Consider the following 130,798-nt stretch of genomic DNA (forward strand, 5'->3'; position numbering starts at 1 on the left):
GTCTTGCTCTGTCTCCCAGGCTGGAGTGCAATGGCACTATCTCGACTCACTGCAACCTCCACCTCCCTGGTTCAAGCGATTCTCCTGCCTTAGCTTCCTGAGTAGTTGGGATCACAGGTGCCCGCCACCATGCCCAGCTGATTTTTTTGTATTTTTAGTAGAGACAGGGTTTCGCCATGTTGGTCAGGCTGGTCTCAAACTCCTGACCTCAGGTGATCTGCCCGCCTCAGCCTCCCAAAGTGCTGGGATTACAGGCGTGAGCCACCACTCCCAGCCTCGTTTAACTGTTTCTTTAGTGACTTCTCCCAAGGAACTTTAGAATGGCTACTCACTAAGGAAACAGAATACCCTAGTGGCAGGAAAATTAAGATTCCGAAGCTGATGTTAGGTAAGACCTAGAATTTGAGGTGAGCAATTGGAAAGCAATTTCACTCTCCCAAGGAGTTTCTTAATGAAAGTGGCCTTGAAATAGATTTACCATTCTTGGTAACTCTACTATTTTTAGTTCCTTGGGTAAAGTTAATACTCGGTTATATTATAGGCTTTTAAAATAAAAGAAGGCCAGGCGCGGTGGCTCACGCCTGTAACCCCAGCACTTTGGGAGGCTGAGGCAGGCTGATCTGAGGTCATGAGTTCAAGACCAGCCTGGCCACACAGTGAAACCCTGCCTCTACTAAAAATAACAAAAATTAGCCAGGTGTGGTGGCAGGCTCCTGTTATCCCAGCTGCTCGGGAGGCTGAGGCAGGAGAATTGCTTGAACCAGGGAGGCAGAGGTTGCAGTGAGCTGAGATGGTGCCACTGCACTCCAGCCTGGGCGACAGAGTGAGACTCCATCTCAAAAAAATAAAAAATAAAAAATAAAATAAAAAAACGAAAGAAAGGAAGGCTTATAACACAAATGTAGAAAGTTTCCATTTGAATTAGTCATCTCTCACCGTAGACAGCCATCCTGGGGACAACATGGAAGCATCATTGATTCTTTTTTTTTTTTCTTGAGATGAAGTTTTGCTGTTGTTGCCCAGGCTGGAGTGCAGTGACGTGATCCCAGCTCACTGCAACCTCCACCTCCCAGGTTCAAGCGATTCTCCTGCCTCAGCCTCCCGAGTAGCTGGGTTTACAGATACATGCCACCATGCCCGGCTAATTTTTGTATTTTCAGTAGAGACGGGGTTTCACCATGTTGGCCAGGCTGGTCTTGAACTCCAGACCTTAGGTGATTCACCTGCCTTGGCCTCCAAAAGTGCTGGTATTACAGGCGTCAGCCACTGCGCCCGGCCCATCATTGATTCTGTTATCCTATTAGTCTCTGCTAATACATTTGCCTGATTGTTCTAATGGGTACCTCATGACCTGGAAATTTTAATATCTTTTCCAAAGGTCATTACCCACTTTGAGGTAATATAGCCTTAGCTAAGTCTGAAATCATAGCTCTTTTCAGCCTTTTGGTCTGTCCTATCAGTTTTATTTTTATTTATTTATTTGTCTCAGTAAAAGGGGAAAGGGGAGAAATGAGTAGGTTTGCTTTCTGCAAAGGCCAGACCACTGGGCAAAGAGGAACATAAATGTCAGATGGGCCTTACACACTGAATTGTACTGCACCTGACATGTTAGTAAAACAATGGCAATTCTTCCAGCTACATCAAAGACACACCCACCATTCTGAGATGTGCTCCCACTCTTAACCAAGCTCTTAAGGGGCCGGGGTGTCAATTCTATTCCAGTTACCGCTGACCTGACATCTCCCACTTGTTCCTCATGAGAAAAGTTTCTTTTCTTTTTTTTGGAGATGGAGTGTCCCTCTGTCACCCAGGCTAGAGTGCACTGGCGCAAACTTGGCTCACTGCAACCTCCGCCTCCCGGGTACAAGCAATTCTCCTGCCTCAGCCTCCGGAGTAGCTGGGACTACAGGCGTACGCTACCATGCCCGGCTAATGTTTTTTGTATTTTTAGTAGAGATGGGGGTTTTACCATGTTGGCCAGGCTGGTTTCGAACTCCTGAGCTCAGGCAATCCACCCTCCTCAGCCTCCCAAAATGCTAGGATTACAGGCATGAGCCACCATGCCCAGAAAAAAAGTTTCTTTTCAATGGTGGTTTGTTTGTTCATTGACAGGCATCTTTCAGATTGCCTCGCTTCAAAAATAAAAGAATGTTTTTGGTTTGCAATAGAAAAATAAACCTACAAAGGCTATTAGAATTTGAACTAAGAGTTGAACCTTAAGACAGGGATGATATGAAATTACGAAAGATGAGATTGAAGAGATCAGTTCTTTGGCTGATGGGATTTAAATGGCTGAAATAGACAAGATGAAGTACCAGTGTCCAGCCCCCGTGGTCTCTCCACTGTGCTATTTCATCAGGAGTAAAGTAGGGAGAGTAACAAAGTGGTGTGATGGAAGCAAGGAGGTCCCTCCATCTTTCATTTCTGAAACTTATTACCATCCTTTACTTCCCTCCCTGTCCCCTTCCATGAAACATGCTCATAACACTCCACAATTATCACTTTTGTTTTTCTCCTGCCCCAGGTAAATTATTTCCATGGAAGTAGCTCAGTTATATGTGTGTGTGTGTGTGCGTGTGTGTACAGGTGGTTATTATGACTACCAGTGGTATAGAAAGTTTTAGTTGCTCCCCATTCTTTTTTTTTTTTTTTTTTTTGAGAAGGAGTCTTACTCTGTCGCCAGGCTGGAGTGCAGGGGCACGATCTCGGCTCACTGCAACCTCCGCCTCCTGGGTTCAAGCAATTCTCCTTCCTCAGCCTCCCAAGTAGCTGGGATTACAGGCACCCGCCACCACGCCCGGCTAATTTTTGTATATTTAGTAGAGATAGGGTTTCACTGTTTTGGCCAGGCTGGTCTCGAACTCCTGACCTCAGGTAATCCGCCCGCCTCGGCCTCCCAAAGTGCTGGGATTACAGGCGTGAGCCACCGCGCCCAGCCGTTGCTCTCCATTCTTGCCGACAACTGGTATTGCTGGCTAAACATGTTTTACATATTTGTGTAAATATGTAAAATATGTGGAGTGTTATGAGCATGTTTCATGGAAACATGAAGGCACTGTCTCACTGAGGTTTTAATTTTCATTTCCTTGATGATTAATAATGTTGAGCACATTTTCTTTGCTTATAAATATGCATACATTTTTAACCCAGCAATTACATTTCTGGGACTTTACCCAGAAGAAATACACATACACACACACACACACACACACACACACACACACAGAAACCGGGAATATCCAACAATTGCATTTTGGTGAAATATATTATTTTTGGTGCATTCATACTGGGAAGTATTACAGTTGCCTAATGATAACCATCACCATTAATAGCTCATGGTGGTTAACTCTAAGTGATAGAACAAGTGATTTTTAATATGTTCTTAGCTTTTATTTTCTGACTTTTTCATAGCGAATATATATTCCTTTTATATTCAGAAGAAATGGCAAGGGATACTTCTACTTTATTTTGGAACAAACAAAAAATACAATCTTAACCTGACAGAATACCAACAATTCAATCATGAGCAATGTTTTTTGGAGGTCAATGAGTTCCTCATTTAAAATGCAAGAGGTGCACCCATGTCTTTCTAAGTCCTATTCTATCTTTAAAAAAAATTGGGACCCCCTTGGAAGAATGGCTGGATATGGGGCTGGGGCAGGAAAAGCACAAGGTTAGCCAGGAACACAGGAACATCCTGATATGCCAGAAAGTAAGAAAGTGAGAAGGAAGGAAGGAAGGAAGGAAGAAGGAAGGAAGGGAGGGAAGGAGGGAGGGAGGGGAGGGGAGTGGGGTAGGGAGGGGGGAAGGAGGGGAGGGGAGGGGAGGGAAGGGAAGGGGAAGGGGAAGGAAAATACGGGGACATGTCAAAAGGACAAGAGCTAGTTTGAAGGAGAGCCCACTGGCCAAGTCTGGGATAATTTTGAGCTAAAAATAAATCAGGACAGTAAAGGATTACAACTTATTAAATAAAACATTAATCATCAGGCCAGGTGCGGTGGCTCACGCCTGTAATCCCAGCACTTTGGGAGGCCGAGGCGGGTGGATCACGAGGTCAGGAGTTCAAGACTAGCCTGACCAGCACCGTGAAACCCCATCTCTACCAAAAAAAATACAAAAAATTAGCCGGGCATGGTGACGCGTGCCTGTAATCCCAGCTACTTCGGAGGCTGAGGCAGAAGAATCACTTGAACCCAGGAGGCAGAGGTTGCAGTGAGCCGAGAACGCGCCACTGCACTCCAGCCTGGCAACAGAGCGAGACTCCGTCTCAAAAAAAAAAAAAAAAAAAAATTAATCATCAATTCAGGCTGCTAATAAGTAGGTAAATAAATAGATGGAGGTAGTAAGGGAGGGCTTTCCTTATAGTGAGATGTACATTAGATTGATACATGTGGAGGGAGGGATGGGGTTGAAAAATCACTGTTTTGCTACCATCAAAGCAAAAAATTGGGCAAGAAATAGCATTGATTGCTAAATCTAGGGAGATAAAGTTTGATGAAAGACAGGATATTTAGTCAGTCCTAACGTGGCTCTCCACAGATTACTTATTAGTTGCAAAAGAAAAATAGTAACTCATCAGTGAAGAAACTGGACAATACTGGGATCAGGTGACTAAAATTAACCCAGGGACAGATTGACACAGTGTGCCTCCAGGTACCCTGAAAAGAATATAACATCACTTTTTTCATAGTTTGGCAGGGGACCAAAAACCTGAATTAAGTCACGAGGAAACACCAGGCAAGCCCAACTGAAGAATATTCTATAAAACAACCGATTTGTGTTCTTTAAATATATCAATGTCATGAAAGAGAAAGAAATTCTGAAGAACCATTCCAGATTAAAGAAGATTAGAGAAACATGACCCCTTCAGGTATATGTGATCCGTGGTTGAAACTTGGACTGGGGGGATCCTGTAAAGAACTTTATTGGTATAATCGACAAAATTGGAATATGGATTATAGAATAGGTGAAAGTACGTATCAAGGTTAAATTTTCTGATTTGATAATTGTATTTGGATTATGTAAGAAACTATATTTGTTCTTAGGAACTACACACTGAAGTATTAAGAGTATAATAAAGGCATGATCTTTATAACCTCAAATGGTTTGGAAAAAATAAATACAGAGGGAGAGAAGAAGAGAGAATAATTAAACAAATGTGGCAAAATGTAAAAAAGTTGGTTAATCTGGACTGGGCGCGGTGGCTTACGCCTGTAATCCCAGCACTTTGGGAGGCCAAGGCGGGTGGATCACGAGGTCAGGAGATTGAGACCATCCTGCCTAACACGGTGAAATCCCGTCTCTACTAAAAATACAAAAACAAAATTAGCCGGGCGTGGTGGCGAGCGCCTGTAGTCCCAGCTATTCGGGAGGCTGAGGTGAGAGAGTGGTGTGAACCCTTGAGGCAGAGCTTGCAGTGAGCAGAGATTGTGCCACTGCACTCCAGCCTGGGTGACAGAGCGAGACTCCATCTCAAAAAAAAAAAAAAATTGGTTAATCTGAATCATGGCTATATGAGAGTTCTCTATTACTTTTGCAACTTTTCTTTACATTTGGAATTATTCAAAATCATGCCCGGCCTAAAATTTAATTTTTATTTGCTCCCAACCACTTGATTTTGCCCTCCAAAGAGCAGCTACACTTATGACTAAGACTTTTTGTTTTATTTGATGAATACCAATGTTAGTTCAAGAGAAATCATTCCAGTAGATGAGATCAGTTGTTGGGTGGAAATGTGTGTTTAGAAATGCTGCTGATACTTTAGGGAAATATCCACCCAGCACTGCACCAAGTCCACACATGGTCCAAATAGAACTAGGGAAGAAATGCTAATCTGAATTTTTTAACCTCTTATATAATGAACATTTCATGGTATAATTTATGGTTTTTCCAACCACATTTCAGCTTGTATGACTAAGTAAAGCCTGCCAGTTTATTATCCAGAATACAAAGTTAGGTGTGCAAAAACATAATCTTGTGTGTCTATAATTAGACTTTATTTATTTATTTATTTTTCTTTTTTTGAGATGGAGTCTGGCTCTGTCACCCAGGCTGGAGTGCAATGGCAAGATCTCGGCTCTGCAGCCTCCACCTCCTGGGTTCAAGCAATTCTCCCACCTCAGCCTCCAGAGCAGTTGAGACTACAGGCACACTACACCACGCTCAGCTAATTTTTTGTATTTTTAGTAGAGATGGGGTTTCACCACGTTGGCCAGGCTGGTCTCGAACTCCCAACCTCAAGTGATCCACCCGCCTCGGCCTCCTAAAGTGCTGGGATTATAGGCATGAGCCACCGCGCCCAGCCTTTAATTTCTATCTAAAGCCTTCACTCTGCTTTTGTATGAAAACTTAATTTTAGTCAATTTGGGTGAAACTGTCAATTCAGGATGTTTTCAGTCGTTTCTGGGTTTTCCCACTTCTTTTTAGAGTCCTATATAGGCTTTAAGGGGAGATCCTCTTAAACAATACTAAGACGTGGCATGAGAAAGGAGCTTTGTAGTGAATTCCTATAATTTTACTTTGCATTCATTTTGAACGCAAGTGGACTTCCCCATACCAGAGGCAAGGTTTAGTCACCCTTGACACAGTTTCCCATTTTCTTTCTTTTTTTTTTTTTTTTTTGAGACAGAGTCTCGCTCTGTCGCCCAGGCTGGAGTGCAGTGGCCTGATCTCAGCTCACTACAAGCTCCGCCTCCCGGGTTCACGCCATTCTCCTGCCTCAGCCTCCCAAGTAGCTGGGGCTACAGGCGCCCGCCACCATCCCGGCTAATTTTTTTTATATTTTTTAGTAGAGATGGGGTTTCACCGTGTTAGCCAGGATGGTCCCGATCTCCTGACCTCGTGATCCGCCTGCCTCGGCCTCCCAAAGTGCTGGGATTACAGGCATGAGCCACTGCGCTCAGCCAGTTTCCCATTTTCTGCCTCTGCCCAGTTCCTCAATGCAATGGATCCAGATGTCTGCCTTATGCAACCACTACCTGGTGACCACTCCCTCCCAGGGACAACAGGATACAACCCACTTCATTGGTCCCACTGATCCCCGCACTGCACTTTGTACGTATGCTGCAGTCCCATTGTGACTCCGGGGATCTGCCACCTGCTTGCTGTTAACCTGCCAGGTAGAACTCCCTGCAGGAAACTCACCTGAGGAACATCCTGGAGCCCAAACCCACAGGTTTCTCTGTCTGTTTATTGCTCCCCACTTGTTGATGGAGCGCACATGTCCCAAGATAGCACCCTCCTTCCATTAGCCTTGTGTGTGAGGCGGTCACCCGCTTCCCTCTGGGATCTGTAAGTCATAAACTACTTCTGCTATTTCATGTTTCATTGAGATGTCGCTTTTACGTCTCACCTAACTGCCACGCAGAACCCAGCTTCTTTCCTGGCCAGGGCTCTCCTAGGGAGTGGTGGTCTTGGCAGGAATAAACTGGACAGAGGTCAGACAAGAGCTGCAAGGGTGTCTGCCAGGATAAACAAGTTTATCCCGTGAGAGGGACAGCTGATAGAGAGTTGGACACAGGCATCAGGTCAGCTGCTAAAATTGAGAGGAGTCCCCTAAAAGGCACATCATAAACATCGTGATCAAATCTCCTGAAGACCTGTCAGGGCTCGGCTAGAGTTTACAGCCACTCTCCAGAGGAAGACCTCAGGACCAGATGAGAGAAAAGTAGAAGGCGGCTCTCTACGGGCCTTTGTGGCTGCGTGTCCCCGCCCTGCACAAGACCCTTCGAATTCCTTGACCCTCTCCGCTCCTCCAGACTACTCTTGGGGGTATGGAAACCATCTTGCTCTACTCCCCTGCCACTCTAGACCACCTCGGACTTCTCTTATGATATGCCTCCCGGCCCTGCCACCCCATCATCTACCCTACCAGCCCTTTCCATGGTGTGTGGGGAATTCTACGAAATGTGCTCTTTTGGGGGCTACCAATGGGGAGTGAGACATAGGTCTCCTCTACTCTCAGATTCCCAAGTCAACATTACGGGTTGCAGGGCAGGAATGCTGACATTCCTCTGCACATATTCAGGGGACTCAGGGGCAGTCCCAGGGAGCAGGGGGCTCTGCCTCTGCCCTGCTCTCCACAGACTCTTCTTCCCAGAGGAGCTTCAGTAAAGGGAGGTGGGGGAAAGGGAAAAAGGAGTCCTTCAGGGCCCTGCTCTGCTCTTAATACTTGCAGTGTCTTATGCTGAGCTCACGCCTGTAATCTCAGCACTTTGGGAGGCCGAGGTGGGCGGATCACCTGAGGTCAGGAGTTCGAGACCAGCCTAGCCAACATGGAGAAATCCCATCTCTATTAAAAATACAAACATTAGCCAGGCATGGTGGGCACCTGTAGTCCCAGTTACCTGGGAGGCTGAGGCGGGAGGATTGCTTGAACCCAGGAGGTGTAGGTTGCAGTGGAGCCAAGATCACTCCATTGTACTCCAGCCTGGGCAACAGAGTGAGACTCCGTCTTAAAAACAAAACAAAGCAAAACAAAACAAAAAATACTTGTAGTGTCTTTTATGATGGTGTACAAATTAAAAGCATTACACAGGAAAGAAATCACATCCATTAACTTTTTTTTTTTTTTTTTTTTGAGACAGAGTCTTGCTTTATTGCCCAGGCTGAAGTGCAATGGCATGATCTCCGCTCACTGGGTTCAAGCAATTCTCCTGCCTCAGCCTCCGAAGTAGCTAGGATTACAGCTGCCTGCCACCGTGCCCTGCTAAACTTTTTTGTATATTTAGTAAAGACTGGTTTTTACCATGTTGGCCAGGCTGGCCTTGAACTCCTGACCTCAGGTGATCTACCCACCTTGGCCTCCCAAAGTGCTGGGATTACAGGCATGAGCCACTGTCCCTGGCCACATTAACTATTTAAAATACTCATGACCAAGTTTTTCCAAAGTTGGAATCAGAGGAAGCACGGTTTCTCTTCTGTGTAAACTTTAAGGTGTTAGTCTGTCCAGCACTTGGAAGGGAGGGTGTTTGCTACATGAACTTTCACTGCATGGTGCAGTGTTCCTAGGGTGGATTCTGCAAACTGGTTCACCCAGTGTGCCTCTCTGACCTTCTGCTAACACGCAGCTAACCACATAGCACTAACTAAATGCTGCACACTATTTTGTTTGAAGCTTTTTTTTTTTTTGACACAGGGTCTCACTCTGTTGCACAGGCTGGAGTGCAGGGGTGCAATCACAGCTCGCTGCAGCCTCTGCCTCCTGGGTTCAAGCAATCCTGCCACCTCAACCTCCTGAGTAGCTGGAACCATAGGTGTGTGCCACCACGCCCAGATAATTTTTTGTATTTTTTGTAGAGGCAAGGTTTTTTCACGTTGCCCAGCCTAACTTTAAATGTATTAATTCATGTCATCCTCATGAAATCCCTATGAGGTACATACCACTATTTTCCCCATTCTCCAGATGGAGAAACTGAGGTAAAGAGAGATTAATTAATTTCCCAGAGTTATAGTTAGAAAGTCACAAAGGATTGGAACCTAGGTAGTCTGGGGTCCGAGTTTATGCTATTGATAACTACAGTATGCTACTATGATCAGAAACATCTGTGTTAGCTGAAAATGGAGGAAATCCATTTTTCCTAAACAATTACAGATACAGGCTCATAATTTTTTTTTTTTTTTTTTTTTTTTTTAAGGCAGAGTCTCACTCTCTCACCCACGCTGAGTGCAGTGGTGTGATCATGCCTCACTGCAAACTCAACCTCCTTGGGCTGAAGCCTCCCACGTAGCTGGAAATAACTACAGGCCAGCTAATATTTTATTTTTTGTACAGATGGGTCTCACTATGTTGGCCGGGATGATCTTGAATTCCTCGACTCCAGTGATCCTCCCGCCTCAGTCTCCCAAAGTGCTGGGATTATAGGAGTGAGCCACCATGCCTAGTGACTCATATTTTATTTAACAATTCTGTTGACAGAACAATAATTTTCATTGCACACCCATTTCCTGAAAAAGAACCATGTTTCCAAAAGAATCATGAAAAATAAAATAAAAATAGATTACATTTTGTATTAGGAAATCCTCGGTGATCTACTAAGGACTGTGGCAAAATAACCTACCACCAGATGTGTAGGCACAGCTCTGCTAGATCTGTCAGCTCTTGCAAGATCTTTCCACTTTAAATTTCGCTTTCAGCTTAGTTCCAGCTCAGCAAGAAGTAACCTTCCTTCGTGAAATTTACGACATGTTCTCAACATGAGGCGGCTGCTGGCTAAGTGTTTTAGCCAACTGTTCTACATAACAAATTACCCCCCCAAATTTAGTAGTTTAAAACAACCAAACAATTTTTATGATCTCACAGTTTCTGTGGGACAGTTTTTGTAAGGCGGGATGGCCTAACCAGATCCTCTGGCTCCAGATCTCTTACAAAACGGCAATCAAGGTTTGGTGTGGAGCTGTAGACCAGGTTTCTGGCTCACTGTTCAAACGGGGGAGGATCCATATCTGAGCTCATTCATGCGGCCATTGGGAGGCCTCAGGTCCTCAATGACTGTCACCAGAGACATCACTTTCATGCCACACTGACTTCTCCATAGGGCAGCTGTACACAATGACAGCTTCCCTTTCTCAAACCAAGGGCTCCCACAAAAGGCAGAGAGGTGTCACAGTCTTCTGTGATCTAATCACTTTCGCCATGTCCTATTTGTTAGAAGCAAGTGACTAGGTTCCCCCATCCACGAGGAGAGAAGATAGAGAAGATTACACAGCCATGAACCCTGGGAGCCATGTTAGAGGCTGTCTGCCCTACCGAGTAATTTTTTTCTTCCTGTTAATTAGCATTTTTGCCATCCTGGTTTGTTTTTTCTTTGATGCAGGGTCTTGCTGTGTTGCCCAGCTGGAGTGCAGGGATGTGATCACGGCTCACTGCAGCCTTGACCTCCCGGGCTCAAGCAATCCTCCTACCTCAGCCTCCTGAGTAGCTGGTTCTGTAGGCATGCACCACTTTGCCCACCTATTTTTAAAATTTTTAGTAGAGGTGGGATCTCCCTATATTGCCCAGACTGGTCTCAAACTCCTGGGTCAAGCGATCCTCCTCCCTTGACCTCTGAAAGTTCTGGGATTACAGGTGTGAGCCACCAGGCCTGGTCTCCATCCTGTTGTAATAAAATGTTATAATAAAAAGAAACCCCATCTCTACTAAAAATACATACATGGAGGTATGTGTTCAGGTATTTGGACTCCCACATGAACAATCTGTAACATTTGGAGGTAGGAGGCTCCCTTTGTTTGGAACATGCCTACCCGCCTCCGGTATACCTTTGCCCTGCCTATGATCTGTGAGTTAGAGTTAATTACGCACGAAAAGAGACTGAAGAGACCCAGTGGGCATCCAGGTCTGGGAAATGCAGCTGAATAGAGCGGCAGTGCTGTGGGACCACCAGGTCCACTGTGCTTCCAAGACTTTGTTCTGAATAGTCTTGGGGCCCAAGCTCGGTGTGGAGAGGGTGAATGAAGGATGGGTGGTTTGGGCAGGGGAGAAGAAATGCAATTGGCACGAAAGCTGCTGAGAGGACATTCTGTGAATCCTCTAGGGGGGTGGCTTGGCAAGTCATTTCACCCCTCTGGGCTTGAGTCTATCCTCTCTAAAATGACACGGTTGAAGAAGATACTCTCTACATTTTGTGACTAGTAGAGAGAATTCGTGAGACCACTAATTAAGAATGAGTATATTATCCAGCCTGGCCAACATGGTGGAAACCTATCTCTACTGAAAATACAAAAATTAGCCAGGCATGGTGGTGCACACCTGCAATCCCAGCTACCCGGGAGGCTGAGGCAGGAGGATCACTTGAACCCGGGAGGTGGAGGTTGCAGTGAGCCGAGATCGAGCCACTGCACTCCAGCCTGGGTGACAGGGAGAGACTCCATCTCAAAAAAAAAAAAAAAAAGTATGAGTTTAGGTGTTTAAAAATGAGAGGTAGAAATAAATGCTGATTTACAATGTTATCACAAACAATCTATGAGATTTTAATAATTTTTTTTCTAATTTTAATAAAGTTCCATGTTGTTGTGAAGACTATTGCTTTGTAAATAGTGTGGGGGGTACGTGTGTGTGTGGACAGTACATGTATGTGTGTGTACAGAAGAGTACACACACACACATGCACACCACACATGATTACCATGGAAGCCGCCATGTCAGTGCTCCATGATTCTGACCGTCTGCAGGTGACTGGCTTAGGGCTGTGTACTTATCCCAGCTGAGACACTCTCAATCCTTACTCTGGAGATTTAGATCTGAAAGTCCCAGGGTTATAAATTTTTAAGTCAAGGGCTTTAGGACGCACATTTTCCCTCACTCGGACCAGAGAAAACTGATTCAGAGAGAAAGTGGGGAGGGAACAGAGTAAACAAACTGAGAGAAGCTCCTGAGATGGAGAAAGAACGTAGGCAGCATTTGCATTTCTGGTTCCAGTAACTGGGGAGGCCCTGCTGTTTCCTGTCATTGAGTTTCTGAGATGGAACAGGATCCTTATGATAACTTCTCCCTTTGGTTAAAGCATAACCAATTTGGGTTTCTCTCTATTGCAACCAAAGGGAAAAAAATCAATAGCTAACTCACAAGTTCATTGTAGGGAAAAAGTTCAGTTAAAAAATATATAAAGAGGCCGAGTGTGGTGGCACATGCCAGTAATCCCAGCACTTTGGGAGGCTGAGGCGAGTGGATCACTTGAGGTCAGGAGTTTGAGACCAGCCTGGCCAACATGGAGAACCCCATCTCTACTAAAAATACAAAAATTAGCTGGGTATGGTGGCGGGTGCCTGTAGTCCCAGCTACTCAGGAAGCTGCAACAGAAGAATAGCTTGAACCCGGGAGGCAGAGGTTGCAGTGGGCTGAGATTAAGCCACTGCACTCCAGCCTGGGTGACAGAGCGAGACCCCAACTCAAATAAATAAATAAATAAATAAATATATGAACATCTAATGTGTCAATAAAAATAAAATATAAAAAGAAGAAAAAGATGACCAATAAATCCATCGCTTTGAGATAACTTATCTTAACATTTGGGAATGTTTTCCTGCTACTTTTCTATGCATTTATGTAAATTAAACTAGAATTTTGACTTTTTTTTTTTTTGGAGACAGAGTCTCACTCTGCGGCCCAGGCTGGAGTACTGGAGTGCAGTGGCGCGATCTCGGCTCACTGCAACCTCCGCCTCCCGAGTTCAAGCAATTCTGCCTCAGCCTCCCGAGTAGCTGGGACTACAGGCACCCACCACCAGGCCTGGCTAATTTTTTGTATTTTTAGTAGAGACAGGGTTTCACTGTGTTACCCAGGCTGGTCTTGAACTCCTGAGCTCAGGCAATCCACCCGCCTCGGCCTCCCAAAGTGCTAGGATTGCAGGTGTGAGCCACAGCGCCCAGCCATGATTTTTAAATTCATACTTTTTTCACTGAATATATTGTGGCAAGACATACTATTTGATTGCACAACAGGGTGCCTATAGTTAATAATAACTTAATTGCACATTTTTAAATGAGTGTAATTGGATTGTTTGTAACACAAAGGATAACTGTTTGAGGGGATGGATACCTCATTCTCCATGATGTGCTTATTTCACATTGCATGCCTGTATCAGAACATCTCGGCCCGGCACAGTGGCTCACGCCTGTAATCCCAGCACTTTGGGAGGCTGAGGTGGGTGAATCATGAGGTCAGGAGATGGAGACCATCCTGGCTAACATGGTGAAACCCCGTCTCTACTAAAAATACAAAAAATTAGTTGGGCTTGGTGGCGGGCACCTGTAGTCCCAGCTACTCAGGAGGCTGAGGCAGGAGAATGACTTGAACCCGGGAGGTGGAGCTTGCAGTGAGCCGAGATCGCATCGCTGCACTCCAGCCTGGGCAACAGAGTGAGACTCCGTCTCAAAAAAAAAAAAAAAAAAAATATATATATATATATATCATGTACTCCACAAATATATACACCTACTATGTACCCACAAACATTTTTTAATGTTAAAAAAAGAAAATATTATGGACATTTTCTTATGTCAGTTAATATACTTCACAATATGATTTTTTTTGACAGTCTCACACTATTGCCTGGGCTGGAGTGCAAGGGCACAATCTCAGCTCATTGCAACCTCCACCTCCTGGGTTCAAGTGATTCTCCTGCCTCAGCCTCCTGAGTAGCTGGGATTACAGGTGCCCGCCACCACGCCTGGCTTATTTTTTGTATTTTTTAGCACAGATGGGGTTTCACTATGTTGGCCAGGCTGGTCTCGAACTCCTGACCTTGTGATCCACCCACCTTGGCCTCCCAAAGTGCTGGGATTACAGGCGTGAGCCACTGTGCCCAGCCCACAATATAATTATTATGATTATGACAATTTGTGTTTATGAGATTTTTGTAAATGTATTCTTGTAGTATGAGTGCAAAGAAAAATTCAGTTTGATTTGATCTATTTCTGAGAATAAGATCTGTGATGTAATTAATAGGAAAGAAAAAATGACTAACATGGACGGGCGACATTGATTTCTACTAAACGAGATAAAGAATAAAGTCTTTGCATAATGTAATTTCCTTAGAAAACTGATAATTGATAAAAGCCACTCTTTCTTTCTCCTTTACCATTTACCCAAACACAAGGAAGTAGTTCTAGAAACACAAATAGTTTTTAGAAAAAAAAAAAAAGTCAACATTTACTAAGCACTCCCTATGACCAACATTGTACTATGCACCTTTCATGGTTTACTTTTTAAAATACTCAAGTATTTATATGTAATATCTAGTCAAAAAATGGGTATTTCAAATTCCCCTCTTGATACTTACTGCAAGAGAAATGACATCAATATAAGTTTTGCTGGCCAGGTGCATAGCTAGACTATACCTATATTCCTAGCTACTCAGGAGGCCAAGATGGGAGGATTGCTTGAGCCCAGGACTTTGAATCCAGCCTGGCCAACATGACAAGACCCTATCTGTAAGAGTAAATATATAAACAAATAAATAAAATGGGGGTTCTCAATAGATAAAATATTTATTTATTTATTTTTAATGGTTTAATGTTTAATGATAATCATTGTTTTGCCATAGAGTAACTAGACATGACTGGCAGTTTATATAAATAACCCATAATCAGTCCACTTCAGTACAAACCAAATAATCAGTTTCTCTCTTTCCTTTTTGTGAATTTTCCTGGGTCATATTGACAATTTTTCCTAATACTACACACTGTTTCATCTTTGTCTTTTTCATGCATGCTTCATTGACACATATAAAATTAAATGTCTGCATCTTGAAGGTCCCAACAGTTAGTTCTTTGGTTCCCAAATCTTTTGTTTGTTTATTATTGTTATTATTTTACTTTAAGTTCCGGGATATATGTGCAGAATGTGCAGGTTTGTTACATAGGTATATATGTGCCATGTGGTTTGCTGCACCTAACAATCCATCATCTAGGTTTTAAGCCCCGCATGTATTAGGTATTTGTCCTAATGCTCTTCTTCCCGTTGCCCCCAACCCCCAACAGGCCCCAGTGCGTGATGTTCCCCTCCCTGTGTCCATGTATTCTCACTGTTCAACTCCCACTTATGAGTGAGAACATGCAGTGTTTGGTTTTTCTGTTCTTGTGTTACTTTGCTGAGAATGATGGTTTCCAGCTTCATCCAAGTCCCTGCAAAGGAGATTATCTCATTCTTTTTTATGGCTGCATAGTATTCCATGGTGTATATGTGCCACATTTTCTTTATCCAGTCTATCATGATAGGCATTTGGGTTAGTTCTAAGTCTTTGCTATTATAAATAATGCTGCAATAAACTAGATAAAAGGTTTATAATAAAAGTAGTATTATGTTAATATAAAAGTTGAGATAAAGTACAAGGTCAAAGCCAAGGTCTGATTACATTGCTTTACCATGAGACCCCCTTCACTTCCCTGAAAACTGATGCTGAACAATGCAACATAGCTTCTATCCTTGGGTTCCTTTCTCAAGCTTTTTCTAATCATTGCTTTTCTTATGTGGAAGCAGGCAGGGGCCTAGTGATGAAGGGTCCTATTAGGCTGGGACCTGAGGGGCTGAGGAGTCATATTTATCCTAAGGGCAACTAGAGGACTTAAAGAATTGTATGTAAGTGGCATGATCTGGTTGGCATTTTAGAAAGATTCTGGCTGCAAAGTGGGGCTCAGATTGGAGAGAAACAGGAAGGATGTGATCAGAGAAGTTGATAAAGGAGTCCAGGTGACAGCACAGGACGGCAGGGTGCAGGGTGGTGACAGTGCAATGGAGAGAAGTGGAAGGACTCAGTGAACCTTGGGGGTCAATTAGGGCTAGGGAGTGAGGGGAAACAAGACATCTAGAACAGTTCCCAGATCTCTAGCTTAGACAACTGAGCGAACGGCACACACATTTTATAAGACACAGAGTTCTGAAGGAGAAGCCAGTTTGGAGAGAATAAAATGAGTTTAATTTTGGATGTGTTGAGTTTGCAGTGCTTTTAGACATTCGAGTATTGTGATATGGGTCGAAGCAGGAGATGAGATTTGTTGGTCATCTGTGTATAGGCAGGAGGTAAGAATTTGGAGGTCATTTGTGCACACGAAATAATGAAGGCCACCTCCCCCAGGAAGAGGATTAAGAGTGAACACAGCCAGGCGGGGTGGCTCACGCCTGTAATCCCAGCACTTTGGGAGGCTGAGGCAGGTGGATCACCTGAGGTTGGGGGGAGTTCAAGACCAGCCTGACCAACATGAAGAAACCCTGTCTCTACTAAAAATACAAAATTAGCCGGGTGTGGTGGCGCATCCCTGTAATCCCAGCTACTCGGGAGGCTGAGGCAGGAGAATCACTTGAACCTGGGGGGCGGAGGTTGCGTGAGCTGAGATGGCACCACTGCACTCCAGGCTGGGCAACAAGAGTGAAACTCTGTCTCAAAAAAAAAAAAAAAAAAAAAAAAAGAGTGAACAGAGACCGACGGAGGGCAGGAGAAAGACTATTCTCCCAGGGAGGGCGAGAAGGAGCAGCCAGAGGGACGGAAAGGAAGCCCCGAAGTACAAGATCATGGAGATCAGGAGAAGAGAGGCGTTCAAGAAGGCAGTGGCCCACAGAGCTGGCCACAGAGGGAGCCAAGCTGGGTCTGACAGACGTTGACAGGAGCCTTGCCGTGTCTGTTCTCTCCTTCCTGGCTTGTCACACTCAGTTCTAATTGATAGAGAAGCTGAGAACTTGTCCTGAACACTGTCCTTTGGGTTTGGTGGCCTGGAGTGGACTGACAAGTGAGTGTGACACGGGTCAGTGAAAACTCAAATGAAGGTGACTCTTTAAGGCACCCCCAGCCCGTGGCCTATTAGGGACCGGGCCGCGCAACAGGAGGTGGGGGGTGGGTGATGGAGCATTACTGCCTGAGCTCCGCCTCCTGTCAGATCAGCAGCAGCATTAGATTCTCATAGGAGCGGGAACCCTATTGTCAACTGTGCAAGCAAGGGATCTAGGTTACACACTCCTTATGAGAATCTTAACTAATGCCTGATGATCTGAGGTGGAACAGTTTCATCCCAAAACCATCCACCCCAACCCCCGCTCCTCCTTGGTCTGTGGAAATATTGTCTTCTCAGAAATCAGTCCATGGTGCCAAAAAGGTTGGGGACCACTGCTTTAAGGAGTTTGGCTGGCCAAGCGCGATGATGCATGTCTGTAGTCCCACCTACTCAGGAGGCTGGGAAGATCCCTTGAGCCCAAGAGTTCAAGTACAGCCTGCGCAACATAGCAAGACCCCATCTCTAAAAATAAACACATAAAAAATATTATTATTATCATTTTTTTGAGACAGAGTTTCACTCTCATTGCCCAGGCTCGAGTGCAGTGACACAATCTTGGCTCACTGTAACCTCCACCCACTAGGTTCAAACAATTCTCCTGCCTCAGCCTCCCACATAGCTAAGATTACAGGCATGCACCACTACACCCGGCTAATTTTGTATTTTTAGTAGAGACAGGGTTTCATCATGTTGGCCAGTCTGGTTTTGAACTCCTGACCTCAGGTGATCTACCAGCCTCAGCCTCCCAAAGTGCTGGGATTACAGGCATGAGGCACAGCGTCTGGCTACATTATTCTTAAAATAAATAAATAAATAAATAAATAATAAGTTTGTCAGGCTGGTGAAGACAGGGAATAGGCGTGGGGAGTGTAGCTTGAAGAGGAAGGTAGGATCCAGGCATTCATTTTGTTTTGAGATAGGCTAGACCAGGGCACATTGAATGGGTGGGGTCTGTAGAGACCAAAGGACTGGGAGACAAAACATAATAGAAAGCAAAAGGCTCCTGAGGGATAATGGAGGGGGGGATTGGGAGGGTGGGGGGCACAGGTATAGGGCCTGGGTGTGGGGAGAAGGAGGCCGAGACTTCCCCTGGAACAGGTAGGACTGCAGGAGAATGGTGGGCCATGGGCCATGGAGCCTGGACTGGTGCAGAGAGAGGAGCCGGAGCCACAGCCTCCCTTGACAGTGCTCAGTTAGATCCGCAGGGTTCGGGAGGAGTTTCTTTCCTATCTTCTTTATTAATAAAACTGCCCTTTCATCTATTTTTTTATTGGTTTTTATTTTGGGAGACAGGATTTTGCTTTGTCCCCCAGGCTGGAGTGCAGTGGTGCGATCTCTGTGCACTGCAGCCTCGATCTCCTGGACTCAAGCGGTCCTCCCACCTCACAGTTCCTGGAGTAGCTGGGACTACAGGCCTGCACCCAGCTAATTTTGTTTTTGTTTTTGTAGTGATGGGGTCCCGCTATGTTGCCTAGGCTGGCTCGAACTCCTGGCCTTAGTCAATCTCCCACCTCGGCCTCTCAAAGTGCTGGAATTACAGGCATGAGCCACCATGCCTGGCCCAAACTACCCTTTTTATCTCTGATGGTGGCTCTATCTACAAATATTAAAGATGATTTTTTATAATAATATAACAAATCTCGAACCTAATGGTTTAAATTCACCCTCCTGAATTAGCTTCTTCAGCATGTATTTACTGAGTGAAAATTAGACAGCAGGGCTACCACGCCAGGGCAGTCACTTCTGTGTCCTACAGTAGGTCCCTAGTTAAAATGAATATTTGGCCAGCAGCCAAAATGGAAAGACAGGCCTCAAAGAAACTTACAGCTGCGGGACAACTTCCCTCTCCCCAGCCTGTCCTTTCTGAGAGCCACAAATACCTTCGACCACCTGATTTAAGCAGAGGAGTACCCAAAAATGCGAGCCGTTGGGGCCTAACCACAGAACTACATCTCTGAACGGAGCAGCCGTGGCTGTCGCGCTGGAATTCACGTGTCTAAGCTGCTCTTTGTCTTGACAATTTGGCTCCTTTCTGCTTGAGTCAGTCCAGAATAAGTTCTCCTTGTGCCTAGAACACACTGAGCCCTTATTCCCTGGCATGTGCTATGTTATTAGGAAGAAAACCAGCAAGTTTTGAATCTGCTCGCACAGTAGAACTATGCATCAAACTGGTTATGCAAAAGGCAGGGAATGGTATGTGTTACGTTACATTTTTCTTACCACCTACCATAAACAGAGGCTGTTTAATTTCTTGGCTTTTCATTCATTTTTTTTTAAAAAATCACGAAACATTTCTTTCCTGAACAGTGTTCTGTAGTGTGAACGGTTTGGGGGTGGTGCTGCACATTTGAGAATGTTACTGTGCTTCAAAGGCTTGGCAGGACTTCTTGAACTGAGATGAATGTAGAGGTGCTTTGTATATTCAAGGAGTTGTGCGGGTTTTTTTTTTTTAATTTTATAAAAACTCCACATTAAGGATTGAATCACATAATCATCTAGTTAGTTTTGCCATTTCCTGTGAAGCAAGGGGCGGTGTGGGTCAAATCTTCAAGAGTTCTGGAAAATCAGCCCCATACCCAGAAGCCTCAAGACAGGATGAAACTCGATTCCCTGGTAGAAATAGGAAGGGCATTTTAGACATGGCCCCCAGGCTTTGGGAATCTAAAAATGATGCCCCTTCATAAAGGGGAGGCACAGGCAGCCCACAAGCAGGACTGGGGAGAAATCAGGCAGTTTCTGTTGAGGTAGGAGGGAGCTGAAAGCGTTAGTGAGGAATGGGCCTGAGACAAGACTGTCACAATTCCCTGCACGTGCCCTTTGAGAAGCCGTGGAAAAATGCACTAGAGGCTGGGCGCGGGGGCTCATGCCTGTATTTCAGCACTTTGGGAGGCCGAGGAGGGGGATATTGCTTGACTTCAGGAGTTCAAGACCAGCCCGGGCAACATGGTGAAACCCCGTCTCTTCTAAAAATACTAAAACGAGCCAGGCGTGCTGGTGTGCGTCTGTAGTCCCAGCTATTCAGGAGGCCGAGGTAGGAGGATCGCTGGAGCTTGGGAAGTTGAGGCTGCAGTGAGCCCTGATTGTACCACTGCAATCCAGCCTGGGTGCCAGAGCAAGATCCTGTCTCAAAAAAAAATAAATAAATAAAATAAAATAAATAAATAAATAAATAAATAAATAAATAAATGTATTAGAACTCCACCTCAATTCAGAGCAATTTCCATGAGACAATGCAGACTGAGAAAAGCAAGATAAAGAGATGTGGTATAAACAATACCCCTGCCCCACCTCAGATTCATATGTTTAATTTGAACCACATGAAAATGTCATTTTTGTAGTAAAGAGTGGTCAAATGTTGGCAGTGTCGTATTGGTTCAAAATGGTTAAATGTTGGGAATTGGGAATCTTATATATATATATATACACAGGCATATATATATATACATATATATATACATATATATACACACATATATATACACACATATATATATACATATATATATATACATACACACATATATATATATATATTTTTTTTTTGGAAATGGAGTCTCACTGTGTTGCCCAGGCTGGAGTGCAGTGGCACAATCTTGGCTCACTGCAACCTCTGCCTCCCAGGTTCAAGGGAGTCTCCTGCCTCAGCCTCCTGAGTAGCTGGGACTACAGGAAGGCATGCACCACCACGCCTGGCTAATTTTTTTTTTTTTTTTTTTTGAGACAGAGTCTCACTCTGTCACCCAGGCTGGAGTGCAGTGGCACCATATTAGCTCACTGCAACCTCCGTCTCCTGGGTTCAAGCAATTCTCCTGCCTCAGCCTCCGGAGTAGCTGGGATTACAGGCATCCACCACCACGCCTGGCTAATTTTTTTATATTTTTAGTAGAGACGGGGTTTCACCATGTTGGCCAGGCTGGTCTCAAACTCCTGACCTCAGGTTATCCACCCACCTCAGCCTCCCAAGGTGCTGGGATTGCAGGCAAAAGCCATTGTGTGCGGCCCCTAATTTTTTTTTTTTTTTTTTGAGACAAGTCTCACTCTGTCACCCAGGCTGGAGTGCAGTGGCTCAATGGCTCACTGCAAGCTCCGCCACCATTCTCCTGCCTCAGCCTCCCAAGTAGCTGGGACTACAGGCACCCGCCACCACATCCGGCTAATTTTTTTGTATTTTTTAGTAGAGATGGGGTTTCACCATATTAGCCAGGATGGTCTCGATCTCCTGACCTCGTGATCCACCCGCCTAGGCCTCCCAAAGTGCTGGGATTACAGGCGTGAGCCACTGTGTCTGGCCTGTATTTTTTAGTAGAGGTGGGGTTTTGCCATGTTGGCCAGGTTGGTCTCAAACTGCCAACCTCAAGTGATCCACCTGCCTTGGCCTCCCAAAGTGCTGGAATTACAGGCATGAGCCACTGTAATCCCTTTTAAAATAAAAAAGGTAAGAAGCTGTAGCTGCCTCAGAGAAAAAGAGGGAGACTATTACTTAGAATTTGTGGAAACCGAAAATTATCAGCCCCACATTTAAAAATTCTGCCTTGACTAAAAAATGATAGCCTGTTGACACAATTGCTTTAAAAAGACAAGGCCCTGAACTAGCCATGATACCTTTTTTTTTTTTTTTTGACGGACTCTCACTCTCGTTGCCCAGGCTGGAGTGCAGTGGCATGATCTTAGCTCACTGCAACCTCCACCTCCCGGATTCAAGCAATTCTCCTGTCTCCCGAGTAGCTAGGATTATAGGTACCCACCACCATGCCTGGCTAATTTTTGTATTTTTCGTGGATACAGGGTTTCACCATGTTGGCCAGGTTGGTCTTGAACTCCTGTCCTCAGGTGATCTGCCTGCCTCAGCCTCCCAAAGTGCTGGGATTACAGGTGTGAGCCACCGTGCCTGGCTGTTTTCTTATTATTTATTTATTTATTAGAGTCTTATCAGAGCAAGACTCTGTCTCAAAAAAAAAAATATATACATATATACAATTTGGGCATTACCTCATGTTGCAGAGGCCTGGCCCCTGGGTGGGGGATTGTTACACAGTGTGCTTGGCTAGGCTAGACCAAGCCAGCCAGGTGCCTGGCTTGGAGGCTTTGTCAGAGATGCTGTCCCCAAACTTGCTGTGGCAGGAAGGCTGTCCATCTCCCAGCGGACCCCATGGACTGCAGTAGGCGGTCCCTTGCCCACATCTCTGGCAGTCCCTGCACACACCAACAGATTCCCAGGAGCAACCCGCCCTCAACTAGTGGGGAGAGGAGTTGTTGTCAGTACCCCAACTTCCTCACTCTCCTGTGGGACTATTCCAAACATGCTCCACATGGTCTCTTGGGGGTCCCCAGGGGGCTGGCCCCAGTTGCCCACAGTAATCACTCGTTCCTCACTGTATTCGTTATTCTTTGTTTTCCCTTTCTCCGTTCCCCATCATTTCACAGTGGTACCTGGGAACACTGCCCAGATAAACCACTTGCACCCAAATCCTTGATCCAGAGCCTGCTTCTGGGAGAATCCAAACTAAGACATATAGACCTCAGGCAAAGAGCTCCTAGGCAGCAGCCATGGTGCACAGAAGGCCACCAGCAGAATTCATATGCCCTGGGCTCCCGCACAGCTCTAAGGAATGAGCAAGGAGGCCCCCAGATATAACCATGAATATCCAGTAAATCAACTATAATGTAATTATGATAGAATTTCCAGTAAATCTGGTAGGATATCATAGATTGACCTAAGTCAACTTGGCCATTCGGCAATGGTGATGTCCTTCTGGTGTCAGTAGCTTCTGGCAGTTAGAGGCAGGCAGGGCTATAGCTCCCTGCTTCCATCACCACCACCTTCCCAGCAGTGGTGTTTTACAATGACAGCGGGAGCCTTGGACTTTTGTTAACAGCCCAAAATTTCCGCCTTTTTGCTGTAGGCCCAAGTGGTTGCTGCCAAAATGGGCAAATTCATGAAACCTGGGAAGGTGGTGCTTGTCCTGGCTGGACGCTACTCTGGACGCAAAGCCGTCATTGTGAAGAGCAACGATGATGGCACTTCAGATTGCCCCTTCAGCCATGCTCTGGTGGCTGGAATTGACTGCTCTCCCCTCAAAGTGACAGCTGCCATGGGCAAGAAGATCTCCAAGAGGTCAAAGATCAAGTCTTTTGTGAAAGTTTATAACTACAATCACCTGATGGCCACAAGGTATTCTGTGGATATCTTATCCCTTTAGACAAAACTGTCATCAATAAGGATGTCTTTAGAGACCCTGCTCTTAAACGCAAGGCCCGACGAGAGGCCAAGGTCAAGTTTGAAGAGAGATATAAGACAGGCAAGAACAAGTGGTTCTTCCAGAAGCTGCGGTTTTAGATGTTTTGTTTTGGTCATTAAAAATTCAAAAGAAAAAAAAATAGTCATATTCCCTGTTCTTAGACTCTGTGGAGGATTCCCACTCCGTGTCCTCAGGCCTCCACACAATACCTTTCATGAAAGTTTTACTCTTAAGTTAGATACAGGCTGGGCGTGGTGGCTCACACCCGTAATCCTAGCATTTTGGAAGGCCGAGGCAGGTGGATCACTTGAGCTCAGGAGTTAGAGACCAGCCTGGGCAATATGGCAAAACCCTGTCTCCACTAAAAATACAAAAATTAGCCGGGCACGGTAGCACGCCCCTGTAGTCCCAGCTACTAGGGAGGCTGAGGTGGGAGGATCACTTGAGCCTGGGAGGTGGAGGTTGCAGTGAGCCATGACTGCGCCACTGCACTCCAGCCTGGGTGACAGAGTAAGACCCAGTTTCAAAACAAAAACAAAAAGATGCAACGAGACAGCAGGACCAGCTAACCCTGCAGTCCGTCTGGTGATGTGGAGGGTTTTTAGGCCTTGTGCTCTGCTCTGATGCATTTATACTGCTGGGCCTGATGGATTTGTATATCCTGTAGGTGAGAGTGAGGCCTCTTTGATATTTCTAGCCAACCACATACCTCAAGTACCCGCTCATTGCACTTTTGAAAGATGATTTTTAACATTCCATGTGCTGCTCAACAAACCTTCTGGGATAGATTTTGAAAACATTTGAAGTGCTTATGTAGCCACCTTTGGAACCTGGGTTCCTGTTTAGGATACTTCAAATGTTAATTGTTCCTGGGGTGGAGATTAAGTTTAAACACACACAGACACACACATGCACACACACACACATCCCTCTGTTTACATGATGTATGTAAATGACCACACACATAGATAATAATAGCTCCATGTATTGAATATTTACATTATAATAGACACTTATCCTTAACCCTCCAACTCTCCAGTGAGGTGGGTTCTGGGCATGGTGCCATTTTACTGATGAGCAAATGGAGATGGAGGGATGTTATCCTAGTTTGTAAGCTGCAAAGCAGGGGTTCAGACTCAGGCAGTCTGGCTTCAGAGAGCCAGAACCCGGCACGGTGGCTCATACCTCCAAACCCACCACTCTTGGAGGACAAGGCAGGAGGATCACCCAAGCTCAGAAGTTCAAGACCGGCCTGGGCAACATAGTGAGACTCCATTTCTACAAAATGGAGGTCAAGGCTGTAGTGAGCTGTGGTCACATCACTGCACACCAGCTTTGGCAACAGAATGAGATCCTGTCTCAAAAAAAAAAATTTTTTTTTTTGGCCAGGCTCAGTGGCTCACGCCTGTAATCTCAGCACTTTGGGAGGCCGAGGTGGGCGGATCACGAGGTCGGGAGATCGAGACCATCCTGGCTAACACGGTGAAACCCTGTCTCTACTAAAAATACAACAACAACAAAAAAATTAGCCGGGCATGGTGGTGGGCGCCTGTAATCCCAGTTACTCAGGAGGCTGAGGCGGGAGAATTGCTTGAACCTGGGAGGCAGAGGCTGCAGTGAGCCGAGATCGCGCCACTGCACTCCAGCCTGGGCGACAGAGCAAGACTCTGTCTCAAAAAAAAAAAAAAAAAAAAAAAAGATATACAATGCTATCGTCTACCATCACTCCAGAACATTCCCTTGTGCCCCTTCCCAGTCCACCCCTGCCCCATCCCCACCAATCTCTACTGTTTCCCCCCACCCCACCCCCATCAGCTGGGGAGAGAGGAGAGGTCTTTTCCATCCTCTCCCGGAGGCTACTGCAGTAGCGTTCCAAGCAGAGTCCTCAGGGTCAGTCTAGGGATGAAATGCCATCCGTCTGCATTCTTTTCCTTCCCAGGAATGGCATGCACTTGTGCCCTTTCAGTGCTGGGGATGAGTAAGCACAACATTCATTGGGCCCCAGACTTCTGCGAAGACAATTTGAAAAGTCCTCCATTCAGGATTTCATAAAAACATTCAGGGCCAGACAGCCCTTTATGCAACTGGCTAGCAAAATGAAAGTTTTTTAAAAACAAGTCCAAAAAGCTTATGTGTGTGAACCTACAGATTATATATCGAAAAAAGCTTACTGTGAGTATTTTCATATGGTAACACACTTCATATCCTTTAATTGCTAAGGGCAGGCAATATAATAGGGGATTTAAAAAGAAAAGAACCTGGGTCTGAACCACAAAACAGGCTGAGATGTCTGTTTTTAGACACAAAACCACTCAAATTACTTTTCAATATATGATATTTAAAACACTGATTTTGCACTACCCACAGCTAGCCTGGTTATCAACCAACTCAAGTGTAGGCACTTGGACACATCCCCGGTTACACTGGAACCCACGGTACAAACAGGATCTTGCCTCTCCCACCCTCATGCTAGTACTTTTCAGGGTGTTGTACGTGTGTGTGGAAGGTGGACCCAATAAGGCCATGCATCTCTATAGCTCTTGTCTGTGCAGCAGGGCAGGGGCATCCTGTGTGCTCAGCCCCAAATTGCCCTGCCCCAGGGATGCATTTATAAATAATCTAGAGCCACAGTGGGACACAAGCCCAGCACACGACCACAGGAAGGGCTCAGAAAACAGGCTTGCTTTATTTATTTATTTATTTATTTATTTATTTAATTTTGAGACAGAGTCGCACTCTGTCACCCAGGCTCGAGTGCAGTGGTGTGATCTCTGTTCACTGCAAGCTCTGCCTCCTGGATTCATGCCATTCTCTTGCCTCAGCCTCCCAAGTAGCTGGGACTTCAGGTGCCCGCCACCACGCATGGCTAATTTTTTTGTATTTTTAGTAGAGACGGGGTTTCACCATGTTAGCTAGGATGGTCTCGATCTCCTGACCTTGTGATCGGCCTCCCAAAGTGCTGGATTACAGGTGTGAGCCACCACGCCTGGCCAGAAAACAGGCCATAGACAGGCCCCCCTCTGCCTCCAACTCCCTTAATGATAGGGGACATGAAGGCACAGGGGCTAGTTCCCAATAGGAGCCGACCCCCCATCCTGTTTCACACTGGACGGAGAATGTTCCACTCTTTACTCCCCAAGTCCCTCCATGCCCTCACCTGGACATCAAGGAACAAGCAAAATCAAGAGTGAGAGACAGCTAAGTCCACCAAAAGTACAAGAGCTAAACAAATGTGGAAAATAAGATGAGAAGCTGCTAAACTCTATGGTCACAACTACTACTTGGGAATTTAATACAAACACCAAAGAAGCAAAACATCTGAAAAGCACGTGGCATCCATGAGAGCTTATTAAATTCCAGGGATGTCTCAGAGCTAGCTTTCTGGACATAGCAGTGTGCTGGCCAGATAGGAAAGCGGGATGGGGACAAGCAGCAGAGTGGGAAGCCTCCTCTGTAGGTAGGAAAGGTCAAAGAAATATGAGCCTTGTTTCTCAGAACATACAAAGTGCTATGTCTCAATCTAGTTAAGTATTAAACAAAACGAATTAGAAACAAATCCTACTCTCATAAGCCATCTCACCCTGTGCTCGCTCACCTAACCTCTCTGGAAGCAAAAACAAAGCCTTTTTCTATCTTTCGTGGTTTAAATGTACTCAGATCTCTTCCAGCAATTTTTATTCCAGAGTAATAGAATTCTAATTTTACAGATCCCCACAAAAAGCAAAGAGGTAATAATATTTAATTTCAGAGTTAAAAACTCTTTTCTTTTAATCACCCTATCCCCACCCTATTTTTTCTTCAGCATTTTATCATCACCTAGGATTTTTTTTTTTTCTCAGACAGAGCCCTCCTCTGTTGCCCAGGCTGGAGTGCCGTGGTGCGATCTTGGCTCACTGCACCCTCCGCCTCTCAGGTTCAAGCGATTCTCCTGCCTCATCCTCCCAAGTAGCTGGGATCACAGGCATGCGCCGCCACACCCAGCTAATTTTGTATTTTTAGTAGAGACAGGGTTTCACCACATTGCCAGGCTGGTCTTAAACTCCCGACACTTCAGGTGATCTGCCCGCCTTGGCCTCCCAAAGTGCTGGGATTACAGGCGTGAGCCACAGTGCCAGCTAGATTTTTTATTATTTTTACTTTAGATTCAGAGGGTACATGTGCAGGTTTATTACATGGGTATATTGCGTGATGCTGAAGTTTGGGCTTCAATTGAACCTATCACTCAAATGGTGAACACAGTACCCAATAGGTAGTTTTTCAACCCTTCCCCGACTCCCTCCCCATTTTGAGTCCCCTGTGTCTGTTGTTCTTATCTTTATGTCCAATACCCAATGTTTAGCTCCCACTTATGAGAACATTCAGTATTTGGTTTTCTGTTTCTGCATTAATTCACTTAGGATAATGGACTCCAGCTGCATCCATGTTGCTGCAAAGGACATGATTCCATTCTTTTTTATAGCTGTATAGTATCCCATGGTGTATATGTACCACATTTTCCTGATCCAATCCATCATTGATGGGCACCTGGGTTGATTCCATGTCTTTGCTATTGTGAATAGTGCTGTGATATACATGTAACTGCAAATCGCCTATTTTAAATATTTGTTTGGTTATTGGTTCCCACCATCAAACCTCCCTGTGCTCCACAAGAATGCAAACTGCACTCTTTCCTGCTGTCCCCATTGGCCCTGCCAAGTACCCAGTACACGCTCAATATTTCCTGAAAGAATGAAAGGGATTACTCCATGTGTTATGCCAACCACACCAAGTACAGTATTGCTTGTAAATTGTGCTTTAATTTCTGCAATCAGATATGATGCAGTGAGATACAAGTATAAACTTTCATTGTGCATCCAGAAAATAAAAAGCACAAGTATACAGGTTTAGCTCAACAGCTTATTCCCTTATAAAGAAAAAAAAGTTTTGAATTAAAGCTAGTTTATCTTCAGTGTAAAAACTTGGAGGTATAAACAAACTCAAGATATTATATACAGTAAATTAATTTACATTTCCAAACTTGCACAGTACAGCATTTTAAACAAAGTAAATGGTCTCATTTCAGCTTTCACTGTTAAGCATAATCCACATCCCAATCTCAGATAAAAATTTCACAATATATAAATCCATTGAGAATTCTGTACACAAATACAAGTTATAGAAATCTGATTTCAAATATAAATACAAAAATTGTCATGACCTTACATGTTACAACAGCTTATTTTTCTATTGTAATTTTAAAAAATCATAGAAAAATATTTCAATGCACATTCAACTGCTATGACAAAGGCCATGACCTTGTGCCTTTAAACCATACTTTGTAGAGTGTAAAGCATCACACCGGGCATTTTTGGAATGAAAATTACAAAGCCTGAAGAGGCTACTGTATAAATATTCACGTTATAATGTGGTAACAAAAATAGCTCCATAGCATATTTGGGAGGCAATGGGGCAGAGAAGGAAGTGGAGGTTAGTGGCAATTGAAGAAGGCCTATAGAATGTATGTGAAGGTAGCTAAGGAACTAGTTAGTGTATTTTAAAATCCCTATTGCAAGCCTAACACTGACCTCGCTAGTAACTCTTAAGGCAATCAAGACGGAACATGTGCTTGGCCCCCAGATGCATGAATCCTGCCCTCCCCTCAACCTTTGTTCATCTTAACAGACCAACCTGGCTCCTGCATTAATATGGAGTGGGGAGAACAGCAAAACAATTCACCGTATGTACAAAAGACAATTCAGTGCAAACCTAGAAACTTCTCTTAGTCAATAGTTTCCAGTTTTCTTTTTTTGAGACGAGGTCTTGCTCCATCACCCAGGCTGAAGTGCAGTGGCACGATCTTAGCTCACTGCAACCTCCACCTCCCACGCTCACGGGATCCTCCCACCTCAGCCTCCCAAGTAGCTGGGACTACAGGCATGCACCACCACACCCGGCTAATTTTTGTATTTTTAGTAGAGACGGGGTTTTGTCATGTTGCCTGGGCTGGTCTCGAACTCCTGGGCTCAAGCAATTTGCCCACCTGAGCCTCCCAAAGTGCTGGGATAACAGGCATGAGCCACCACACCCGGCCTCAAATTTTCTTATTGCCCTTGAGCAACTGAAAGTTTTTCCAAACATGTAACATTCAAATTGGGATCCATACTGAAGAGCAAATATATGTAAAAGGCAAACATTCAATTTAAAACGTTCTAATGAGTTTTTTTTTTCCTTTTATGCGATTTGACAGGGTTCCATTGAGAACAAAAAAAACTGCTCCTTACAAAGTATACTTTCCTGCATTAAAAAAAAAAAAAAAAAAAATTTATATATATATATATCATTTAGACAGCAGATCCAAGAAGGTGACCAGGCATAGTCAAGTTTCTTCTATGGCTTTTTAAAATCACTGAGGTATCATATGATAATCATCACTTCTGATATTTATGTTTAAGCTGCTTTCCTATGAAAGCCACATTCAAAAGTGACCCAATCCCATCAGTCCATAAAGGTAAAAGAATGTGAGGAACTCGGCTCAGGGGTTGCGGCAGAAAACTGCAATCACAAGTGCTCCAAAGCCTCAGCAGGCAAGTAGAAAAAGGCGAAGCGATTTGTTCCAAACAAGGAGAGACTCCAGAGGAATGGAAGCTCCTCAGGAAGGATCTCAGGCAAAGAAACAGATCCCCGCAGCGTAACCAAGAGGTTTGGCAGTGAGACACTGGGACTACACGCACCAAGGCAGGGGGTGCAGAGGGACAGCGGCGAGTGGTGTGGAGCAGGCAGAGGAAGACCTGGGGCTGGCAGCACAGAAAAGAGGGTGGTGGCTTGCTAGCCCCCACCCACAGGCAAAGTGACACGGTCTGTGAAGAAGGGAGGGCGGTCTGAAGCATCAGGATGGATGACACCAGTGGAACTTCCCAGGTGTTTTACAGGCAAGGGGGCGTAGAAAGAAAAAAATGTGATGGTTTAAGTAAATGCCACACATCTTAATACCTCTATCTGAATCTTCAACTCGCCATACAAATACATAAAGCTGAACTTGCTTCTATAATTGAGATGGGTTACACAGAAACTTACTATTCCCAATGACTGGATAAATTATCTTGGCACAAAGAGGATCTGAAGAAAGTATCAAGTCCAAGAATATCTTACTGAAGCCCTTTCTGGTAGTAAACTGGCCATTGTGGGCTCTGTATAATACTTAGGCATCAGAAAACAGCCACAACCCTATTACGGGTCAAGTAATAATTCCTTCCAATTAATAATACTACAGATGCGGTTTTAATTGCATAGTCTTTTAGAATCATGAAAAATAATGAGAGCCACCTCTTTGCCCGAAGGCCCAGGTTTATTCCAACGGAGTGCCGGGCTAAGGACCCTGCCAGCATTAGCTGTAGCATGACACGAATCCAGGGATCAGCTGTCCCAATCTCCCACATTCCTCTTTCACAATCACTCAACAAACAGGTCACACATCCCCTAGGTCCACGAACTCATCTTCTCGTTTGGCTAAATCGTCTTCATCTCCCAAAGCTTTCCAGCCACTGGTGGGTAAGACAGGCTTAGAGGAATGTCGCTGGAGCAGAGCGAAAGGAAACAAAGACGAGAGGCGGGCAGAGTTCCTCAGCAGGCAGGGGGCCTCGGCCTGGGGGACCTGCTGACTATGGTGTCTCTCGTCAATCTTCTCTTGTAAACTCTGGACTTCCTCCATCATTTCCAAGAGTTTGCTCATAGTGGCCACTTGGCCACCACCTAGGATTTGGGCTTCTGGAATCCAACGCAGGTAGCGCTGGGCCCAGACTTTGATTTCGGGCCCCTCGATATGCGGTAACAACAAACCATGGTAGTCAGTGGACTTGCTATGCCAGCTGTCATAGAACTCTCGAAAGTTGTCTTGGAGCTCATCAGAAGAATTAATAAGTTTGCTAATTCTCTTGCCCAGAAGGTTTTTAATTAAATGATCTGTTTCTTCCCTGAAAAATCCTCTTTTGGGAGATGACTTAGACTGTGTAAGTGGCAAAGAAAGTTGTCGTTGATGCTTTGAGAGAAAACACAAATAAAAATCGCTGGTTAACATAACAGGCACAGTTAACAGATGTTACCTTAAAAAAAAAAGAGCACAACCCTGCTTTAACAAGTTCCAAGAGACATCAGCGTTGCCATGTGAATGCACACTCATTAACACGCTGTGACATCCAGAGGTGGGGTATTCCTGTGTATTCCCATGGTGCACACTGTACCAGAAACAAATGGGAAAGCAGGTGCACGTGGCAGCTGTGCAGAAAGGCATGCTGGGACACAGAGAAAGGAGCTTTTGGTGCCCTCCTCCTCTGTCACAGGGGCACCACAGGACAGAAAGTACTTCTGAAAAAGCTGTTTAACTTAAGATAGTTTAATGATTTAGGGGAACTTGTGGGTCAGGCCTATTCATGTTCTAAAGGGAAAAAGATGTTTCTTCTTTGAGAACTTTAAGGCTGTTAACCACTACAATCTTCTGAACAACTGCAAGGAGGCACTGCTAACTACCAGAAGATACTATCACATGGGTGAAATAGCAGCTTATCAGGCATCCAGTGGGAGTTTAAGCCTAAGTCATAAAGATTCTTTTAGATAAAGAAAACAGGCAGGTGAGAGCAAAGAAATGTGATGAGCCAGCTAAGTTGACCAGGCTTGTCTGGCAACCTGCATGGAGTAGAAAATGGGAGAGCATTTTCACATTTTCATATTTCCCCCCTTGGTCATTCTCTCTGTGGCCAGAGCAGAGTATTATATTTGGGGGTGCACTGTGAAAGGGTTGTGAGGCTGGGCGCAGTAGCTCATGCCTGTAATCCTAGCACTTTGGGAGACCGAGGCGGGCAGATCACCTGAGGCCAGGAGTTCAAGACCAACCTCAACCTGGCCAAAATGGCAAAACCCCGTCTCTACTAAAAATACAAAAAATTAGCAGGGTGTGGTGGTGGGCACCTGAGGCTGAGGGAGGAGAATTGCTTGAACCCAGGAGGCAGAGGCTGCAGGGAGCCGAGATCACGCCGTTGCACTCCAGCCTGGGCAATGGCAGCGAAACTCCGGCTCACACACACACACACACACACACACACACACACACACACAAAAGGGTTGTAAAAGATGGATGTGGTCGGAAGGTCACGAGGGTTCCCCAGTGCCCAAAGCAGAAGTAAAAACATGTGGGGAGAAGCTGTTTGTCCAGCTCTTTTGCTACTGTTCATTTGAAGTAAGAAGAGATAACAACTTAATTTTCAGGCTCACTCTAAAACTCTCTAACATATTTCCATCAGTGGTTCTTCCTTGTAAAAAGATATTCTTTATTGTAAAGAAAATTATTTCCTTATTATGAAATATGGAATAACAATAAAAACACTAAAAAGAAAGCAAAACCACCCACAAGACCACAACTCAGAGGTGACCAGGATTTGACTTTCCATCCAGGGTCAGGAAAGATGAAGGCCAGGATTCAGTGGCCTCTTTTTCTCCATCGTGAAGTCCAGGCAGGGCAGGGACTACACTGAACCACCACCCGGTGCTTCCTGCCTGCCTGCTCGGTTCTGTGCTCAGTACTCACATTCACTGAGCATCTCATTCTCAAAGTCATTATTATTGCCCCACTTTACAAGCAAGGAAACTAAGGCATAGAGCTGCTGACATGCCAGCAGCTCTGCAGGTCAAAGCCTGGCCCGGGCCTGCGGGTGACACCGAGGCTGCACACTGGAATGGGTCCCCCCCACCGTGTGGCATTTGCACGGCTGCACCACATGCTGCTCAGCCCCTGCTTCCTCAGAGTCTCTGCAGAACTTCCCCCAGGCCACCAGGCCACTCAACACGTCGCCCCACCTGATATCTGGTCTTCTTACCCAAAGGCTTCAAGGTTTCTTGTTGCCCCCGTCCCAACTGTGATTTAGCTAGTGCAACCTGAAATTCTCCACCCCTTCAGCTCAGTCCTTTCCCACCTGCCAACTCCTGGAGCTTAGGCTGTCTGTCCCTATCTCCCAAGGAAAAGAGACGATTAGAAAAGCTAGGTCTGAGGAGAGAAATGAAATCCATTATTGGAAGAGGGAGCCTTAAGTTCCCCCCCATAAAACAAGGGACATTGTCCTCGCTGTCTCTGAGGTCCCCTGCCACTCTGGCACAGGTTAGTTTCTGTGGTGCCAATCCAGCTCTCATGACAATGTGCATGCAGCCACCAGGGGGCGCAACACACTGAAGAAAAACCAATTTCTGGCCAAGCTGTTCTGGGGCTCAGGGCAATTCCGGTCAAACCGGCAGGAGAGGCTCAGCCAGAAAGGGGAAACTCCATCCTGGGCCTGCAGCCCCTAAAAGGGCAGAGTGGCTGTTCTGAGTTGTTCAGCAGCCAACATCGTCTCTGCTGGCCGTGGCTCACCCAGGTCCCCAGTCCTCTTTAGAATGGAACCAACTCTGACACCAGAAAGGGCCAGGCTTTCTGAAGCCCTCCAGATCAGGCAGGATAAGGATGGCATGGAGAAGGCAGTGACACGCATCGACTTAGACTTACCATCACTGCTCTCTCCTTTGTGGACTCTGTGGGGGAGAAATTCTGGGCCTGGAGACAGAGCTAGGAAATGTCAGTTAAATAATTAATCAGTTAGGGAACTTTGGGATTATCAATTAAAATGAATTTCTGGCATTTGTGGTTCATAGCATAGGTCAGCAAACTGGCCACCCTTCAGGCCAAATCTGGCCTGGCGCCTGTTCTCGTAAACACTGGAACACAGCTATGCCTACTTGTTCACCTACTAAGACTCCTTTTTTTTTTTTTTTTTTTTTTTTTTAAGTAAAGGAATAAAGAATGGCTACTCCATGGGCAGAGCAGACTAAGGCTTCTTTTGTCCTACAATAGTAGAGGGGTAGTTGTGACAGAGACTTTGCAGCCCTTGACAGTTTTGCAACCTATGGTTTACAGGCACAGCTCATTAAGAAAAGTCTTACTATTTATTATAATAAATGAACTGGTATTGGCCAAGTAAAACCCACACAATCAATGTTCCTTTTACTCTACTAACACACACACACACAGGCAGGACAAGAGGCACGATTCCATGGAGTATGACCAGGGCGGCAGCATCCACAGTGACATATGGCAAATGGCCCTGTTGCACCAGGGCAAAGGTGATTTGCTGAAAGCAAAGGATTCTAATGGCCCTTGACAATTTGACCATCACAAGTCTCAACTCTGCAGACTGCTTCGAGGGGTAGAAAATGCTGGCAGACAGGATCCATAAGTACCTTTTATCATTACATGCATGGGGTCTGGGCAGCTGAAGGGGGTTTAGACATGTGGACATCTTACTTTGAAGCGCATTCCTTTCCGCTGGCCTTTGTCCAGTTTTGGCTTTTCCACATAAAGAGGGTTTTTGAGCAATGTCTGGGCTTTGGGTTCAAACTGCACCGACCAATCCCACACGGTGAGCAGATTCAAAGGCTTGCTCTGTGCATCCTGGCCTTCTCTACCCTGCCAAAACAAGCACAGGTCATGCTGTCTTCCAGGGAGGGCTGAGGAAGGCAAACACATACTTCTGGACACAGGCACCAGGAAGCATGCTCCTGCTCTGCCCTGAGAATGAATAATCATGGGCATTTAAGGCTGAGGCTACCTGTGGTTATTCACTACAAGCTTTTGGTGGGGGAGGAGGGCAAGAACAAGGACGCTTCCTTTCCAGCAGTCTACATGCCAGCCGCTGTGCTGGGTGCTTCCACAGCCTCGCGAAGTAACTGTTGTTTTTCCAATTTTATATTTGAGGAAACCAAGACTCAGAAAACTGAACTGCCCAAGGTCACAAAGCTGGTGAGTCACAAGGCTGAGCTCTGACAGCAGGGCTGTTGCTCCTACTTCACTGGGGGATTTGGTAATCCTCCCAGCTCAAGCAAAGCCTGTAGCCCTCAGGAGGCTGCTCAGAAGCACTGAGATTATCTAATTGGGGGTACAGTCCAGGAAGGGCCAAAAGGGTTAAGATGGAAGGAAAAGGCTAGCTTCCCTGCTCTGCTGGTCCCCATTCTCTTCACAGAGGAGTTCCAGGCATCAGGCAAAATGGGAGGACATCTGGTCTGTCTTTCAAATGGACAGCTTTGAATTTTGCTTAATTCCCCAGCTTCAACACTTGCTTCCGGTTCCAATATTTACCATGTGACCACGGGTGACTTACTTATCCTTTTTTTTGCCTCAGCTTCCTCCAGGATAATAAAAATGCATACGCCATAGGGTGCTGTAAGGAGTAAATATTAATACCTAAGAAGCTCTTAGACCAATGCTTGGTATATAGTTAGTGTTCAATATCTTTTTTAAAATACGGAACGTCTCATGAGTTTGCATGTCATCCTCTCGCAGGGGCCATGCTAATCTTCTCTATATCATTCCAACTTTGTTCAGTGTATGTGCTGCCAAGTGAGCACCATTTTCAGCATCAGTATTACTGCATCCTACTTGTGAGAAGAAGCCTCTTTAATACACAGGTTCCTAAGAGGGACTCTTACCATGTTCGCATCTTTTTGATGAGGTGAATTGAAGAAGAAGGTGCTAAAAATAGGTATGTACAGGCTATCTGACAAAACAGTCAGGTAAGTCTCTGTGAATTCAAATGCCGGGGGATGCTGGTGCACCAGCTGCCAGACACAATCTAGGAAAAGCAGGAACACAGGAACCTGCATGAAAACAAGATATGTTACTTGGTGGGTAGAGCCCAGAGCAAGCCATCCTGAGTTCAGGGGGTAGCTACCTCAACAGCTGTAGAATAAGCACTTCTGAGGACTTCATTCTCTGGGAAACACAGAACACTCCAGAAACACAGAATACTCCATTCCATCCCAAGTGAGAAATACGCTCAGCTGAAATCACATGCTTGCGACCTACATGCCTATCTGTGTCAAAGACATTTCAAAGATGAAATATGTAAAAACCTCATTATGGATCAGTGTTACAGATGAGCATCTGCAATTGATTCTGATAACAGAAAACACTAACTTAGAAACCCGATTAAGCAAAATATTATCTCCTCCAAAAAAATTCCATTCTTCCATTAGTAGTACTGTATTACCAAAAAATGTACTTAATTTTGAGTGCTACTTTGTCAATAAAAAGTTATGAGGGGTGGGAGGGAACTTCCATTCCCCACCTGCCCACACACTAACTGACAAGGTTTGATCTTGGAGACCAACTTGGAAGGAGAAGCCTCCTGTCCACCCCTCAGTGAGGGCCCAGAAGACAATAGGGATGGGAGACAAGGGAGAAGCAGTGAAAGTGAGTTTCAAAATGTTTTCAAAATGTATCTTTACAAATCTACAAGCCTCATTTATTAGCTCCCAGAGGCGAGCCCTTGATGAGCAGGGAGAGTAGTTTCTAGTGTGCTTTACCATTTAGAAAGCGCTTATCCTCCCTGATTCACCAGTGATCCTGCCAGGGGGCTAAGAGAAGCTATGTTAGTCTCTCCCTTACAGAGGAGGAAAGGGAAGATTGGAGATGCCTGGAGGCCGGTCCCCAGGGTCTCACACAGGGCTCACATTTCTTTTCAATTTTCCTTCAAAACTCCAATATGTCCATGTTGAGATGCTAAGAAACATTTGTACAGCAACTTTATTTCACACTTCGTTTTATGCATAATATCATTAAATAGAGTGGAAAATATTTGAACTGCAATGTATAGGCAGGGCAATAGGCTCAGAAAATACGAGTGACTTCTCCAAGGGCTGGGTGAACAGCAGCAGATCAGGTCTCTTCTTAGACCTTAGACTCTTTCCCCATTAGACATGGTGCCTGCTAGTCCCCCTTTTCTCAAGATAAACAAAAACATATGGGTAGGCGCGGTGGCTCATGTGTGTATTTCCAGCACTTTGAGAGGCTGAGGCAGATGGATCGCCTGAGCCCGGGAGTTTGAGACCAGTCTGGGCAACATGGCAAAACCCATCTCTGCAAAAACTACAAAAATTAGCTAGGCATGGTAGTGTAGGCCTATAGTCCCAGCTACTCAGGAGGCTGAGGCAGGAGGATTGCTTGAGCCCAGGGGGTTGAAACTGCAGTAAGCCATGACTGTGCAACTGTATTCCAGCCTGGACAACAGAGAGAGACCATGTCTCAAAAACAAAACAAGGCCGGGCGCTGTGGCTCACGCTTGTAATCCCAGCACTTTGGGAGGCTGACGCGGGTGAATCACCTGAGGTCAAGAGTTCGATACCAGCCTGACCAACATGGTGAAACCCTGTCTCTACTAAAAATACAAAATTACCCAGGAATGGAGGGGCATGCCTGTAATCCCAGCTACTTAAGAGGCTGAGGCAGGAGAATCACTTGAACCCAGGAAGAGGAGGTTGCAGTGAGCCAAGATCATGCCATTGCACTCCAGCCTGGGCAACATGAGCGAAACTCCTTCTCCAAAAAAAAAAGAAAAGAAAAAAACAACCATACTCGTCTCCACAAAGTATCAGCTCTCTCTGCCTCCCATGTTATGTAAATGCCATCAACCTTTCAAATTAGTTCCTTCGAGTCCCTTCCAGGACTGAAAGATGTGATTTCTATTCAGCTCAATGGGACACAGATGAGTACAGGCCAGGCCTGAAAGAAACCATCTTGCTCAGTGAGAGAGACCTGGATCACCCAAGGAACCTGCCAAGCCCTTACGATCAGGAGCCATGGCTCTGCGTGCCCATAGCATTCTGTGTCAAGCTGTTCTGCACCACAGACAGACATGCTGACTACCTGGAGTATGAAAAACCACAAGTCACACTGCTAGCATACGTCAGCGCTGCAGGTGAGTTGATTAAAGAAAGTTTGTGTTTTCATTTTTCCTTCCACCAATCATCAATAAGGCAGCCAAGGGAGTGTGTACAGCTGTCATCTAGACATGTACACCACAATTTGGGGGGCTCATTTTCACCAAGTGACCTAAAATGCTAACTCTCATGTGCCTGAACTTGGAGGTCCAGGCCTGGAGTGATTAATCCAGACAGAAGCAGAAGAGGCTGTGGGGACAGTCCCACCCATGCTACCACTAAGGCCCTGGTAACAGATGGCATTAACATAACCCTGTGCTTTATTTCTTTTTTTTTTTCTTTGAGACGGAGTCTCATTCTGACACCCAGGCTGGAATGCGGTGGCACAATCTCGGCTCACTGCAACCTCTGCCTCCCGGGTTTAAGTGATTCTCCTGCCTCAGCCTCCCGAGTAGCTGGGACTACAGGCATGTGCCACCATGCCTGGCTGATTTTTTGTATTTTTAGTAGAGACGGGGTTTCACCGCGTTAGCCAGGATGGTCTCGACCTCCTGACCTTGTGATCCGCCTGCCTTGGCCTCCCAAAGTCCTGCGATTACAGGTGTGAGCCACTGTGCCTGGCCCCTGTGCTTTATTTCAAAAAGGTTTATGTGCAAGGAAAATTGACTCTGAATGGCCAGGTGCAGTGGCTCATGCCTATAACCCCAGCACTTTGGGAGGCTGAGGCAGGTGGGTCACTTGAGGTCAGGAGTTCAAGACCACCCTGGCCAACATGGCGAAACCCCATCTCTACTAAAAATACAAAAAATTAGCCGGGCATGGTGGCGCACACCTGTAATGCCAATTACTAGGGAGGCTGAGGCAGGAGATAAGCTTAAACCCAGGAGGCAGAGGCTGCAGTGAGCTGAGACTGCACCACTGCACTCTAGCCTATGCAACAGAGCAAGACTCCGTCTCAAAAAAAAAAAAATTGACTCTGAAAATCTGAAATCATTCAGTTCCAAAATCTAAAACTTTATTTATTTTGAGATAGGGTCTCACTGTCACTCAGGCTGGAGTGCAGTGGCACAATCATGGCTCACTGCAGCTTTGACCTCCTGGGCTCAAGCAATCCTCTCACCTCACCTTCCCTAGTAGCTGGGACTGTAGTCAGGAATCACCATGCCCAGTTTATTTTATTTTATTTTTATTTTTGGTAGAGACAAGGTCTGTCTATGTTGCCTAGGCTGGTTTCAAACTCTGTTCTCCCAAAGTGCTGGGATTACAGGTGCAAACCACCATGCCAGGCCTCCAATTTTTGGATTAAGGATGCTCGACCAGTAATGGAGTGCAAATATTCCAAAATCCAAAACAATTTGAAATCTGAAACACTTCTGGTCCCATGACTTTCAGACAAGGCATGTTCAACCTATATTTTCTGTAGAAAACCTGCACCCTGCATATCTATTTATTGCAAAGACTAATTTTGTAGAAAAGGTAGGAGTCTCCCTCACTGAGTTACTTTATATTTAAGTCTTATTAATAAATATTATTCCCACTGTGAAACATGTATACACCCTTGGTGTACACAATTTAGAAACCTCTGAACATACTTGTTAATATCTCTTTCCTCTGGGAAAGGTTTCACTATTATTTAAAGTATCCAAAGTCATCACACAATGAAATGATCCTAGTTTTCTAAACAAACCTGTTCGGCTTACACTTTGCAAGCAGCAATCCTACATCTGATGACAGGTATTAAATAAGAGATTCAGTAGTTCTCCCCATGACGGAAACAGTCTGCAGTGAGGGAACTCACCTCCTCTTTGTCGTTCTGGCGGAGATGGTTGCAGCGATCCAAGAAACAGTGGCCACCCATGACCCACTCCTTTTGGATGAGGCTCTGGAAACCAATTCTGGTTCTGCAGTGGGGGTCCATCATCAATTGCACCAGAGAGGAAATGAGACAGCAGAGGTCGGATGCATTCTCCTCTAGGAGAGGCCCCAGCAGCAGTGCAAAGAGGAAGGAGGGCATAAAATGTTAAAAAGTTTCAGAATGCTCTCACTTGCACAGTTAAAAGTAGGATTCCCAACACCAAGGTCTACTATTAACGGTCATGTTCTTACTCCCTAAAGGCAAGGGCCAATAAAAAAGGGTTACGTTTTCAGACTGAGAGATGAACTGCTCTAGCATGTCTAGTACAGGTTCTGGCATACACTGGTACTAAATATGGATTTGCATACTGAATAAATAAATGCAGCATTGCAAAGCTACTTTCAGCATGTGGGGGTCTAGGTGTGCCACACAGAGACAGCAGAATCACCCACATAATGATGACCAGCCAGGCTCCGCAGGCCAAGACTAAAGCTCTTCCCTCCTAGGGTGTGGAAGCCTCCGTCACTGAACTCCTCCTGGGGTGTGGACGCCTCCGTCACTGAACTCACTATTTCACGGCTCAGCTGCTTCTCAAACTCACCTCAGACATCCCTTCCTCTATTCCTAAGTCCTCCACTAACTCTACTTTGGAGGAAGTTTAATATTTCTTGACTGTAGCAAAATTATTTCTATTTTCAGCTCTAAGGCTCTGTCCTTTTCTGTTTGAGGGGCACAGAGGTGCCTGCTTCTCCTGCCTAGCCTAGGAGACAAACTCTCCTTGGTCTACTTCTACATGCCCACCTGCCATGCACTTTCCAAAACTCATCTGATGAAAAGTCCACTCACATACTTGTTTAACATTCATGACTTAGAGCAAAAGAACCACATATCTTTATCCGTGCATTTGTCTTAGAGTTTTAAGATCCTAAAAGTCCGGGTCTACATCCCCATAGTTTCCCTTTCACAAAAATAGGTGCAACTCGAGTTGTTTTTAAAAAATGTCCATGAGGAGGATGGTGCTAGTATCATTGGCGTTAGAGAAACTTAAGAATGAATTGTAGGCCGGGCGCGGTGGCTCATGCCTGTAATCCCAGCACTTTGGGAGGCCGAGGCGGGTGGATCACGATGTCAGGAGTTCGAGACCAGTCTGACCAACATGGTGAAACCCCAACGCTACTAAAAATACAAAAATTAGCCAGGCGTGGTGGTGCACGCCTGTAATCCCAGCTACTTAGGAGGCTGAGGCAGAAGAATCGCTTGAACCAGGGAGACAGAGGTTGCCGTGAGCCGAGATCGCACCACTGCACTCCAGCCTGGACAACAGAGGGAGACTCCGTCTCAAAAAAAAAAAAAAAGAATGAATTGTAACTAGGGAGGTGCTCATATTGTGATAACTCTTTCATCCTGACCCCTATAATCACAGAGCACTATGAGTCCAAGCTTACACTTCTCCCTCCAGGAAACAAGCCTCAACTATGGGATGACATGGGTTACAGAGAAACAGATTTTTATTTTTGTCTTCTAGTGCTATCAGTTTTCAAAACAAGTGTTTTTTTTTTGGAGACAGAGTCTCACTCTGTCACCCAGGCTGGAGTGCAGCAGCACAATCTCGGCTCACTGCAACCTCTGCCTCCCAGATTAAAGCAATTCTTGTGCCTCAGCCTCCCGAGTAGCCAGGACTACAGGCACACAGCACCAAGCCCGACTAATTTTTGCATTATTAGTAGAGACAGGGTTTCGTCATGTTGGCCAGGCTGGTCTCCAACTCCTGGCCCCAAGTGATCTGCCTGCCTTGGCCTCCCAAAATTCTGGGATTGCAGGCATGAGCCACCATGTCCAGCCACAAGTTTCATCTTTAAGGAACTCTTTCTTCTTGGATCTGAAGGGTGTTAATGATACTCCCTTGGGTAATGGAATGAGGGACTAAAAGAGATTTCAGTGGTGAGACAATTCAGTAGTCCATCCAGGAGTGAAGGACGTCTCAGTTCCATCAGTCAAAGATTCAAATTTCACTTTATGCAACTCTGTGATTAATGTGTTCTGGCCCTGAGTCCTTCCATTTCTTAGACCTCCAATCTTTCTCTCTCCTCCTTTTCACTAGTTGCTCAGTACTCAAATAATGCTCTGTTCTGTCACGGCTGGTTAGATCTTTTTCAATAGCACACTTAAGGCAACTCTCTCATTAGGTTGTAAACTTCTTGAAGGCGGAACAGAGCCCTGCACATGGCAGGGGCTCAATAAATGTATTCAAATCTAAGTCGGTCAGCCAATATCAGATGGACAGAAGCCACAGAAAGATACATTTTCCAGGCTGCCCTTAGAACCCAGGGCCAACAGTTACAGAGTTTCAGAGAATGATAAAAGCTTGGGGGTATAAAGCATGAGACAATCTACTTAATCTATAGTGTGGGGCTATACGAAACATAATATTTCTAAACAGCAGGTAATGTTTTAGCTCATATGTAACTAGTTACAGCACCAATCTTCCTTGCATGGTGGTTCACACTTGCTTTCGCACATTCTGAATGTTTGCATCATGTACAGCAAGTTAAGCCCACTGAGGAAAAGGAACTCACAGGCCACCAAGTTTCTACGGTAACTGAATAAAGTTGCCAACCACAAAGATATAAAAATAACAACCAAGTCATCCATGGATCTCTTTATATAACAGGGATTCTAAAAAGATTTTAACTTTAACCAAGCTCAGTTAATATAAAACAAAATCCAAAACATTAAGAAATGTGAGCTTTGGTAAAGATACCAACAATTCCTTCGTGGATTGTGAATAGGTCTGCCAAGTGCAAAGTGAAAGAATTTTGTTTTAAACTCTAACACTGAAATCCAAGGCAAAGGATTCCAAGGTTAGGGAGAAAGGAATAGGAAGGATTTCTACACTAACTCACTCCTTTTGTTTCCAAATACATAAAGCTACATGTACAAAAATTGAATCTCAAGTGAAAGAAAATGGAAATCATCCTTTATGCTTCCTATATATTACCTAAAAGAAGAACATTCATGTTTTGTGCTTCCATACATTCTGTAATCTCTATTGCTTTTTTCAGGCAACGTCTAAATAGGAAAGAGACAAGAAAAAGGGGCATTAGTTCATGAGCTTGGTAACACAAACATTATGTAGTTTAGAGATAGTCTGACTTGATCTTCAGTCTTCTCTCTTATTTTTTTTTTCCATGCTAAAATCCTCTAGAAAAGAAAATAACTTCTATTTACATTATTTAGATACCGGGATATATTCCTGCCCATTAGAAACTGAAAATTTTCAGAAGGGAATCCTAAAATTGATGTGAAAATGCTCCTAGGTAATTTCTAAACTAGACATTCTTATTAAAAACTCACGCCTGAGTCTGCTGGTGAGCAAGATTCATAAAAATCCATACCTGGAGAATGCGAGACATGACCAGATTACTTTACTTAAGGTGACCTGCTGAATGTATCAGAATGGCTAAAAAGCTCCAATATGCTCAGAAATCCTTTTTGTCTCTCTCTACACGTTATTCCCTTTGTGACTGTTGCCGCTATTCCCAGCTTTGACTTGTATAACTGGGGGCCTTCACATATGTTGTCTTCTGCTTGCAGAGGTGTCCTCTCCTACCCCCCAGCCACCTTCCCTTCCCACACCCCGACTCTTCATCTGGCTAGAGATGCTCACCCTTCTCTGCCCACCCTACACAAAGAAGGGTTCTTTGCTTCCATAACATTTATCCCTGTCTGCCATTATATATTCAAATTATGAGACGTGTAGCAGGATGCCTGAAGCACAGTTCAGTGTCTGGAGGGCCAAGGCTCCTTTCCGCAGTACTCAACTTCAGAATGGAGGGAGAATGTGTGTGAGGCAGTAGGAAGCATTGCTCTCCCTCCTGAAATGTAGCCTAGCATTAGAGCTACTCTCTCATCCTGATCATCATTTCTGTTTTGCACCTTTCTCTGTCATATCCTCTATTTAATGGCAACAGAGAAGAGCTATTCGATATAGAAAGTAGGAAAGGCAATATAACTGTTTTCTGGAACTCCCAAACCAAAAATACCTGACATTAATCATGGTTTTTAAAAACACAGATAATATATGCATAAGACACAAGATTAAAAAAAGTATTCAGTGAAAAGTCAGTATCACTCCTGTTTTTACCCTCAATTTCCTCCCTGGAGGCCAGCACTGCTGCCTCAATAATAATTCTGGGTTGTCACACTCTTTCTGTGTTTTTTCAATGCCTTGTCTGTAGAGCACATCTCCTTGTAAGCAGGTGGCATGTTCATAAATTCCTATCAAATGTGCACAGAAATAAGTAGCAAATATAAAATCTAGCTGTAGAACATGTGATCTAAGAATATTTAACTGTCAAATATCAAACAGTTAAATTATTTGTCAGTTTGATCTACTACCCTGAGTTAGACAATTACAAAATTCATGAGTAAAACAATGGTTTGAAATACCTGATTATGTCAAGCCAGCTGCTACTTTCCAACAGAGAAAACCATTTTATATCTGTGTCCCAAAATTCAGTACTGTTATCTGAAGAAAGAAAAAGGAGTAAAGACGTCAGGTCATTGTTCACTGACATACTTGCCACAAAAATCCTGTGCTCCTCAACTGTGTCATTCAGATTAACAGTCCTGACTCAGACTGCAGAATCCAGGCACAGGACCCTATTTTGAGTAAGGGTCATTTCAAAACTTTGGCTGAAATGGTTTCTGAGCTGTAGGCCCCTAGAAGATTGTGGTGGTCAAAAAGAGATCTTTATTGCTAAAATAAGAAATTCCTACAATGCATACACAAAGCCATGGTTCATCCTGTAAGTCGACAGAGAGTAACATGCTTTAGGCAGAAATAGTTGACATCCAGGCTGCTAATTCTAGAAGTGGAAAATGCAACTGGATCCATCCTGATGCCACAGAAGCCTAAGGGTCAGGCTTAACTTTTATTAGAATCCCAATGCACAAGTTCATCCACCCAGCATACCATGACACGACTCCTCCTACATGCCTTATAAAACAGAGTACCTTAAATCTTACAGAAATCCAATATATTTAAAAGTTGCAAACTCAGGCTGGGTGCTGTGGCTTATGCCTATAATCCTAGCACTATAATCCCAAAAGCAGGAAGATCACTTGAGGCCAGGAGTTTGAGGCTGCAGTGAGCTATGGTGGCGCCACTGCACCCTAGCCTTGGCAACAGAGTGAGACCCTGTTTCTAAAAAATGAAAAAAAAAAGGCCAGACGTGGTGGCTCACGCCTGTAATCCCTGCATTTTGGAAGGCCGAGGTGGGCGGATCACCTGAGGTCAGAAGTTCGAGACCAGCCTGACCAACACAGAGAAACCCTGTCTCTACTAAAATACAAAAAAATTAGCCGGGGGTGGTGGCGCATGCCTGTAATCCCAGCTACTTGGGAGGCTGAGACAGGAGAATAGCTTCAACCGGGGTGGTGGAGGTTACGGTGAGCTGAGATCGCACCATTGCACTCCAGCCTGAGCAACAAGAACGAAACTCCATCTCAAGAAAAAAAGAAAAAAAAAGTTGCAAACTCAAATCAATAAAAGACAGATATCCCTGAAAGTCCTGAGTGACTGAAATAAAACTAGAATGAGTGTCCTTGATTAAATAGTAAACATGTATTGTAATGTTTTAGTTTGAGTTAGAGTCATACATTGCTGTTTCCCCTGCAAGAATATAAGCTCTTGGTGTTATATTTCTCTTTATCACCAACGCCTAGCATAGTTAGTATATACAAGGGGACTTCAAAAAGTATGTGAAAACATGGAATTAAAAGATGAAGATAAAAAATATAAACTTTATTTCTCAACATAAGCTCCATCAAGTTTAAGACACTCTCATCCCCCCTAAAGAACTGAGGGTCCTAGGAATTTAACCATGTCATTGCAGTCTATTTTACATTATTAACTGAAAAAAAAATGGGTTCCCTTCAAGGATTTTTGTGTTTTTTTTGAGATGGAGTTTTGCTCTTGTCAGCCAGGCTGGAGTGCAATGACACAATCTCAGCTCACTGCAACCTCTGCCTCCCGGGTTCAAGCGATTCTTCTGTCTCAGCCTCCGGAGTAGCTGGGATTACAGGTGCCCACCACCATGCCTGGCTAATTTTTGTATTTTTAGTACAGATAGGGTTTCACCATGTTGGCTAGGCTAGTCTTGAACTCCTGACCTCTGGTGATCCGCCCACCTCGGCCTCCCAAAGTGCTTCAAGTATACATGTGAGCTACTACGCCCAGCCCCCTTTAAGGATTTTTTAAGATTAGAAAATGAAGTCAGAAGGAGTCAAATCAGACTTTTAAGGTAGATGTCTAATGAGTTCCCATCAAAACTCTTGCAAAATTGCCCTTGTTTGATAGGAGGAATGAGCAGTAGAGAAGGACCCTCTGATGAAGTTTTCCCGGGCATTTTTCTACGAAAGCATTGGCCAACTTTCTTAAAACACTCTTATGGCTGGGCATGGTGGCTCATGCCTATAATCCCAGCACTTTGGGAGGCCAAAGAGGGTAGATCACTTGAGGTAAGGAGCTCAAGACCAGTCTGGCCAACATGGTGAAATCTTGCCTCTACTAAAAATACAAATATTAGCCGGGTGTGGTGGTGCACACCTGTAATTCCAGCTACTCAGGAGGCTGAGGCACAAGAATCACTTGAATCCAGGAGGTGGAGGTTGCAGTGAGCCAATATCACACCATTGCACTCCAGCCTGGGCAACAGAGTGAGAATTTGTCTCAGAAAAAACAAAACCTCTCATAATAAGCAGATGTTTTTGTGCTTTGGTCAGAAAGTCAACAAGCAAAATGGCTGGAGCATCACAAAAAACTGTTGCCATGACCTTTGCTCTTGACATATCTGCTTTTGCCCCGGCTGGACCACTTCCACCTCTTGGTAGCCATTGCTTTGATTGTATTTTGTCTTCAGGATCGTACTGGTAAAGCCATGTTTCTTCTCCTGTTACAATTCTTTAAAGAAATGCTTCAGGATTTTGATCCCACTTGTTTAAAATTTCTGTTGAAAGCTCTGCTCTCATCTGAAAGTGATCTGGGCACAATGGTTTCGGCGCCTATTGAGTAGACGGTTTTTTTTGTTTTGTTTTGTTTTTTTGTTTTTGAGATGGAGTCTTGCTCTGTCACCCAAGCTGGAGAGCAGTAGCATGATCTTGGCTCACTGCAACCTCCGCCTTCCGGGTTCATTTTCCTGCCTCAGCCCCTCCAAGTAGCTGGGATTACAGGCACCCACCACTACGCCCGGCTAATTTTTGTATTTTTAGCAGAGATGGGTTTTGCCATGTTGGCCAGGCTGGTCTCAAATTCCTGAACTCAAGTGATCCGCCCGTCTCAGCCTCCCAAAGTGTTGGATTACAGGCGTGAGCCACTGCGCCCAGCGAGTAGGTTTGCTCAACTTTATCCTTTCAGTCAGAATTGGGTAGGCTGAACCAACTGAAATGTCTATGGAGTTGACTATTGTTTCTTCTGCTGTCGGTCCTCTTCAATTAGGGCAGAAACAAGATTAATTTTTTCCTCGCAAATTGATGTGGACAGTTTGCCACCGCAGGCTTTATCTTCAACATCATCTGCTCCTTCTTAAAAATGAGTTGTCCATTTGTAAACTGCTGATTTCTTTGGGGCATTGTCCCCATAAACTTTTTGTAAAGCATCAATAATTTCACCATTCTTCCACCCAAGCTTCACCATAAATTCAATATTTGTTTTTGCTCCAATTTCGGCAGAATTCATGGTGCTCTAATAGGGCCTGTTTTCAAACTAATTTCTCACCCTTCTTAGCTCCTCAAACCAGATCCTGCTCAGCATGTTATAATAAGTTAGTATGAGTTATTTTGGGGTAAAAAAGTTTTGGTATTCATGCATAGTTTTTTCATAATATACATTTTCCATGAACTTTTTGAAGACCCCTTGTTCAATGGAAACACAATAAATGTCACTGAATGAATCCCAAAACAGTTAAGAATTTGCTAGGCTAAAAAGTCCAAGTTAGTCCAGGCAGTGGCTCATGCCTATAATCCCAGCACTTTGCAAGGCCAAAGTGGGAGGATCGCTTGAGCCCTGGAGTTCAAGATCAGTCTGGACAACATTATGGGACCCTGTCTCTACAAAAATTAGCCAGGTGAGGAGGCGTGTGCCTGTAATCCCAGCTACTTGGGAGGCAGAGGTGGGAGGATCACTTGAGCCTGGGAGTTTTAAGGTTGCAGTGAGCTGTGATCATGCCACTGCACTCCAGACTGGATGACAGAGGTGACACCCTGTCTCAAAAAACAATGTCCAAGTTAGGAAAAGTTACCTATAGGCATGACAAATCTCAGAGCGTAAACACTCATTCCAGAATGAAGAGAATCAATGAGTGACTGAGCAGTGTTAAATATGAGGCACCAGTAGGCAGCCTGGGCAGGAAAATGGGGGTAGCTGAGACAGGCATATTTCATTTTCTACTTTGTACATTTCTGGTAGAACTTTTAATATTGTTAGAAACTGTATATTCCCAATCAGGGGAAAAAATTAAAGTATTTCCACTTTGGGAAAAAGTCTACAGAGGAAAGCGAATATTATTCACTTTATAAATTACTGCAAGTCAACAAATACAAATACTACATAGTTCAAAAACTTTTAAAGGAAGAAACCAAAATGCTCACCACTGGGCAACTGGTATGCTGAGGAAGGGGAGAAGAGGAGGGTGGCTGTGTGATCACTGCCACAATAAGGAGGCAGGGGGGAAAGCCTGGAGAGAGATGGAGAGGGAAGTGTGGTAATGGCAGCCAGACCCCTGGCTCCATGACATCACAGCCCTGGGCTCTGCGTACTAACATAAGGAACCCAGGGAAAAGGCACCAACTTTCACCTGATCTGCATGGCATGTCTTTCCCCATATGACACAAAAGTTTTTGCTCAGTATTCTTCTCACCTATCAGAAATAGCTGTTTAAATTTAGAGTATGCAGTCTGGATTTCCTGCAGGGATAGGAAGTTGCTTGATACGTCTTCCGTTTTAACAATTTCATAGGGTGGCCTGTGGATGGTCTTGTAAATTCTAGGTATCAAAAAGGAATATGAGATTAGAAGAGCAAACACAAATTTTGCTTAAGGATTTACTACATGCCACAATCTGTGTCAAGGGCTCAGTAGGCATTCTCCCATTTAATCTTCACCTACCAGGCAATTGCTGCAGGACTCCTGTTCCCAGTCAATGGGTGTGGAAATGGAGGTGCATAGAATAAAACTGCTTGGCCCAAGATTATCTAATTTATAAACTGATAGAACCATGATTTCGACCAAGGCAATGTAACTCTGAGTCTATTCCTTTTTTTTTGTTTTAAATTAATCTACTTTGAGTTTTTTTTGCTTTGTTTTTTTAAATTTGAAACATGTAGAAAGTAGAATAGTATCGTGACATGTACCATGACCTAAATTTGACAACTGTTAACATTACAGACATCATGTCACCTCCCCGCTGAAGACTTTAGTGTGCACCTCTAAAAACAAGCAGGTGACACTCTTAATTATTATGTTATACTGACTCCTTTCAAATTAACTCAAAATGATCACTGTAATTTGTATTCCCCTAGCACTAAGCTACCAGTAGGTAAACAGAAATAGACATACTACTAAGAACTGTTCCCTGCTTCTTGGAAAACAAGAATTGAACAAGAACAAAATGTAGAACTAGTACTGACCCATCTAAGAAGCTCTTTTGGATTTGTAAAATGCCGTCATCCTGTTCTTTGGGCAGTGCTGACATTTTCAAAAGGGCACTTCCATTGTGGCAGGACCAACACCATATCTGTAGAAACAAATAAAGCTTTACCAGATACAATAAACACAACCCAACAGGGGACACATACATGGAAATCTGTAACTTCAGTATGAAATGGCTGGACATACTTAACTTTATTAAGCCTGGGAGTATTTAGTCACAATGAAAAAGAATGATTTAGTTTTAAAAAATAAAACAGGTCTAGGTAGTCAGACACAGACTTATGGTCTAACATATACCTTTTGACTTATCAGCTGTTAACCCAGATGATGACAACAACAACATTATTATTATCAGGATAGTAGCTATCATTCAAGTGCAGCTTATTACATGTTCAGGTATTTTACATGAATTAACTCATTTAATTGTTATGGTAACTCTCTGTGATGGGTATGATTATTTATCCCCCTTAACAGCAAGAAACTGAGGCTTGGAGAGATGGAAGGACTTTCCCAAGTTGTACAAAAGTAGCTGCAGTGTGACTCTAAAGGCTGTGTTGTATATGGATGGCAAAAAGGGGGCAACTCTCATTAGAGAAAATCCACACTAGGAAGAATGGAATGTTGGCTATTTGACATAACTGAATTCAAGACTTGTGACATGCAAGGCACCACATTAGGTTGTGAGAGGGCACAAAGATACTAAGACACTGTATCTACCTTTAGAGCTTAGTTTCAAAAGGGAAATAAGCTTAGGAATATAATAAAATAAGGTAGAATGTATTATATAACTGAAGAAAGAAATTTCAAGGAACAACAAAAACAAGGCAAGGAGAAAGAAGTCACATGAGTGACCAAGAGTGGGAGACGAGGCTGTTTAGGCTTTCTTCTGCTTTGGCAACAGGTTAAGGTGTTCAGGCTTTTTTCAGGTTACAGTGGGGGGTTTTGTTTGTTTTTCAGGAACAAAAGGAGATTAGAACTGATCTTGGGGCAAAGTAATCTGCCAGTGGAAGCTAGAATGGAGAAGAAAGACAGACTGGTTGGACAGGTGAGTACAGTTGTGGACTTTGAGTCCTGCATAAAGGCCTGGCTAAGTGCTTGAGAGTGGCTAAGGTCCAGCCCTTGCTTTGCTGACCAAGCCATTGGCCTGGGTTCAAAGATAAACCTGGAGGAAAGACCTTTTATAATTCAGCTGCCCAGAGGGAGCACCTTTTTGCCATTCATCTGCCAGGTATAAACCATGCGTTGGATATGCTAGCAGTGGCGCAGACCCAGAGTTAGAGATCGGCATGACAATCCAGGTGATATTGTGCACTACACTTAGAAAATCACAAAGGGGAACTGGTTCGGGATTTCTGGGGAAGGTGATGGAATCAGCACATATTGGGTGTCTAGTATCAACAGGACCTCCATGTGGAGATATTCAGGAGGCCCCTAAAATGAGAGGAAAGCAGGCCTTGCACTCTAGAAATGGGAGCTTATGGCCTGCTGCAGTGGGGGAGCTGATGAGCCCAGCCAGAGAGCAAGCACAGAGCGACACAGAACTGCTTTAGGAACTGCTGAAAACAGCAACAACTCCTCTCTTGGGGCCAAGCCACACTTTAAGATTCATGATGAGGTGGAAGTGTTAGAACGTAAGATAATCAAAGGGCCCTTTGCTGTTTTTGCATTCCCTTTCTCAATGCCATGCTAAGCGATGTGCAGAAACCACCATACAGTTTTCAGCTCTCTGCCTAAGGTGGTGAAATTTTGGTGCCCAGGCAATTGTGCCTCCCTTAGTTGGCACAGCCCACTTGGATAAAGGGGGAGATACTCTTAGCCATGACTGGATGGTGAGTTCTAAGAGACTAAGTGTTCTTAACCCTTTTTATCTCCTCTTCTGGAGCAGAAGGGGCAGAAAGCATAGTCCCTTGGTGATATCCAACTATAACTCATTTTCCATCTGGGGCACATGTAATAACTTCTAATCATAACTGTCTCATCTCATTTGAGGCGTGAAGGCCAACTCCCTTACTCCCTTACTATTCTCTGCGTGAAACAGTAAATAGAAAAAAGCAAAGTTCCTGGTCAAAGAGGCTTCTTGCAGAAATTTAGCAAAAAGTCTTCTATTGCTGCAATTTCTCTCTGGGAACTGTGAGGGCCAGAATTCTTAGTATGAGTGACTTCATAGGCAAGAATCACAGTTTGTTAATCGTATTTGTTTTTTTAAAAAAAGGATTACTCATTATTCAGTACATTTTAAGGTCCCTCTCTTAATAGAGTCAAAAACAGAGCTTTAATAGAACATCTACAATCTGAGGCAGAAGGCAGTGTAAGCAGGAAAGGACCATGAAGGAGGTCAGCAGGCCAAGGGAGCACAGTGTTTCCAAGACCAGGACAGGAACTTAAAAGACAATGTCATCAGAGTCAAACACTGCAGTCATATAGGGAAATGGGGCTGCACACGATGTAAGGACTTCTGGGAGGGAAATGTCCACAGTGTGTGGGGAGTAGAAGTCATGTTGCAAGAAGAAATGGTAGAGAAAACAAGTATAGACTCTTTAAATCTGCTTGGCAGTACAGGCAGAACAAGACAGCCGCTTGACTACTAAGGAAGTGCCTCAGGTTAAGGGAGACAGAAGGATGTCTTCAAGAACAGACATAGCAGAACAGACTTGGGAAAGGCAACCACGGAAGAGGGAAGGCCCATGGAACTGGGCTCCAAACAAGGCAATCAAGAGCCCAGAGACCCAGATTCTGTATGAAGGAAACAGGAGCCCAGAGAGAAACTACAGGAGGCTGAGTAGAAGGAAGCTGAGGGAGTTCTTGTTGCTGTCCTGGATCCCACTGGACTAGGGAAAAGGTTGTCACTGGGAGTTAAGAATGATACAAAAAACTTAAAGGGATGAAAACCTGTTCATGCAGAAAACAATGATATAGGAACCAAAAAGACGTAAATAGCATACTGCTGGGCGGGACAAAGCATCACCAGTGGTTTTTACGGTCTGTTAAGCACAGTTTGCTGTTTGGTTTGAATAATCCATAACAATGTTCATTTGCCCCAGAGGAAAAAAAGATACTCAGGATTGAAGAACAGTGGCCAAAGCCTTTAGAATAGCAGCAAGGACATGAATAAACTGACCAATTATACAGGTCTTCCTCGAAAAGAAGTGAAAGCAGGGAAGAACAGACTGGGTGAAAAGCCAGGGTAGACAGCATGGAGACGTGGAAATGTTCTGAAACAGACTGTGAATATACTAAATGTCACTATGGGAAGTTTTATGTTATGTGTATTTTACCACAATTTTTAAAGATTCTGTGAATGAAATGAAAGATCGACTGTTCATAATCTAGCCCTAAACTATCTCTTCAATCTTAGCTTCCTATGCACCTACTGCAAATTACCTGTTACTATTGATTTGAGTGCTTATATGCCAGGTCCTAGAGAAAATGTATGTACATGCAATCTTGCAGATCAGTGGTTCTCAAACTTTTTGATCTTAGACCCCTTTATGTTCTTAAAAATTACTGAGGACCGTGAAGAGCTTGTGTCTACATAAGCTATAGCTATTGATATTTACCACATTAGAAATTAAAACTGAGAAACTTTTAAATACTAATTCATTTTAAAACAGTAATTACCAATTACCTGTTACTGTAAATAACATTTTCCACCCAAAAACATATAGGAAGATAAATAGCTTTATGTTTTTGCAAATCTCTTAAATATCTGGTTTAAGAGAAAATAGTTTGATGTTCTTATCTCTTAACAACAAAAATAAGCATGGAGAATAAGTGTAAATATGAGTAGGTTCAATAGGAATGAGAGAAAGAAGAACAAGGTAAAGACGAAGCCAGAGAGGGGCTTACGGACACTCACATCACCTAGTTGTCACATTTTCTGTAAGTCTCTTAAGAGTCAGAGGAGACATATGCTAAACAGAAAACAGTCCAGATCACCTAAAGCAGGGGTTTTCAACCTGCATTTTGTGCCCCCACCCCACCCACGAGGGGACATTTGGCAATATCTGGACATATTTGTTGGTTGTCACAACTCACGGGATAGGGGTGCTACTGGCACCTCAGAAAATGCTACTGGCAGTGCTGATGCTATATATTCTACAATAACAGCCCCCCACAACAAAGAATTATCTGGCCTAAAATGTCAATATTGCCTAGGTTAAGAAAGCCTGTCTCAAAGAAAACTAAAAACAAGAGGCTATAGTGGTACTGTGTACATTTAAAAGGATTGGGTATTCTAGGTTAAGGTACGTAATTTCACCAATTCCAAATATAAAATAAATTACCTTTTAATTTGCTTAAGACCATTTCTGGTGATCTTAATGTTCCAGTCAAATGAAAATTTTATGTTAAAAGAAAAGAGAGGGAGAAAGAGAGAGAGATTGAGGGCTCTATGTTTCCCGGGTAGATGTATAAATTCCATCTTGTGTAATACTTTTTTGCTGTCCATTCACACAAACTCCACTGTAACTTTTAGGACGTATAAATATAGGAAGAACTAATGAAGTGAGAACACCTTCTCACGGTTTTCTTTTCTTTTCTTTCTGAGACAGAGTCTTACTCTGTTGCCCAGGCTACAGTGCAGTGGCACGATCACAGTTCACTGCAGCTTCGAACTCCTGGCTCAAGGGATCCTCCCACCTTAGACTCCAGAGTAGCTGGGACTATGGGCATGTGCCACCTTACCAGGCTAATTTTAAAAAATGTTTTGTAGAGATGGAGTCTCGCTTTGTCGCCCAGGCTGATCTCAAACTCCTGGGTTCAAGCGATCTGCCTGCCTCGGCCTCCCAACGTGCTGGGATTATAGGCATGAGCCACTGCGCCCTGCACTTCCCACAGTTTCTATCAAAGTAATGTCTCAGGTTCCTCACTCAAATCTTATCAGAACATTTGCTACTTCTCATGCCCAAGGCCTGGCTAGAATGCAGAGTATTTACATTTCATATACTGCAGGGATGGAGAAGCAGCCTATTCCTACATATGTGAACAGTTCATCTCTGTTTCTTCCCACAGAGCATACCCCCTTTTCTAGATCCCTCTATGAAAAACTGAAAGATAGAGACTCTCATTTTCATTCCTCTAAAGCATCCGTTTTCGAAGTGTAGTATACACTACCCTGGGAGGTCTCAAGATCCTTTCCGGTGGTCTGAGAGGCCACAGCTATTTTCATAATAATACTAAGATATAATTTGTCATATATACCGTGGTGACTTTTGGTACAAAAGCAGTGGTGGTAAAATTGCTGGTGACAGTACCAATCAAGGCAGGGCCACCTAACTGTACTGACGCTCACTGTATTCTTCACTGCCACACCAGCAGAAAATAAAAAGTTTCCCTTCAGAATGTCCTTAATAAAGAACTAAAAATTATGAATTTTATTCATTGTGACCAACTCTGTCCCCAAAACATGCTTTTAAACATCTGAATCAGTAGCATATATTTAGAAATTAGGAAAACTCACATAAAAATCTGTATCTAGGCCAGGCGTGGTGGCTCACGCCTGTAATCTCAATACTTTGGGAGGCCGAGGCAGGCAGATCACCTGAGGCCTGGAGTTTGAGACCAGCCTGGTCAACACGGTGAAACCCCGTCTCTACTAAAAACATAAAAAATTAGCTGGGCCTGGTGGTGGGTGCCTGTAATCCCAGTTACTCGGGAGGCTGAGGCAGGAGAATTGCTTGAACTTGGGAGGCAGAGGCTGCAGTGAGCAGAGATTGGGCCATTGCACTCCAGCCTGGGCAACAAGAGCGAAACTCCATCTAAAAAAAACAAAAATAAAAACAAAACAAAACAAAAATCTGTATCTATGGCTTCTCCTGAAAAATCAGGACATCTGGCAACACTTGGCTCATATTCCCATGTGGCATATACTGCCTAGCACTGAAGAGATGTCCCCCTAGACCAGGCGAAGGGCCTCTGGTTCACCACAAGGTCATACTCATTACCTGCTTGGCCTCCATGGGCTTCTGGGCACATGACCCTGCTTAACCATACCTCCACCCATATGGGAGTGACCCTTTTGGTGAACCAGCTGTGCACACAGCACAGTACTTATTTATAATTCTCATTCCTTACTAAATATCCTGCAGGCCTGGCAATTCCCAACCACCAATTAGAAACCGGAGTAACTGCCAGAGTCTTGCTTTCTTTGATCAGTGACACATTAAATATGGCTCCAATCCCACTCTATTCTGTGAAAACTAAGAAGCACTCCATGTTGTCTCTGGGAGAAAACACCACCATGCCCATACAAAGATTAACAGTGTGGGCCAAAAAGAAGCTTAAATCCTACTACCCTTGGCGTGCTTTGGCTCAGGTTCAAAATGACTCAGGTGTTAAACCGGGCTTGCTTTCAACACCAGACAGATCTACGATCCTCTTAAAACTCTGTTAATGTCTCTTCTAAAAACTCAAGTGCATTTGTGAAAACTTTAGAACCCTGTCCCAATCACGTTTAAGAGACTCCTCTAGGGAGTCCCTAAGATATTTTTGGATTGTTCTTGGACTGAAAACAAACTCTAGAACAAACGCCAAGGGCTTTCAGTAGGATCATTTTGCCAGGATAGACCAATGCACGACCCACACCTCTTAGGGTTCCCAGATGCACTTACTGGTATGCCGTGACCCTGAAAGCGCTGCACATTCTCTTCAGGAAGAGGGGTGGGGACCACAAAGTATGCTGGCAATCTAGAAGAAAGAAATGTTATCAAGTTTTAGTACAACACTTAATTCACAAAATATGAAAGCTCAACTTCAATGGATACGATGAATACAAGCAGAGTGTTAAGCAGATGGGACCATATTTCCCTGTTCAGAACCAGCTCAGAGGAACTGCTGCTCTCGGCGTGGCATGAAGTACTCTGGACAAATCAGTGGGGAATCTAAGTTCAAACTGTGGCTCTGCCTGTGATTCTGTACAACCCCAGGTAAGTTATTCTACCTCTCTGGGTCTGTTTCCTCTTTCAAAAATGAGGGGATAGGAAAATATGATACCTAAAAGCATTGAATTCTGAAATTGGGAGTATTGTTCTCATATAGTAGCCATATAAGCACCTGTGTTGTTTTCAGTTAAACAGGAAAAACAGTAATTATGAGGTTTGCTGCCCAGACATTTTATCAAGTGCTCTGACAAGAACATTTAAGTGCTACTGTGTACCAACCACTGTTCTAATTACTTAACACCTCTTATTTAATATACTTACCAATAAGTACCGAACATTACTTATCCATTTAATCCTCCCAACAATTCTATGAGATATGTAATATTATTTCCATCTTACAGATAAAGAAACTGAGACACTATTCTGCTAAGACTCTTCTCTGGTTACACAACTAGTTAGCACACAGTGCAGCTGGGACCTGAACCCAAGCAGTGGGACTTCAACTTCTATAGGAGAAAATTTAGTCTCGAAAAAGAACAAACTGTTAAGTAGTAGGACATGGTAGAATGAAAGATCAAAATTACTTGGGGACATCATCTCTCAGGCAGCAGATGTAGGTTTCTGTTAATAAGAAAACTGCCCAAGTTTCTATCACTGTGAATCTATAAGAATCCGTAAGCATCTTGTCCTCAAAGAGCTTGAAATAAAGCCTCACAAGAAATAAGGTGCTTATGGTGTTAAGTTACAGTGGAAAATAATCAATGGCGTTTGTATGCATGCTGCATGAGTGATGTAGATCAGTTCATAGGAGATGGAGCAACAAATAAATATCACCATGGGGATGTGATCATCAAAACCCAGGCTGTGGAAAACTACCAGTCAAGTTTCTTCAACATATTGCAAGAAAAATATGATGGCTTGAAAATCTATAGATAAAGCAATTTAACAAACCTATCAATCTCATTTAATCTTGATTACTTTTAAAAAAAGATTAAAAAGATGACAGAGAAAGGGTTTAAAAATTTGTAAGACACGGCTGGACACGGGGGCTCACACCTGTAATCCAGCACTTTGAGAGGCCGAGGTATGGTGGCTCATGCCTATAATCCCAACACTTTGGGGGGCCAAGGTGGGAGGGCTGCTTGAGGCCAGGAGCTTGAGACTAGCCTTGGCAACATAGTGAGACCCTACCTCCACAAAAAAATTAAAAAAAATTAGCTGGACGAAGAGGCACACACCTGTAGTCCCAGCTACTTGGGAGGATCACTGGAGCCTCCAGGAATTCAAGGCTGCAATGAGCCATCACTGTGCTACTGCACTTAAGCCTGGGTGACACTGTCTTTAAAAAATTAAAATTAAAACAAGATAATCCAAGAGAGGGTGAAGCAGGTGGGGGTACAGAGAAAACAAAATTGGCCATCAGTTGATAACTGTTGAGTCTGGGTACTTGAGGGTAAACGGGAATTCATCATATCTTCTTTCATTTTATACTGCTTGAAATTTTGCATTTAAAAAATCATCAGCCAGGCATGGTGGCTCACGCCTATAATCCCAGCACTTTGGGAGGCTGAGGTGGGTGGATCATGAGGTGAGGAGTTTGAGACCAGCCTGGCCAAGATGGTGAAACCTCGTCTCTACTAAAAATACAAAAGTTAGCTGGGCATGGTGGCGGGCGCCTGTAATCCCAGCAACTCGAGAGGCTGAGGCAGAAGAATCGCTGAACCCGGGAGGTGGAGCTTGCAGTAAGCCAAGATTGCGCCACTCCACTCTAGCCTGGGCAACAGAGCAAAACTCTGTCTCCAAAAAAAAAAAGAACTTGGACTGGGCATGGTAGCTCACATTGTAATACCACCTGAGTTCAGGAGTTCAAGACCAGCCTGGGCAACACGGCAAAATCCCCCTTGCTACTAAAAATAAAAAATAAAATATAAATAAAATATAGATATAAGTTTTTTGTAGTCATATAAAATATAAAAAATTGAGCCGAGCATAGTGGCGGGCACCTATGGTCCCATCTACTCAGGAGACTGAGGTGGAAGAATCGCTTGAGCCCAGGGGGCAGAGGCTGCAGTGAGCAGAGATCGTGCCACTGCACTCCAGCCTGGGTGACACAGTGAGACCCTGTCTCAAAAAAAAATCCAAAACCAAAAAATCTTAAAAGTAATTAACGAAGAAAAAAGTTCCAATAAGATTGTGATAGAAAACCAGGTTTGGAAACTAATGGTCACTAAGACACTTCAAACCATCAAAACTGTGAAGAATGTTTGCCTTCTGAAGTTATGAAGTACTTGAAATATTTTCTTGTAAGTCTGCCTGAATGGGTGACTGGTAAGGCATCCCTTTTTCAGGTGTAGTCATTGAAGTAAAAACCTCTCCACAGATCAACTGCTCTTAAACTCAGGCTGCTAATTCAAATCAAGTGGGAAGATTAAAAGATTACCAATGTCCAGGCTCCATCCAAGAACTATTAAATCAGAAGCTTAAAAGCTCTCCAGGTAAGCAGTTGGGATGAACACTGTTGTTCCAGAAGATCCTGCTACTCACAGTTTCAGCAGCATGAACTGGAAGCTGATGAGGACTGCAGACACTCTAGCCTCCCCCAACCTACTGAGTCAGATTCTGAATATTAGACAAGAGCCTCCAGTGATTAGACACACATTAAACAGAGACGCACTGCTCTAGATGGTAGCTTACAAACAGGCCACTGTTTCTCAACCTTTTCAGGACAGTCATCTGTGCAGTTGTTTAAACCAGATCCTGAGCTCCTTCCTCAGTGGCTCATGCTATAAAGCTGGACTGGGGCCCCATGGTTTTAAAAAATTTCCATGTCTTCCCCAACTAGTGAGGTTGAATATTTTACACTGTTAGTTCATTGGTGAGTTTTCTTATAGATGTTTTTTCACACACACACACACACACACACAAAAGTCAGAACCAAATGTATTGGCAAATATCCCATCCATCACCCAGCAGAGAAGGCTGTACAGAGACGAAGAGCACTGCAGTCAGTGAGAGGTGTGGAGGGTGTCCTCTCCTGACAACTTAATTCCAGGTGGATTCCATGGAGTCCCCACTGTGACATTCCCATTGGATACAAGCAATCAATCCTCCCTCCTTGGAAAGCAGTCATTTCAGTCATTAAGATGAGTTTAGAACACAAAGTAAACAGTTCCTGCAAATACAAGATGACTTTACTCATGGAAAGTTGTGTTATCTACTCAGGCACAACCTCCCAGAACAGCAATGTCTTCCTGTGCCAGCAATAGCTCCTAGGTCCCTCTGTGTGGTACACACTCCACAGGGCCACATACCATCCTATGCGTTTACAGGGAAGTGGGATGAGAGAAAGGTTTGTTAGGAAGAGAATGAAAAAGAGAAGGAAGAGACCTGTGGTACCAGAATAGCCAGCTCTGACCTTGTGGGAAAGTGAAGTAGACAGTTCCTTGTTCTTACCCAAACTGACTGCAGGTCCCCCTCTGAATACAAATGGGGCTTTTCCTTCTTTCTCCTATTTATTGAGCTCCTCTTAGAAGCCAGCCACCGTGTTATACTGAGGATATAACAATGGGCAAAAACAGCATCCTTTAACTTCACAGAGCTGTAGGTTGCAGAAACTCACATTAACCAAATGATGATACAAAATAACAACAAACTTACCATTGCAGGAAGCGCTGTGAAGAGGGGCAGACAGCGCAATGAAAACTCACAAGGACACCTGACTTAGCCTTGGGAAAGCTCACAACTTAAGTGGTACCTGGGGCCAGGCATAGTGGCTCAAGCCTGTAATCCCAGCACTTTGGGAGGCTGAGGCAGGCGGATCACTTGAGGTCAGGAGTTCAAGACCAGCCTGGCCAACACGGTGAAACCCTGTCCCTACTAAAAATACAAAAATTAGCTGGGCGTGGTGGCGCACGCCTGTAATCCCAGATACTTGGGAGGCTGAGGCAGGAGAATCGCTTGAACTTGGGAGGCGGAGGTTGCAGTGAGCCGAGATCACACCACTGCACTCCAGCCTGGGTGACAGAGTGAGACTCGGTCTCAAAAAAAAAAAAAAAAAAAACAAAAAGCAGTACCTGGGGTAAGATCTGACTGATGAAGTGGAGTTAATTATACCTATGCATCTAGAAGCAAAAAGGACTTCCAGACAGGAGCCTGTGGGTAAGACCTGTGGCAAGGAGGTCAGTACGGCCAGAGGGGTGGGACACAAAGCTGCAGTCAAACCATGAAGGGCCTTGAGGTGCTTGTTGAGGGCTCTGTTCTGTACCAAGAACAGCGGGAAGCCACTGAAGCCAGGGACAAGTGCCATGAGATGCGTGTGGAGTAGCCTGCTTGGCATGCGACATGGAGAATGGATGCTGGGGCACCAGTGGATGGGGGAGACCACGGAGCAGCGACTACAGTGGTCTGGAGGGAAACAAACCACAGCTTTTCCTGTATATTTCTGACATGCTAACACCTATGCAAATGCCAACTAATTAGTATGTGGCAAGATTTTTTTTAAAAACAATTCTGGGAACTTATGTTAGTATCAACATCTTATTACAAACTATCATCTCCTAGGAGCAGGGGGTTTCTAACTTCTTTCTGAGCAAGAGCTAGCTTTATCCTTTCAAGCTTTAAAACCGGGAAAGAGAAAAGAACAGGGTGTGGCTGACAATGAGGTCCTTAGTGGGGGTCAGGACCCTGGCAGGCCCTTCCCCACTGCCACCACAGCTCACACTGTGAAGGTGCTGCAGGGCGGCAGGGAGGGGGGCCAGTGGCAGCAACCTGATAAATATTGAGAGTGATCAGAATCAAAACTGATTACTGAAGAGGCCTATCAGAACCACGATACAAAGAGCTCTACAAAAATACAAAGTTGTATGAATCTGTTAGCAGGGTGTTAGGGAGTATGTTCCAAAATGATAATATTCAAGTTTCTGAAAACAGATTATACAGTCAGTCATGCTTTAAAAATGTAGGTCAGCCAGGCGCAGTGGCTCACGCGTGTAATCCCAGCACTTTGGGAGGCCGAGGCAGGCAGATCACTTGAGGTCAGGAGTTCAAGACCAGCCTGGCCAACATTGTGAAACCCCGTCTCTACTAAAAATACAAAAATTAGTGGGGCGTAGTGGCAGGCGCCTGTAATCCTGGCTACTCAAGAGGCTGAGGCAGGGGAATCACTTGAACCCAGGAGGCAGAGGTTGCAGTGAGCCGAGATCGCGCCACTGCACTTCAGCCTGGGTGACAGAGTGAGACTCAGTCTCAAAAAAACATGTAGGTCAGATCATATCTGCCTCTGCTCAGCCTCCCTCTCATTGTCCTCCCATCAAAGTCTCTGGGCCCATCATCTCCCACACTTTTCCCTAGCTTGCTCCTCCCCTATCCCTGGGCACCTTGCTGTTCCTCCCCCAGGCCTTTGCCCTTACTCCTCCCTCCACCTGGAATGCTCCTCCCTCGGGTGTCCTCTGACTCAACCTTTCACTTCCTTTATGACTATGCTCACAAGCCACCATGCAAAACCTTACTTCCACCACGCAAAACCTTCCCGACCAACCCTCCCACCATCACCTCCAGCACTCCCTAACCACGTGCTGGATCTGTTTTTCTCCATAGCACTTATCTTTTAACATGCTATAATTTACTTCTTTATTCTACCATCATCTTCCCCCCTCCAGAATGATAGCTCCAAGAGGGCAGAGGTTTTCAGGTGCCCTGTTGACTGCTGCCATCTCTAACAGCTAGGACACTGCCAAGCACATAGTAGGCACTCAAAAATTTTTGGTGAATGAATAAAAGAAGTGCTCAATAAAAGGGAAGAAAAAGGCCGGGCGCGATGGCTCACGCCTGTAATCCCAGCACTTTGGGAGGCCGAGGCGGGCGGATCACGAGGTCAGGAGATCGAGACCATCCTGGCTAACAGGGTGAAACCCTGTCTCTGCTAAAAATACAAAAAATTAGCCAGGCGTGGTGGCAGGTGCCTGTAGTTCCAGCTACTCAGGAGGCTGAGGCAGGAGAATGGCACGAACCCAGGAGGCGGAGCTTACAGTGGGCCGAGATCACACCACTGCACTCCAGCCTGGGGGACAGAGAGAGACCCTGTCTTAAAATGAATAATAAATAAGTACATAATAAAAAGCTAGTATTGATGTGGAGAAAGAAACTCTCATACACTGTTGGTAGGAATGTAAAATGGAACAGTCTCTGTGAAAAAGTCTGTAAGTTCCTCAAAAGGGTAAACACAAATTTCCACAGGATCTGGCAGTCTACTTCTAGGTAATATACCCAAGAAAAATAAAAACATACATCTACACAAAAATTTATAATTGAATGTTCATATCAATATTATTCATTGCCAGGCACGATGGCTCATGCCTGTAATCCTAGAAGTTCGGAAGGCCGAAGTGAGAGGATCGCTTGAGCCCAGGAGTTCAAAACCAGCCTGGGCAACATGGTGAAACCCCATCTCTACAAAAAGCAGAAAAATTAGACAGGCATGGTGGTGCACGCCTGTGGTCCCAGCTACTCAGGAGGCTGAGGTGGGAGAATCACTTGAGCCGAGGCGGAGGTTGCAGTGAGCCGAGATGGCACCACTGCACTCCAGCATGGTGTAGCATGGGTGTCAGAGCAAGACACTGTCTCAAACAAAAACAAAAAACCAAAAAACATTATTCAAAGAGCCAAAAAGTGAAAATAACCCAATTGTCCATCAACTAATAGATGGATAAATTAAATGTGCTATATCCACATTACGGAATATTACTTGGCAATAAAAAAGAATGAGATTCTGATACAAGCTGCAAAATAAACAGACTTTGAAAACATCATGCTAAGTGAAAGAAGCAAGTCATAAAAGATCACATATGATATGATTCCATTTATATGAAACGTTCACAACAGGCAAGTCTATAGTGATAGAAAGTAGATTAGTGGTTGTCTAGGACTGGGGAGGAACAGAGAGGTATTTGGGGAAAATGGGGAGTGACAGCCAATGGGTATGGAGTTTCTTTTTGGGATGATGAAAATGTTCTAAATTGACTGTGGTGATGACTGCACAACGCTGTGAATATACGAGAAAACACTGTACACTTTTAATGGGTGAATTGTACAGCATGTGCCCAGCATGGAAAGCTTACCTCTCACAGACTTTATAGCCTTCGTTGACACTCACTGCTTTGTACTTCATGTTGCCTTTGGTCCGCTCCAGTTCCCAACACCAGTCCTTAAGTGTGTCAAACATTACGGTATGGTTCTTGGGATCAGTGACTAAGAGAACAAAATGTAAAAGACAATAAAATCTTTCCATGAAGCACTGGTACTTTTATTATGTGAAAGTCCCTCCTTAGGTTTTGCTTTCCTCCACTAAGCCCATTTTTATCCAAGCAGAATGAATTGATTGCTTAATCCTAACCTTGTTCCATTTTTTGTCATTAATCCAAAATTATGACTGAGTCTCTCTTTTTTTTTTTTGAGATGGAGTCTTGCTCTATTGCCCCTGCTGGAGTGCAGTGGCCCAGTGGTGCCATCTCGGCTCACTGCAACCTCCGCCTCCCAGGTTAAAGTGATTCTCCCGCCTTAGCCTTCTGAGTAGCTGGGACTACAGGAACGCACCACCACATATGGCTAATTTTTGTATTTTTAGTAGAGATGGGGTTTCACCATGTTGGCCAGGTTGGTCTCAAACTCCTGACCTCAAGTGATGCACCCGCCTCAGCTGCCCAAAGTGCTGGGATTACAGGAGTGAGCCATTGCTCCTGGCCAGCTCTGTCTTTTTACATTGTAGGAACTGAGTTCCATTCCTTGGATAAGTAATTTATAGCTCCATTTCTAGTCATCTGACCATGAGTTAATTTATATAACACAAAAAGATCATGTGAAGCACTAAAAGACAGGTTTGGCACAAATGCTAAAGTGACAAAATATTTTTAGCCCTGCCAATGTGTGCATAAAACAGCCAACTAATTTGAATAGTATCTCAGGATCTTCAATGTAAATCCTCCTTCAGTTTGAAGATGCACTGCTTGTAAGAGGATTTGCCTAGTGTGACAACTGGTTCCTGAAGGCCATAAACAGATGATGGCCATGGTGAGGATCAGGGCCTGCTAGCCAAGGCTGAATCATGGTTATGGGTAGGTACTTCTATCCCCAACCCAGCCCTGCCACTACCTGCTAGGACAAAATGCCCTGGAGCACCGCTCTTGCAGCCTAGCAGATGTGTCCTTGGTCTTCTCCCAAGCCGCAGCACTGCTTGCCGGGTATTTACACATGTACCACAATAGTCTTGAGTATATACACAAATTCTATCACAAATAGTTCAAGTCTTTGCACATCTAAAAAACCAAGCCTTCTGGGAAGAACAAAGGGTTTACAAAAACTACCCCAGCTCCTTTTCATAAAACCAGATCATAGCAAAAATAAGAATAATGATGATGATAATAGTGCTTATATAGCACTTACTAGGTACTAGGTACTGTTCTGAGCATATTACTTTTTTTTTTTTTTTTTTTGAGACGGAGTCTCGCTCATTCGCCCAGGATGGAGTGCAGCGGCGTGATCTCGGCTCCCTGCAACCTCTGCCTCCCAGGTTCAAGCGATTCTCCTGCCTTGGCCTCCTGAATAGCTGGGATTATAGGCACCCACCAACACGCCTGGCTAATTTTTGTATTTTTAGTAGAGACGGGGTTTCACTATTTTGGCCAGGCTGGTCTTGAACTCCTAACATCATGATCCACCCACCTCGGCCTCCCAAAGTGCTGGGATTACAGGCATGCACCACCACGCCCAGCCTATATTACATTTTATTAACTCAATCCTCACAACCCTATAGAATAGATAATACAATAGGTAAGATCATTTCCTCCATTTTACAGATACAGCACAGAAAGGTCAAGTAACTTGCCTACGTCACAAAGCTAGGCAATGATGGAACTGGGATTCAAACCCAGGAAACTATAAAAGAAATTTCCGTAAAGTTCTAATACTGCCCCTCCAAACCCCACCAAAAAAAAAAAAAAAAAAAAAAAAAATTCCCCATGGATATAAGGTAGTAACAACATTCCCATTTACCACAGTAGGCCATCTTCTAGCCAATACAAGGAAGTTCTTCCCTAAAACGCCACGTCATAAACATTTAGGACCTTCTAACCAAAACACATTTGTGAATTATGAAGCCAGGGAATAATTAAAGGTATTCAAATTGCAAAACACCCACCTCTACAAACCCCTACTCAATGAAACAGCTATTTGGTCAATTAGCATCCATGAGTTATAACCTTTACTTCTCAAAACAAATGAGGGCTGGAAGGAAGTAGAAGAAGAGTGTAATTAAATCAGAATAAAAGATGCTATTAATACATATCCTGGGCCTCTGGCACAAAAAGCCACCAGAAGGTAATGAAACTGCCAAGGTCGATCAAGGTAAGGGTTTTGGCATGCTGATCCACATATGTTGGCAGGCCGAGAAAGTGTCCTATGCTGGGTACAGAACAAAAATCAGGATACAAGGAAAATCAGAATTCCTGAAAATAGAATATGATTTTGCAAATGTGCACTCAATAAATGCTTATACAAATTATAGCAATCAACAAGTCATATTTGTATATGTCATATTACCACAAACTCTAAGTCAGCACCCAGTTAATCAGCACTTGTATATATAGCTACAGTAAAAATCTGTCATTCACAAAGATAAACTGAATGAATTAAGGGATAAATTTTATGTTCAACCTAATATTACTGGGAAGTGTATTTCATGTCAGTGTAATTCTCTAAGCATAATCTGTCCTCAATAAATATGCAGTTTTACTCTCAATTAACTCCCAATTAATGACTGCACCTTATGTGCCATCCATTAACAATTTATAATTCTCACAAGACTTAATGCTGCTATTTTTAAAATAAGAAAGCAGAGGTTTTCTTCTTTTAACAGAGTTAAGTGTCATCCCCAGGATCACACAGCTAGAAAACAGCAAGGCCAGGATTTGAACACAGGTCAAATGGACACCAAAACCTATCTATACCTTTTCTATGAAATCGCCATAGCTCCCAAAATGCAGCATGCTCTCTGAGATAGCCACATCTCTGTACACGCCAATCCCTCTGCCCAAAATACTCCTTTAAGCCTACCAGATGCTCCACTATCTGCTAAGGCCCAGATTTCTCCCCCAGAGGGTGGGCGCCTCCACAGAGGACACATCACTCAGCTTCCTCTCCTATATGACTTTATGCTTCTTTTTTTTTTTTTGACTTTACGCTTCTTGAGGGCAAGGATTTAGTCCTGTTTATCTCCATATACCCACAGAGCCTGGCTCACAGCAAGCAATCAATACATATTTACTAAAAGAATGGATAGTGACAAAGCAACTCTGCCTTCCAGAAAGCTTTATGACAAAGCCTTGTGTGCTTTTTAAAAGAAACTGCTAGGCTGGGCGCGGTGGCTCATGCCTGTAATCCCAGCACTTTGGGAGGCCAAGGCAGGCAGATCACTTCAGGTCAGGAGTTTGAAACCAGCCTGGCCAACACAGTGAAACACTGTTTCTACCAAAAATACAAAAATTAGCCAGGTACGGTGGCATGCACCTGTAACCCTAGCTAATCAGGAGGCTGAGGCAGGAGAATCACTTGAACCCAGGAGGTGGAGGTTGCAGTGAGCCGAGATCCCGTCACTGCACTCCAGCCTGGGTGACAGTGTGAGAGTCGTCTCAAAAAAAAAAAAGAAAAACAAAAAAACCAACAACAACAAAAAAAACTGCCACTTCCCTGACAAAAAGTACATAGGACTCAGGATCACTAAACATCAGCTTCATGTTAAGAGTAATGGATGGAGGCGGGCGAGGTGGCTCACACCTGTAATCCCAGCACTTTGGGAGGCCAAGGTGGGTGGATCACTTGAAGTCAAGAGTTTGGAACCAGCCTGGCCAACATGGAGAAACCTCATCTCTACCAAAAATACAAAAATTAGTCAGGCACGGTGGTGGGCACCTGTAATCCCAGTTATTCAGGAGGCTGAGGCATGAGAATTGCTTGAACCCGGGAGGCGGACATTGAAGTGGGCCAAAATCATGCCATTGCACTTCAGCCTGGGCTACAAAACGAGACTCCATCTTTAAAAAAAAAAAAAAAAAAAAAATCACAGGAAAGAAAATGTAGATATCTGAATGAATCACTCAAGCAAGGGGTGACCAATTGGTAGAGGAGACAGGAAAAAACAAAACAACCCATAGATGTGTTTTCCCCCACTGGCTTCAGGTGGGAATCGGAAGGCTTCTGCTTACCCTCAAATTAGAACCCAGAAGATATTTACCTGTATTGTTTTGTGCAGCAGTCGCATAGGAAAACAGAAATAATCGTTTAAGCAGTTTAGGAGCCTGGGTATGATGAATTATGCCACTGACAATCTGAAAAAGAAGCGAACAATGGATATAGTTATGCTTTTGACAGATAAACACTAATAGAGACAAGAGTCAAGGTGTCTTAAGTTCTCAGTCATGCCAAAGGGGTTCCAATGGACAACATATTAATTCTCATTTGAGATCTGTATCTATGACATTAGCTTTTTGGAATAATGGCAAGTCAACAGGATGCTAACCATTTTGTCAGGTCTTCTTTCTTTCTTTTTTAAAAATTTTTATTATTTTTAACTTTTTTTTTTTCTGAGACAGTCTCGCTCTGCTGCCCAGGCTGCAGTGCAGTGGCATGATCTTGGCTCATTGCAACCTTTGCCTCCTGGGTTCAAGCAATTCTCCTGCCTCAGCCTCCAGAGTAGCTGGGATTACAGGCCTGCATCATCCTGCCTGACTAATCTTTGTATTTTTAGTAGAGATGGGGTTTCGCTATGTTGGCCAGGCTGGTCTTGAACTCCTGACCTCAAGTGATCTACCTGCCTCAGCCTCTCAAAGTGCTGTAATTACAGGCATGAACCATCCTGCCCGGCCTATTATTATTATTATTGAGACAGAGTTTCACTCTTGTTGCTCATTGCAACCTCCACCTCCTGGGTTTAAGTGATTCTCCTACCTCAGCCTCCTGAGTAGCTGCGATTATAGGCATGTGCCACCACGCCCGGCTAGTTTTTTGTATTTTTAGTAGAGACAGGGTTTCGCCATGTTGGTCAGGCTGGTCTCGAACTCCTGACCTCAGGTGATCCACTCACGTCGGCCTCCCAAAGTGCTGGGATTGCAGGCATTGGCCACCGTGCCCAGCTCAGTTTGTCAGGTTTTCTAAGAACTCTGAATTTCTAGGGAAAATTTTAAAACATAGTCTAATTTCTAAAAAACAAAGTGCTAAAAAACGTGAGTGCCACATTAAGTCAGATACTCCAAAACTCTGACATGTCAAAGACTTACAGCTGATATCGGATGATAACCAAGACACAGCTGTTCTGGTGCATTGTTGAGGCCTTTAGGACCTTCTTATGGAAGATAAGGGAAAGAAATCAATCTATCACGCTTTCTGTTTCATGTGAAACTAAAATATATTTGGTTAAGTGACTAAAACCATTGTTCAAATTGAAGTTTCTGCCTTCTCAGGAAATTTTCTATATCTATACTCTTTTGTTGCTCAGAATAGGTATCAGTCATGTTTATTATTCTAACTGAACTACCACACTACTTAAAGGAAATTAAGGAGTTACCACTAAGTGTGCAAACTCACTGCAGCCAAGACAGTATACATGAACAGGCCTTCTGCTAGGTTTCCCCTGATGTATTTATATCATCAGAGGGAAAAGTCTGAGATCAATATCTTAGTAAGAGAAATCTTGGATACCACTGGACTTCAGCCGGGGTGACAGTGTGAGACTCGGTCTCAAAAAAAAAAAAGAAAAAAAAAATCTTGGAAATTACAACAAACATCAAATTGATACAACCACTTTCTGAGTTCACCTACTTGCATATCTCAACTTGCTGTGGCGACCAGGAGATTACGTTTACTTAGTCTCTAAAAGCATGTCTGATTATTTGGCTTTGCTCATCTGACCTGTATACTTCCTCCTTTCCATGCACAACCACTACCTCCCAGAGGTAAACTCATTTACTCATAGAAGGTGGAATTCTCCATCACTACTGTCTTTTGGAAAGACTGTCAGAGGTGGGAGAATAGGGATAAACTTTTAGCTGTCTCATCCTTTCTTCATGTTCCCCTACCGCCTCCTGACCTGGTTTACCACCTCCCACCATTTAGCGGCTCCAGGAATAAAAACATTATGAAGTATTAAAGGTAGCATGTGCCAAGATGATACACAGGCACGCTTTATCAAATTACTTTTCACATTCTAATCAAAGAATATGGGATTACAACCAATTTCAAGTTCACAGAGTGAAAGCCTCCCCTCAACCTTCATGCAACGTAAGCAAAAACTAGAGCTAGTGGGGAAAACCTGATGGGAAATAAAACCTAAAAACACATGCAACTAGTTACCCTTTTGACTTCCTCTTCCTTTGTGTACCTCAGACAAAACTGGAACACTCGAAGGTCTTTGCAGTGGATGATGAGCTTCTCAGGGTATTTCTTCAGTTGTCCAAAGAGAGTTTTCTTTTTCTCGTCAAACACTACAGATCAGCAATGAAATCAGGAAGGGAAATTATGTTACACAGCAATAAGTGAATGCTAAAGAAACAAAGTAGATGATCAACTTCTAGGGATACTTCCCAAGAATGAGAGGAAAGGTACTGCCTGACTTTTAAGTGACTGCCAAAGGAAGCCCAATCTCTTCCAGCAGGGGCCCTGGCTCTCTGAGAGCAGTCAGCGTGCTTCACTCCTCTGGAGTAAGCACAAGAACAGACTGGCCACTGTTGGCAGAACTGATTCCAGTGGCCCAAAGAAAACCCACTCTGAAAGCTGAGCTTATAAAAGATGAAAGGGAAATGACTAGAGACATGCTTTCGTGACAGTCAACTCCTGAGTTTACAGCTAGGACCCCTCCTAAGACCCCCTCACTGTCCCAGAATGTGGACCCACTCAGCGCCTAGTAGTCTTGAGAACATCATAAATGATCACTGAATGATTTCTGAAGATGCCCCGAATACAAAAATAGAGAAGTGGAACAGAGAGAGGCTTGGCAGGAGAGGCTTGTTTAGTCAGCAGAAAAGACATCCTAATGCAATACAATAGACCTTTTTATCAGAGCAGCCTATAAAGTAAAACCTACACAGCTAACTCTGATATCAAAAAGTCTGATCAACATCTAGCATATAATGGCGTCGTGTGAAGTATTAGAAAGAACAGGTTCCAAGTTCAAGTCCAAACTCCTCTAGCTAAGTGACCTTACATAAACCACTTTACATCTCAATTTTAGCATCTATAAAACAGATTTAAACAAGATGATATATGTGAAAAAATTTTTAAAAATTATAAATGGTCATAAAAATATTATTATCATTATCAGCTATACTCTCAAAGGTTGCCAACACCCCAGGGAAAAACAGATACTTACCTCCATAAATCTGATCAACACAGTGGAGTGTAATGTCATTTTCTCCTATAACCTTATTCTTAAATTGAGTTTCCTAGAAGATTCAAAAGGAAACAACTGTGACTCCTCTGCACACTGTTAGACATTTATAGGCAGAGTAAATCACCATTCTCTACTTGGATATTAAGAAAAATGGGGGCCCGGGTGCAGTGGCTCACGCCTGTAATCCCAGCACTTTGGGAGGCTGATGCGGGCGGATCACGAGGTCAGGAGATCGAGACCATCTTGGCTAACACGGTGAAACCCCGTCTCTACTAAAAATACAAAAAAATTAGCCAGGCGTGGTGGTGGGCGCCTGTAGTCCCAGCTACTCAGGAGGCTGAGGCAGGAGAATGGCGTGAAACCAGGAGGCAGAGCTTGCAGCGAGCTGAGATCGCACCACTGCACTCCAGCCTGGGTGACAGAGCGAGACTCTGTCTCAAAATAAATAAATAAATAAATAAAAATAAATGGGGAAATGCAGCGACATTCCTAAAAAAGGGACGATGAAGTGTGTGTGAGAAAAGCTCCTGAGATTCATTCTGAGACAGGGTTTAGTTCTGTCACTCAGGCTAGGCTGGAGTGCAGTGGGGCGATCTTGGCTCACTGCAACCTCCACCTCTCAGGCTCAAGCTAACTTTGCACCTCAGCCTCCTGAGTAGCTGGGACTACAGGCACACTCCACCACTCCTGGCTAATTTTTGCGTTTTTTTAGAGACATGATTTCCGCATGTTGCCCAGGCTGGTCTTGAACTTCTGAGCTCAAGCAATCCACCTGCCTCAGCCTCCCAAAGTGCTGAGATTACAAGTAAGAGCCACCGTGCCTGGTCCAGAACATGCCATTTCTGGGCCCCTCCTAGGCAAACCCACCATGCCACACACAATCACTTTGAGAAGTGTGGGGAAGTTATGTACAGGTTAACATTTCTCCACACAAATGTGAATAGGGGATTGACAGAGCTACCTGAAGTCAGCTTCAGGAAGAACAAGAGATTCAAGTTTCCGGTGAATGCTCTCTTTTACAGGACTATGAACCAAGCCCAAGGCCAGATGGAAGAGGCAGTACTGGTGCTGCTGTTTAAAAAACAAGGGTGATCTGGGACAGTTGGCACATTGTGGCAGGATGTGCCTTGGTTGGGTTTCCACTAACATATGGTGCTCTCCTAGTGGTACGGGCAGTTCTCTCCTTACCTGATTGCTCATTCTTCATGAATAGGAACAAATTTCACAAGGCTACTGCTACTAGGTTCAGATTAAACGTAAGGTGAGCCAGGTGAGGCGGCTCATGCCTGTAATCCCAGCACTTTGAGAGGCCAAAGCGGATGGATTTCTTTAGCTCAGAACTTTGAGACCAGCATGGGCAACATGGCAAAACCCTGCCTCTACCAAAAATAACAAAATTAGCCAGGCGTGAATGTCACATGCCTATGGTCCTAGCTACTCAGGAGGCTGAGGTGGGAGGATTATTGGAGCCACGACTGCGCCACGGCACTCCAACCTGAGTGACAGAGTGAGACTCTGCCTCAAAAACAATTAAAAATAAAAAACAAAACAAAAACAGAGTGAACCCAAATTCAAAGGCTGCATTCACCATCGGTTTCATTACTGAACTCAGTTCCTGGGTTTAAGGAAGAGCTTAGTATAGAGAAAACATGGGGAACTAGTATATTTGGAAGATGTTATTCCAGTGAGTGATATATATTGCACTGAAATACAAAAGAAAATTAAAAGTTGACAGTGTCAACACATGAGGTCAAAAGCAAGCCAGAAAGACATGAGGCACGGGTGAGAAATTTCTAAATGGTCCTGCCACTGAAAGGAGATCCTGAAGGACAGAGAGCAGGCCAGTGAAGAGAAGGACTCTGTTCTTTGTGTGTATTTATGTGGGGTGGTGGGGAGGGTGGGGATGATGGGAAGTGGAGTAACTGAGTAGCTGGGGGGAAAAAAGACAACAGAGCTACAACTGTGCTATTCCCCCCAAACTTCACCAAATGCAGTTCATACATGCAGGATTTCTGTCCTTTGTGTTTATGTGTGTTAGGGGGTAGAGTAACTGAGAAGCTGGGAACAAAAGACAACGGAACCACAACTACACTGTTGCCCGCAAACTCTGCCAAATGCAGCCCATACATACATCATTATCCAATGCAGATTCATCATCACCCAAGAAGGCAATCTTGAAGTCTGTGCAGACAAGCCTCCCATAGACCCCATGCTGACAGGAATCTTCCTGGACATACTTCAGTACTGTGCTGGCTTCACAAAGCAGCTGTTCACCTGGTGGAAACCAAAACAGGTCCTCCTTAGAGTTCTCAGGAAACATACGATTTGCAAACACTAAAGGCTTTCCAGCCCTATTTACATAAGGACAAACATATAATACAACACGGGGCTTCAGAACTTTACACTTTTCAGCATGGCAGGAGCTGCAAAAACATAGGACAGAAGATGAGGCAGAGTGGAAACCACCAATTGAGCCATTGAAATGGCTCAGATTGAAATGGCTCAGATACACCTCCGTGCAGGACATTTCTCTATCTTCTCATTGGGAATAATGGAAATTTCCAAATAGGTGCTAATGATCTGAGCTGCACTTTCACGCAGAAATCTTAGTGTTTTCATTACTTTGACCCAAGCAGATGTTCCATAGAAGCAATACCCTAAGTGAACACAGATGGGCTTGCCCCAGTCTACCCTAAAAAAACGCAGATCCCAAGCCCACTTTCCTGTGAGAAGGGGCAGCTTCTAATACCGGAAGTGCTGAGAGAGAGTGGCAGTGCCTCCCTGGCCATGGGACTTCCAGGCAGCTTCCATAGATCCAGGAGGTGCTGCAGCCTTCCACAGCATGACCACCCTTGTTCTGGCTCCACGCTGGGAGGAAAACAGAGGTCAGAGGTTTGTGGGGAAAAAACGTGTTTCCTCTTTTTCTTAGTTAAGCATATTTCCTTTCAATGCGTCACCTCTCCTCCTCCATCTGCAGCACCCAGCTGACGTGAGAAGCTGCAGCCCCTGGAGACAGAAAGTATCCCTCCTTGCAGTCAAAATGAGGAGGATTAGGGAATAGGTCAGTATTCTCTGCCGCCTGGAAGCAGAGGAGCTCACGGGGGCAGGCAAAAGAGAAGACTAAGGGGGAAATGAAAAACTAAGTATAAATGTTTTGCAACAACAACAAAAAAAACCCAAAGGATTTTTCTTCTCATGCAACAGATAACCATCTTCTCCTTGGAATCTCCCACTTGATAGCTCCTTCAAGGTCTTTAAATTTACTTTTTGGCTCAAAATTTATTTAATCTACCTTTCAATATGAAAACGAACAGTTTCAGACACTCAGAAGGGACACGTATTATGGTGGTGTTCTCTCATCTTTCAAGGGGTTAATTACCTCTGGCTGAAACACTAAGGAAATACCGGAAGATGGCTCAGTCATTAGGTCAGCCTCTCAAGAGATCACAGTTTGAAGGAAATAATGAAGACAGGGCCTCATTAGAGTTTAAAATAGTCCCAGAAAAAGTGTCTCTGCCAAGTCCATGGGGGAAGACATGTAAGCAAGGCTTCCTGTGCTTTCACCTCCCAACGTGAAATACTTTTAATGGTGAGGCTCTCCCCAAGACCAGGCCAGCCCCGTCCCATGCTCATGTACTAGAGACCAGAAATTAGCATGCACTAGCTAACACAACATTCCTGGTGAGGCCCTCTGCAAACATGGCATGCTGTGCCATAATCAGCTGGTTTATACCAAATCACAGAGTCTAGAAGCACAAAAGTTGGGAGCTAGAAATGCTCTTTGTCTAGTTTGTGAAACTAGGCTCAGAGAAGTTAACTGTGAACTCACCGCTGCACACCTACACCTAGATGAGACTGTGAAGTAATTCAGGAGGGGAGAGAATATGCATAATGCTAAGCTAAAAATAAAATTTCCGAATCTATAACACCAAGAAGAGAAAAACAAGAGGAGATAAGGTTTAAGTCATCATTATAGAAAAAAAGCCTCTGACATTTAAAAACATCAAAAAAACTTATAGAATTCTTTTACCAAATAAGGTGGATCAGTCAGAAACTTGCACAGATTTATATCCCCTCAATAAACTGGAAAAAAATAAAAAGCAGCAGAATAAAGCCTGTATTGTTTTGGGGAAATGTACCTAAAAAAACTTATTTTAAAAAAGCTATTTTGAATTAAGAAAAAGAAAGTAGAAAAAGAATTAAATACATGGATCACAGAATATCCCATATATGGAGAGGATACACCACCAAGTAGTTTCTATTCCTGAACATGGAAATGATTAAAACGTAACTTAAGCTAAAGTCACTGTCCTCTATCTCAAAAATATTCAACCAATCCAGGCTCCTTCACAATGACTGCAGGGCGAAGTGCTGGCAGCCCCAGGGCTGGTAAGCCCCAGCATCCCCAGTACATGTGCTCACATGCACAAATGGGTATTGACCAAGAGGTAAAGCCACCCACCAATGGTTGCCTTGGGAGGCCATAGCAGTTGAATTGTTTTCCTCAATTCTCTACAGACTGGGGATCAGCATACTGGAAGAGGCCATTAGAATGGCCTGAAAAAGTCCTCATTTGCTTGCGAAAGCAGTGAGAATATTCCAGGTTTATTTTCATCAGTTTGGGGGAAGAGGAAACAAGAAAAATTTTTTGCAGATGTTGTAATACTCAGACCCAGGTGTGTAGTTATTGAACTAAAAACCTTGATATGTTTGTTCAATTCATTACTGTTATATGTGAGAGGATGAAAACAAAGGAGTTTAAATATAGCAAGGCTAGGGATGATGTAATTTATCATTGGCTTTGCCTTGCATAGGAGTTACTATGCTAACATGACAGTTACCTGGCAACAAGTGAAGAGTTACTTCCTTCTCTGTTACTTCCTTTTCGTTTGTGTGAATTTCCTAAAAGAGAAGAGCAAAGGATATTTTTCTTTGTTTAAGGGTTTAAAATGAATAACATTAAGCCATGCTTTCAGAATACACACTAAAATATCACATACCTCAGGAGCTTTTCGTTTATGTTACAAGCTACTTTTTTTTTTTTTTTTTTTTGAGACGGAGTCTCACTCTGTCGCCAGGCTGGAGTGCAGTGGCACGATCTCAGCTCACTGCAACCTCTGCCTCCCAGGTTCAAGTGATTCTCCTGTCTCAGCCTCCCAAGTAGCTGGGACTACAGGCATGTGCCACCATGCCCAGCTAACTGTTTGTATTTTTAGTAGAGACGGGGTTTCACCTTGTTGGTCAGGATAGTCTTGATCTCTTGACCTTGTGATCCACCCGCGTCAGCCTCCCAAAGTGCTGGGATTACAGGCGTGAGCCACCGTGCCTGGCCCAAGCTAGATACTTTTTAAAAACAGGAACTGTTCTAACTAAAGGAAGACAGAAAATTCCAAGTTATGGATATTTAATGTATTAAACTAATTATTTAGGACTGATAACTAGTAGCTGTCCCAAGTAGAGGGGGTGAGGTGGGCACTCCTTATCTCTCCTTATCTAAGGAACAACTTGAAGTGTCACACAGCAAAGCAAGGCTGCTCCAACACAGAATCTGAAATAAAAGAGATGGCCCGGCGTGGTGGCTCACACCTGTAATTCCAGCACTTTGGGTGGCCAAGATGGGCAGATCACTTGAGTGAGGTCAGGAGTTCGAAACCAGCCTGGCCAACATGGCAAAACCCCATCTCTACTAAAAATACAAAAATTAGCCAGGCATGGTAGTGAGCGCCTGTAATCCCAGCTGCTTGGGAGGCTAGGGCAGGAGAAACACTTTAATCCGGGGCGCAGAGGTTGCAGTGAGCCGAGATTATGCCACTGCACTCTGGCCTGGGTAACAGTGGGACTCTGTCTCAAAAAAAAAAAAAAGAAAAAGAAAGAAAGAAAAGAGACAACACGCCACAGCATGATCCCCTCTCCTTCCAGTGAGGATCAAGGGTTGAAAGCAAAAGATGATGTGTTCTTGAAAGAATATGGACACATAAATAAGGCCCAAAGGTAAGAATAGGAAAACATGAATGTATCAAGTCAGTATTGATCCAGCTCATCTATAGCACACCAGGGCTCAGTAAAGAGAGCTGGAACATTCTTTGTCCATTCAAAGTTACCTAAAACCACAAGACAGTGCCAAGGGATACAGTCATTTCTAACAGAGAATCAAGGCCAGTTTCTGGGTCACTGCTTCTCAGTAAAAATATATTCAACTGCCTCTATTTGGGGCCCAAATTTATTTATTGGATATTCAAAGATAATTAATTACAAACATGAATGAATTAATAGACCAAAGCAATGATCATATATGGCTGTTAACATAACAAAGAGAGGCACCATGGGCCTCCTAATAAAGTGTACCACACCATCCAGGAAGTGTTCTTGCCAAAATATCTAACCTTAATCTCTTTGAACTTCCACGGCAATCAGCCAATGTATCAGAAACACTGGGACAGAGAAACATGTCAAATAATACAGTGGGGATATAATCAGTCAAATTCTGACTGTGAAAAATTCTACAAGACACAACCAGTTTTGTCAACAAATAAAATCAGATTTTTTTTTTTTTGGTAGAAGGCCCTGGGTGGGAAATTTTCTGAATTTGTTAATTCAGACTGAAATATGGCATTAGAAGAAACTTGGGTACAGCCTATCTTGAGGCTGAAGAAGAATGTTAGGGCTTTTCCTGAGAACCCATTTTTGAGCATGGTATAAATTGGGTGACTAAGATGCCAATAAACCAAGTCCCTCTGAGGCAGTGTGGTCAGATCATGTGGGAAGCTTGTTATCTAAACACTCTCTGGCACCATAAGCCTGCGGACTTAATAGTGCAGGGATGCAGGCTAGCTCTCTGATTTTGTAAAAAGCTCCCCAGATGATTCTGATGTACTGGTCTGGGGCTTAAGCAAGAGGAACTATTCTTGCATGTTAAAAGCTATGAGTGTTTTGGTAATTTAAAAATTCTTGGCCAGGTGCGGTGGCTCACGCCTGTAATCCCAGCACTTTGGGAGGCCGAGGTGGACGGATCACCTGAGGTCAGGAGTTCCAGACCAGCCTGACCAACATGGAGAAACCCCCGTCTCTACTAAAAATACAAAATTAGCCGGGGTGGTGGTGCATGCCTGTAATCCCAGCTCCTCGGGGGGCTGAGGCAGGAGAATCGCTTGAACCCGGGAGGCAGAGGTTGCAGTGAGCCAAGACTGTGCCTTTGCACTTCGGCCTGGGCAATAAGAGCGAAACACTGTCTCAAAAAAAAAAAAAAAAAAAAGTAAGTTATGGCTGGGCGCAGCAACTCACACCTATAATCCCAACACTTTGGGAGGCCGAGGTGGGAGGACTGCTTGAGCCCAGGAATTTGAGACGGGCTTAGGAAATAGAGTGAGACTCATCTCTACAAAACAAACAAACAAAAAAATTAAAAAATCATCCAGGTATGGTAGTACACACCTGAAGTCCCAGGTACCTGGGAGGGTGAGATGAAAAGATCACTTGAGGCCAGGAGGTCAAGGCTGCAGTGAGCCATGACTGCACCACTGCATTCCAGCCTGGGAAACAGAGCAAGACCCTGCCTCAAAAAAAAAAGTTACTAACCAAGGATCTGCAAGCCCCATTGAACTCAGAGCCTACATTCTTCGCTGCTATGTACCAATTCTAACAAACATGGTCTCCAGTTTCCCATTGCAAAAGAGAAAATCAATGTAGCATCCATTGCTTGTAAAGGAAACTCTTACTACAAAACTAATCAGAACAAATAAGAAAAATTCCGTTAGGAGAACTGTACTTCACGTTCAAGGATCTGTCACACACAGCAGCATTCCCCAACCTTTTGGAGCTAGGTGTTGGTTTCACAGAAGACAATTTTTCCACAGACCTGGCAAGGGGGAAGGGGATGATTTTGGGATGAAACTGTTCTACCTCAGGTCATTAGACATTACTTAGATTCTCATAGGGAGGGTGCAACCTGGATCTCTTGCATGTGCAGTTCACAATAGGGTTCGTGCTCCTGTAAGAATCTAATGCCGCCACTGATCTCACAGGAGGCGGAACTCAGGAGGTAATCCTTGCTGCCCCCTACTCCTACATTCACCTCCTGCAGTGCTGGCACAGACTAGTACCAGTCCGCAGTCTAGGGGTTGGGGACATACAGGACAAAAGCACATGGATGTTAAAGTCAATTACCACTCTTGAGGACTTGCTGAGAGGCAGCCTGGTGGTATTTACTTCACTGGTTCTTGAAAAGTCAATTCTTTGGACTCTTACCAAGTTCACATTCAGAGTGCACATCATCTCAAATGTGTGATGATCCTGGGGCACCTTAGGAGAGGTAGAAAAAGGGTAGGGCCCTGCCAGAAAGATCTTGAAAAGAACTGGGGTGTGGTGTGTGGGGGTACAATGAAGCTCTCATAGGTCAAAATGCTTATAAATGCTCCTATCCGCTTTAAATCAAAAACTGAAATTGTTGTTCTCAGATTAATTTTATCCAGCCAGAGGGACAAACTCTAAGAAGCAACATCTCTAAAGGTTCCAAAACAATTTCTTTCCATTGCATTTGACACCAAAGTGCTAAAAGGACATAACACAGACATTTCATTTCCTAAAAGCTGCCCTACTTTTCTAGAATGAACACTTAATACTCATTTTTTCCAGCTAAGTAGAAAATCTGTGGGAGAAAAATGAATTTGCATCTACATATTAGGTAGGTATCCATGTATATCTTAAAACAAAATTTTTTTAAGTAGAAAGTTGTATTTTTTTATACAGCATAGTACTAATAATTTAAGTTTTTGTCTTTCTCTATGTTTCTCCAATATTTTCTCTGTGCATGTACTAAAAACAGAAAGAATACCGACCTGGGGCCGCAGTCCAAATATGGCTCTGGCATCCACAGACGTGACTTTGGTCATGTCATTTAAACTGACTGTCAGTTTCAGTTTCCTCCGATATAATAAAATGGAAACAATACTACCTAGCATGAGAGCTTTAAGAGATACATACATAACTTCGGTGACACAGGTACTTGGTAATGTAATTTGTTATAGTAGCAGGATCTGCGTTTCTGCTTGATTTCCTTTCATGAGTAAACAAAGAACAGGGGAATTATTCAAGAATCTGTCGGCAGGGTGTGGTGGCTCACACCAGTAATCACAGCACTTTGGGAGGCCGAGGTGGGTCGATCACTTGAGGCCAGGAGTTTGAGAACAGCCTGGCCAACATGGTAAAACCACGTCTCTACTGAAAATACAAAAATTGGCCGGGTGTGGCAGCGTGTGCCTGTAATCCCAGCTACTCGGGAGGCTGAGGCACGAAAATAGCTTGAACCCGGGAGGTGGAGGTTGCAGTGAGCTGAGATCGTGCCACTGCACTCCAGCCTGGGCAACAGAAGGAGACTCTATCATTAAAAAAAAAAAAAAAATCTGTTACATGAGACTAGTAACTTCTACTTTTCTCCCAATCCTGTTTCCCATATTAAACTAAATTGACTCTACTCAGGAGGTCTCACAATTCTTTTTTCTGTGGATCAGGAATTCCTGAAATTAGTAACACTGAAGTTGGCCCTAAATCTGTAAGACTTTAACTACATTAGGAATATCTGAAGCCAGGGAAAAGGAAATAGCATTTTTCTATTAATACGATTTATCTTCTAGCAGCACACCATGATTTATGTCTGGTCATTATGCATCTTATCTTTTGCAATAGAAAGCACTTTGAACCCTCTGCAAGACCAAAAAAGTAGACAGATGGCTTTCTTAAGAAACTACATCTGGGCCGGGCGCGGTGGCTCACGCCTGTAATCCCAGCACTCTGGGAGGCTGGGGCGGGTGGATCACAAGGTCAGGAGTTCGAGACCAGCCTGACCAACATGCTGAAACCCCGTCTCTACTGAAAATATAAAAATTAGCCAGGCATGGTGGTGCACGCCTGTAATCCCAGCTACTCAGGAGGCTGAGGCATGAGAGTTACTTGAACCCGGGAGGTGGAGGCTGCAGTGAGCTGAGATCATACCATTGCACTCCAGCCTGGGAGACAGTGCGAGACTCCATCTCAAAAACAAAAAAAAGAGACCACATCCGAGAGGAAGGACCTGCTTGGGCATACACACACAAAAAAGCTTTCTCAGCTACTAATTTTGTTGACAGTAGATCAAGTTGCTAAAAGGTGGTAACAAATTGAGAATAGAAACCTATATAACCACTGGAGCACTGGAATTTAAGGTGCCACACTGTACTCAATCATCACAAGTATCTGGCTGGGTGCAGTGGCTCATGCCTGTAATCCCAGCACTTTGGGAGGGCGAGGCGGATGGCTCACGAGGTCAGGAGATCGAGACCATCCTGGCTAACATGGTGAAACCCCGTCTCTACTAAAAATATAAAAAATTAGCTGGTGAAACCCCGCCTCTACTAACAATACAAAAAATTAGCCAGGTATGGTGGCGGGCGCCCGTAGTCCAGCTACTCTGGAGGCTGAGGCAGGAGAATGGTGTGAGCCCGGGAGGCAGGGCTTACAGTGAGCCGAGATTGTGCCACTGCACTCCAGCCTGGGTGACAGAGCAAGACTCCATCTAAAATAAATAAATAAATAAATAAATAAATAAAATAAAAAAATAAAAAATAAAAATCATCATGAGTATCTAATCCTTTCTGGTTAACACTTCAAAAAAATTATAAATATACACTATGCAAGTCTTACAGATAATCAACTCAGGTAAAAAACAAATACCATCATCACCACTATCAACTGCTTCCCCCTTCAAACAAAAATGCATACCAATCCCAAGAAGAGAAATAACCTAGAGGACTCCAAAAAATCAGGGTATACAAATAAGAATCATAAAGAAATCCTTGCCTCAAAAATAAGTTTAATTGGAGTTTTTCTTTGAATTTGATTTTCACAAGTTGCCTGTTTGGGTGGGTAGGAAGGACGGAATGGAGAGTATTCACTGGCAATGTCTGTAGTCTCTTCATCCCTATATTTCACAATCGCTTTTTGAACTCCACAAGAAAAAGAAAGAACTGACAAATATGGAGGTAATATATTTCAATATTCTTAAGAGAAAACAGATTTACCATTCTTTGCTTGTTGATCCCAGGAGAATGAACATAGCTGAATGAAGGAGAGCAGAGGTGGATACCAACAAGGTACGAGAGCACCCGTATCTGGATGTGCTGAGTCCTACATGTGGATCTTGGAGTGGGTTCCCCTGAAATTCCCCTATGTGCATCCTACTCCTAACCATGCTGTATTCTGAATGTGTATAAGCTGTTGTTTTCATTGGCAAATTTGTTGGATGAGTGATTAAAGGCTGTCCAACCTTTACAATTGAATGAGTAAATATAATCTCTTTCTTGGTGGCATTACAAATTACTACACTGTGACCAATAGTCACTTGTGGACTGTAGACATCACAGATGTCCAATCTGTGAATGCCAAAGTCTACCGTTCCTTTTTCCAAAGTGGGTACAGGGCCAGCCCTTACTGAGGTTGAGAAGTGAATAATAACAAACATTTCTTGGGCTCTAAGTGCCAGCTACTGTCTAAAAAGCTTTATATTTATTTATTAACTCATTTAATCCTCACAGCAAACCTTTGCAATAGAGTTATTATACCCACGATTGTCTCTATTTTACAGATGAAGACACCCTGCTAATATGTGGCACAGGTGAAAGTCAAACCCTGTGTGCAGTCTGTGTTCCTGGCCCAGTCTGCGTTCTTATTCAATGCCACACTGTCATGTGGAAAGAAGGAATGAAAGGAAAAAGGAAAAACAAGGCAGAATGATCAGTGAAGTACCTGCTAGATCCACCTGAAACCAGGTCAAAGCGAGCAACACAAAGTGACCAGGGAAAGCCTCGAATGAGAGTTACAGAGAGGCCAAAGGAAGCTAAAGGGAAAACAACAACAAAAGACACCTGCAACCCAACCTAAGTGACATTGGCCAGCTGCATGGAGAAGAACCTTGAGGCTCCTCAACACCTACTGAAAGAGTTACCTCTTATGACTCACTCCACTGGGTCCTCTGAGGCATGAGTCTCTTAATTTTTCAAGCCAACTGACTCGAGAGTTCAATGGGACTCCAGGAAAGGCTCTAACCATGAATAACACTGGTATGTATGCCTGAGCAATTCTTGCTTCCTTTCAAGAGTATGTAATCTTGGCCAGGCGCGGTGGCTTATGCCTGTAATCCCAGCGCTGTTGGAGGCCAAGGTGGATGGACCGGATCGCTTGAGCTTAAGAATTCGAGACTAGCCTGGGCAACATGGCCAAACCCCATTTCCACACACAAAAAAATTTTTTTTAATTAGCCAGGCATGGTGGCATGTGCCTGTAGTCCCAGCTACTCAGAAGGCTGGGGAGGGAGAATCACCTCAGCCTGGGAGGTCAAGGCTGCAGTGAGCCATGACTGCACCACTGTGCTCCAGCCTGGGTGACAGAACAAGACCCTGTCTCAAAAAAAAAAAAAAAAAAAAAAAAAAAGAATAGAAAAGAAACAATAGCTAGGCTTAGTCACTAATATGGATGGCATCACCAAATGCTCTACTCATATTGCAATATACTGGAAAAGGGAGGATTCCTCTAAAGCTTAATGGAAAGACTATTACTTATGAAGCCTTTTCAGAGAAAGCAGTAGATAGGCCCAGCACATCCCAGGATCTAACAGCCAATTCAATCAGCATCCAGTGAGAGCTGCCTGTGTACTATCCCTGTTCTTTGGGGTGGTGGGAGCTTCTTAAACCATAAACTGGTTTTACAGAAGGGTCTAGAGTTGCCCTTAAGCCTCTGCGCCTTTAACTCTGACACTCCCTACCAACTACCTAGTTAGTAGATGTTGACAACCTTACTTCTGCAGCTGTGAAACATGAGGTAATATTCCTCACTTATTCCATTAACTATCATGTTCAATGTGCAGCAAAAAGGTAGAAAAATGTATAGTTCTTTAATACTCAAGCAGAACTGGTTCTACTGGTTAGGCTGACAGACTTTTCTTAAAAAACTAACTCTGAAAATCATGCAAATTTTCAACAAATGCATCAGTTAAAAATGGTCTATGTGCTTTGTATAGCACCACTTGCTGCTCCATTTGAATTTGAACAAAGCTTGCCATTATGGCACAAAGGAAAGGCAAAAACTGCTGGCACCAGGATCACAGCAGGTCCAGGTTTTCTAAACTAGAATATCTCAGTGGGGCTTAAATTCAATTAGAACAGAAGCATGGACCGGGCACAGTGGCTCACGCCTGTAATTTCAGCACTTTGGGAGGCTGAGGTAGGTGGATCACTTGAGGTCAGGAGTTTGAGACCAGCCTGGCCAACATGGTGAAACCCCGTCTCTACTAAAAATACAAAAATTAGCCGGGTGTGGTGGCACACGCCAGTAATCCCAGCTACTTGGGAGGCTGAGGCAGGAGAATTGCTTGAACCTGAGAGACGGAGGTTGCAGTGAGCCAAGAATGTGCCACTGCACTTCAGCCTGGGTGACAGAGCGAGATTCCATTTCAGAAAAAAAAAAAAGAGGGAACAGAAGCATGACAGCTTCAAGTGATCCTTCTGCCTTGGCCTCCCAAAGTGCTGGGATTATAGGTGTGAGCCCCCTGCCCGGCCACTGTTAATTCCTTACTTCAACATTTACTCCAGTGTTATGGCTACTTTTTATTTGTTTATTTTATTTTTTAAAAAAAGATGAAGACATGAAAAATAAGTCTTCCAGTTTCCTCAAGTTTTCCCCCGCAGATCAAAAGAAACTGGCTACATCTGTTCTGGATCCCACTGTGAGTATCAGCAATTCCCAGAACCCACAGCTGTGACTACCCCCACATTATCTAAGAACCTCGCCCATGCTGAGCCAGAAGCACTCCCATTCTGGCAATGTCTAGGCCAGACAAGAGATGAGAATTTGAGAACTGCCACCCATTCTTTAGCAAGCTTATGGCCCAAAGGAGACACACCTGCTGGAACCCATATCACACAGCTGGTCTAGCATCAAAAACGTTGCCAACCTAATCTCTTCTCAGAACTATGTTTCCGAGGAGTGGCCCAAAATCACAGGTCTCCAATGGGCCTGAGTCAATATTTAAGTTGTGTATCTGGTTACTCAGAGTTGCAAAATGACCCATCTCTAGTATATACCAATTCATTTCAACAAATAGCTCCTGAACATGTTAAGTACCAAACGCTAAGGATAAAATGATGAATAAGGCCAGACACAGTGGCTCATGTCTATAATCCCAGCACTCTGGGAGGCCCAAGGCAAGTGGCTCACTTGAGCCCAAGTTCGAGACCAGCTTGGGCAACATGACGAAGCCTTGTTTCTATAAAAAATATAAAAATTAGCAGGGCATAGTGGCATGTACCTGTAGTCCCAGCTACTCAGGAGGCTGAGGTAGGAGGATCACCTTGAACCTGAGGAGGTGGAGGCTGCAGTGAGCTGTGATTATGCTACTGCACTCCAGTGTGGGTGACAGTAAGATTCTGTCTCCAAAAAATAAATAATAAAATGATGAATAAGAATTGACTTTTATTAGCCAGGCATGGTGGCATGCACTTATCCCAGCTACTCAGGAGGCTGACATGGGAGGATTGGTTGAAAGTTGAGGCTGCAGGGAGCCGTGACTGTGCCACTGTACTCCAGCCTGGGCAACAAAGTGAGACCCTGTCTCAAAAAAAAAAGGATTGACTTTTGCCCTCATGAAATTCAGATGACAAAAAATAACTAGAATACTAAGTAATGAGTGCTGTAAGTACCAAGAAGACTACAAGATTCTGTCTCTACACATCATCTCATTTATTATTCAGAGCTTAGTTAACTACTATTATTGTTTCATTTTAGAGATGAGGAAAATGAGAGTAAGCCAGGTTAAGAGAAATGGGTCTCAAGCCTTTACCTGAAAGGCTTTATCTGACGAGGGTTGTACTCTCAACCACAATCCAACCTGCCTCCCCCGGCCGACCATGCCTCCTCTCCTGGGCACTGCTCCTCTCCTTGAGTTCACATGCTCTTTTATTTACTGAATGATCATGTCTTATGCACCTGCTCTCTTCCACGCACAGCAAACACAGGAATGAACACAACACACAGCACCTAAGTCCCCAGAGAACACAGGAGTCTGACAGCCTTGGTAGAAATGTGCTATGTTAGAGGAAATACAGGGTACAATGGGAACACTTAGAAACACTGAACTACATTCAGAAAGGGTCAAAGAAGACTGCTGCACTCAGCAAGTGTTATTTATACTGAGATGTGAAAATGAGCAGAAATTAGTTGCAGGCAGAATGGCCACGTGATGGTTAATATTGAGTGTCAACTTGATTAAAGGATGCAAAATATTGATCTTGGGTGTGGCTGTGAGGGTGTTGCCAAAGGAGATTAACATTTGAGTCAGTGGGCTGGGAAAGGCAGACCCAGCCTTAATCTGGTGGGCCAATCTAATCAGCTACCAGTGAATATAAAGCAGGCAGAAAAACATGAAAAGGTGAGACTGGCCTAGCCTCGCAGCCTACATCTTTCTCCTGTGCTGGAAGTTTCCTGGCCTCAAACATCAGACTCCAAGTTCTTCAGTTTTGAGACTTTGACTGGCTCTCCTTGCTCCTCAAGCTTGCAGACAGCCTATTGTGGGACCTTGTGATCATGTAATTTAATATTTAATAAACTCCCCTTTATATATATACACATACATACATATATCCTGTTAGTTCTGTCCATCTAGGAACCCTAATACGGATTTTGGTACCAGCAGTGGTTCTAGAGGAACAGAATATTAAGGATGGCGTTCTTTCATCTGTCGTGGGGTTTCTGGAGTTGGCTGCTTAATATGATTAGACCCAAAAATGCTAAGGCCTCTACTGATAATGGAAGTAGAGAACACTGATAGTCCTTGGCATGAACTGTTTAGAAAGTTATGCAAAACAAACGCATTTGACACTCCTGATTCATCGCTCATGAGAGGCAAGGAGTTTAGTGACTCTATACACATAATACCTTTGACCATATGTGGAGAACCAAGGAACATAATGAAGCTGGTTGATTGCTCCTAAGTTCAGTGGACAAAGTGATGAATGAAAATGACAAACTCAGGGATTCTATCTCCTGGATAGAATCTCCCTTCAGAAGCAGACACTGAGCCTCAAATCTGCTAAGACTGTCCTGAGTGAGAGTCTTATTTCTGGCAGAGAAAGAGCTGAAATTGTGGAAAAACAGATACAAGCTCTTATCATGCGAGTGGCTGCCCTGCAACGAAAGGTGCATGCACAGCCTCGCCAGGTGTCTTTTGTTAAAGTGAAGGCATTCATGGGAAAAGAATGGGACCCTGCAACTTGGAATGGGAACGTGTGGGAGGACCCTGATGAAGCTGGGGACACCAAGCTTGTAAACTCTGATGAACTTTTTTTGCCAGAAGGAACAGCTTCCCCATCCCCAGCAGTGGCAACATCCCCTCCCTGACCCATACTGCCATCAGCCTTTCCACCTTTGTCTGAGATAAACTCTGCACTGCCTGAGGCAACACTGATGGCCTCCCCTGAGGCAGCTGCCAGGCAAGATAATGTTGATTCTCCTCAGGAGACACCCCCAACACCCCTGTTTGCTTCTAGACCTATAACTAAAGTCCCAGCAGGTGAGGTGAGGTTGAGATTGTGACACATGATGAGGTGCGCTACACTTGAAAAGAACTGCTTGAGTTCTCTAATTTATATAAACAGAAATCTGGAGAATAGGCATGGGAATGGATATTAAGGGTATGGGATAATGGTAGAAGGAACATAGAGTTGGATCAGGCTAAATTTATTGATTTGAGCCCACTAAGTAGGGACTCTGCTTTTAATGTTGCAGCTCGGGGAGTTAAAAAAGGTTCTAATGGTTTATGTGCTTGGTTAGCTGAAATATGGATTAAAAGATGGCCCACTATGAGTGAGCTGGAAATGCCTGATCTCCCTTGGTTTAAGGTAGAGTAAGGGATCCAAAGGCTTAGGGAGATTGGGATGGTGGAGTGGATTAGTCACTTTAGACCTACTCATCCCAGCTGGGAGGGTCCACAAGATATATCCTTGACCAATGCTTTGCAAAACAGATTTGTGAGGGCAGCACCTGCATCTTTGAAGAGCCCTGTAATTGCTCTTCTTTGTATGTCAGATCTAACAGTGGGAACGGCAATCACTCAACTACAAAATTTAAATACAATGGGAATAACTGGATCCCTAGGTGGCAGGGGCCAAGTGGTGGTACTTAACTGTCAAAGACAAGGTGTTCGTAGTTACTGTAATGGATGGTAGAGACAAAGCAGCAATCAGAATAGTCTGACTCACGTAGAGCTCTGGCACTGGCTAATTAATCATGCTGTTCCTAGAAGTGAAACTGATAGGAAGCCTACTGCATTCCTACTTAATTTATATAAACAGAAAACTTCCAGGTTGAATGGACAAAAGACTAGTTTGAATTATAAAAACAGAGAATCACGGCCCCTCAATCAATTTCCAGACTTGAGCCAGTTTACAGACCCAGAACCCCTTGAAGGAAGGGGAGGCTGGGTCCCCTTGAGGAAGGACCCCACTACATTACCGACAATTAACGCAGTGGATCTTTCTCTCATCCTTCCCCAAGGAGACCTCTGACATTTTACCAGGGTAAGTGTGCACTGGGGAAAGGGAAATGATCAGACATTTGGACTAACGGACACTGGTTCTGAGCTGACGATGATTCCAGGGTACCCAAAGTATCACTGTGGTCCTCCAGTTAAAGTAGGGGCTTATGGAGGTCAGGTAATTAATGCAGTTTTAGCTCAGGTCTGACTTACAGTGGGTCCAGTGGGCCCCCAGACTCATCCTGTTATTTCCCCAGTGGCGGAATGCATAACTGGCATAGACATACTTAGCAACTGGCAGAACCCCCACATTGGCTCCCTGACTGGTAGGGTGAGGGCTATTATGGTGGAAAAGGCTAAACAGAAGCCGTTAGAGCTGCCTCTACCTAGAAAAATAGTAAATCGAAAACAATATCACATCCCTGGAGGGACTGCAGAGATTATGCCACCACCAAGGACTTGAAAGACGCAGGGGTGGTGATTCCCACATCCCTGTTCAACTCTCCTATTTCGCCTGTGCAGAAGAAGATGGATCTTGCAGAATGACAGTGGATTCTCGTAAGCCTAACCAATAGGTGACTCCAGTTGCAGATGCTGTACCAGATGTGGTTTCATTGCTTTAGCAAATTAACACATCTCCTGGTACCTGGTATACAGCCATTGACTTGGCAAATGCCTTTTTCTCCATTCCTGTCCATAAGGCCCACCAGAAGCAATTTGCCTTCAGCTGGCAAGACCAACAATATACCTTCACTGTCCTACCTCAGGGACATATCAACTCTCCAGCTTTGTGTCATAATCTTATTCGAAGAGACCTTGATCGCTTTTTGCTTCCACAAGGTATCACACTGGTCCATTACACTGATGACATTATCCAAGAAGTAACAAACACGATGGACTTATTGGTGAGACATTTTTGTGCCAGAGGATGGGAAATAAATCCAACTAAAATTTAGGGAACTTCTACCTCAGTAAAATTTTTAGGGGTCCAGTGGTATGCGGCCTGTTGAGACACTCCTTCTAAGATGAAGGATAAGTTGCTACATTTGGCCCCTCTTACAACCAAGAAAGAGGCACAATGCCTAGTGGGCCTATTTGGATTTTGGAGGCAACATATTCCTCGTTTGAGTGTGTTACTCCAGCCCATTTACTGAGTGACCCAAAAGGCTGAAAGTTTTGAGTGGGGTCCAGAAAAGGAGATGGCTCTGTAACAAGTCCAGGCTGCTGTGCAAGCTGCTCTGCCACTTGGGCCACAAAACCCAGCTGATCCAATCGTGCTTGAGGTGTCAGTGGCAGATAGGGATGCCATTTGGAGCCTTTGTCAGGCCCCCATAGGTGAATCACAGTGGAGGCCTCCAGGATTTTGGAGCAAGGCCCTGCCATCTTCTGCAGATAACGACTCTCCTTTTGAAAGACAGCTCTTGGCCTGTTACTGGGCTTTGGTAGAAACTGAATGTTTGACTATGGGTCAAGTTACCATGCGACCTGAACTGCCCATCATGAATTGGGCACTTTCTGACCATCTAGCCATAAAGTGGGTCGTGCACAGCAGCATTCCATCATCAAATGGAAGTAGTATACACATGATTGGACTCGAGCAGGTCCTGAAGGCACAAGTTACACGAGGAAGTGGCTCAAATGCCCATGGTCTCCACACCTGCCACCGTACCTTCTGTTCCCCAGCCTGCACCAATGACCTCATGGGGAATTCCCTATGATCAGCTGACAGGAAGAGAAAACTAGGGCCTGGTTCACAGATGGTTCTGCAAGACATGCAGGCACCACCGAAAGTGGACAGCTGTAGCACTACAGATCCTTTTAGGACATCCCTGAAGGACAGCAGTGAAGGGAAACCTTCCCAGTGGGCAAAACTTTGAGCAGTGCACCTGGTTGTGCACTTTGCATGGAAAAAGAAATGGCCAGATGTCCGATTATATACCGATTCATAGGCTGTAGCCAATGGTTTGGCTGGATGTTCAGGGACTTGGAAGAAGCATGATTGGAAAATTGGTGACAAAGAAATTTGGGGAAGAGTTATGTGGATGGTCCTCTCTGGGTGGTCAAAAACTGTGAAGATATTTGTATCTTCATGTGAGTGCTCACCAATGGGTGACCTCAGCAGAGGAGCATTTTAACAATCAAGTAGATAGGGTGACCCGTTCTGTGGACACCACTCAGCCTCTTTCCCCAGCCACCTCTGTCATCACCCAGTGGGCCCATAAACAAAATGGCCATGGTGGCAGGGATGGAGGTTACGCATGGGCTCAGCAACATGGACTTCCACTCACCAAGGCTGACCTGGCTACGGCCACTGTTGAGTGCCCAGTTTGCCAGCAGCAGTGACCAACACTGAGCCCTCGATATGGCACCATTCCTCAGGGCGATCAGCCAGCTACCTGGTGGCTGGTTGATTATATTGGACCTCTTCTATCATTGAAAGGGCAGAGGTTTGGCTTCACTGCAATACACGCTCTGGATATGGGTTTGCCTATCCTGCACACAATGCTTCTGCCAAGACTACCATCCATGGACTCATGGAATGCCTTATCCACCATCATGGTATTCCACACAGCATTGCCTCTGACCAAGGCACTCTCTTTGTGGCTAAAGAAGTGCGGCAGTGGGTTCATACTCATGGAATTCACTGGTCTTACCATGTTCCCTATCATCCTGAAGCAGCTGGATTGACAGAATGGTGTATTAGCCTTTTGAAGTCACAATTACAATGCCAGCTAGGTGACAATAATTTGCAGGGCTGGGGCAAAGTTCTCTAGAAGGCCATGTATGCTCTGAATCAGCGTTCAATATATGGTACTGTTTCTCCCATAGCCAGGATTCACGGTCCAGGAATTAAAGGGTGGAAGTGGAAGTGGCACCACTCACCATCACCCCTAGTGATCCACTAGCAAAATTTTTGCTTCCTGTTCCTGCAACATTATGTTCTGCTGGTCTAGAGGTCTTAGTTCCAGAGGGAGGAACGCTGCCACCAGGAGACACAACAATTCCATTAAACTGGAAATTAAGATTGCTACCTGGACACTTTGGGCTCCTCCTACCTTTAAGTCAATAGGCTAAGAAGGGAGTTACAGTGTTGGCCGGGGTGACTGACCCGGACTATCAAAATGAAAACAGTCTACTCTCCATAATGGAGGTAAGGAAGAGTATGCATGGAATACAGGAGATCCATTAGGGTGTCTCTTAGTATTACCATGCCCTGTGATTAAGGTCAATGGGAAACGACAACAGCACAATCCAGGCAGGACTACAAATGGTCCAGACCCCTCAGGAATAAAGGTTTGGGTCACTCCACTAGGGAAAAAACCACAACCTGCTGAGGTGTTTGCTGAAGGCAAAGGGAATACAGAATAAGTAGTAGAAGAAGGTAGTCATCAATACCAGCTACGACCACGTGACCAGCTGCAGAAACGAGAACTGTAATTGTCATGAGTATTTCCTCCTTCTTTTGTTAAAAACGTTTGTGCATATATACATTTGTTTGATTTCCTTTTCCTTTATCATATGACATAAGATTTATTGACTTCATATCAGCATTTAAGTATTGTTAACTTTATGTAATGGTATTTGGGTTGGTGATTGGTGAGTTTCCAGTTGTAAGAAGGATAGTTGTATTATGTTAGGCGTAATTATGACCTTATTATTGTCTTTATTTGAAGATTATGTATGATCTCAGGAGATGTGTATGAGTTCAAGTTGACAAGGGGTGGACTTGTGATAGTTAATACTGAGTGTCAACTTGATTGAATTGAAGGATACAAAATATTGATCCTGGGTGTGGTTGTGAGGGTGTTGCCAAAGGAAATTAACATTTGAGTCAGTGGGCTGGGAAAGGCAGACCCATTCTTAATCTGGTGGGCACAATCTAATCAGCTACCAGTGAATATAAAGCAGGCAAAAAAAACATGAAAAGGCGAGACTGCCCTATCCTCCCAGCCTACATCTTTCTCCCATGCTGGATGCTTCGTGCCCTGAAACATCGGACACCAAGTTCTTCAGTTTTGAGACTCTGACTGGCTCTCCTTGCTCCTCAGACTTGCAGACAGCCTGTTGTGGGACCTTGTGATCATGTAAGTTAATACTTAATAAACTCCAGATATATATAGGAGATATATATATATCCTATTAGTTCTATCCCTCTAGGGAATCCTAATACAGGCCAACGCTCACTTTCTCGGGCTCTTCTTGGTCAAGTCTCCTTTCTGGGCAGGGTCCTCTTACTTCCTCACAAACCCTGTGTTCCCCGGATGAGCTCTCTCACTCAAAGGTGTTTCAACAGTATAGGCTGATGATCCCCAAGTGGTACTTCACTCCGGATCTGCCTTCAGAGCTCCAGGCCTGGACACCTCAACAGCCTCCTGGCCACCTGCACCAGAATGTCCCTCATATCCTTCAAATTGACATTTCAAAATCAGCTCATCACCACCCCTTGCCAAATCTGCTCCTCTGAGCTCTGGTTCAGGACCAGCCACCCAGCTGGCCACCCCAGAAACCTGAGAGTCACTCTTACCTACTCCTTGCCTCTCATACCCTATGCTCTGCTCCATATTGCCCACGTCTATCCATCCCTGTTGTCGCTCTGACTTTGGGCCACCATCATTTCCTAGCTCGCATGGTCCCGATTGCCAGTCGCACTGCCTCCAACTGGCCCCTACTGCATCCACTGGGACCACCCAACCCACTGTCTCCACTCCTGTCCATCCAACTCACTGTCAAATCCACTGTCCACACAGTTCAGGTCCTGTGAGGCTTTCTGTGGTCAAAACTCTCTCCATCAGAACACTGAGGTGCCCCTTTGCTAGCTACCCAAACCACACTCTGTATGTGCCTCCAGAACAGCACTTTTCCTTTTTTCCTTTTTTTTTTTTTTAAAGACAGAGTCTCCCTCTGTCACCCATGCAGGAGTTCGGTGTCACAATCTCGGCTCACTGCAACTTCTGCCTCCCAGGTTCAAAAGAGTCTCATTCCTCAGCCTCCTTAGTAGCTGGGATTACTGGTGCCCACCATCACATCTGGTTAATTTTTTTTTTTTAGTAGAGACAGGGTTTCACCACGTTGGCTAGGCTGGTCTTGAACTCCTTACCTCCAGTAATCTGCCCACCTCAGCCTCCCAAAGTGCTGGGATTACAGGTGTGAGCCACCGCACCTGGCCAAGCATAGCACTTTTCACGCTGAACTGCAAGAGTCTCTTACCTTGTCTGTCTTGCCAACCAATGATACAAACTGAGGGCTGAGGCTGTACCTTTATGGATTTTTAGCCTCAACTCCTAGCATATAATTCCTGACAAGACAGTAAATTGTCAGTAAGTCTGCTGAAAGAATGGACACATGAAAACATACAAAGAGACAATAATTCTTGATCCTGATCATATTCTTCAATCCTATGCATAGCTCTTGTGAAATTAAAGAAATTGCTCTATTAAAAATTCCTACCTAAGTGTATTAGTGCCAAGTATCACCGAACTACTGTCACATTCTTCTCTTAGCTGGCTTCCAGAAATACATTCTGGTCTCACTAATAGAGTAGGGGCATAGCCAAGGTCAGACTTTTAATTTGGAGCTTTCTCACTGAGAATACAGACTAAAGACTGAATGAATCCATCTACTATCCAGCTGTAGGAAGCTAAAAACCAAAATAGGATTTGTTTCCTGAAGCTGATTCCCAAGGCTGCTGGTACCCCACTCCTGGCCAGAGGGCTTGACTCCCTCCGAGCAGGCCTGACTAGCAGGCTCATTCCCCATGCTTCTGAAAGCATGACAGGAGGCAGCTTTGCTGCTGACCACAGCTCTATTCCACTAGCTATATACTTTCGGCAGTTATAAGCAACAATTACTCTGACAACAAATCAAGAGAACAGCATCTGAAGCCAGGGAGGCAGACATGCAGTAAGAGGCTAACTGACAATGTCTGGTCTCAAGGTAACAAACCACATACACAAACCCAACCTGGTACCTGGTCTTTCAGTATTCTGCTGTTTACGCATTATGCAAATCAGTTCTCAGCCCTAAAAATGTACAGGTTGAATATTCTTACAAACATGACACTCAAGGGATTTTGGATTTTCAGATTAGAAATACTCAACCTGTATTCATTTCAGAGGGCTACTTGGAAACTCGACAGAGCATTTCAGACTATGCATCTATTATCCACAATGATATATGCCTAAATTAAACACATAAAAATATGTCATAGGAGTTTACTATGTCCACTTTCAATGTCCTACGTCACTTATCTTGACAACAATCTGTATGGTATTTTCATCCCCACTTTACAGATAAGGCCAATGAAGCACTAAGGGTTTAAACAATAAACCCAGGTTCACAGAACTAAACAGATGGTAAAGCCAGAACTCAGTATCAATTCTGACACCAAGCTTAGTACTTTTGAACTTTAAACTCTGTCTTTGTAAAAGCTTTATTAAGGCTGGGCATGGTGGCTCATTCCTGTAATCCCAGCATTTTGGGAGGCCAAGGCGGGCAGATCACCTGTGGTCAGGAGTTTGAGACTGGCCTGGCCAATACGGTGAAACCCCATCTCTACTAAAAATACAAAAAAAAATTAGCCGGGCATGGTGGCACACACCTGAAATCCCAGCTACTAGGGAGGCTGAGGCAGGAGAATTGCTTGAACCCAGGAGGTGGAGATTGCAGTTAGCTGAGATCACGCCATTGCATTCCAGCCTGGACGACGAGGTAAGACTCTGTCTCAAAACAAACAAACAAAAAAAACTTTATTAAGATATAATTGAGGTCAGACACAGTGGCTAATGTCTGTAATCCCAACACTTTGGGAGGCTGAGGGCGGGAGGATCTCTTGAGCCCAGGAGTTCGATCAGCCTGGGTAACATAGTGAGACCTTGTTTTTACAAAAAATGAACAAAATTACCTGGGCATGTTGTGTGTACCTGTAGTCCCAGCTACTTGGGAGGCTAAGGCAGGAAGATTGCTTCAGCCCAGGAGGTTGAGGCTGGAGTGAGCTGAGATCACACCACTGCATTCCAGTCTGGGCAACAGAGCAAGACCTTGTCTCCAAAAAAAGAAACGAAAAAAAAAGGTATAATTGGCTGGGCATGGCGATTTACACTTTGCCTGTAATCCCAGTACTTTGGAAGGGTGAGGTGGTGGGAGAGTGGGGATTGCTTGAGGCCAGGAGTTTGAGACTAGCCTGGGCAACACAGTGAAACCTGTCCCTACCAAAAAAAAAACTTAGGGACAGTAACACGTGCCTGTAGTCTCAGCTACTCAGTAGGCTAAGGTGGGAGGATCCCTTGAGCCCAGGAGTTGAAGGTTGCAGTGAGCTATGATCATGTTACTGCACTCCAGCCTGGGTAACAGAGGAAAACATTCTCTTTAAAAAAAAAAAAAAAAAAGCCGGGCGCGGCGCTCACACCTGTAATCCCAGCACTTTGGGAGGCCAAGGCACGCAGATCACAAGGTCAGGAGATCGAAACCATCCTGGCTAACATGGTGAAACCCCGTCTCTACAAAAAAATACAAAAAATTAGCTGGGCGTGGTGGTGGGCACCTGTAGTCCCAGCTACTTGGGAGGCTGAGGCAGGAGATTGGTGTGAACCTGGGAGGCACAGCTTGCAGTGAGCCGAGATCACCCCACTGCACTCCAGCCTGGGTGACAGAGCGAGACTCCGTCTAAAAAAAAAAAAAAAAAGATACAATTTACCAACCATGTAATTCACCAAAGTATTTAATATAATGTTTAACAATATAAAGTGCTGAAATAGTATTCAGTATATTCATAGTTGTACAATCATCACCACAATCAATTTTAGATCATTTTCATCATCCCAAAAGGAATATTCTAAGGCAAAGCACCTCATACCAAAGCTGACCTGTTATTCCCCACTTAATCCCTCTGTTTACAGTGTACCTCTAACCCTAGGCAACCACAAATCTTCAACTTTTTTCCTATTACAAAGTAATACCTACAAATGTTCTTTCAGTTGTAACAAGTCTCCAGGGCAGGGGAACAGGCAATGACCTTGGACAATTCATTACCCTCAACAGCTAAGCAATGCTTATTCACTTGGCCATTCTAAATCCTTTTCTTCACATTTAGACCCTGCTTTTTTCCTGACCTCAGGTTTTTTTTTGAAGGAAGAGAATATCTGCTCATTAAGATGCAAACTAAATTCCTCACTCTGTTTTGACAGCTCATCATTTCTTGAAGTGCAGCGAAAGCATTACTCATTTATGATTCTTAGCAAGGATCACTCTCACCAGGCATTCACTAGGCCTTTAAACAATCCCAACACCTCATTAAACTCTCCCTAATAAAGAAATAAATAAATAAAACTTACATTAAAAAATAAATGTTAGGACCCAAATACCAGTATAAGCCTCAGATCCCACAGACCTGATCTCACCAAACAGTTAACTGGCTTGGTTCTCTTATTATCTGTGAACCACACCCAAAGATGGTTGGCAAGCTTGATGGGATAAGAACCTGCCTCAGGAAGCAAAAGGTCACACAGAAAAGAAATGGCTAGAGCCAGAGGCCTCCCAAATCCAAGCTAATGCTCCTTCAACAGAACCAGAAGCAGGCAGGACCTTGGCTGTGCCTTGAAAGCTAGTTAGGATTTGGATCAGTGGAAGGGGCAAGACGCATGGAGGCTCTTAAATGGGAAGACGACAACACGAAGGCCGCATTCAGCAGAAGGCTGGCTGTGGTGTGTGGGCATCTGGGGGTGGCGCAGACGGGGAGCAGTGGGAAGTGGAGAGGCCAGTCAAGCTCTTGTGGTAGGTGGCTGCACGCACCAGGAGATGCTAGACAGAAGGTGGCCATGGAAACACAGACGGATCACCACAGAGGGCCCCACAAAGGGCACAGTGGGGGCTGTGACTGGTTTGGCATATGAGTGATTAGGGAAAGAAGGGTGCTGTTGGCAGAAGCTGGGAAGGCTCACTTGAAAGGAGAGAGAAGCCAGGCTGAATTGCAGGTATCAAGCTCTGGACTTAACATACTGCCCAAACCCCAAGTCCTCCTAGAAGCCCTTGAGACAGATGAAGATACTGTTACAGAACAGAAAGGAAATCCGTGAAACGACTCACTGAAAAAGAAAACTGTGCAGGAAGGGAGGCCCTCTAGGTAGACTGTAAAGGTACCCATGGTGGGTATGGCACAGTCCTATAAGAGGGACAGCATGCCTGGCTCCAGACACACACTTAGAGTGCCAGAGAAGAACAATGCTGAGGCTGGGCGCGGTGGCTCATGCCTGTAATCCCAGCACTTTGGGAGGCCGAGGCGGGCGGATCATGAGGTCAGGAGATCGAGATCATCCTGGCTAACACAGTGAAACCCCGTCTCTAATAAAACTACAAAAAAAAATTAGCTGGGCGTGGTGGCAGGCGCCTGTAGTTCCAGCTACTCTGGAGGCTGAGGCAGGAAAATGGCATGAACCTGGGAAGCGGAGCTTGCAGTGAGCCGAGATCGCGCCACTGCACTCCAGCATGGGCGACAGAGCGAGACTCCATCTCAAAAAAAAAAAAAAAGAAGAAGAAGAACAATGCTGGAAGGAAATGAGGTCAAGTCTTGCCACAATCAGGACCTGCACTGGTGGCCCAAAGAACACACACATGAATGTGCACACACACATACATACACATACACAAACACACACACACACAAACACCTGCAGCTTCTGGGGTGGTGAAGAATAATGGCAACTAAATAACATTTAATAAATGTTCACTACATACCAGGTACTGTGTAAACAGCTTTCCACAGATTGCATCACTTAAGACTAACAGCAACCTTACGGGCTACTTTTATTTTATTCCCATTTAACAGATCAGAAAACTGAGGCTCAGAGAAGTTAAACACCCAGCCCAAATTCACCATTAGCAACTAGGAAGCCCTGTGTGACACCAAAGCCATGCTCTTAACTACCACATTATACTGAAAGTAAAGATTGTTGTGTTGGGATATGTACAAGTGCCAGAAAAAAGGTGTCAGGTGGCAGGTATGGGGCTGTCACTGCTTTATGATTTAAGCTAACGGATGTGACTGACAGCAGCTGCAGAGACACATGGCATTGCCATCTGTGCCTCCCCTTCTACCACCGCCTCTAAAACTGCTCTATAAACATTAAGTTAGGGGAAGAGCTGGGAGAAGTTAAAAGGCTTGGAGCAGGAAGAAGGCAAGAGGAACCAGGGACAGATGAGAGGTGCCCACAGGCTCATTAAGGGCCAGACTGATCTATGGTACAGCGGCATGTCACAGAAAGAAGGAATCCTCATAGAATCTTGGAGATACTCCTGCAGGTCCTACCAGTGACCCTTGGATTCTATTCCTCAAGACTTCTCTCTCACCATCACACACGTGTGCACACACCTTACATAAGAGATGGGGAAAGACGTCACCCAGTCCTAACACAGCTATGAGCTTTTCACACCCCTCTTGCCTGCTTGCTACATTATCCCCCTCCTCCCCACACCAAATCTGCTTTAATGTCGACCTTTCCAAGTCCTACACAGCTTTTGCATAAGACCGGATGCTGCCTTGGGTTCTGCAGCGGGTCTTGCTCTGTGCCCCCAGAGCACTTGGGCATGCCTCCCTCATAAGTAGGCAGCTCCCACCTCTGTGCAGAGAACTCTGGTGACCAGCCATCTCCCCAAGAGAATGTGAAGCTCCTGAGTGCACAGACTGTTTCTTTGCATTCCTAATTTCAATAGTGCTTAGCAAATGGTAGATACATAAAAATGTTGCTTAAATAACAAATCTTCCAGTTCAAGTTATTAATAATAACAGCATCTAGCAGCTGCTGAGTATCTGCCATGTGTCAGGTCCTTAGCTGGGTTTATATGGTTTATTTCTTCTCATCCTCTAAATAAGCCTGCAGGGAAGACACCTATTCACGTTACACATAAGAAAAGGAAGTCTCGGATAGGTGAAGTTACATGTCTAAGGTCACCACCAAGTGGCTGAGTCTGGATCAGAACTTTCCAAAATCAAAGTCTCTTCCACAATGCTATGGCACCTTGTTTCCATCCCCAAACTCCTACTGCGGTTGGTTTATTCCTCAATTGCTCCTCTGTAACAGGACCAGACACAGAGACAGCCACACCCTCACCACACTGAGGGCCTCTCTCATGCACCCCAGAGCTCCCATACCCCCTCTCTGTCTGCTACCCAGATTACATCTGCCATACTTACTGTGCTCCTCAGGCACTACTTATAGGTACACCAGGTTCTTCCTGTCACCCTTTTAGCATGGATCATCTTTATTCAGCAGGTAGCAGAAAGTGATCATTAAAACAAAAAGAGAAAAAGCAGCCACTTCTCTTCTCCAGAACGTAAAGCTGCATAAAGAGATTTGTAGGGGCCAGGCACAGTGGCTCACACCTGTAATCCCAGCACTCTGGGAGGCCGAGACGGGTAGATCACCTGAGGTCAGAAGTTCAAGATTAGCTTGGCCAACATGGTGAAATCCCATCTCTACTAAAAATACAAAAATTAGCCGGGTGTGGTGGCATGCGCCTGTAGTCCCAACTACTCAGGAGGCTGAGGCAGGAGAATTGCTTGAGCCTGGGAGGTGGAGGATGCAGTGAGCCGAGATCTCGCCACTGCACTGCAGCTGGGTAACAGAGCAAGCAAGACTCCAACTCAAAAAAAAAAAGAAAGAAAGAAAGAAAAAGATTTGTAGGGCAAGTGAATTTGAAGCTAAACTAGGCAAGCTGGGGTGGGGCTGGGGGCTGCAGACAGATGACAGGTAGGTAGGTAGGTAAAGAGTGAAAAAAGAGGGGCCAAGAGAATACATTTGGGCATCAAAGGAGAAGGCACAAAGTATAAACACTGAGGCCAGCCCAGGAGTCCCTCAGAGATAAAACAGGGGTACCTGCTGATGCCAAACAACTCATCCCTGGGATCTGAGCCCCAGATTCCCTTCTTTAACTAACAAGATACCCAATACCACAGACTGACTGACCCCCTAGGGAAAGTGCTATTCCCAGTGGTTTGCATAGACAGGTGGCAAATATTCACGGGGAGACCAAGAGTGAAAGAGAATCATTACTTCTTCCAAGGACAGGGACACATTGGGAAGTTGATCTCAAGGGATTCAATTTTATGTTTGGAGGAACACAGATTTTTTTATTTGAAAAACAGGACTCATTCACTTCAAGTATTCTGAAGTACTTCAATACTCTTAGCAAAGGCCGGGCGCAGTGGCTCATGCCTGTAATTCCAGCACTTTGGGAGGCCGAGGTGGGTGGATCACCTGAGGGTAGGAGTTTGAGACCAGTCTGGCCAACATGACGAAACCCTGTCTCTACTAAAAATACAAAAATTAGCCGGGCATGGTGGCACACCCCTGTAACCCTAGCTACTCAGGAGGCTGAGATACCACAAGAATCGCTTGAAACTGGGAGGCAGAGATTGTGCCACAGCACTCCAGCCTGGGTGACAGAGCGTACTCTATCTCAAAAAAAAAATAAAAATAAAAATAAACAAAAAATAAAAAACAACAAACAAAAAAACTCTTAGCAAAAGCAAAAAAACAAAAACAAAAAACAAAAAACATTGTCTGAAACAGGAGCTGGCAATCTGTCACAAGAGGAAGGTCATCTTCAACATATTTCATCACTGTGGCCAGGGCTTCCCTTGCCCCCACTTATACATAAGCCCTATCTTACGGCTGAAATCCCTCCCTTCCCAAAACAACTGAGGTTTCGCATGCCACCTCTGAAAGCCTGTGCACCAGCCAGGCCTATAGGAAATGAAGGACAGGGTATGAGAGGGAAAAGTGATGGCTATTATTTTAGGAAAAGCATTTAAATGTGAAATCAAAACAGCATGGTTTTACAACTGCCTTTGAAATAAAGAGAGTATTAGTTTCAGAGACAATTTGATTTTATTTATGCTAGTTATGATTTTACTTGATTTGATTTACTCATATCTTAAATGAACCACTAAAGAGATGTGATAAATGGACAAAATTTAACCTTTGAAGAGAGACCATTAGAAATTAGGAAAGACGGGCCGGGTACGGTGGCTCAAGCCTGTAATCCCAGCACTTTGGGAGGCCGAGGTGGGTGTATCACAAGGTCAGGAGTTCGAGACCAGCCTGACCAACATGGTGAAACCCCATCTCCACTAAAAATACAAAAATTAGCCGGGCATGGTGGCACGAGCCTGTAATCCCAGCTACTTGGGAGGCTGAGGCAGGAGAATCACTTGAACCCGGAAGGCGGAGGTTGCAGTGAGCCGAGATCACGCCAATGCACTCCAGCCCAGGGGACAGAGCAAGACTCCGTTAAAAAAAAAAAAAAAAAAAAAAAAAAAAAAAAAAAAAATTAAGGAAGAGGGAAGAAAAATAAGTCCACACAACGAAACTAGCAAAATGTCAAAGGCCAAATGTTAATAATGAAAAAAGTCAACAACTAAGTGTTCTCATTACATTGGAATTTTAAATATAACCAAATCATTCGCAAATGTATAAAGGAACAAGGAAAAGAAACTTTTAGAGATAGCAAAAAAGTTTCTAAGAAAGAGTTACCACACAGGGAACTTTCCTGGCATGACAACATGGCAACAATCACAACAAAATACTCCCCTTTTATTAATACCTTAGCTGGGAAAGATTTATGCACTCTTAAGATTAATGATTAAGCACTTTCTGAAACCATCCAAGTGGCTCTGACGAAACTTCTGAATAACAACAATAATGGCCCACATCTCTTAAAGGTTAACTACATGCTAAGTATCCTGTGCTAAGGGCTTTACATGCGTAATGGCATTTGATATTAATAAATGTTCATACATGTCTATTACATAACATGGACATATCATTATTCCCATTTTCGAGGTAGAAATATAACTGAAGCTTAAAGGAACTGGCATTACAGCTAGTATGAAGAGCTACTGACAAGCTCTTGCTTTCCTTAGAGTTGCGATACAGGAGGTAAGCAAAGGGGAATAAAGGAAGGGTGAGGCCCTGGGGCCTTTCCATCTCTCCCAGCACTGTACTCCCTTCCAGAATCCCTCTCTATTTCCACCTCCCCTATTCCTCCTCCCAAAGCCAACAGGAGATTAGAGATTAAAAGAATTATTTCAGTTCAATCCTGCCTCCCAATCTCAAGAGGTTTATTTCAAATGATTCATTTTGAAAGCTTAGAAGACATTTTTACATAGCACTCATCCATCATAAACTTGATTCAGTGAGAATAAACTCATGGTGCTAGGCTGAGACAACTTTGGCTTATCAATGTTGCTGAATTTGTAGTTGATCAAAACTCCATCTACCAGGGATGTCTACCACTGCTTTTTATAAACCTCATGTAGGCCCCCACAGGTGGCTACCATGGGCATCATCCTAACAAAGCCAAGATCTCAGCTTGAGCCCTTTTCAGAACCTGCATGTTCTCTTGTCAACGGCTACAAACCCACTGCCCTCTGTCATCTCAAAAAACAAAAAACAACACGTCAGAAGTCACAAGTACAACTTGATGAGAAACTGAGAGTGGGTATTTACTGGAAAAACTTAACCTATATAATCTACCAATATGGATCAAGCATAATATCTTCACACATGACAACCACATGTAGGCTATAAATTTTTACACAATTACAAATGCAATCATAGGCCGGGCGCAGTAGCTCACGCCTGTAATCCCAGCACTTTGGGAGCCGAGGCGGGTGGATCACAAGGTCAGGAGATCAAGACCATCCTGACTAACACAGTGAAACCCCGTCTCTACTAAAAATGCAAAAATCAGCCAGGCGTGGTGGCACGTGCCTGTAGTCCCAGCCACTCAGGAGGCTGAGGCAAGAGAATCACTTGAACCCAGGAGGCAGAGGTTGCAGTGAGCCGAGATTGCGCCATTACACCCCAGCCTGGGAGACAGAGTGAGACTCCGTCTCCAAAAAAAAAAAAAAAAAAAAGAAAAGAAAAGAAATGCAGCCATATGAGATACACACTCAGGAACAAAACACAGACATACTTATAAATGGAATCATTGCTTTGGTTAAGGTACCATCATTGGCACTTTTATTTTTCTAACTTCCAAACTCTGCAACTTTACTACATTGTCTTTATCATAATAAGGTATACATTTTTTTTGTAGCAATAGGAAGTTTTTTAGCCCTTATGATAATGGAATTTTCTCCAAAGCACACCATCACATAGGGTGGTTTAATGTGGAAGAACACCCAACATCCTGTTTAAGATGTTTAGAGAAAGATCTAGAACTTTAAACTTCTAAGTGTGGGGTCCCCACAGCCCAAACTTCTGATGGTAGCCCTGATTTTAACGTTCGAGCTAAAAGTAGGGTGCAAGAAGTATCTGCTCTTAGACAGTGGCTGTCCATGTGGTAGCTGTTTGATCAGGCTGCAGGAAGTGCTGCTTGACAGAGCCTCATGATGCTTTCTGAGGCTCCATCTGCAGAAGTTGTGTGGTGTTGGATAAGACTCACGGAGATGCTGCAGGAAGCACAGGCAGGAGAGAAAAAGCAGAAGCTTTGGACAGATCATCAGGCTAAAGCCACAGCTAAGAAAGTGACCATCTCTGGAGGGACCTTTAATGTCTTCTGATGGCCTACCAATGACCTCCACACTCAAAGAGAAAATTCTGCAATTAAGAAATTAGCTGGGTGAGTTCTGGAAAATTTTAAAAAATTAGTTGAGAATGGAGAAAAGGTTATGAATTCTTTCCTTTTTTTTGAGACGGGGTCTTGCTCTGTCACCCAGGCTGGAATGCAGTGGCCCGATCTCGGCTCACTGCAACCTCTGCCTCCTGGGTTCAAGAGATTCTCCTGCCTCAGCCTCCTGAGTAGCTGGAATTACAGGCGTTCGCTATCATGCCTGGCTAATTTTTGTATTTTTAGTAAAGACGGGGTTTCACCATATTGGCCAGGCTGGTCTCAAACTCCTGACCTTGTGATCCACCCGCCTCGGCCTCCCAAAGTGATGAGATTACGTGTGAGCCACTGCTCCTGGCCAGGTTATGAATTCTTAAAAAAAGAAGGCAAAGGATCTAGACTTTGTTTTTGAAGTTACTTTTACTGCTAGGACTAAGGCAGGAGGTCTGTTTAAGACAAGCCAATCTCTTCTTGTTATCATCTATCCGCCAAAGACATCAAAGTTAGTGGTCCAATAAAAATCATCCCAATAATTTCATCTGTTCTGTAAATTGATGTATCCCCACTCAATACCTAGAACAATATCTGGGATACCACAGCTGGGCGCGCTGACTCAACGCCTGTAATCCCAGCACTTTGGGAGGCCAAGGCAGGTGGATCACCTGAGGTTGGGAGTTCGAGACCAGCCTGACCAACATGGAGAAACCCTGTCTCTACTAAAAATACAAAATTAGCAGAGTGTGGTGGCGCATGCCTCTAATCCCAGCTACTCGGGAGGCTGAGGCAGGAGAATCACTTGAACCCGGGAGGCGGAGGCTGTGGTGAGCCGAGATTGTGCCATTGCACTCCAGCCTGGGCAACAACAGTGAAACTCCATCTCAAAAAAAAAAAAAAATCTGGGATACTGCAAGTGCTAAGTAAATATGTGCTGAACTAATTAATTCTATCTTTCGAAAACACCAGCTCTAGAGACGAAAACAACCAAGAGATCCCTGTATCTGCTCGGCAGTTACCTGGTTGACAAGCTAGCAAAAGCCAGAAAAAGAAATTGCTACTAGAGAACACTACTAAGGAAGTACTCTAGTGTACAAAGGCTAATCATGATATAAACATGTTTCACTAGTAATATTCCTTACATTCATAAATGTAAGAATAAGAGAATGGGCCCCGAGATCAGACTGCTCTAGTTTAAACCCTGGTACAAACTCCATGACCTTAAACAAGGTACTCAACTTCTGAGTCTCAGTTTCCATATCTAAAGACAAAAAAGATGGGTAATAATAGTATTCCCTTCATGAAACTTGTTGAAAGGGGAAAATGAGATATGCGTAGTTCCTGGAACACAGAAGTGCCTAATAAATACTAGTATTTATTCGTTTTTATTTTGTATATACCCACAGTCATATCTCTGGGAAGACTACAGGATCATATATTCACTTCTCCTGACTAAAAGAAATGGCCTTAAATAAGAACTAGGCAACAGAATGCATTTTTTCCTGAGAGATAAATGAAAAAATAAAAAAATAGCTATTAACACCATACATATTTTTTTTACTCTTCTCAATCTTCATCTCTCTTGACTTTTCTTCCCACAACTAAATAAAACCTTTCCTGAACTCATGTGACCCTGGTTTAGCATTGGCACTGCTGGCTAGTAGGAGAGAGTTTTTATCTCTGTTCTGCAATAACACTGTGTCCATGGGCAAGATATTAAACTTTACAGGGCCTCAATTTCCACATCTGTATGATGGAGGATGAGTATAATGGAGGCAGAGTATATTATCTTTAAATTCTCTTCCAAAGCTAAAAATCCACAAATAAGTGCCCGCTAACTATTATTAGTTCATTCAGGTCAAACACTGACCTAAACTCTTAGAAAGTATATTTTAGCCCTTGTACCCACAAAATGGGTACAAGTACAGCCACCCTCTGAAAGCTAAATTTTGCCTGGCCAGTTTTAAAGGTCTAATTTTAAATGACATTGTGGGATAGCAACTGACACGGAAAGATGTTTACAATATATATTTTTGGTGAAAAAGGCAGATTACAAAATATGATCAGCAATATTAATCCCAATTTGGTTAAAAAATATATATACCTACACATATATCTGCTTGAAGTGTACAGAATATACTCCGAGTTGTTTATGTTTATAATTGTTCTTTAAAAAATGTTTTCGCTTATCTGTACCTTATTTTTCTACAAAGAATGCTTATGGCTTCTGAAATAATTCAAACAGGTATTTTATTTAACAAGAAAGATGGATTTGGTATCCAAACTATAACCATATCCCTCCCTAGAGCAGAGCTCAGCACCCAGCAGGTCACCCCACAGAGGCACCGACATCCTTTGCACCCTGTGTCTGGGGCTGGGCTGGGGTGGAGGTGCTGCGATGTTTTTAGGTACCAGCCATCAGGTACCATCAAGATGGCTCCAGATCCCTCCCTCCTATTCATCTCAACTTTCAGAGCCATCAGCTGCCCACTTAACTAGCTTTACCAACTTGTAATCCTCTGAGCAGAGTTTTCAAAACATAATCAAAGATCCTAAATTATGGTCCTATATACAAAATTACGGTTTTAACTGTCACATTCACTGATTTAGAATAGTCAAGGATAGAAGAATCCATTTTACTCTGGCAGCAATCCAATTTTAAAAGTCAGAGTTAACTACTGGTCCTCATTTTACGCTGTCCGATGCCAGTCCTTTCTGATCATGAGGAAAAAAAAATAAGCTCACCGTGTTTAAAAGCATAATCTTAAAATACTTTATCCAGTTAAGCACTTTTGTTTCCAACACAAAGTGCTGACTCTTGACAGATTCTCTGGCATACTGAAGGCCACCACTGCTGAACCTATCTGATCAGCCAAGAACAAGCTTATCACCAGGTACAGGTATCATTACATCATAAGGTATAAAGGTTGTTCTGGCAGCTCAGTCATCTACCAACAAACAGGTGTCTAAGAAACTGAGATTTCCCAGCTACCAAAACCCATACAAAGAAATAAGCAACAGTTGGCTGGGCGGGGTGGCTCACGCCTGTAATCCCAGCACTTTGGGAGGCCAAGGCGGGCGGGTCACGAGGTCAGGAGTTCGAGACTAGCCTGGCCAATACGGTGAAACCCCATCTCTACTAAAAATACAAACATTAGCTAGGTGTGGTGGTGCACTGCTGTAGTCCCAGCTACTTGGGAGGCTGAGGCAGGAGAATCGCCTGAACCTGGGAGGCAGAGGTTGCAGTGAGCCGAGATCATGCCACTGCACTCCAGCCTGGGTGACAGAATGAGGCTCCATCTCGAAAAAAAAAAAAAAAAAGAAATAAGCAACAGCATGACATACATCAAGGCAGTTCAGAGAAAGGCAACATGAGGGAAAGCAGGGTAGAAATAGGAGAGAACAGTTCAGAAAAGTGTCCTGAGGAACTCCTCCCACTGGGTACGCCAAGAGAAGGTTACCAGACCCAGGGCTCTCAGAAGCACATAAGCCATGCCTCGATGTTGCTCACCTGCATTTCCCACAATATGATTACCTGGCAAAACCTATATACTTAAAAATATATTGCCTTCTCACCCCTTCCTACCCTTATCTTCTTTTTTTTTTGAGATGGAGTCTCACTCTGTCGCCAGGCTGAAATGCAGTGGCGCGATCTTGGCTCACTGCAACCTCTGCCTCCTGGGTTCAAGCGATTCTCCTGCCTGAGCCTCCCGAGTAACTGGGACTAACTACAGGCACGCACCACCACACCCAGCTAATTTTTGTATTTTTAGTAGAGACGGGGTTTCACCATGTTGGCCAGGATAGTCTCGATCTCTTGGCCTCATGATCCACCCACCTCGGCCTCCCAAAGTGCTGGGATTACAGGCGTAAGCCACCACGCCCGGCCTTACCCTTATCTTTTAAAAAACCATCCACAATTTAGGACAGAGCCGTATCCTCTGTTACAAAACATGTTTAGAGTCAGACTACAACAAAGAGGCATAGTGTCTGCACAGCATTATTTCAATGCAAGAAAATAAAACTGCCAACTATAAGGATCTGAAAAATGTGACCACTTCAGGCTTATTTTGAGGCTGAACCACTCCCCTTCCCTAATTATCCCTCAAAGGAAATACATCAGGCACTGTGGGCAAAGAGGGAAACATGTCTAATTACAACATGTGCACTTGGTGGATGAAGAATTTGAACATTCTTGAACTCTGGCCACATTTCAGAAGACTTTCCACTCATAATTTAATTTCACTGAAGAGAAAAGTTTAAAGATCAGTTGCACTTCAACCAGGGCTCTATCAAAAAAAGACACAAAGAATACCCAACAAGCATAGGCAACCAAAGCAAAAATGGACAAATGGGATCACATCAAGTTAAAAAGCTTCTGCACAGCAAAGGAAACTATCAACAAAATGAAGAGATAACCCACTGAATGGGAGAAAATATTTACAAACCATCTATCTGACAGGAGATAACAAGAATATGTAAGAAGCTCAAACAACTCAATAGGAAAAAATCTAATAATCCACCTAAAAATGGAGAAAAGATCTGAAAGACATTTCTCAAAAGAAGATATACAAATGGCAAAAAAAGGTATATGAAAACGTGCTTAACATCATTGATCACCAGAGAAATACAAATCAAAACTACAATGAGTGCTCGCTTCGGCATCACATATACTAAAATTGGAAGGATACAGAGAAGATTAGCATGGCCCCGTGCAAGGATGACAGCAAATTCGTGAAGCGTTTCACATTTTTAACAAACCCTTAAATGTTAAAAACAAACTATGAGATATCATCTCATCCCAGTTAAAATGGCTTATATCCAAAAAAGATAAGCAATAACGAATGCTGGTAAGGATGTGGAGAGAAGGGAACCCTCATACGCAGTTGGTTGGAATGTATATCAATACAACCACTGTGGAGAACAGTACGGAGGTTCCTTAAAAACTAAAAATAGAGCCACCATATGATCCGGCAAGCCCACTGCTAGGTATACACCCAAAAGAAAGGAAATCAGGGCCAGGCACAGCGGCTTATGCCTACAATCCCAGCACTTTGGGAGGCTGAGGCAGGAAGATTGCTTGAGCCCAGGAGCTTGAGAGCAGCCTGGGCAAGACAGCAAGACATCACTTCTACTAAAAATTTTAAAATTAGCCAGGTACTCTAGCATGTACCTGTAGTCCCAGCTACTTGGGAAAATCGCTTGAGTACAGGAGGTGGAGGCTACAGTGAGCTGTGATCATGCCACTGTACTTCAACCTAAGCGACAAAGCAAGATCCTGTCTCTAAAAAAGGAAGGAAGAAAGAAAGGAAATCAGCACATGGAAGAGAAATCTGCACTCCCATGTTTATTACAACACTATTCACCATAGCCAAGATTTGGAAGCAACCAAAGTATCCATCATCAACAAATGAGTAGATAAAGAAAATGTGGTACATACACATGAGTACTATTCAGCCATAAAAAAGCATAAGATCCTGTCATTTGCAACAACGAACAGAACTGGAGGTCATTATGTTAAGTGAACTACGCCAGGCATAGAAAGACAAACTTTGCATGTCCTCACTTATTTGTGGGAGCTAAAAATTAAAACATTTTAACACATGGAGATAGAATGATGGTTACCAAAAGCTGGGAAGGGTAGCAGGGGAAAGGGAAGTGGGGATGTTTAATGGGTACAAAAACACAGTTAGAATAAGATCTATTAAGTGATAGCACAACAGGGTGACTACAGTCAACAATAATTTATTGTATATTTTATAACTTAAAGAGTATAATTGGATAGTGTATAACACAAAGGAAGGATAAATGCTTGCAGTGATGGATACCCCATTCATGCATTGTATGCCTGTATCCAAAGATTTCTTTTTTTTTTTTTTTTTTGAGATGGAGTCTCACTCTGTCGCCCAAGCTGTAGTTCAGTGGCGTGATCTCCGCTCACTGCAGCCTCCGCCTCCTGGGTTCAAGCGATTCTCCTGCCTCAGCCTCCCAAGTAGCTGGGATTACAGGTGCGCACCACCATGCCTGGCTAATTTTAGGGTTTCACCATGTTGGCCAGGCTGGTCTCCAACTTCTGACCTCAGGTGATCCACCCACCTCAGCCCGCCCAAAGTGCTGGGATTACAGGTGTCAGCCATCACGCCCAGCCCAAATATTTCATGTATCCCATTAAATATATACACCTACTATACCCACAAAAAATTTTTAAATTTTTTAATGTTTTAAAAAGACACAAAGAGAAATTGACCATATTGCTTAAATGTGATACCACAAGGGAAGCCTGCTGAAACTTTAAGATGACCCTGACTCCACATCAAGTGCTAACAGAGGAAATGGTTTGTATTTTACAACTAGGACTAAAAATAAGACCCATTTTAAGAGCACTCTCCCCTGGAGAAAACACACATATCTTGAATTTAAAGATACATATGCAAATGCCTCAGGCCCCAGGTGGTCTTTACAGAAGCAGTCCCTGATCAGATCTCTCATCCACAGCCCACGTGCTTCTGCACTACAGAGGTGGGAAGACATCTGCAACAAATTTGGCGGTGCTTCTGCACTTCTGCTGGAGAGAGGGGCAGAAAAAAACCTTCACAGATCCAAAATGAGAAGGCTTCTCATTAGGCATTTGGATTAAGAACTATTGCTCAAGAAGCCCTGAGCAAGGCCTACAAGTTCTGATCTCTCTAACCTCCTCTCCTACGACTGTCCCCCTTGTCCATGGGCCTCTGCCATGCTGGCTTCCTTGACGCTCCGCCAACCCTTCAGACACACTCCCACCTCACGACTGGGGGCTGTTCCCTCTACCTGGACGACTCTTCTCTCAGACCTCTAGTATCTTCAAGTCTCGGCTCAAATGCCACCTTTGCGAGGAGGAAAAACATTTCTTTTCTTTCCCATGATATTTATCACCTCCTACTACACCGTATAATTTACTTAAATATCTATAATTCACCCCGTTTCTCTCCTCCCCCTCAAATAAGCTCCAGGAGAGCAGAGATCTCTGTCCTGTTCACTGCTGTCTATCACAAGCACTTAGTGCCTGACACACAGTAGGAGCTCGAGAAGTATTTTCTGAATGAATGAACAAATTTCTTGACCTGAAGATTCAGAACAGTAAGAAGTGGGTGGAAAGGATGATGGTGAGGGGATGAGGAGAAAGAAGCGACAGCGGAGAATTCTCAAGGGAGAGGCAGAGACTGGCTGAGGCCAGGCCGACCCCCGTTTCTCCCCGCAGCGCTGACGGGAGGCGGACGTAGGTGCAGGGCATCCCGCCAACGGCACCCGAGGCACTCAGACGCAGGCAGCGGAGGCCGGCGGGCTCCTGGGCTCACTGAGAAAGTCCAGAGGCAGGACAGACCCACGCGGGCTCCGAGCAGGCCCCGTTGGGGGCTCCTACCCCTCCCAGCAGTGCCCACAACCCCAGGTCCTCTCCAGAATCCCCAGGGGCGTTCCGGGCCGCAATCCCTCGTCGGCTCGGGCCCCTCCACCAGCCGCCAGCGATCGGGCCCTGCGCTCGGGCACCTGCCTGCCTGCGCCAGGGTCCTCACTCCGGCCCGCGCGGAGGCCCCAGCGCGCTCCTGCGGCCCCAGCGCGCTCCTGCGGCCTCAGTCCGCCTGGCTACCCCGTCGCCAGGCACAAGGGCAGGAAGCGCTCCGCGGCGCTCCCCGCGGCAAGGAAGGGGCTCCCGGCGCCCCTCGCCCCGGCCGCCCCTGCCCGACGCCCCGCCTGCGCGGCGCCCCCTCACCTCAGGGCGTACGTACGACACGAAGGAGGGCTTGGGGCCCTTGGTGCCGCCGCCACCGCCGACTACTCCTTTCCCCAGCATACCGCCGCCCTGGGAAGCAGCGACGCGCGAACACAGAGGCGGCGGCTCCGGCTCCAGCTGGGGCAGCAGCGGCGGCCACCAGCACTAGCGGCTGGGGCTCCGCCCATCCCCAGGGCCGCGACCGCCGCGGTGCCGCCCGCATCCGGCTCCGCCGCTGACACCGCTCGCCCCGCCCAGGCCCGTGGGCCCCGCCCACCCCGCGCGCTGGCCCAGAGAGCCGGGAGACCTCAACTGGAGGCCACGCCCCCCCCATCACGGCAGGAGAGTTTGACCCGCCGAGATTCACCGCCTTCCTGCGTCAAAGCCCGCCCTCATGCTGTCTCTGATTGGCCCGAGGCGTTGCCGGCCGAAACCCGCTCCCAACCCATTCTTGAGTGCACTTGGAGAGATGTTTCCTCCAACCAATCCAGAGAGCGTTCTCTCCGGACTTTCCAACGATTGGATGGCGAGGATAAAACCGTCGTCCAATGATCCTGCAGTCACCAAGTTGTAGTTAACAGTGGTTCACGGCAGTCGTTTTCTTCTTTTTGCTTGTGTCTTTGGAATAAAACGTCCAAAAATGGGATGTATGGAATCTTGCTATAGGAGTTCCCAACTTACATCGATGACGTTCAAGGTTTTTTATTTTATTTTATTATTAGTTACTTTTGAGACGGAGTTTTGCTCTTGTCGCGCAGGCTGGAGTGCAATGGCGCGATCTCTGCTCATTGCAACCTCCGTCTCCCAGGTTCAAGCGATTCTCTTGCCTCAGCCTCCTGAGTAGCTGGGATTACAGGCGCCCGCCACTACATCCAGCTAAGTGTGTGTGTGTGTGTGTGTGTGTGTGTGTGTGTGTGTGTGTGTGTGTGTGTGTGTGTGTGTGTGTGTCGTTCCGTCGCCCAGGCTTGAGTGCAGTGGCGTAGTATAGGCTCACTGCAACCTCCGCCTCCCAGGTTCAAGCGATTCTCCTGCCTCAGCCTCCCGAGTAGCTGGGATTATAGGCGCCTGCCATCACACCCGGCTAATTTTTGTATTTTTAGTAGGGACGGAGTTTCACCATGTTGGCCAGGATAGTCTCAAACCCCTAACCTCGTGATCAGCCCGCCTCAGCCTCAGCCACCGCGCCATGCCGCTAATTTTTGTATTTTTAATAGAGACGGGGGTTTCACCATGTTGGCCAGGCTGGTCTCACTGACTTCAGATGATCCACCCGCTTCGGCCTCCCGAAGTGCTGGGATTACAGGCGTGAGCCACCGCGCCCAACCTCAAGGTTTATTATTTTAAATGTAAACAAAAATGAGACAAACGATGACTCACGCCTCTAATCCCAGCACTTTGGGAGGCCGAGGCGGGTGGATTTCTTGAGGCCAGGAGTTGGAGACCAGCCTGGCCAACATGGAGAAACCCTATCTCTACTAAAAATACAAAAATTAGCCTAGTGTGGTGGCGGGCGCCTGTAATCCCAGCTACTCGGGAGGCTGAGGCACGAGAATCGCTTGAACCGAGGTTGCAGTGAGCCAGGATCGCGCCACTGCACTCCAGCCTGGGTGGCAGAGCAAGACTCTGTCTCAAACAGAAAAAAAAAAGTGTCAAATCAAGTGTTAACAAGGCAGTAAGGAATAAGTTTTAAGTGTTTGATAATAAAAGACTTTGTCAACTTCATTTTTCCAAACCTTTTCCCTTCTTTGTGTTTCCAACAGGAAGAATATCAAGAGCCCTTAAGAGACTTCTATTTACTCTACGAAGTTATTGATAAAACCCTCATTTTTTAGTCCAGATTGCAAAGAAAATTCATTTCAGCTCTACATTTGGTGCCAAGCGTTGCAGATACATAAGATAGAATCCAGCTCTTAAGAAATTCAATCTAGTGGAAAAAAACTGATAAATATTTGCAGTTAATTTTTTAGGCGTGAGGCACTGTGCTAAGTGCTCTCATTGGTGACCTTGATTTTTACCCTCTTAATCTCCATGTGCTCCCCGTTCCCAAATACACTCCAAGTAAATATAAAATCTTAGTGAAAACAAATGTGCTTGCTTTTGCAAACATAGTTTCAACACAAGTCCTGCAGCTCCGTTTCCAGCTAGATTGCCACCTGTAAGCCTATTTGGTATAGCTGTGCTGCAGTCACCACTGAGTTTCCTTATCCCTGTTTCCAGGTGACAAAACAGAGATGAAGTAATTTGCCCAGGTCTCACAACTAGTCACCGAGAGAGCTGGGATTTCAACCCAGGTTTGTCTCATTCGAAATCCCAAGTTCTTAACATTATAATTATACAAATTTAAAAGGAGCACAATGAAAGTGTGGTCAATTCTATTTGGGGAGTCCAAGTTGAGGCCATCCTTACAAGGTTGAGAAGAATTCTGCACAGAAATAGAGTTATAACTAAGCATTAATCAGGCTGCAGTTTGGCCCACTTCTTTGTGTTGATAACTCAACTTCAGGTAACACTAGGTACTGACCATTTGCATCCCTGTTGCTTCAATAGGTAGGATTTCTGGCTCTGGAATCATAAGGGTTTTATTTAAGAATTGCTTAGGCAGATCCTAAGTTCCAGCAGAACAGCCGACATCAACCAATTTAAAGACCGCCCCCACCCCAACACACACACACAAACACACACACACACACACACACACACAGGAACCGACTCAGTGTGAGAATACAATTTCTTCATCTCTCTGTCTCATGACTTTGCCCTGCACTTTTCAACCAGTTAATGATCTCCACACTTTGGTTCACTTCAAAACCCTTAAATACCCTAGCCCCAGGCAGGGTGCAGTAGCTCACACCTGTAATCCCAGCACTTTTAAAGGCCAAAGTAGGAGGCTCACTTGAGTTCAGGAGTTCAAGACCAGCCCAGACAACATGGTGAGACCCTGTCTCTACGAAACATTAAAAAATTAGTCGGGCATGGTGGTGCAAGCCTGTAGTACAAGGTACTCAGGAGGTTGAGGTGAAAAGATTGTTTGAGCCCAGGAGTTTGAGGTTACAGTGAGCTGATATGTCACTGCACTCCAGCCTAGGTGACAAAGCAAAATCCTGTCTCAAACCCCCCCCCCAAAAAAAGCCTAACCCCAAACTCCTTGACTCCTCAGGGAGATGAATTTGAGGTTTCCTCCTGTCTGCTCATCCAGCAGCCCTACAATTAAACCTCTTTCACTGCTATAACCTGTTGTCTTGGTGTATTGACTTGTCCAGTGCATTGGGCAACAAACCTATTATGGTTACAAAGTAAGGCTTCATAAAAAAAGATATTCCTCATGGGAGTGTTAAAGAATACGTTTCTTTGTCAAGACTAATATCACTATATTTTGCAGCAGTCTTCACTTTTCGAAGTAGAATGGCAGGGCAGATTTTTAGACACTGAGAAAATGTTTCCTTTCTCACTTTTCAAAGTATTTTGAATTTCCATGACCTTTCACCCAAGTTGTTAGTAAATGTGACTATGTCCAAGGCTGGCTTCTTTGGACATGAAACTAGTGCAATCACACAGAATCTCATACTTAAGAAGGCTTGCAGGCCGGGTGCAGTGGGATTACACCTGTAATCTCAGCACTTTGGGAGGTCAAAGCAGGCAGATCACTTGAGTCCAGGAGTTTGAAGCCAGACTGGGCAACTTAGGGAGACTCAGTCTCTACAAAAAATACAAAGAATTAGCCTGGCATGGTGGTGTGCACCTGTAGTCCCAGTCTCAGCTACTTGGATGGCTGAGGTGGGAGGATCACTTGAGACCTGGAGGCAGCAGTGACCCATGATTATGCCAATCACTCCAGCCTGGGTGACAGAGCAAGACCCTGTCTCCAAAAAAAAAAAAAAAAAAAAAGGGCGGGGTGGGTGGGGGCTTGGGGTTTAATCCTTTGTAGTTTCATCCTTGAGCTTTTTTTTTTTTTTTTTGGTGGTCGGGGGAACAGAGTCTCACACTGTTGCCCAGGCTGGAGTGCAGTGGCGTGACTCCAGCTCACTGCAACCTCTGCCACCTGGGTTCAAGTGAGTCTTCTGCCTTAGCCTCCTGAGTAGCTGGGATTACAGGCGCCTGCCACTGTGCCTGGCTAATTTTTGTATTTTTAATAGAGATGGGGTTGCATCATCTCGGCCAGGCTGGTCTTGAACTCCTGACTTCGTGATCCACCCACCTCCCAAAGTGCTGGGATTTCAGGTGTGAGCCACCACGCCTGGCTGGCCTTGAGATTCTTAGTAATTTTATCTTTGAGTTTGTGTTTTAAGTGGAGGTTAATGGTTGATGAGCAATGGGGCACACACAAGGGGTCTTGGCGCCTCAGCTCATGCACAGCCCCACCTCCCAGCCCCTCCTCTATCCTCCTGGGTGCCTGCTACCCCATTGCACTGTGGTTCTGCCTAGCCAACTCCACACTGCTGCCCACTTCTACCCAGGGCAGCAACCAGGTCTCATTGCCCAGAGGTGTGGGCGGGTGGAATCTCCTGTGCTGCCGTCACCATCCATCCTCCCGGTGGGTGCCTGGGCACTGTCTCACAGAGGATCAGGGTGAGGCACAGCTCTCTGACCCTCTCTGGTGTCTCCAGGTTAAGGTGGCAGCTATCTCTGCCCTAGGTTGGCAGTGCCTCAGTGACTGGCAGGGGCTTCCGCCCACCCCCATCCAGGTACCAAATATGGCCTGGGTGGCAGAGGCAGCCATCCCTTAGGGGTCACTCATCCACTATGAGAAGGGGAGTTGACTTCCCCACCCCCTGGCCAGAGCCCCACATTCTCATTTTGTGTTTGGCCCTGCAAATGATGCAGCCAGTCCAGCCTATTCCCTGTCTTATCTCTGTGTCTTTGGGCAAAGTACTTCCTCTCTCTGTGCCTCTATTTCCTCACCTAAAAATGAGGGTGACAACAACAATAATAACTACTTCACAGTGGTTGGGGATTGTATTAGGTTCTCTAGAGGGACAGAACTAATGCTATATATATATAAGGGGCGTTTATTAAGTATTAACTCACACAATCACAAGGTCCCACAACAGGCCGTCTTGCAGGCTGAGGAGCAAGGAGAGCCAGTCCAAGCTCCAAAACTGAAGAACTTGGAGTCCGATGTTCGAGGGCAGGAAGCATCCAGCACGGGAGAAGGATGTACGCTGGGAGCCTAGGCCAGTCTCTTCACATTTTTCTGCCTGCTTATATTCTAGCTGCTCTGGCAGCTAACTAGATTCCGCCCATCCAGATTAACGGTGGATCTGCCTTTCCCAGCCCACTGACTCAAGTGTTATCTCCTTTGGCAACACCCCCACAGACACACCCAGGATCAATACTTTGTATCCTTCAATCCAATCAAGTTGACACTCAGTGTTAACCATCACAGGTACTGTTCGGAAGATTAAACAAGTTGATTCAGGTGATGTCTGGTACACAGCAAGAACTAAATAGGTGATAGCTATCCTCTGTAAGATCTCACCAAGTAGAACGTAACTTAGTTTCAGGGATTATAGAAGGAAAAGCAAAGTGACTCCTCCCTGCTAATTAACTGTGGGACTTGGTTAAAGAAAGAAGTTTGATTGTTTGTCTTTGTCTTTAACTTCTGGCCCAAACCTTGGACTAGATTTCTAATTTCATAGTTTTGTTTGTTTGTTTGTTTGTTTGTTTTTGAGACGGAGTCTCACTCTGTCTCCCAGGCTGGAGTGCAGTGGCGCAATCTCGGCTCACTGCAAGCTCCGCCTCCCAGGTTCACGCCATTCTCCTGCCTCAGCCTCCCGACTAGCTGGGACTACAGGTGCCCGCCACCATGCCTGGCTAATTTTTGGTATTTTTAGTAGAGACAGGGTTTCACCGTGTTAGCCAGGATGATCTCAACCTCCTGACCTCATGATCCACCTGCCTCGGCCTCCCAAAGTGCTGGAATTACAGGCATAAGCCACCGCGCCCAGCCTGTTTTTGTTTTTGCGACAAGGTCTTACTCTATTGCCCCAGCTAGAGTGCAGTGGTGGGATCATGGCTCACTGCAGCATCAGCCTCCTGGGCTCAGGTAAAGATCCTCCCGTCTCAGTCTCTCAAGTAGCTGGGACTATAGGCACATGCCACCACGCCCAGCTAATTTTTTTTTGTTTTGTTTTTTGTAGAGATGAGGTCTCACTATGTTGCCCAGGCTGGTCTCAAACTCCTGGACTCAAGTGATCCTCTTGCCTCTGCCTTGCAAAGTGCTGGGATTACGGGTGTAAGCCACCATGCCCAGCCCTAGATTTCAAATTTCTAGTTCATGACACCAAATTTCTCATCTTTCAAATCATCCTGTGTTATGTAATTACTTTATCCTGACTTTCAGCATCCATTTGTGGTCAGGTTAGTTTGCAATGTGAAGATTCTGATAACTTGACACTATTATGAGATCCTTGGGCTTGTTGCTTTTCTGGCCAGAAGCCTCTGTGGCTGGTAGCACCTTTGTCTGAGTTTGGTTCGGGACCCCTGGGCCCATTCATCCTGGCAGGCTGTTCAAGGCCCGCACTACCAGCCTCGATCCTGCGCCTTCAAAAAGACTGGAGAGGAGTGGCTAGGGGTGTGTGAGTGAGCGAGCATAGGATCCAGCCACTGTGCACACTCAGGCATGCTGGCTGTTGCAGTGGGGCAGGCAGCTCCAGGTGACAGCTCACTGTGAGGCTGCAGCTGAACCAGGTGCACCGCGAGCAGCTTCCATAGCTAGCACCAGGGAATGTGGCGGTGCCTGGAAGCTTGGAGGCTCCGAGAACCACTGGACCGAAAGCAAGAGTCACAGCCCTGGCTTGGGTAGCTCCCAGGTCTAGGCTCCCTGAAGGGCCACAGCTCTTCTCTCCTTCTCTCTTCTCTCCTCCTTGTGGCCCACAATATGGTAAGGGGCATGTTTCAGCCCTGTTTGTGTTACAGCTATTTTAGTGCCACCATTTGGCAGGTCCCAGGTTCTTGTCCTGCATCTGTGAAGAATGAGGTACGCAGAAAAGTGGAGGGTGAGCAAGACAAAGAGAAGCTTTATTGAGTAATAAAATAGCTCAGAGGAGATCCTCAGTGGGCAGCTCCTCTCCATAGTCAGGGTGTCCCGATGAGTGTTTAGCTCTCAGCAGACAGGGCAGCTCTTCTCTGCTGTGCAGGTCGTCCTGATAAGTGTCCAGCTGTCAGCAGAGAGAATAGCTTCTCTCTGCAGCTGGTCACCCCGTCCTTTTCCATTATTTCTCCATCCTCTGCTGGAGTCTGGCTGAGTTCGGGGGTTTTTATGGGCCTCAGAGGAGAGGAAGTGCATGCTGACTGGTCCATGGTAGGCCATGGGTGGGCCCAGGAAAAAGCACCACAAGTTCCCCCTCTGGTCCAGGGGCCTGGTGGCCTAGCCCCCAGACTTCAGGCCCTCCCTGGTTTGAAGGTGGGACTTCACCAGGGACCACCCCCTTCTGCCCAGGAGCCTGCCTGCCTCCTGCTGCTGTTCATGGCGCCCAGGCTATTTATGCCAAGGGGCGCCTGTAGGCCAGTGCCGGGCCTGTTCTCAGCACCCTCTTGGCCTCTTTCCCATGCTTGTCAGTACCCAAAGTCTGGAGGGGGCCAAGATGGCAGGGGGCAGGTGTGTCAGTGCTGTTTCAAGAGTGTGCACACCCAGTGGGGCTGTGACAGCACCCATGCTCAGCCTCAACTCCACCCCATGATCCTCATGAGGATGTGCCAATAACACCCCATGAGGGTGTGCCAACAACAGGAAAAGGCCAGGAAGCAGGAGCAGACACCTGCAAGGGAAAGGGGGGCCTTCTTGGGCCCGCCAAAAGTTCAGAGATGCCTGGGTCTGCAGCCGCAACCTGGGCGGCTGCAGCCACTCCTGGGAGGGTGGGGTTCCTGCCTGCTTCTGGCTCCTGCCAGCTCCCTAGAGTGCAGCACCACCCTAGGCCCAGCTCTGCCTTAGGGCCCCTCTCTGCCTGCCCATCTGTACCTGACCATGCTGCTCCCCAGCCAGTGGGCAGCAGACTCCGGTGCAGGTGGGTGCTCCTAGGGGCGGGCTCTGGGAACTGTCTGCCTCCTCCCCACACCCTCCCTGTTGTGGTGGCAGGTGAGAGTGGCAACACGGGGCTAGGGGCCAGAGCAGTGGAGGCTCCGGGCCTGGGAGTGGGTTCTGCCTGGCTGTATGAGGGTGGGGGAGCGCAGTCGGCTGCCTCAAGGACACAGGGGTCCTGCCACTCTCACAGCCACTCCTGCCGCTACTGCCTGTACTGCCCCCAGTCCCAGCCAGTGTGATGACAGCAGCTGCTCCAGATGGCCCTCTGCTGCCATCAACACTACTACTGGATCCGTATACTTCCAGAAAACTATAGCTAACAAGTGAGGAAAGTTTTTAAAGACTGAAAGGCCAGCTGCTTTGCTACGGTCTGAATGTGTCCTTCCCAAAACTGATTTGTTGGAATTTAATTGCCAATATGATAGCATTAGGAGGTGGGCCTGGCTGGGCACAGTGGCTCACACCTGTAATCCCAGCACTTTGGGAGGCCGAGGCAGGCGGATCACCTGAGGTCAGGAGTTTGAGACCAGCCTGGCCAACCCAAAAATACAAAAATTAGCTGGTCGTGGTGGCAGGCGCCTATAATCCCAGCTACTAGGGAGGCTGATGCAGGAGAATCGCTTGAACCCGGGAGGCAGAGGTTGCAGTGAGCTGAGATGGCGCCACTGCACTCCAGCCTGGGCGACAAGAGTGAACTCGGTCTCAATTAAAAAAAAAAAAAAAAAAAAAAGAGGTGGGCCTTTAGGAGGTGATTAAATCATGATGGCAGAGCCCTCAGGGATGGGATTCATGCCATTATAGAAGAAGACCCAGAGGGTTGCCTTGCCTTCAGTCATGTGAGGACACAGCAAGAAGGCATCAGCTTGAAGTGTTACCAAAATGCCAGGGGTTGGTCTAGGTTCTGTTGCTTCGAGCACAGAAAGTCAATCACTGAGACAATGAGTATTGCCAGGGAAGAAGGCTTTTTCAGGTGCTGCAGCCAAGGAGATGGGAGATCAGTCTCAAATCCATGTCCCTGACCAACTAAAATTAGGGGCTTATATAGTGGGGAAAAAAACATGACTATGTGTGAGAAAACAGGAATTAGGGAGGGGCAAGAAAGAGAAATTGGTTAAGAGGAAGCAAGTGATCAGTTAGGCAGTCATGATAGGTGAGGAGTTTGGCATCTCATTGTCCAGTTGTGGTGATCTGGTAAGTTTCAGTTCCTTGTTACTCTCTGGGAGGACTGATGGTTGGTTTCCTGAGAAAGGAACTCAGATAAGACAAATATAACTTCCTCAAGTTTTAAGACTGGGAGGATGTGGCCATGCTGTGGCTCAGGCCTGTAATCCCAGCTCTTGGGGAGGCTGAAGCAGGCAGATCCCTTGAGCCCAGGAGTTTGAGACCAGCCTGAACAACATGGCACAACCCCTTCTCTAGAAAAATACAAAAAATAGCCAGGCATGGTGGCACACACCTGTAGTCCTGGCTACTCAGGAGGCTGAGGTGGGAGGATCACTTGAGCCCGGGAGATCAAGGCTGCAGTGAGCCATGATCGTGCCACTGCACTTCAGCACTTCAGCCTTCAGCCTGGGCAACAGAGAGATACCGTGTCTCAAAAAAAAACCAAAAAAAAAAAACCAAAAAAAAAAAACCCCAAAAAAACAGACTGAGAAGATCAATTTCTATGTTTATTCAAAGAAACCATAAACATCAGTTTTATAGGACATTTGGGCCAGTTTCAGAAGCAGAGCAGCCCTTACCAGACGCCAAATCTGCTGGCACCTTGATCTTGGAGTTTCAGCTTCCAGAACAATGTGAAATAAATTTCTTTTTTTTTTTTTTGAGACGGAGTCTCTCTCTCTCGCCAGGCTGGAGCGCAGTGGCACCACCTCAGCCCACTGCAACCTCCACCTCCAGGGTTCAAATCATTCGCCTGCCTCAGCCTTCGGAGTAGCTGGGATTACAGGCAGGCGCCACCACGCCTGGCTAATTTTTGTATTTTTAGTAGAGACGGGGTTTCACCATGTTGGCCAGGATGGTCTCAAACTCCTGACCTCAAGTGATCCACCCGCCTCGGCTTCCCAAAGTGTTGGGATTACAGGCGTGAGCCACTGCGCCCGGCCAATAAATTTCTAATATTTCTAATACTTATAAATTCCCAGTTGAAGGCATTTTGGTAGAGCAGCAGGAATGAACTAAGGCATGCTGGTGAGGGCTCCACCCCAGGCCTGTGTCCATGGACGTAGGTAAGGACAGGCGTTTCTGTTTTTGTGCCCAAATGTTGCATTTCCCAAGACCACCCTGGCCACCACGCCCCCATCCTGTGCCTATAAAAACCCCAAGACCCTAGTGAGCATGCACATAAGTGGATGAACATCGGCCGGGCGTGGCGGCCTATGCCTGTAATCCCAGCACTTTCGGAGGCCCAGGCGGGCAGATCACAAGGTCAGGAGATCCGACCAGCCTGGCCAATATGGTGAAACCCCGACTTTACTAAAAATACAAAAAAATGTAGCCGGGCATGGTGGCAGGCGCCTGTAGTCCCAGCTATTCGGAAGGCTGAGGCAGGAGAATAGCTTGAACCTGGGAGGCGGAGGTTGCAGTGAGCCGAGATCACGCCACTGCACTCCAGCCTGGGCCACAGAGCGAGACTCTTGCCTCAAAAAAAAAAAAAAAGGTGCTGGATATGAGAGGAACACACCAGCGGAAGAAGACATAGGCGGCTGGACGCTGAGAGGAATGCATTGGCGTAAGAGCACACCGACAGACACCTGCAAGCCAGCAAGCCATCAACCAGCAGAATGAGGCGGGGTTTGGCAGGGGCGGTCAGAGGAGAGCCCGGGCCACTGAGTGGCCTGACTCCAGGGAAAACCACCTTCCCACTCCATCCCTTTCTGGCTCCCCCGTCTTCTGAGAGCTATTTCCACTCAATAAAACCTTGCGCTCATTCTCCAAGCCTACGTGTGATCTGATTCTTCTGGTACACCAAGGCAAGAAACCCCAGGATACAGAAAGCCCTCTGTCTTTGCGGTAAGGCAGGGGGTCTAATTGAGCTGACTAGACAAGCCACTTATGGACGGCTGAACTAAAGGAGCACCCTGTAACACATGCCCACTAGGGCTTCAGGAACTGTAAGCATTCAGCCCTAGGCACTGTCGTGGGGTCGGAGCCCCACAGCCTGCCCATCTGCATGCTCCCTCTAGGGGTTTGAGCAGTGGGGCACCAAAGAGACGAGCCACACCCCCATCGCACGCCCTTCCAGGGAGACAAGGAAACTTTCCCATTTCACTTCCAGAATCAGTTTTGATGCAGTGATGAAAACCCACGCTTTTTTTTTTCTTTTTCTTCTTTTTTTTTTTTTTTTTTTAATTGAGAGGGCGTCTTGCTCTGTGGCCCAGGTTGGAGTGTGGCAGCGCGATCTCAATCTCCGCTCACTACTACCTCTGCGTCCGGAGTTTAAGCCATTTCCCTGCCTCAGCCTCCTGAGTAGCCGAGATTACAGGCATGCGCCACCACGCCCCCCTAATTTTTGTATTTTTAGTAGAGACGATGTTTCACCACATTGTCCAGGCTGGTCTTGAACTCCTGACGTCAAGTGTTCCACCCGCTTCAGCCTTCCAAGGTGTTGGGATTACAGGCATGAGCCACCGCGCCTGGCTCCCACACTTTCTTTAAAGAGCAGAAAGGGGACCGGGCGCGGTGGCTCACGCCTGTAATCCCAGCACTTTGGGAGGCCGACGCGGGTGGATCACGATGTCAGGAGATCGAGACCATCCTGGCTAACACGGTGAAACCCTGTCTCTACTAAAAATACCAAAAATTAGCCGGGCGTGGTGGCGGGTGCCTGCAGTCCCAGCTACTCGGGAGGCTGAGGCAGGAGAATGGCGTGAACCTGGGAAGTGGAGCTTGCAGTGAGCCGAGATCGTGCCACTGCCCTCCAGCCTGAGCGACAGAGTGAGACTCCGTCTCATAAAAAAAAAAAAAAAAAAAAAAGAAAGAAAGAAAAGCAGAAATGGAATGAGTACAGAGGACAAACTAAAATCTGCTTCCATCTTGCTTTTTATTTATTTATTTATTTATATTTTTTTCCATCTTGCTTTTAAGGTTCTCCAGCTATCAGCATATTTTTACTTGGTCTTTAGGGTGTGAGGTCAAATCTCCTTGGGAGAGTCTCCCAGCTGATTGACAAATTCCTGTATGCTGAGGTCAAATAATTTTCCATCTATTCACAAACACAGATGGAAGCCCCTAGACTTTGAAATATTTTACTTTACAGAAAATACTTCATGAACATTTCTTCTCTTAATGCTTCCCTAAGCTTTCTTGGAGAATTACAAATAGGAACAAATCTTAGCTCACGTAGAAATGTATGCCAGACCAAAGGCAGCCCCATTTCTTCCCACAGACAACTGAAACTGACAGGCAACAGCACACTCCCAGCTGTGGCGGGGAGCATTTTACTGTGGCAGATGGTTGAAGCATAGCCAGTTGCATTTCCTCCTCTTGGGAGTCACTTGAAGCAGCCTATTTGTGTGTCTTACTCACATGTATCCAACAGATGCTTAGCACATAGCAGGAATTTAATAAATATTTTCACCTGAGTGAGTGAAATGGCATTCATTAGATGAAAAGCAGAGAGGCCAGTGACTGACTCAGCACAGAAGCAAGAATTAAAACTCTAGGTGGGTGTGGTGGCTCACACCTGTAATCCCAGCACTTTGGGAGACTGAGGCGGGTGGATCACCTGAGGTCAGGAGTTCAAGACCAGCCTGACCAATATGGAGAAACCCTGTCTCTACTAAAAATACAAAAATTAGCCGGGCGTGGTAGCTCATGCCTGTAATCCCAGCTACTCGGGAGGCTGAGACAGGAGAATTGCTTGAACTTGGGAGGTGGAGGTTGTGGTGAGCCGAGATTGCGCCATTGCACTCCAGCCTGGGCAACAAGAGCGAAACTCCATCTCAAAAAAAAAAAAAAAAACAGAAACCAAAACTCTAGCACCCGGTTAGACCTGCCGTTTTCTTTTCTTTTAATTTTTATAGAGACAGGGTTTCAGCATGTTGGCTAGGCTAGTCTCAAACTCCTAGGCTCAAGCAATCTGTTGGCCTTGGCTTCCCAAAGTGTTGAGATCACAGGCGTGAGCCACTGCACTGGGCCTCCTGCCTGCACTTTTAAGTGGATACAAACTAGGACCTGTTTTTATGTATATATAATTTGTATATATATTCAAGGACTAAAATGCCTCTTGCCAAAATTCACCTTTAGCAAATGGTCTGGTGTCTGCAGACTTCTCTCTTCTTTCACTGGAACTAGAAAATTTCTTAGCCTCTTACTGCAACAAAGGGTCTTTCAGCCCTCCTGTGAAAATGGTGAGGAGCAGACCTGGATGAAAAAGCATTTGGATTGTTCTTAATCTTGTGGTGTCGTAATATGAGGGCCTGCTGGGAAGACTTTGTGGTGATTCATTGATTTTTGTTTGTTTGCTTTCATTTTTTTGCTATTTCACAAAATACACAACCTAAGCTGGTGGCATGGTGGGAGACTTGAGGAGCCTACTCTTTGTGATCTGTATTCTGCCTTCTACAAAGCACAAGTTAATGACCTGGTTGGTTTATTCACCAAGTAGGGGTTACCAGTGGTCACTGTGACTCACCTCTTAGTCTCTCCTAATAAGACTGGAAGTTCTCAAGAGCAGGGATGGTCTCCTTTATCACGAGCACCTAACCAACCACTGACACTACAATATTAAGTGAGTCCTCAGTGAGGACTGGAGAAATGAGGACTCTCATCCATTAGGGTGTGAGTGTCAACTGATGGGGCAAGAGGAAAGGTAATTTTGCAATGTACATAAAAAATTGTCACACGGCCCGGTGCAGTGGCTCATGCCTGTAATACCAGCAATTCAGGAGGCCAAGGCTGAGGGGAACACTTGAGGTCAGGAGTTTGAGATCAGCCTGGACAACATAAAAATTAACCAGGTATGATGGCGTGTGCCTGTAATCCCAGGTACTTGGAAGGCTGAGGCAGGAGAATTGCTTGAACCCAGGAGGCTGAGGTTGTAGTGAGCTGAGATTGGGCCACTGCACTCCAGCCTGGGTGACAGAGCAAGACTCTGTCTCCAAAATAAATAAATAAATAAACCATCTCAGGGCTTTGACTTCTAAAAGTTTAGCCTACAGATATACATGTGTAAAGGTTGTAAAGTTTCATGGTCGAAGGCAGATATTCTGGACTCAGACTGCCTGGGTTCAAGTCCTGCCTCCACCAGTTACTAAATATGTGACCCTTAATGATGCATTTATCTTCTTGGACCTCAATTTTCTCACCTATAAAAATGATGGTTGTGAGGATGATAATGGCAACTACCTCACAGGATTGAATGAGTTAATAAATATAAAGTGTTTAGAGTGTTGACATATATGAGAGCCAAGATATAGTGAGTGATTAAAGCAAGGTGCAGAGCAGTATGCATTTGTAAAAATGGGTGGATTATAGACTACATGTATCTCTTTTTTTCTTTTTCTTTTTTTTTTTTTGAGACAGAGTCTCATTCTGTTGCCCAGGCTGGCTCATTGCAACCTCCACCTCCCGGGTTCAAATGATTCTCCCGTTTCAGCCTTCTGAGTAGCTGGGATTACAGGCACATGCCACCATGCCCAGCTAATTTTTGTATTTTTCAGTAGAGTCGGGTTTTCACCATGTTGGCCAGGCTGGTCTTGAACTCCCGACCTCAGGTGATCCTCCCCCTTTGGCCTCCCGCAGTGATACCTATCTCTTTATATTTGCATAGAACATCTTTAGATAGATACAAAGGGAACTATGACATTCATTGCTTTTAGAAAGGGAAATTGGGGCCGGGCGAGGTGGCTCACACCTGTAATCCCAGCACTTTGGGAGACCGAGGTGGGAGGATAACAGGTCAGGAGATCGAGACCACCCGGCTAACACAGTGAAACCCCGTCTCACTACAAATACAAAAAATTAGCCAGGCGTGGTGGCGGGCGCCTGTAGTCCCAGCTACTTGGGAGGCTGAGGCAGAAGAATGGTATGAACCCAGGAGGCGGAGCTTGCAATGAGCCGAGATCGTGCCACTGCACTCCAGCCTGCGTGACAGAGTGAGACTCCATCTCAAAAAAAAAAAAAAAAAAAGAAAGGGAAACTGGGCCAGCCACAGCGGCTCACGCCTGTAGTCCCAACACTTAGGGAGGCTGAGGTGGGTGGATCGCATGAGCTCAGAAGTTCAAGACTAGTCTGGGCAACATTGCGAAACCCTATCTCTACAAAAAATACAAAAATTAGCCCGGCATGGTGCCACATGCTTGTAGTCCTAGCTACTTGGGAGGCTGGGGCAGGAGGATTGCTTGAGCCCAGGAGGTGGAGGTTGCAATGAGCTTAGATCACACTATTGCACTCCAGCCTGGGTGATAGAGTAGGCCTCTCTCTCAAAACAAACAAACAAACAACCAAAAGGAAACTGGGTGTTTGGAGAAATTATTGGGAAAAAAATGCCCTTTTTAAACTTTTGGATTTTGAGCCATGAGAATTATTTCCTAGCCCCAACAATAAATAAATTAATTTTTTTGCTGTCTCAATGTAGCTTTTTTTAACTGAGGTGAAAGTCATATAAGATAATATTAGCCATTTTATAGTAGGAATTAAAATAATCTAAATTTTAACATAAAAACATGAGCCTTTACCAAGAACGTCACCATTTTCTGTTTCTGCCTGTCTTGGTGTGGGTCACCAAGTCATCCCATCCAAATGTCTACTCTCAGTGCTACCAGCTCTTTTAATATCTTCCTTAGAGACTGTTGGAAGTGGTCTAGAGTTAGACTCTTTCTGAATTATTATTATTATTATTATTATTTTTGGAGACGAAGCCTTGCTCTGTTGCCCAGGCTAGAGTGCAGTGGCGTGACCTCGGCTCACTGCAACCTCCGCCTGCCAGGTTTAAGTGATCCTCCCACCTCAGCTTCCCAAGTAGCTGGGATTACAGATGTGTACCACCACACCTGGCTAATTTTTGTATTTTTAGTAGACACAGGGTTTCGACATGTTGGCCAGGCTGGTCTTGAACTCCTGGCCTCAGGCAATCCACCCACCACAGCCTCCCAAAGTGCTGGGATTACAGGCATGAGCCACTGCGCCCCGCCCTCTTTCTGAATTCTTTTTTTTTTTTTTTGAGATGGAGTCTTGTTCTGTCACCCAGGCTGGAGTGCAGTGGCATGATCTTGGCTCACTGCAACCTCTGCCTCCCCGGTTCAAGTGATTCTCCTGCCTCAGCCTCCCGAGTAGCTGGGATTACAGGCACCCGCCATCATGCCTGACTAATTTTTGTATTTTTGTAGAGACCGGGTTTTACCATGTTGGCTAGGCTGATCGTGAACTCCTGACCTCAGGTGATCCGCCTGCCTCGGCCTCCCAAACTGCTGGGATTACAGGCCTGAGCCACCATGCCCGGCCTTTTTCTGATTTCTTAAGCATCTAGAATCTGTTTGCTATCTTAGTCTGTCCACGTGAATATGTCTCGGATTGACTGGAATAGGTCCATGTCTTTTCTTCTTGAGAGCTACTGCGAGCTCCTCAGGGTCAAAGGCCCCTCCTGCGCTCCCCGATATGCCCTGTTCCCAAAGTGCCATCCTCAGTGCTTTCAGTAGATCAGCAGATGGACAGAAAAGCCTTCAGGACTTTACCGAACCATGGGAGCCGCGGGACGAGGACACTGTGCCCTCTACAGGATGATTTCAAAAGTGGTGACAAGAAAGGTATTCTCAGCACAGACTGGGAAATTCTCCCACGTAGCTGCACAGGATAAAGGAAAATGACAAAGGAGGCTGGGCCTGGTCCTTCCCCGCCCTCTGTCACCAGGCCTCCTCTGGGCACACTTACTGGGCCCACAACCACATCAGGCATGGAGTAGAAGCTCGGCTTGAGCTGCAGGCCACCTGAGGGCTATAGAACTGTAACTCCCAGGGCTGCGGAGTTACAGTTTTGAAGGCGGGGTCATTTTGAAGGAGGGGTCACAGGGCCTGGAGAAGTAAAACAACTCGTCCAGGATCACAGTGCTGGTCAGTGCCACCCTGACACTTACTCTGACCATGTAACTTCTGAACCTTGATTCTAAGCCAAGTGGTCTGATGCAGGCAACTGAATGCGGTTATTTTCTTTTATTTTTTTCGGAGACGGAGTTTCGCTCTGTCGCCCGGGCTGGAGTGCAGTGGTGCGATCTCGGCTCATTGCAAGCTCCACTTCCTGGGTTCACGCCATTCTCCTGCCTCAGCCTCCCGAGTAGCTGAGACTACAGGCGCCCACCATCATGCCCGGCTAATTTTTTTGTATTTTTAGTAGAGACGGGGTTTCACCGTGTTAGCCAGGATGGTCTCGATCTCCTGACCTCGTGATCCGCCCACCTCGGCCTCCCAAATGCTGGGATTTCAGGCGTGAGCCACCGCGCCCGGCCTGAATGCAGTTATTTCTGAGCTTTTTCTTTGTCAATCCAGGCCTTATGAGCCAGTCACAGTTCATTTCCTGCTCCTTTCTCTGTTTTCCTCCCTCTCCCCTCTAGGCTGAATTGAAGGCTCTAGGAGTGCGCAGAGCCTCTAATTGAGGTGGGATGGGTGGGGTTGCCCATCTCCCTGACTTGGGTCCCAGGGCTGGGCTTGTCCGTTCCTCGGCAGGGAAGGTGCTTGGCTCAGAGGGTGCTAACTCAGGCCTGTCGTCACTCCTTCCTGCTCCTGTGCAGCTCGCTGGCTCGGTGCTTCCTCAGAGATGCAGCTAAGTCCTTTCTCACCCTTTGGCTGGCTTATGCCATGTCCTTGAACCGGTGTGCTCATTTCCTCTGCTGGGCGGCCTCCCAGTCGCACCTTGGCTCTCTCTCCTCCTAATTACTTGCTGCGTCTCACTTGAGGGCTGTGGAAAACTTGGGAGACATAGAGACAAGCTCTGCAGCACCTGGAAAGGCCATGGCTCCATTTTAACCACTCCATACCATGCGTGTGCATGTGTGCACATGTGTGCGTGTGTGTGTGTGTGTGCATGCAAGTATGTGTGTGCGTGCGTGTGTGGCAGGGTCGAGGGAGTTGGTCAGGAGGTCCATCAGCTACAAAACTCGCAGACAGAGGTGCAGGACTCAGGCCCATTCTTCTCTCATATCCCCCAAATGACAGGCAAACTGTGGGGAGGCGATAAGTGGAATGACACTACCTCCTTCTCCCTCTGCTCTTTCCAGACCTGTGTCTCTCCTGGCTCAGAGCCCTCATGGTGCGTGTATGTGAATGTGTGCGCGGTCATGTTGGGAGGGAAGGAGAGTTGGGAGGTAGGAGAGGGAGGGAAGTAGCAGCTAGAAAAACCTATTGTGTTCCCCATTTAAATTTCTCTTGACTCATTCCAGGATAATAGAGGTCAAGTTCAGGCATCTGACTTACGGATGATCTCCATCCAGGAGGGAGGAATGAAGAAGCTTGTTGATGTCTCAAATTATTAAGATTGACACAATTAAATGCTTTACATGTCATTCAATCAAACAAAGGCTGCGCATTACAAATAAAAATGTGTTCTTCCTTCTGGATTTTATCTGAGATCAAAGCATTAAGTTTAGATCTGAGAATTTCTGGCTGGGCTGAGCTGATCAGGGAAGGGTGAGAAAAACCAGGCTGTCTGTTCTTCACGTTGAAGGAAGATGACACTGAGACAATCTTCTCTTCCTTCCAAGTTTTGTTCAGGGGCTGAATAGGGTTTGAAAATCTGGAAGAACAATGAGAAGACACCTGTTTTCCACAGAGGAGGGCTGCTGGTGTTTGGAGCCTAATGATCT

General features: G+C 45.0%; 1 protein-coding gene, 2 non-coding genes and 1 pseudogene across 4 annotated transcripts; 2 read left to right on the forward strand and 2 right to left on the reverse strand.

The window, feature by feature from the left end:
- Positions 1-23,168: 23,168 nt before the first annotated feature.
- On the forward strand, positions 23,169-23,619 carry LOC100449959 (large ribosomal subunit protein eL27-like; annotated as a pseudogene).
- Positions 23,620-28,277: 4,658 nt separating this feature from the next.
- On the reverse strand, positions 28,278-112,209 carry MTMR12 (myotubularin related protein 12). 2 transcript variants are annotated; one of them, NM_001135516.1, is given in 16 exon segments: positions 28,278-31,515; positions 34,801-34,962; positions 35,982-36,149; positions 40,009-40,181; positions 43,064-43,134; positions 44,515-44,593; positions 48,984-49,108; positions 49,752-49,858; positions 56,382-56,457; positions 63,767-63,896; positions 67,933-68,026; positions 70,047-70,177; positions 71,062-71,134; positions 73,214-73,356; positions 75,924-75,984; positions 111,984-112,081. In NM_001135516.1, coding segments are annotated over 16 exon segments (2,244 nt in total). In that variant the 5' UTR covers positions 112,065-112,081; the 3' UTR covers positions 28,278-30,945.
- LOC112133550 (U6 spliceosomal RNA) lies at positions 35,791-35,900 on the reverse strand. Its single transcript, XR_002915194.1, has one exon. It is a non-coding gene; the product is annotated as a U6 spliceosomal RNA (small nuclear RNA).
- LOC112133540 (U6 spliceosomal RNA) lies at positions 108,886-108,990 on the forward strand. Its single transcript, XR_002915186.2, has one exon. It is a non-coding gene; the product is annotated as a U6 spliceosomal RNA (small nuclear RNA).
- Positions 112,210-130,798: the final 18,589 nt, after the last annotated feature.

The sequence above is a fragment of the Pongo abelii genome, chromosome 4 (assembly GCF_028885655.2).
Source record: "Pongo abelii isolate AG06213 chromosome 4, NHGRI_mPonAbe1-v2.0_pri, whole genome shotgun sequence".
Lineage (NCBI taxonomy): Eukaryota > Metazoa > Chordata > Mammalia > Primates > Hominidae > Pongo > Pongo abelii.

Coding starts and splice junctions, on each gene's coding strand:
- MTMR12 (XM_024246829.2), bottom strand. CDS start 112,064: ATGCTGGGGAAAGGAGTAGTCGGCGGTGGCGGCGGCACCAAGGGCCCC. Junction 75,985..111,983: donor TGTCGTACGTACGCCCTGAG/GTGAGGGGGCGC, acceptor CTTCTCTTTTAG/GAAATTCACACAAACGAAAA. Junction 73,357..75,923: donor AACTCTTCACTTGTTGCCAG/GTAACTGTCATG, acceptor GGTTTCCACCAG/GTGAACAGCTGCTTTGTGAA.